Genomic DNA, 144,179 nt, shown 5'->3' with positions numbered 1-144,179 from the left:
CTTAGTCACATATAAAGTTTTGATTTAACTGAAATTTTCTTAGTCTGAGGGTAAAATGAAATAGTTGTGATGCTCTGTGCATTTAATGGATATCAAAAAAGTGTGAAAGCTTTCCATAACAACCCTTTCAATCCCAAATTTTGTTACAGATATTATCATACTACGTGCATGGTCTTAACTGTATGCACAAAGAGAAGTCTTGCTAGCTCAGACTCAGTGAGACCCAAAACATCTCACTGGAATCCTTAAGTAGAATTGATCATGTATTCTCTGTGTAAAAGACACATCCTCAAACCTAGAAAGATTTTAATGACAATCATATAAATATATTCAGTGCTGTTTCATTTAAAGAGTTTAGACTCATGCTTACACTTATGGCATCTTTGCATCATTAAAACTTTCTTTTTCCTGCAAGGCTACTAACCACAAATAAATACAATAACATAATGCTTGAACCCCCCTTTTACTGTTTATGTACGGCGAATGTCAAATACGACTGTTGCTCACATAACACTACTTGAAAGCTAAAGGAGCCATGCCTTTAAATTTATCATTGTTACCCACAAATCTCTTCCAAAAATCTAATGTTGTAAGACATAAAACAGCAGGAATGTGATATAACACGTTTTTTTTTTTTTCACTTAAACCAACATGCTATTATTTGAGTAAACACACAGAGCTTATTAATATTGCTGATAGTACTTTTTGTTAGATTTTTTTAATATAATGGAGACATTAATACACTCAAATACTCTGTAAATACTAATTTTAGTATGCCTTTTTTCTTGACAAAGTTACCAGAACTAGAAAGTAAGAACATAAGAATAAAAACATATTTAGTCCAGATTTTAAAAGATATATGTCATTGAGAAGTTTTGCAGGACCCGAGTGGCTTAGGTTCCACTGTTAGATGTGACTTAGATATTTAGGGGTCTGCATGCCACAGACTTTCAGGAAGAGTTAATATACTACATAAAGGTACCTGATATTCTGATATTTCCTTTATCACAGAGAAGCAAAACTCTGCATTGTGGTAAGATGCCAGTAAGACAGCATCCAGCTGGGATGCAAAATAATATTTTCTTCCCTTTATTTCCAAGACTGGAATTAATCCCTGCATTAGATACCGACAGAATTTATTTTGGGGATTAAACTTGCTCAAAGCCTTTGTTCATAGGAAATGCAGCATGTGATACAGAGATGACTCTAAGCATTAACATAAGCTAATAAAAAGACAGAGATAATAAGGACCAAAATCAGTAGAAACAAAATTTCAAAGGTAAAATTCCCTCTGCCCACAAATTTTCTTTCCTTTTCTCTCCCCTTTTCCCTTGTACCCTCTCAATTCTACTTTTGGATTCAAACTCATTTCTTCACTATGTTATTTTATGGAGTCGATGAAAACCTGATAACCCCCCTTCGCTAAGGAGGCAGAAGAACTAATTGCTTTTTGCTCACTATCTTGGCTGATGGGTGAGAAGCTAAAACCCAATTTATCCAGTAATTGCTACGTTCATGAAAAACAGCATCAAAGCCTTGATGCGTTTTACTGTTGTCTCTTGGGAAGGCTCATGTCTAATTCTTATGCTGATATGGCTCATAATATAGTCCTCTGACTCTTCTATTTGCTCTTGCAATTACAAGGTTTCTTATTCCATTGTGCATATTCCTCTGAACTAAGATTAGCTTAACTGAGCTTCCTTTGAAAACTTGCCTACCCATCAAATGCATCAGGCCTAATGCATTCTGTAGCCACGCAAAAATCAATGAACAGCACAATTTTCTGCTTCCTGCAATGATCAATAGGATTCACATAATGGGTGGAAAATTTTTAATCATGACAGCCCAGCATCTAGCGGGCATAAATCTTCCTCGCATTATAACCTCTCCATTTCCCACTAGTGCAAATTTGCAGGTATTGAATAATATTTATGTAGCAGATACATTATGAAAAGCAATACAATTAGAACTTCACACTTCAGTGATGATAGGTTGAGATCCCAGAGGCCTGTTTCCTAGACAATGTACTGGCTTCCATATTTCAAAATGCAAAAATCCTTTTTTTCCTCCTGAAACTATGATTTTTGGTGAAACTGTGCTTCCCTGGATCAGATGTGACACAGCTCAGGATAACATGAATTCAGGTGAACCATAGCTAAGAATAAGTACATTTCAAAGAGAAAATAACCTGCCACCCAACAAACAGTTCCTCTCTTTGACAGGGCTTGCTTTTCCACCACTGTCCTGGCTCAAGATCACAGAGATGCAAAAATCTCTGTCTGGGCCTTTCTTCCTCTGAAAACCCCCAAGGGAAGAGAAGCACCAGGCAGTGCCCTGGCTGACAGTGTGACCTGAGGCACACCTGCCTTTGCAGGCTGAGCTTCCCAAAATGAGTGCGGGACACAGTTGCCGGCTCAAACCAAATGGTATTTTGCAGGTTTTTTTTTCATTTTTAATGAAAGCCGACCATGCCTTCAATGTGTGGTTGTGGAAACGAACAAAATTGAGATGCTCGATTTTTTCCCCCGACTGTAAAGTATACGAGATTAGCACTGCAAAATTAAATTCGAGAGTAATATAAAAATCCAGGCACACTGTATTATTACTCAGTGAATTTTAATCAAAGAAACTTGAACATCTTAAAATGTAAGTAGTCATTAAAATTATGAATTTGTAGGTTTGACCAGCTTGAGTGTCTATTTCTGCAAAACATATCTTTTCAATTAGAAGTATTAAAAGTACTTCTGGAAACATTTGTTTCTATTTTTCTTTTATATTTTTCACATGACTGAGAATTTACACTTGTGTTATTTAGGCTCTTTAAAAATGTTCTTAGTTCCGAGAGAGTTCTGCTGTTCAAGTAGATACTAGAAAGTATTTGAGAAAACCTGGCTTTCTCATTGTAATTTGGCTTACATAAATTTATGTAAACCCATGCCTTACATTGTTTTAACAGTATGTCTTCTATATTGCTCTTACAGATGTGCACAGCATCGTATCAAATATGGCTAACATTTCTGGAGAAACAAACACTATTTGACAAATGCTTTTGTAATGTTTAGCTTATATTTTGTGTAAGAAACAGGAAAGGATTTGGCATAAGAAATTCAGCAGGAATATCAAGTTTTAATAGTGGTACAAACGTTGTGATCATCCGAAAACTGTATGTACAGTTGTGTGTGTTTCTCTGATTTACTGTTTTCCCAGGAAAAGTACAAAAGAAACTTCCTCTGCAAAAGTACAAAGGAAGAATTATGTGTCTAAGTTTCTTAAGGCTGAACAGCTTGACTAGCCCTGTGGGAGTGTATACCAGTGCCTTTTACTGCACTCTCTAACGGTCTGGTCTTAACTGGGGCAAAAAAGGAAGGTTTGTGGCGCAAAGGCTTAAAGGGATGAAAGAGCAGCTCAACTTCTGCAAGTGCCTGAGACACAACCCACAGGCCCCATCACCAAATGAGAGAAGCAAATTACCTGTTACATACTACAGGTATAAAACTATTTGCAGTCATGTTGTAGGAATAGATTTAATTTTCATCTTCTGTCATTATGTTATAATCACAACCCTGAACAGGGTTTTGTGATGAGCCAATGTTTCTGGCCTTGGCAGACTGTCATAAGAATGTCTTTACAATTCCTTACACTCAGTGATACTATGCCTTTGATCTTAGTGCAGAGCACGTTTCACTGGGTAGGAACAGAAGTGCCAAATGTGAACCCCTGAAATCTGACAAGTCAAAGCATCGTGTCACTGCTCAAGTGTGATACTTGCTTCTGTCATAAAAATGAGAAATTTGCAGGGGACAGCACAGTTTTAGACCATTCATGTAATAATCACCAAAATACAACTGGGAAAGGGTATGTGATAAGCACTACCTTACCACAGTGTCACAACCATAAATGTCTACATATTTGGAGAGGTTTAGAAAGATAGATTATTCTCTCATTCTCCCTAATTTTTGCAAGAATTTTATAAAGGTGAAAGTATTAACTTATGAATTGCAGTGAAGACACATGAATGTAATCACTCAATACAGATGCAAGACTATAGTATGAGCCCATCGAATACCTACAGAGAGCATAAGGCTTTTTTCTTACCATTTTTCAACATCAATATGGGGAAAAAAGAGAGACAAACACAGTGAACATTTAGTGGTGGGTTCTGCTGTTACTTCTCAATCTCTCAGCTGGAATTTGGAATGAGAAATTAAAAACCTCAGAGCCTCTTTAATCAGAACATTGAATTGCAACTTCACAATCTCAAAATCTTTCCTGTGAGCAAATGTACCTCCTAGCCAATAGTCTATATTTGAAACTGATAATTCAGTGCTAGCTGATGGTAGATATTATTGGAAAGAGAATTTGATCAAGGCATGTCTGTGGACAGGATACGGCTAAGTGTTATGTGGCTTGTGCAATCCACAAGGATTAAATATGCAGGTTTTATACCAAAATATAATAAAGGAATGATATATTCCTGTAGACTGTATTGACTGCTTGCCAGTAGATATCATTTATACTGTGGTATCTCCTTTCTTTACATTAGGAGGAAGATGCATTTTGACTTTTTGTGCCCAGACTCCAGGAATCTGCGTGGCCTGATTTAGCCTTTACCTACGACAAGGTCTCAGGTTGCTAGTACAGCTCTCCATTTTAAAAAGTAGCATCTAATTAATTTTTTCTCTTTACTTGATCAGTGTTTCTATTTTGATCACTTTGTGATACAATATCACGATGAGCTTCTAAAGATCCAAACTACGAAAAAACCCCAGAAGATGTGCAGATTAGTAATTTGGCACCATACACATACCCCTTTTCCCTCAAGCCATCATACACACAAGTAGCTGGGTAGCACCTTTCAAATCCTCTTCATATAAGACATTCTATACCAACTTTCCTCAGGAAGGAAATTCACCTATTTAAGTATGTTAAAAACTGAAGTAATGGTTTATTACCAAATTAGTCTCCAGAATCTAGAGTTAGAAACTCATTCAATTGTAACTATGAGAAGTGAAATTATAGAGAAGACATCATCTTATGAGTGCTCCTTTAAACTCTTAGAGATTAAACACTTCACTGGTCACACTCCTCAGAAAAATCTGGCATCAGGGAGACTAAAGGTTAAGAAATGTGTAAATTACCAACTTTATTATTAGTGTTAATACAACAGGTGCAAAATGCCATTCCATTAGCAGACAGCAGCATTCCCACTCAAATCTCAGGATTAAATGGCTCCTTCCAGGTGGGACCCATTGGTTCAAATCTTCTTTATCTGCCTCTCAGTTTTTACATTCTCCACATGTATTAACAAAAGAGGCAATGTTTACCTGTAAGTAGTAGTAAGTACTAGTAAGTAACATCTACAATTGCTAAATAGCAAAAAATTCCAGTCATCCTTTTTATTAAAAAAAAAAAAAAAAAAAAAAAAGTTCAGCAGAAATAAGTTCATCATAGCCCGTGTTTCTCTTTTGAGGTCAGAGCACTGCCTGCTTGTTTTTCCTCAAAAGCTCCTTTCTGGCAGCCAGACTAACTTTAAACATAAAAAATGAAATATACATGGTGGCAACAAAAAGAAATACAGCTGATTGTCAATGCAAAGATCCTCCTGATCACTTACTGCAAATATCTAAGCTAGTGTAGTGGTCATTTTATAATGTCATTAAATGACTGACCCTTCTTGATCTTAGAAACTTTGCCAACTACCATCTCTAGATGAGCCCAAGGTGACAAAATATAGACACGTGACAATGACAAAAGTTCTCCACAATTTTCAATTAATAGATTATATAAGAAATAGGCAAGATTAATACCATTTAAATTAAAGGTCTTAAATTATGACAGTTGTCAATTATCATGCTGTGTAGATATGGCTCTAAGTACTAAGAGCACTTGGAAAGTTATATGTCCTTTGTAGCAATGTCTAATTTCAACATCACATCCTGTTATTATTTAGCTCACTAAATTATTCATGCATACATGAACATGCACAAATACAGACACAAAGACATATATACAGCTGCCTGGGCTACAAACATCTTAAAAATGATACATGTCTGTCTTCCTGTTTTGTAATAAACTAGTTTCTTCTTAACATCAAGAAAAAAAAAATAATAGCAACACTATTTTTAAAAAGGCTACAATATGTTAAAATATATTGCTGGCATCACTTCTTGTCTCCTTGCTCAAAGTAATCAAAATGTTTTATCCTCTTTTATGTTGTACATTAATTGAGGTTCCATGGGAGCTGGGGAGCCACAGTCTAGACAGTATAAAACACCACGCAGAAGTGACAGTGCCTGCTGAAAAGACTTTATGTTCTGGTAGTCCTTTTTGTCATTATAACTAATTATGTAGGACCAAATAAGCCTGCAATATTAACTCAGCACTCAGGGGTTCCTGGAAATGAATGCTCCCTGTGATGCTATGGATATTAGAAAATGCAGTTTCACGGTTTTGTTGTCAGCGGGGTCATGTGATGTATTAAGTACTGTCAAGTAGGAGAAAAGAAGGGAAAAAGAGCAAGTATTTGGTGATACAGCTTCATTCTCACTGGCTTTTCCATTTTTATTAGTTTATTCTTAGGGCAGGAAGACATTCTACTCCGTAGCCAGCCAGCTCAGTGAGATGTTTACAGCCAATCTCAATAGACTGGCGTGAGAAAAAAAAAAGTTCTTTCACGGAGGATAAAATTTCCTGTGACGACTATTTAATACGCAATTCTAAAACATATTAGTAGCTTTAAAACTTATTTGGGGGAAAAAAGAGAAAATTAAAAATATTCTTTCAGACTGCAACAATAAATCTTTGAATCCTTTTTTTTTTTTTTTCCGGGCATCCTATTTTCTTTTTAATAAATATCAGGTTCTGGTTTTCCAGAAACATTATTTTCTTTATTGAAGATGTTTTTTAAGGAAACCGCACTTTTATCGATAACACAAAGACATATGAGATTCTGCCAAGTACTAAGAAATATAATTGCTTTCTCTTTCTTAGATGTTTTGCCTTTGACAGAAGTTAAGCTGTACCTTCAGTAGCTTCCAAGTATGTAATGGGTTTCTGTTGTAACAGTATTACCAGGAGTGCCATTTTGTTATCCATGATACTTTCTATTAAATGTAGAAAATTATGTTCATTCTCATTGAGCATGTGATTCACTTATAATCTGGAAGAAAATCTATTTCTCCTGATGGCATATCTGTAAAGTAATTGTAATTATACTTAGTGTTAAATCCTCACATTTCCTTGATTATAGTGTCACATACTGTGTTGCCAATTTCCCAATTTCTTTTTTCTGTTTCATTTCAGTAGAGGAAGCCAGGCTTTCACTTGCTTTGTGAACTTGGGAAAAGTGAGATGCTATGAAACAGGTCCAAACCTACATGAGAGTACCATTTGGTATATAATACAAAGACACATTTGTAAACCAGTTCAGTTTGCTGTGGAAATTACTAATAGTAAACTAAAGATTCTGTTAGTTCATTTTTTCAAGGCCACTTTCAAGGAAGACGAGATCATTGCTACTATGAGTGAAAAACCATCTAAACCTACTGATGTGGGCAGGCTTCGTTCCGTCAACTGGTGGAGGCCTTTTTAGCCCTGCTTCAATGTACTTGGAATCAAGGAGGCAAAGAAATTTGTTCGAGGTTCAAGAACACGTGCGCCACATTTCTGAGACAGGAATATGACAGTACACACCTTCATTCCTCTGTAACTACCATTTTCTGGCAGATTATACTGTTTATTTGATTCCAGCTTGGCTTTGTCGCCGTGACTTACATCCACACGCCATTCTCTTGTACATCTGCAATAATTGTACCTCTTCTCCTTGGTGACCATACATACCCCTTTCCTCTGGCATCTATAACAACTCAACAAGCCAGTCATAAATGTTTATAGCAAATCATGCTAATGCTGAAAGCAATACTGTTCCTGTGCCTCGCCTGACTGAATAAAGAAGCCGAGGTTCAGACTGGCGAGCAGAGCCAGGAGATGATTGTTCAGCTCTCACGTTTTACATTTTCATACACTAGCAAAGCATCTATAAATAGCCTTTGAGAAACATAAACGTTTTAGTATAATGGGATTCATGTTTAATATAGGCAATGACTTCCCTTCCCTTAGGATCGCAATTAAAATGTTTAGACAAAATTAAACTGCTTCTTGGGAAGATACTATGATGGAGAGCACAATATTTAAACTCCCAGTGCCTGACAGAAAATGGTTCTTTGCAATCCAGCTCTAAAAGAGGAGACAACAGAGCTGTTTATTATTGCTACATATGTTGATAAAAATAGGGGCACTTGAAGCACCAGTGTCATAGAAGCTTATAGAAAAGCTGGATTTCTGAAAGAAACAGACATACTTCTTTTCTGAAAAAGAAATTAGTAGTTGTCTGTGGCATGTTTGGGACATCTTTTCATTATTAATCATTATGTTGTTAGCCAACTCATGTACAGAATAGAAATTGCTGTCTGCCTATCATTTGAAAGAAACAGGTTTTAATCATTGGGTTCTCTATCCTTGTGAGATCTTCAGCTCTGGCTGCAAAGCACTTGTGCAGAGCTCAAGCAGGGAGGAAAGATAATTGTACGATGCTTTTATGAGGCTCCAGTTCACCCAGCAGTTCATCAAGGCTTCTTTAGCCCTTGACACAAACTGGGGTAATCCCTCAGCAGCTCTCACCTGTGCCCTGTTCCAGTCCTCTACAACAGTTTGTTATGGCAGACCAACGATATCCTAAATCAGATAATTTTTTTTTAGGAAGACAACCAGGAGTTTTTGCCTTTTTGCTACCACTGCCTCCTGCATTTAGGAAATTTAGGAAACAGTGTTATGACATGGATTTCTTCAGAACCCCTTTTATCCCAGGAGATGAGTGGCAGTCAATAGCAACTAAAAACAAGCACGAGCCCCCACAATTCCGTCAGATATTCAAGACAAAATGAGCTATGTTGGATCTACTTAAAAAGGACTAGTCCAGAGTTTCCAAATCTTATTCAGAGGTATGTGTTACAAAATGCACGAAAGAGATTTACTACTCAACTTTTACTTTTTACTTGTTTTAGGCTTGCTATTCTGGTCACTCTGGCTAAAGTACACTTTTTTTTTTACTGCTATAAGGATTACCTTTTACACTTCCTTGTTATTATTAGGTCCCAATGCACACAAAACGATTGTTGAGAACATAACTGTGCTAAGGATTTATATCTCAGATGCCCTGAGAAATTCTTGCCCATCTTGATTCTTAGTTTTGTCTATACTGCTGCCAAGAGAGCAATGCACAGAATCATGGAATGGATCTTGAAAAGTCATCTGGTCCAACCCTTCCTGGGAAGGGGAGCCTACATGAGATTATTAATTCTGCACTTAATTTCAGTTTCAAATTTTCTTTTACTTCAAGACCTTCCTAGTTCCATGTGTACAATCTGAATGCTCATCCACATATATAACACGGAATTTCCCTCAAAGATAGTATTTTAGAGTCCTTCATTTTAGCAGTTACCTTTTTCAGTTTCTGTTTCAACTTGCAACACTACCTAACACTAGATCTACTAGTTCTGATCATCTTCATCACATAAATCAAATATGGGTGGAAAATATGTTTCTGCTGAACATAATTCATTAGACGTTTTCAAGAGCTTCTGATGTAATACCATAACAAGAAAGGAAACAGATAAAAATGGAGACATTTCTGGCTTACCAGGGATATTTAATCCAAGTGCTATGTTGAAGAACTGTAGTCATTGCATTCCAAACAAAGCACTTGGGGAACTGTTGATTTCTTCTCTTAATGTTGCTATTCTCTGTCACAGTCTATACTGCCCTGGAGACATATACTAAATGCTTAACCAAAATCTGTGATTCTATAATGCTTTTCTACTTCCACGTGGTTCCTATTTCCATGGTTGTTCCATGCTGTGTGCAACCTGTGGCTGAGGTTTCTGGCATTACGTATCCTTCTTTAATTGATGTGTCTGGCCATGGTGAGATCCATTCCCAGTGCCAGCTTCTGACTGACTGCCATATACGTTTACCATGTTGACCTCGACCAAATTTCCACCTCTTAACACACCAGAGTGCTCATAACATACAGGAGCTTTGGAAGTACAATGACATTTGTTTGTACAATTTTTAGTTATCTTGGTTCTGTTGAAGCTAGAAACTGGTATTTCCCTCTTGCACGTGTCAGTTGTGTTAGCTTCTTGCAGAGCTAATGTGAAAGCATGCTGCATGGAAGACTGGCACAGCTCGAAACCAGGATAAAACACAGCTCCACAGTCTATGTGCCTGCAGAGGTGTATCGATCTTCCAAACTCAACTCTCCACTCTGCTTTGAGGTGTGATCACCACTGATAAGATCAATAGAAACAGAGCCTGTGTCAAGCTAGGCCATGTCCAGTCTGATACATATATTGTGCTTGTTATAATTTATCATGATACTTCATGTCTGATTTATGTTGGCATCACCCCTCATGTAGCCAGAGGGGAATTCCTGTGGTGCCATCTAGAAAGTGCTTTGTGGTCTCAGGGTGCTCAATCCAGCACATCAAACCTGCTCATGTTCTGTCATTAAATCTTCAAAAGGGCAGCATTTTAAATGATGATATTATGGAGACACTTTAATATTTGTTTTATGAGCATAATCTAAATTTTCTTCTTTGAAGTGGCCTTTAAAATGCCCATTGGAAGACAGTGCTACTTTTTAACTCTCATTAAAAAACCCAGACAAACCCCGGCAAGATCAAAGGACTTCAGATTTCATGAGTCACCGAAAGTCACAGAATTTTCTTCTTCCTAGTACATGAAACTGAACATTTCATAGCATGTATGATGGTAAAAGGCAATGAACAAAAAAATCCAATTTAAAACAACATGACAAGAGATCCGTAACTAAAAATACTGAGAAATGAGTAAAAATGAAACCCTCTATTTTGAAATAAGAAAATCTATATAGACGCTCACTTTCCAGAAACTTCTAGGCTTTGTCAAAGTGCACAAGGCATATTTTCTTTACAAGATTTATTTTTCTGAAAGTATCTTTAAAAAACCTTTGTAGTCCACACATACAGTTTTTTTTCATTCTTATAATGTATGCAGATTGTATTACCAAAACTTCTACAAACTGAGTCTTGAAATGCCTTGCATTTTTTCCTGAATAAATGCATATAAAAATATAACAATTAATTCCAAGAACAATAAATAATCTGCTAAAACTACATACACACTCACAAGAGTAATAATTAAAATATTACACAATTTCAATTATTCTCCAGTCTTCATTAAGAAAAAAAACCCACACCACCACACTGGTCCTATTTAAAATGTAAAGGCCACACAAGATAGCTATCACTTGGGTGACTGAAGACAAACAAAATGGAAGGTTAACAAAATTCTCTGTGGATACTGGCCACAGTCTGAATTGTGAAATCAAAGAAGAAAAGCATGCAACCAAAGGAATCCTGCAGCTTGTTGCAGGTGGTAACTGGGTCCCCAACTTCCTTAGGTTTTTTGAATACCCCTGGAGTTCTGCACCCATCCAAGTTTCAGGGGGTAAGACACAGGGATTTTGAAAAGCAGATCTGGTAAATTTAAGATCAGAATAATTCCAAGTTGTGGCTGTCACCTGCCTGGTCTGGCCACTGTATACAAAACACACAGATAAGCACTGACACCACCAGTCCCATCCAAAATAATCCCTGATATACTCACACTCACACATCCATTCTGAGGGTGCTTTGAGAGGTATAGTGTAAATACTTCCATAGGTTGTAAAGACAGGATTCTCTCATCTTACTGTGACTTTTCTTTAGAATTTCTTTATGCAAGCCGGGATTTAGTATTTAGAAGACTTCTCAACATGCTATGAAAACAACACAGCTTGTTTACTACAAAAAACATAAAATACAAAATTGTGGGGGATCTTCCAGAAACCATAGCTTCCATGGTGTTTCCACTTTCAAGATACTTTAAAAATAATTTAGGTGTTCTGCAATGAACCTTTATGAAGAGACAGAAATGATTTTGTAAAGCTATTACAAGATAGGTTGGACAGTTCTCTATCTAAAGAGATGCTATTTTGGAAAACAATAGAGATAAAAATATATGTATGTATATACCATTTCACTTATTTTAAAAATGTAATTTTTTTTGCTAAATATACAAAATAAAGTAACAAGGAATTTGCATGCATATAAAATTAAATTGAAAGTATTACTGTAATGTAATTTTTACTGCGTTCAAACAACGTCTACAAAAAAGAACACTATCTCTTGACAAGCTCCACAATACTTCAGAGACTATCTGTCTTTGGTCATCTAATGACCAATGATCTAAATATGCACATTGGTCTTTACTGTATACTTTCTTAAATAAAACACATATAGGTCTATTTACAAACAGCTTGGATCCTTTATAGATAGGGGACAATAGACTATTAAAATTTGAACAAAAAAGTCACATACTATAAAGACAGCATTTTTCCATATTGCAAAGAGCTTTTTCCATATTACTTTCAAATTTAAGATGAAAGTAAAATTTGGTCAGGTTAAGGCTGGTACTGATCACAACATGTGACTGAGAGCCAGATGGGGATCTGCTAAACACTGTCTGTCCCCCAGTCCATGGGTCACATTTGACTCATTGCACCATCCACCTTGTTTTCAGCAGGAACAGATGGGAGGAAAAAAACTGAAAAGCAGTGCAGAATGGAAGCTGTTTTTCTAAGAGGAGTAAAGCGTGACTGTCAAATGCATTAATATTTCCTAACATTGCTTCTCCCAATTAGCAACTGTATGTGGTTGCTACAGGGATAATATGTGCTCCTGAATCCATGAGAATGAAAGACACACAAAGGGAAGGAAGTTATTGCAGCACTGAAGAGTCCAGAGGTGTGAAAGTTGTATGGGAGAATGGAAGGGAGTCACCTAAAACTTCTTGAAAGAGCTAACTGCAGTATTATGTCAGTTTTTGCAAAGAGTTGTGGGGAAAACAGAGCTTGCAGTGATCTGTAACATCTCTTAATTCCTGTCAAACCTACACCTATCAGGTTAAAACAAACAAACAAACAAAAAACCAGTGCTTCAGAAAGAACTATTGTAAATGTAATTTTTTAAAAAAAGCTACAAAGTTTTAGAGGAAATACTGGCCTACTGGTCTGAAATGAGTCATGGTGGCCTGCTGCATAACTAAAGTACATTTTCATAATGGCCACTAGATACCATACCAATTCTTAGCGCCTTTGCGTATATTTGGGTGAAAAGCAATTACAGCTGCAGAGGATACATTGTTTCCTGAGGAAGCAGAAATTTCATCATTTTTTCTTCAATCTTATGTTCTTCAGCAAGAATAACTCTCCATTCAATAGCCTGATTTCAAACACAAAGGAACTTTCTTTGGTTTGTTGGGTTCCCACCCCCTCACAAACAGTAGGCAAGTCTACTTCATTTTGAGTCAGTAAATCGTGGTTTTAACTTTTTCTGATGGACACACCGCACTTAAAAGAAGCTACGCATCTGATTAGGGTCTTTACCTACTATTTTGCAAAAATTAGGTCACAATTTTCTCTTTCCTAAAAACTGTAGTGCTAATCTATATCCTGCGATGGTATTATCCATACCTTGAAGGTAGGTGAGGAAACTGGAAATTGTCTTCAGATGGTCAGCAGAAATACCTCCTATCAGAGTAAAGGATTAATGCAGATATTCAAACTCTGGGTTGTCACTTTGGCAAACAGCGATACCAGGGATGGAATCAATCTATTCTTGTAGCCAGGTATCATTTCAAAATTCAAACTGTTTGTGCTAGCTAGCGAGTGAAGAATCAACTCTGATTCTTGGGAGGTCTGACTCTGTGGGAGGTATCAGTTGAGAGTGATGACTCTCTTCTGCTTCCTCTGTTCTTGTCAAGAGTCAAACTCTGATACAAGGTACAGTCTAAACCTGTTTCAGCCTCCAGATGCAAAGGAAATGAAATAACCCTGATCAGCTGTAACAAAAGTCGTAAATATAATCCCCTCATAAAATTTTAAGAAGTGCAGAATAACACTACCAGAAGGGACAAAAGAAAAGAAAATAATAAACTATATAGAGGAGGAATAATAGACTGTGGAAAAAATGCTGAAATTGTAGTACATTAGAGAAGTTTCTATGTATTTACAGGAGCAGTTGTCTCTAAAGGACAGAGGTGTCACAAGTCAGACAGAAGAACCCTTCCAGTGTGTGAATATTAGGAAATTATATAACTACTTTTTAAAGGTAGGAATTATTTAGTTCTATCATTAAAGCATTCATAATGCTGTTTATTCAATGTATAAATGTTGGTCTGTTTGCACTAGCATAGTGTTCATATGCATACTAGCTCTGATCTCTAAGGGACTGTACTTCATACTACACCTGCTCGGTTGAAAAGGCAGTTCGCCCAGAGCTTTCTTTGTTGCTTTTCAGTCCAAAATCTAGTAATGCAGATATAGAATGGAATCTCAGTTAAAAAAAAAAAAAAACAAAACATCAAAACAACAAACTCAAAACTACAAGATATAGTAAGTGTAATTTTCAGACAGCTGTTGAACCTATGTTTTCTTCTCATTCTTCAGGTAGAAACGTGTCTCAGCTTCAAATTAGCCTGAAAGTTCTTCTGTTACTTGAGCAGTACTCTGAATGCTGCATTTCGCCCATTACACCTTGAGTTCATAACGTGACCAGTCATAGCACCTGACTGGCCCATTGTTTCAACTGATGAATTTCAAATGGATGAAGTGTAATTTACTTTGACGTTTGATCTGTTTTCTGACTTACAGGAAAGTGTAAATGTTGCTCACTGAGCTGAATTCAGGCTATCTGTAAGCAAGCAGCACCCCAAAGAAATTTGTGGGACAGACTGGATGTTGATATAAGCAAAGGTGAGGATTGATTAGAAAAAATAGCTGCAAATCTTAGGACTATTCAAGGTTCCGTAGAAAGGGAATGAGAGAATGATAGCTGTATCCAAAACAATTTCAAGCTGCCTATGCTGTTTGTCCTGCAGCAGTTCCAGGAACATTTGTGTCCAAGGGCATAACCAAGGACCTGGCTTTTTTTTTTTTTTTTTCCTGATAACTTCTCTTCTGGCAGCCTTGCAACAGGTTAGTGAGGTTAGGCTCACAACAGACCCTTTCCTTTCTCACTGGTGTATTATAGATTTCCTAGCAAGGACAGTCCTAGGAGGGAAAGAGATGGAGGGGGGTGGTATCATAACTGGTTAAATAGGACCAAGGATTTATGCTGAAATAATAGGTGTTTTTCAAGAACCTATCACTGACATCCTGAGCAACCTTAGACAAGACAGTTAAATCATGTGTACACTACAGAGCCAAGAAAGGATGCAAGTCCCATCAACCATGCACTTCGCTTCCATGGTATTGACTTTAATCCACTCTCTGTACCAAGAGTGCCATGTAGTGACGAAATCTCTCTCCATCACTTGCTACAGTGAGTCTAATGTCTTCCTGCCCCCGCAGGAAAGGTTATTAGATATCCTGCTACATTTGTTGGCAAATTAGATGCAAGTACATCCTGGTCTTTTTGTCCTCAGTCTATCTAGATGGTCACGAATATGGAGCCAGTGAAGGTGGCCCAGGTTTTGCTTCTTGCAAGTCTCATATCCCAGACTGGGGAGGGGTTTTTTTCTTCATGTTAGAAAAGGAGACCCATCCATCCCTTCTTGTGTGCCCCTTGCCCACCCGTGGGAATCAGGGAGAATCACTCTGTCATAAGATTTTACAGACCTGAGACTCTCTGTCTAACTGCAGTATCTAATGGCAGCAGGACACTGCTTTTGATTCAGACTTTAAAGCTTTATATAGTACAAATATTGGGAAGATTAATATACTTTACACAGTAGCATGGAACTGAAGATGGGAAAGCTGTAACAGAAGTATGCAGGAAGAATATGCTGGTTTATTTTATTGTTTCCTGAGGCTTGCTACTCTCCTCCCTTCCACTCCATCAGTACATAAATTATGCTTGTGGTTGCTTACACCCATTGAATACCAAATCTCCTGCCGCCTTCCATCTTACGAAGATCACGAGTTAGGAGAACAATAATAGCCACATTCTTAGGCTATAATAGCAACATTTAGAGGTATTTGTCTTTTCCGTTTTCTGACAGATCCATTACTAGTTCATTAGCCTTTAGTGGGTAGAGACGTTCAGTAAACAAATGAAAGTAACTCCATTTAAGAGCTAGTGAGCTAAATACAGCTCTACTGCCTAGCCTGCTAATTACACGGAGCGTGGCAAGTGCACACTGAAACAGAGCCATCCTTTTGCTGCAATTTTAGAATGCCTCATCTTCATTTCTAAAAGCTAAGGCACACCAAGATTGGCTTTCTTTGTCAGAGTGACAGTGGCTACAAAGATGTGAAATGAAAAACCAGTCAGGGAGAATTTGTGCTACTTTATCTTGACATAGTTCAATAAGTGTGGAGAATATGTATTTTAATTTCAAAAGATCATTATCTTCCTCTTAAACTGCATTTCCTTGTTAAGGTGACAGACTACTCCAAGTATTAAAAAAGTATAGTAGTTTAAAGGCCAATCTTCTTCTAATTTTTAAACATAAAATAAGATTTTAAAAAGGAAAAAAGGAGTGGCACGTGAAAGTGTAGTATTGATATTTGTGATGCAAGCTATTCTGGAATTAAATAATCCAGTATAAAATAATATTCACCACACCAAGCACCAGGATATAGTATCAATTCTCTTCCCTCTCCACATCCTTTTCTCCACCCTACCTTCAGGTTCCTGTAGAAAAAACAGGGAGCTGATCGTCTGCCAATACTTGGAAGGTAACCTCTTCGGGATAGACATGTATTAAGTAAGTTGAAATCATCAACATGATGGGACTTTATCTCAGATGGAATGGGGGTAAAAAGGAACTCTACCTTTTCCAGCCACTACAGAAGTCAACAGAAATGTAATTTCCATAATAGGAATGTAAATGGTCCACCCAAGCTAATCCCTTATTACTAAAGATAGCCACATCCTATTCCTTTTTGAACATTTTTCTTAGGAGTAGTCAGATTCTGTGCTCCATCTGGACAATAAGCCAGACTCCTTCACAGAGATTTAACAGGGAGGCAGAAGTTTCACATTCTGTTTCCCCCATAAGTCACTGAGAAGAGGCTACTTCCTATCCAGAGCTTACCTAAAACTGACTCAGAATTAAATTAATGGCAGGAAATTGCAACCACTATTTTAACATAACCACTTCTGTTGAGGGAGAAGTTGGAGGCAAGAATGATGATTTAACATGATGAAGCGAGGCTTTTTTACTTGTTTCAGAAGACTGAATTATGTTGGTGGTGCAAATGCTGGCTGTACTTTGACAAGGTATGATGTAGATGTCAGAAGATACACATTTAGGGGAGATATGTTATCTCAGGGTCCTGTTGTAAAGATGCTTTTAAGAAGCTGTTGCCTCTTTTTCTAATTGATCACAGGAAATGCATCGCTTTGAGAAGCAGTGAGAGCTGGGATCAATGACAGGCTAGTTTAATGCAGCTCTTAATAACAACCTGCAGAGATTAGGAGGCTGTCAGAAAGATAACACCGGAGATTTATAGATTGTTTTCTGAAGCCATTCTCAGCTCTCATGGGTGTCCTGTTATGTTTCTGTATGCTTGGATATGCAATATGTACTCCCCTTATAGATCCAAACTGTACTTCTCATTTATGAAGAAAATAGCATCGCACCTTTACGTGCTGCTCAATTTACAAAAACCTAGAAAGGTGACGAGGGGCGTGTCTGAAAGCCAAGTGGGTTAAGTAGTTAAAACAGCTCAGGGATAAAGGAGAAATCTGAGTTATAGCTGTAGTTTCTTCTGTCACCTGAGTAGGGCATAAAAGGCCTAATTCAGCTGCTGTAATGCCACTGGATCAATGGAGAAGCATTATCAACAAACGAGCTCCCCTGTGTGCTAAGCTGGGGCTCAGGTGCTGCGGTGTTTGGGTTTGAAGGTCCTGCTTCGGAAAAGCAGCTCAAGTCCTTAGGGAAAGGCTCCACTCCATCAGAGGAAGGAGAGGGCCCCTTTTCTCACCTTCATGACTCAGTAAGGAGTCAGACTGACATGTGCCAAACACAAAAGGGAAAATAAAAGGTCCTGTGCTGACACAAGAGGGGAGCAGCAGGTTACCTTGCGCCAGCTGAGGATCTGGTCCCCTTCCTTTTGACTGAATGAACCAACAATTCTGTTAGCATTGCCCTGAGCTTTCCACACCCTCTTTGATTTCTATATAGCACACCTTCAGAGGAGTTTTTATATTATGAGATTTGCCTATTATACCTTTAAAGACATAGGGCTATCCATGGTAATTATTCCCGAAGATCATGTTGCTTGTCACTACTCAGAACAGAGTAAAAATGAATTGCCTGAACAGTCATGATTCGGACACAGAGGGCACCCTGGTCAAAGGAGAAAAGAAATTCAGCATGTGCATGGAAAGGTTACTCCCTCAAAAGCATATAAATTATAAAAGTAAAACCAGTTAACCACTCCTTTAAGGAGTATTAGGAAGACTTTCCTGTGACTTTTGCTTTGTTTTATTATTGTAAGTCAGGAATAGAGAGACCTTAAAGACAGAAGTATAATGTATTGGGTAGTCTCAGCCCACAGATTAATCTACACTTCTTTTCCAGCTCTGCAGAGGACCTGCCATCATTTTCATAAATAGATGACAAGGACAAAGATGGACAAAGACAATTAACTTAGTTTCCCATGAGCTCTGTACAATGTAAAAGGTGATGATTTGAAACTAAACCCCAGAAGCTCAAGATATATAGCAGTTAAAATGGGCTGATGTGATTTCTTATCTACAGTGAAGCATCAGGCGGTACCACGCTGGCCAGCAGCAAAAAGTTACCTGTTTTCCAGTGGAGCTGAGAAAGGGAAGGTTTCCTTTTTAGTGGGTAGGTGTGGAGGTTGTGTTTATGGCCCATATGTTATTAGCTTCAGTTTTAAAAACATTTATTTAGGAAAAAAATACTTTAAGTCTTCAACGGCAATCAATACATGAGGTGGTTAATATTCTATGATTCTGTTCATTACCGATTTGGATATGTTGACTATTGGTTTTTTGTCAATGCGCCTAGTATGAAAAATTCAACAGTGTCACCATTTAAAGAAGTCTGACAACTCAACATGATCATTTCAAAAGTAAAAAAAAACAACCCTAAGGAATTACTACAAACTTAGCATGAAATTTGGAGTCTATTTCAATTAGAGAGTAAAGAAAAAGGGAAAACAAGATTTTGTTTGTGGTTTTTTTTTGTTTGTTTTGTTTTGTTTGTTTTTGTGGGTTTGTTGTTGTTGTTGTTGGGTTGTTGTTGTTGTTTTAATGAGAAGTGATGGACTGAGTAGGGGCACCCACACTGAAGTGCATCTTCAGTGAACCTAGCACTGAAAGCTCAGCTGTAGGAAAGCAGTGAGCTGGTAAGCAGCAAAGGAATCTCCTTATGGGGACTAAATGTGCAGAGCAGTTGTTCCCCGCACTGCTATTTGGATTAATTTCAAGGTATCCACCTTATAAAGGTGACATTTTGATCTGTGAAAGGAGCGACACTGCAAAGTCCTGGAGGACCTAAATCTCAAGTTATAGCTTATAATATTATGTGTGTGTACCATAATGTGCTTGAAAACATAACAAAGCAGGGTGTAAGCAGTGGCCCACAGAAATATCTTCTTATCTTCATACTTGCCAGTGTGCTTTCTCCAGATCACTAGGAGAGAATAAAAAGGCACTTTGAATTGTGAACAAAACTGGAAAAATCCTGCTGTGTGTACGCAAGCACACAAAGATGTCCAGACACACAAATGTTGAATACTGTTCTTTCACACCTTGATCCCTAAATACAAAGAACTAGGAGACAAGATGCAACAGTAATAAGTATAAAACCAGTAGTACATAAGCAATAGATACCATCAAACAAAACACTGGGGAGATGCCCACTTGTTTCATACTGGTAAGAGGATGGAATGGAATAGAGAAGATGGACAATAAAAAAAACTAAACCCGTTTTCTGGTGTAAACAGTTGCATTTTAAAAGGAGTAGTCAGTAAAACTGATTATAAAACCATTAAGCCTCTGATAAAACCTATGTGGCAGATGGATCTGATTTTTTTTTTCCCCTCCAGCTTTGAAGTTATATATGGAAAGCAAAGATTAAGGAAGATAGTGTTAGCAGAAATTCCCTAGAGCAGCTGGGAAGTGCAGTGCAAAAAAAGTCTACATTTACACTATATTCATATGAATTTGGTGCGAAACTATTCTCTAAGACTAGATGAAATGTGGATTGTGATTGTCAGAGCATCTGCCTAGGATGAGGCCCTTCAGAACTGAATTAAAGCAGCAAGGAGTACTCTGTTAGAAATTTGAGTGGGGATTTCAATATTAAACGCAGTTTTATTTTAAGATGGCAGGATGATTATTTCTGAAGAGTTACAGAAGATGGGGAATGCATGAGATCAATCATCCACAAGAACTTTAGAGTTTCTTTTATATTGAACACAAATGAACAGTAAAATTGAGGGGTTGTTATGGGCCATTGTATGTGGAAAAAAAATAGGCCTGCATAACTTGAAGGAGTTAATCTTGGTACCACAAAAGATCTGGGGCTTTGAGCAGCAAGTATAAACAGGAAAAAATATGTACTTCTAATGCATTAGTTTATTGAAATTGCTTTACCAGTGGATGCTATTTCATCATACTTGTCAAGTAGATTTTAACTGGCATGTTATACCTGTCAGTAATGACTGACAATCAACCAATGGTAGTAATTTAGAGTAAAACTATTTTTGCAGTTCAGCATAGATTAGATATATTATACTTCATTTTATTCATCTCATTTGTCCCTGGGCATAGAAAAACAAACCAAATAAAACCAAACGAACCAACCAACCAACAACCACCCCCAAAAACCAAAACAACAACAACAAAACCCAACAAAAACAACACCCCCAAAACAAAACAAACAAACAAACAAAAACACAGAATGTTTTGAAAGGGGATGAAGGGGATGTAGACTCCAAATCTCATCAAGATATAATTTTGTGAAGTTCAGGACAGCACCAACGGTGGTACTTACTGACATTTTCTACAACAAAAAACCTAATAGTCCTCTCAGAACCTCTGATGACTGAAGACACACAGAAAAAAACACTGAAATAAAACAAATTCTAAGATGATGGGCTAAATATGTTTAAAGATGCTATGCAATTCCCTGTGAAAAACTGTTCGAGCATGGCGAGGAGCAGCTGTACCGTGAGCTGTTTTGCACCTGTGCCAGGTGAACACATACAGCAGCCCTAGACTACACCTTTTTCAAACCCCTGAAGCAATCATCTGCAAAGTCTGGAGGCCTTGGACAGAAAACAGCCACAGAAGGCTTAGTTTTTTTACACAAACAGAAATAATGGGACTTAGACAACAGCAAAAGTATGAATGTCTTGATGGCATCTCAAGGATACCCTGGACACTATGGAGGTTTTTTAAATTCTGTATTAGGGAACAATGTTATAACTGGTCAGGGAAAAAAATAGGGGTTGCTGTAGCTCTTGTAAGGTTTTCTAACAGATTCTTAAGTGAGTGGCTAGAAAGAAAACTAATGTTGCCGTCCCCAAGGTTCTATGGTGCAACACTGATCAGCATCGTTAATGCACAGTGAGAGAGCTTTGATATCTCTTGGCTCTGAGTGATAACCAAATTACATGTTCTGCATGTGTTGGACAGCTTTTATGTCAGATGTGTGCAGATGTACTTGTTTAGATATACCACTTACGTAGGTCTGTATTGACAGTGTAAAATGTGTCTGTACAGTCATTCCATTGGCAATTAGAGCAGCAGCAAGAGGTAGAAAAAAAAAATGATGGCAAATCGCTGTTCAGTTCCCAGAGTATGGGAACAAAAGATAAGCGTGATTCTGTTTACGTGCCTTGCTGGATGCTCCAGAGTTGCCTAGCTCGTCTGGAAGTACACCTTGTTCCCACCTTGTTCTATCACAAAGCTTTTTGCCAAGAGCTGCCTGTGACTAACACCGATCATCAAACTGATTCTTATTGTGTTTCACTCTAGTATGCCAGTTTCTTGTGCACTTGCTCATTTGCCTCTGCTGTGACAGACGATGATTAACTTGCACTACTTGATTCTATAACCACTTTGCATGTTTGTTACAGAGTTTTGGAGACTGAATGCAACTGTTCAGTAATATTTCCTTCCAGAGGGGACAGTACAGAAGTTGCAAACAACTGATATGCCATGGAAAAGAGATGATTTTCTCATTACTAATTTTTAATTTTCATAATAAAGAAAAATATCCTATAAATGACTCCACTTGAATGAACAGCTGTGCCTGCACAGAACCCTGTAGACATCAGCAAGGCATCTCTTAAGACCCGACCCTCCCAAAGTTAGCTGCAGGATCAGGCCTACCTTTCAAAAAAACCCCTGAAAACAGAAAGCCATTGTTGTTTTGCTTTCAGTTTGTGTCACTCAACTGAAATGCTTATAATAGACAGTCAGCTGAGATGCCATTGCACAATAATAAATACATTTGGCCATCTGATGGCAGTGTTAAGTTGTGCATCACAACATCTTTGTTAGGTTCAGATTTTGCTCTTAGGACCATACACATCTTTCGCACCTCTCCTAAGACTTTTGCTTCACATCTCAAGCCTCTATTGTTTGTATCCTGAAAAAAACCCAAAGAAAATGTTAGGAATAAGCACATTATAGATTAATTTCTCTGCAAGGAAGGTGCTGAAATAATTGAAACATAGTGTTTGTAGACACCTTGTTGGCTTGGGTGACTTGAGGTTCCTACTGCAATATTTTGGATCACTTTTAGCAGCTTGTTCCAACATTCTCTCTTATCTGTAAATAAGTGATATTAAATCCACTGGTCTTTAGCTACAGAAACTTAGGAACCGCAAAAAGTAGATCTCCCAGACTTTCCCATTTGGCCAATTAATAAGAGTGTAATGATGCAAATACATATATAAAGTACATGATTTTGTACAAATTCAGACACGTGGTGGGTTGACCTTGTCTGGCTGCCAGACCCCTAAGCAGCCACTCCTTGCAGTCTTTAGGGAGACCAAGCCAGGAGACCAGAAGAATTGCCGCAGGCCTGAGCAGATGCACTTCAGCAGAGTGAGGGTTTGTTTCAGGTACAGGCAAAGAAAGTAGGTCCTTGAGGTGGCAAATAGTGTCTGTGGAGAAACAGTGATTCTACTGTTCAGCTCTGCCTGGGCTGCTGCCTGGCTCTGCTCCACAGCCTGGCGGTCAGAGGAAGCCACCACCATCAGCGATCTTTTCTCTCTGCTCTTCTCTTTGTTTTCCAAAGTTTCTCTTTGTAGTCCTAAGTGTGTAGGGATAACTAGCTTTTTCTTCCTTTAGTTTGAGCTAGGGAAATGATACCTCCTAAGTTGCTGAAGACATTTACAGTTGCTTTGTTATCACAATCTCAACTGACAGGCTGAGCTGCTTATTGAAAGAGCTAGTTTGAAAACATCTGCAGAGTGCAGCCTTTCTTACCTATTTTCTATGTTCATTTCTTTGAAAAAGACTCAAAGTCAGCAACTCCCCCATCTTCCCCTCCATGCCAACTTGACTGTGGATGATTCAGAGGCAATGTGAACTGGACTTCATTTTGAGTAGAAATCATCAATACTACTTAGGTACAAAATGCTGAATCGAAAACCTGTGTGTTTTATGCCCTCTGTGGATCTTGACTTCCTGTAGCTTACCTTAGCTCCCACAGATAAACAGCACTGTAGACGAAGCTAAATGTGCAACATTATCCTCATTTAATAGCTGTCTAATTGTAAGTAAATATATTGAGACAGAATCTCAGAACAGGAGTATTTCAGACATGTGCTCTTATTTCCGTGATTGCTACACAGTTAATTGGGTTAGTAGTAGCAGAGTACTAGCATTGCTGCTAATAATATGATATTTTTAAGGGCGAGGCTAGATGCAACTTTCTGTGCCCCCCTTTTTTTTTAATGTAGTTCTGGTGGAAGATTAGAAACATTTTGTATAGTGCTCTCTGCTATTTGTAACTTTGAAAGCGGCTGATCTTTCAATTTAAAGGCTTTCTTTGAGGGAAAAAGATGATACTTGAAAGCTCATGGCTTAGCTATCCGTGGTTGAGTAGGGTATCATGCAGCAGAGCGCTCTTTTATTAGTGAGAAGATGGCTTTATAACATAATGTTTTTAATAGCTTATGTTGATTGACTTAAGCGACAACTCTTAGTTCACTAACATGAAACATGGGTAGGGGGAATCTAATAATTCATTTTCTTTTTTTTTTTAATTAAGATAAACCTCTGACACCACCATATTTCTGAATATCATCCCAATATTTGCCTGTTCTTACTGTTCACCTTAAGTGCCCTATAAAATCCAACTGGAATGATCTTTTTACTTGCTAGGCTGCCTTCAGTTTTAGAGCTTCCTTCTTCCTCGGGCATCAAATATAACCAGATAGCATAGTGACCTCAAGCAATTGTGGTGAACATCAGAAGACACTGCAATCATATCAGCAACCCCTAAATTATTCAGAGCACTTTCTGGTAAAATGGTGCTGCAGGACAATGAAAGCAAAGAACAATTCCCAGCAGATTAGATTTTTTTTTTTCCTGTTGGTGTGTGTAATTATTTCTATCAGATATGTTATTTTCTATGCAAGCTTACCTTCAAAAGCAGGTTTGTTAAAAAGAGAAAGGGGAAGAAATCCTTTGTAGGACCTGCACATGATTAAATGGCTTTAACAAAGCATAATGAATAATAATGACAAAGACCCGTCAACTGGAATTTTAAGCATTTTGGCTTGTGAATTAGAAGAGCAAACGACATAAAAAATTATTACATGTAGCAAATATGTGGGTATTTGCCAGTGCTTCCTATTGGTGAATATTACAGATGAGCTAGTTTGTATATTTTTGTAAATAACATTTCTTCTGCAGTTTTAGCATACTTACAGTACAGGGAAAATCAGTACAGAACACTACTGTCTTTATTAGCATGTTCTTGCTCTTCTGCTCTTGGACAGCCCAAGAAAATGATTGAGGTTTTTTTAATCTTTCTTTTTTAAAAAGGACCCTAGTCAGAAATAGCCAGACAACACTAGTATCCAGACAAAAGTATACATGAGTTCCCACACTGCTACAGGAAGGATGACTAAAGGAGGGAGATCTGGGTTTCTTTGAGTGATGGGTGGTGATTATTGTTATGTCCTGTCCTCAAAACTGTATGCAAGAAGGTGGATATTTGCATAAAATTGCATTGAATGAAACACCTTTTTCCCCCCATTTTATTGTTATCAATTATCTGGTAAGCAGGATTTGATATAAGCAATACATTAAACTATTATATTGTAAACACTGTTTTCTAGCTGATGTCTTTTTGTATGAAAACTTTATCTCATTCCAGAAATTAGTTGGAGGAGGCTGGTTTTTTTTTTGGTTTGTTTGTTTGTTTGTTTTTTCCTAATGTATTCTTCTATATGCAGATGCCTAGGGTAATATAAGTTTTCTAAATATTGTGGTTTAATTCTTCTCATTTCATTAACAGAGACAGGGCAATGCAGGTGAAATGAATTTGAGTGGGGGAGAGTTTCCTAAGGTACGCTTATACCTTTCATCACTATATGCTTCAAAATTAAACTGAATAAGAAGTTATACAAACACTTAGATATACTACTATAGTAGACAGGAGCTGAAGAAAAGACAATAAATGTCATATACCCTTAGTTTTCCATCCAGTTTTTCTTGACAAATGCCCGTTTCTTTTATACAGCCCCTCTGTTCAGGAAGGTCCGTAGAGAGGAATGACTAGGCATCTATCACTTTATCATTCTGACGACATTCGTTAACAATGTCACCTTTCATTTAAACCCAGAGTTTCCTCTAAGAAATCTATTTTTTGACAATATACTATGTGGCCCAGGCAATCTTAAACATCTATTACTCTTGTGTATTGTGTTTGAAATTGATAGTGCTGAATGTGTTACATTTCTACTATCAAATACTCGTTGTGGATTATAGAAATGTGGTGAAAGCCACTAACACATCACCGAAGAAAAAGAAAGCAATCTGATGGCTTTCTATTGAGGGACAGCTGATCAAAAGGCAGGTTAAGTAAGTAGAATATGTTGGATACTGTTTTTTCCCCCCTGGAGAAATGCATACCAAAGCACATCAGACCAGTGTTCTGGAATCAGTGCTGGAAACAATTTCAACAGGATGATGGCTGGGAGAAGTGGAGAGGTAACAGAAAAGAAGAACTGGAGGAAAACAAAAGGTGGGTGCAAGAAGGGTATTGTAGCGGATCTTTTAAAGAAAGTTACATTTTTTTTAGAATCACGAACAAGCTTAGATATTACTTTTTAATATAAATATTTAAGTCTGTATAGACAGCTTTCCACTAATAACAAAGATCAGTGAAGCAACTGAATGTGTCAAAATTCTGCCCTATCTTATAATAAGCTCAGAACAGATTCCCTGAGTTTAAGCAATAATCCTGTCCTGATGTAGTTTATTTTCCAGTGAGGAAAATCAGTGCTACTTCAGCATGTACATCAGTTGTTGCAGATGCCAAATCAATCAGACAGTCAAGGTGGATCTGCCTAGACCTCCATCTAACAGCAAATTCCCAAAGCAGTCTTGATCCTGGTTGGATGAGCAGATGAACTAGAGCTCCTCTCGTAATTAGAGGATAGCAAAAGAACTAGAGCTCCTCTCTTTGTCATTAGAGGACACTTGGTTGCCTGAGGACACAGTGTCCTGCTATGACTCCTTCATCTCTTGCCTCACCCTGAAGCCCCTGGCAGCACCTCACTGTGCTTAGGTGCTCCCCACAGAAATAGCCATCTCCTCTTCTTCCAGTCATCCCCTTTCTAAAGGAAAAACGCATGCAAAAATAGAACAAACCAAGCAGGAACCATCCTTCACAAAGACTGATTAATGCTCGTACAGGCGTCTTAGGGGATAAGTACTATTTTATTAAATGTTCACTCTACTAGTATCGGAAGATTTTATAAGTTAAGCACTGGTCCATGCAGGTTGAGTATTTACTGCATGCCTCAAAAAAAAAAAATTTTCCCTAGAATTTGTTTAGCTTCTTACGTTTGTTTTAATGCAGAAACTTTTTGAGATAAAGTGGAGGGGAAAGACTTAAAAATCTTGACATATACCTTTAAATACCAATTTAAGCCTATAATCTACCTATGGGTTTTAGAGCAATCAGTATATAATGAGGCACCATTATGATATATATCATATGGGCCTGTGAGACAGGAAAAATACAAGCAGTATTCATGAGATGTGTTGATTTTTAGTTTTCTTCTGTTGACAGGAGAAAATACGACAGTTTTTTCCAAGGTAAAGGCAAATGCCTTCTAGAATCTGGGTTCTACATACTGTTTTTCTCTTCATGTTTCTAAGACATATAAAATATTGCTGGGTTGGAAATACTCTGAAAATTAGTGGTGATGGGCATCCTGTGGTACCAAGGGAGACCTTGTTTCTGGTGAGCTGATAGGGTATCACTGACTTCCCCTGGATCACACAGTGACAATGCATCTTTCCTTATGACAGTACTGACAGCTTCACGTAGCTGAGTTAAATTAAAGTGATGTTGATTTAATTCATTGAAATGAGAGTCTGATAACTGTCTCCTGTCTCCATGTAGAAAACAACATGCATTCCTGCTGCTATATACAAATGTTAACGACAACATGTAGAAACACAAGCTTGACAAATCATTTAAGCATTTACTTTAGCCTGTCCCACTGCAGCAAAACACTTAAGCACGTGCCTAAAGGTACAGACATGCTCAAGTGCTTTTCTGATTAATGATGGACCAGAGCCCAAGTGTCTAATTTCAAGACTAACATTGTGTCTTCTTGTTAGTTTGGAAGAATTACTCATTCCAGTACTATCCAGGGAGATTACCGTCACATTTCACTGCCCTTTCTCCATGGATGCTGCTGGAACGCACTGGATGGGCTGAACGAGCTCTGTAATATTCACGTACAATCAGACTTGCCACCAACTGATGCTCCGAGTTCCTCAAGAGGTAACCAGAATGACCCCATGAAATGAAGGTTTATAAACTGCTACTTCATCACTTGGATTAATGAATCCTAAAAATCAGTTTTCAGGGAATGGAAGGGACGAAACAGTTAAAGAGCTTCAGTGTCCTGTTGAAACATCACTGATGTGCAGGAATGATGTGCCTTCATTTTTAAAAGAGATAAATGCAGAAAAACACATCACAATCAGTCCCAAGATGGAAAAAAAACAAAGGACAAGAGCATTGTCCTTATTGTGAATCCTCATTTCAGTCTCCAGACAGTGACAACAACAAGGTCAAGGGCTGAGTTTAAAGAAAAATGCAGCTCCCCCATTGCCAAGGCACCAGAGACAATGTCAGACTTAATTGTCAGATTACTGTCTAATCAATGACTTCTCTGATTAGTGACCCACTGACAATACAATCAAATCAATGTGTTTATTCCAACCGTTGGTCCTGATGCTCTAAAAGAGTGAAAATCAGGAAAAAATTACAACCTTAAGTAACTGAAATCCCCTGCATACCAATTGAAACTGTCATTTGGTTTGATTATTTACAGGGTTTGAAAGGTTTATTTGACAACAGAAGGTCTAATAAAAGCAATCCAAGTCATGTTTAATTACATCAGTTTTATTATCTTAATTAATCTGTCCACTGCTGTGCACTCTAATATCATAATGTTTCATTTTTGCATAAAGGAGTAAAAAAGATTATTTCTTTTTATATAATTTTTGGCCCATATCTGCTATGGCATTCCTCTTGTTGAGTTCACACTCATAGACATGGGGTGGTATATTAAATCTCCACAGAACCACTGTTTTGGTGGAGAACAAAAACACCCTGAAAACTGAATGGAATAGCAAAAAGACAATAGTGTCTGTACTTTAATTAATCTTAGATGAAAAGGGAAAATTAGAAAAGGCAATAAAGGAATTAAAGCCCAGAGGTATCTGGATAGGAACTTGGAAAAGATTGTGTAACTGTGGTATTGATGATAATAGTCGATATACCAGTGCTTGATTACAACCACAGATTATATTAAAAAAAATTGCAAGTTATGACTTAATCTACAGCAAGAGTAGATAGATACGCAGTATCCTGATAGTTGAGATGAATGTGGAAGGAAAGAACTGTATAATACTGATTTCAGTTTTAATTTACATCTCAAATGTAAACTGTTTTAATTATGTCTAATTTAAATGATTTATTGCCTTAAGTAGTAAGTAAAAAGGCCTGCCCAGAAACACAATTTCTTAATCTTTGTACTGCACGTTGCTCCTGCTCTTGCCTTGTTTATTCTGTGGAGTGTAGAAATGGGAGATACGTCTGTGTCATGCCTTTGCACATCCAACTTCTCGAGATGAGCTGAATCATGGTATGAAGAGAGAAGAAATACTTTTTGTAGTGGAGAACCAATTATGTGAAAAAATAAACTTTTTAAAGCTGACCTGACAGCTTCCTTTTACAACCAAGCCTCACCACAGACATCCTGGAAGAAGAGACCGATGGATCCATCATTGCAGAGAAGTGAACTGACTACAAATCTGCCCTAATTCCAAGTGTCTTCTCATTCCTCCAGCCAAATGAAACTCTGAATTTTTGTTACAGCTTCAACAAATGGGATTGAGTCGGATACTCTGGGTAAGGCAGCCTCCAGCTCAGTGCTTGGAGCTGACTGAGATGTGGTTGTCAGTATGAAGATAAGCAAACAGAATCAGTATTTCTCCTTCCCCTGGGGGACTTTCAGCCCAACTGAGCAGTTCTAGGGTTTTTGGGGACTGTAGAAATTCTTTCAGAGTACAGTCAGTCTTTGGAAATCACAGAAGGAACCTCTGAAGGTCACCTGGACAAATCCTCAGCTCAAAGCTGGGCCTAATGAAATTTCTCTTGTGAGAGGCAAACCATCACTTGACTGAACAGCTGTCTGAGCCCCTGGCTGTCCATCACAGCACCATCAGGCCTCTGTGTCTCAGCAGTGTGGTGATGCAGCTCCAAAAGCATTCCCAACTCTCCAAGAGTAAGTGGGTCTTGTTCCCCTGCCCTCCCTGTCACATCATCTCCTTGGCTGACCTGGGGGAAGGTGACAGCCAGACCCCCAGGGCTCAGCATGGGAATTTCTCTGTGGTCTTCAAAGGGTATTTGCCCTACAAACCCCTTTTCAAAGTCAAAAGCTGGTGTTGGATAAACATATTGCACATTGAGTATTATTCTCTTTAACTCTTACTATACATCTGCCTATAAAAACTACAGATTATTTCTGTAAGAATGTTCATTGACTTTAGCATCAATAAATTTGCTAATTGAAATGTGCTTCAAGAGAGCTACTAAAATATACTTTTAAACCATAGAAATAGATGGGCTTTCCGTGTGTTTTTAATCTTCTATAATAGGGATAATTCCCTGTTTTAGTGGTTTAGAAAAAGCTAAAGAGGAATTATTTTTTAGTACAACCTGTAATACTTTTCATAAAGGAATGGAGGTGAAAAAGTAGTTGCAGTACCTTCTTACGTCATATGTAAGCAATCTGAGGGAAAGCAGCCTGCTAGAAACATCTCACAAGGACTACAGATCCATATAAATACCTGTGTTTGCATTGATGCTTGCAGACAAGCAAAGGCTGATGTCAAAGTTCTGAAGGCCAAATTAAGACAAAGTTTTTCTAGGTTTCTTTGAAGAGCAAAGCATTTCAGACTATATTTCGGCTCCTGTAACTCAAGTCTCCTTGACAGCCTGTTATTTGTTTGGTCATTACATTTCTGTTGATTCTTTCTGACAAAGTTATCAAACACCCCACTGGGACCAGAGCCAAGAAAACATTCACCTTTATACAAAGGGCCAAATCCTGATAAAGAATGCACAGCTGGAGTAAGTGGACTATGTGGTCAGAAAACAGAGCTAAATGGAGATTTCTGCTGCACCTTGTCACAGCTGGTGTAAATCCAGGCCACAGGAACTACAGGGTACAGGGAGAAATAAAATAAACAGCTCAGCAGTGTAGGTTTCTCCCCACATGAACACTCCTGTGCAAATAGCCCCAGTAGAGCTTAGATTCATTATACAGAGGTGTGTTTTTATTCTCCCTTTATTGGGTCTCTGTAGTCTAGTCCTCCATCCATAAGAAAGGCTGTATTTCTTTATTTTTATCTTGTTCACAGCTGCAATGGGAGCAGTGATTAATCCTTATTCAACAGCGGGTGCAGTATAGTCAGTCATAGTACCAAAAAAAAATAATCTATATGCTTATTGCTCATTTATTTTGATATGCTTTCTATTTTATTACAATCACTTACTCAGTTTTTTGCAGTTTTTATTTTAATCATATGGGGTCTAATATTTTGCCTGCCTAAAATGGTGAGTTTCCCACTGCCCTTCATTCTGCAGTATATTCAACCTTGTTAAAGCATATTGAAACAGATACCACTTGGCTACATCCTCTTATCCATTTCTGAAGAATTCAAAGTAGCTCTCGGAGATGAACGTGGTGATTTTTAATATCTATCCCACACACAGAATGTAAGGACTATATGTGCCTTGCCGTTGCATTGGTAGCTACCACGGGTACACGGATACACTATGAACTACACAAACACAACAGAACTCTTGCTAAATTTAAGCAGAAGAGTTGTCCTGAAAGAAAACCAAGCTCTTCTGTCTACCTCTGTGTCCTACTTGCTATAGCACACTTCTTAAGCAATTGCAGTCCAGCCATGACATAGCAGTTCTCTAACTGGTTTATTTATCTATATGCATAGATATGTTTGTACGTTATAGGCATATGTGCACACACTCTCACAGACCAAGGAACAGCCAAAGATAGCAAGTCCCTTAAGAGGCAAGTACTGAGTGTGAAGGAGGAGAGAAAAGAAAATGAATGTGTGTAGGAATATACTTTGTTTTACTGGTACGTTTGGATCCTCATTTTACAAGCCACCATAATAACATGGGAACATTCCCTGTGATTCACACAAAAGTGGTAGTTTTAGTCAATGCAAGCTCCTGGCTTCCCACCACTGCAACAGACCTCCACAACTGGCACTTGCCTTTTCACAGGGTAAAACTCCTCCAATGTACATTTTAAGAAATAGGATTTACCTTGCAAAAGGCAACCATCTGCCAGCTCTGAGTTGAGGTACCTGCTTATCGGAACTGCTAGCGATTTTCTCCAAGTACAGGAGTGCAGACAGATAAGGAGGAGTGTCAGCATTCTGCAAATACACCATCACCTTCTGCTGCAAAAGACAAACTAGAAACATGCACCCATTTAACCTGGAGAGCATTATATCAGCCATTAGGAAAACAGGTTTATAAATTGAAGGATTATTGTTGATTACTGATCACTTTGGGAACGAGATGCATTAGTGAACATTAATTTCCTGTAACTAATTCATTCTTTGCGATCCACAAGTCACTTTGGAACAATGCAACAGGTGATGATAATAAATATCTGAAGCATCTTCTATCTCCATAAAGTCCAGCTAAATCAAGAAATATATTATTCTATTTTTGACTTTCCTGATACTTCATCCCTAAAGTACTTTGCAAAATCAGGTAATACAGGTACAGAAATAAAATAGCAGGAGATGGAGATAAATTGAAATGCAGAATAAACAACGGATGAAATGTGTATTTTTCTTTCTGTGCCATGTTCCAATGTGCTGTCAAGTATTGCAACTTTGCCAATGCAGTTCCCTTGTCCATGCTTGGATTTAAGACAGCAGAGGTGCAGTTCATCTGAGAGCACAAGTGTTTGTGAACTCTGGCTGTTTATAATTCCCTTTTCCAACACCTTCTTTCTGGGAGTCTTTCATCTGTATGTGCCAAGTAACAAAATTCTCTACTTTTCTCTGTATAAAACCAGCTACTTCATGTTTCTAGGTCAGTTCAGGTATTTTTATTGATTGTATCTGTGACCCTTTAGGAATGACACTATTTGCAGAAATCAAAATGGAACACGTGCAAATAAAAGTTATCTTTTAAAGTAAGTCTAAAGAAAAAGGTACATGCTGTTTGATTTACTGAAGCTTTATTTTTTATGCGGCTCATTGGTATTTATTTGAATTAGACTGATGTGGAAAAATCTAGACAAAATGTGAAATATTGTAACTATTACAGTCCCTATTAATATTTCATATTTTAATGTGTAGCTACAGTCACTAATAAACAACAAAACTATAATTCCCTCATTCAGCTCTCACAGCTTGTATTATTTTTATGAAAACTAGATTCTCATTATATTTGCTGCTTTTAATCAGTAATGTGATTTCCCTCTCTGTGCCAGGTAGTTTGTTAAAAATGAGGCATTTCCCGAAGAACTCTGTTACCATCTTTTAGAATCAAACCCCCTTACACTATTTTCATAGAGGAGGATTACTCAAACTTATTCCTACAAAGTCTGGCAAAAGTCTGTCTTTTCATATGCCAGTATCAGCCTTTCCACATCAACTCCATAACTCAATCTGTAACTTAATGTTTGAACTGAAAGGTATCAAAGTGTGTGTAATAAGGAAAACATGCAAAGGAAGAATATAGTGACGGGCAAAGATTTGCCTAAAGACTAAACTGAAATTTGAATGTTACTGAAGTAACCTTGTATCATTAAAATAAGATTAAAAACTATCTTATTTTGCAATTTTCAAGCATATGTCAAACTCCTACCTAGGGAATGTGTGTAAAGACTATGCACAATCCCACACGCTCACTTTCCTGTGGGGGAGCTGCTCTTCTTCTAATGTGCTTCAGTTTGTAGCCAGCCATAAAAAAATGCACCTTTCCTCCCACACCATGAGGAGATGTGACAGTACCCATTTATGAGGAGGAACTCATGAATTTGTCTAACTCCTGTTTGGACTCTGATATTTGTCTGCCTATACAGTAAATCTATATGGTAAAGAAGTCCAGAAGCTTGCCATCTACTCTGCCTTCCCTCACGCATTTTAAAACCATTTCTGCTGGTTTGATTGGCTTGTCCTCAAATTCTCAGATTGTGGGATTTAGCGCGTTTCAGCTCCAAAAATGTTATCCACTGCCTTCACGATTTTGTGCATCTCTAATATATAATATCCCAACTCAAAACTCTTTGATCTGTGCAGTTCAAAGCTAAAGCAAAGACAAATGTTTTTTATTAGGATTTTGAATGATTTAATAAAAGATAATGAGATTTTTTTTGTTGTGTGTTTTTTTTTTTCTTTCCCAAAAATTATTATCTCTTTCCTACAGTATTTTCAAAACCAGAAATTGAAGCCCACAAGAAGTATTTACATTGCAAAGGAGATGACAATCCACAAAAGACATTTGTGAACAATGACAACGGGAGGAGGGTATGTGTGCAAGTGGGACACAACATTCATTGAATATTGAAGCAAATATTTGTTTGCAGAAAACAGAAATAAAATAAATACTATATAGTCTGAGTAACAGCCAAGACTCAGCACTGTGAGGGCCATAGGTTTTCAAAGCTCTGACACCATTACCACCTTCACAAATAGGACATAAATCAAGATGTATTCATATTCAGATACCAATATTTTCTGCAAAGCAGCACTTTGAATAACTACTTTATAGTCATTTATCGTAATACTACTGCATGGAATACAAACAAGTAAAATGATCACTCCCTATGGATTAAAAAAAATCTGAAGGCTATGCTAGTTCAAGTTAATTTTTCCTCTTCACTTGATGTTGCTACTCCTGTTAAGTTTGTTTCAGGCAGATGTAAAGTAGCCCGCCTGAATAACTACTGCATTTCCAAGAGAACTCTGCATGCAACAGGTACTATCGCAAGGGAGTCATTTAGGGTTCTTCTCACTGCAGAACAATGTTGGGATTTCTCAAAGTTAAAAATGTTTGGTGGTGGGTTCACTCTATTATTTACCGCATGAGGAAATATCCCAAGCTGAATGCTACTTACCTTCTCCTAAGGATAGCATAAACCACCCCCCCACACCACCCTCCCAAACCTTGGGAATAGATGATCACTTTAGTGACTGGTAGGAAATGAAAGCCATTTGATGGCAACTGCTACAGCTGCTCCAACACACTTTAATCTCTACTGACCTGAAATACAGCTGGTACTTCAGAGCAAACCAAAGAGGCTTATGGAGGACCAAGGATCAAATTTCTTGCTGTTCTGTATTGTGTATCTTCATTTACCATTCTGAAAAGAGAAATAAATCAGCTGCTCTTCAGATCTGATTGTACTATCTACCCACTTTACAAAAAGATGAAGGATGACATGGGTAGGAAGACAATAGGGAATATGCCCACGGGGATTTATGTTTGCACTGTTATGCATTTGGGTTTTTGAGCACTCATGTTTTTCTCTTTGGACAGAACGGTGCTTAGGGAAAACACTATGTGCAGTGTAAGGGAAACCAATACATTATTTAACAATTCCATGTTGGCATGTGCTGATTCTTGTCTGAAAAAATATGCCATATACCGGGAAACTAAATAATTTAGGATGGCTATCCTATTCCCATATACACATATAATATACAAAATAGGAAATCTGTGTTTTCTGTCATTGTCTGTAAAAATCAATAAATGAGATTTTCAGTGACGTGTAGAGGCAATGTGGCGGAAAAATAAATAGAGTTATGAACACTTAAGTAACAAAAGTTCATATGGCAATTGGTAGATTAATAGATAAGTAATACTACTGATACCACTGGATCCTTGCCCTGAATTTTTCAAATGTGCCACATGTGAATGTATACCTTAAGTGGTTATAGGAGAAAAACAAAAAATCTATATTAGCTATACCATTCTGGGTTTCCATAACAAATGACAGAATGTTCAAACTCCCAATATTGCTTGTATGCTAGCTGCTAGAAACTGATATTACCATTTCAGCTGCTGCAAATTTAAATTATTAAATGTCAGCCCTGTATTGGTACACAAAACAAAATATGGCAGACATGTTAAGTGTCAAACAGGATTTGTGTAGTCTATGGGTACTCTGTTTTGAGGTACAGCAGCACGTTTCTCTTGTAGCTGTGAGTCACACTGTAAGCCAGACTGTAAAACACCAGCATTTAAATGTGTTCTGCGTTTCAGGGGGTTGTTGTGTTTCATAATATTTATGATTCAATACACTCAGTGCCTGTGTACTCCAAGAGGGCTGCTGGTTGCTGTGAGATGAGATAAATTTTCAAAATGCTGCTTGCAGATTCATAAACTCCCCTTGCTGCCCCCCTCTCCTGGGCCACATTGTCTGGGCTTCTTAAAGGCTGCACAAAGAGCCTCTGCAAGCAGAAATGAAAAAATATAGAATCGTAGAATGTCCTCAGTTGGGAGGGACCCACAAAGATCAACTCCTGTCCCTGCATATGACAACCCCACAGTTCACACCATGTGTCTAAGGGCATTGTCCAGTCTCTTCTTGAACGCTGTCAGGCTTGGGGCCATGACACCTCCCTGGGGAGCCTGTTCCAGTGCTCCAGCACCCTCTGGGTGAAGAACCTTTTCCTAATGTCCAACCTAAACCTCCCCTGGCACATCTTCCTGCCATTCCCTTGGGTTCTGTCATTGGTCACTAAAGAGTAGAGTTCAGTGCCTGCCTTTCCTCCTCCCCTTGGAAGGAAGCTGTAGACCATGATGAGGTGTCCTTTTAGTCTCCTCTTCTCGAACCAAGTAACTTTAGCTGCTTCTCATACCCAGCTTGAGCCAGCCCTTTTGCTATTCTACTCTTTTTATTTTCTGAGAATTTTGTTTTCTGAAAGTCTGCTCTGCATACAGTTATCAAGCCTCATCTGAAAGTTTGCTGCTGGAGCTCTAAAATACAGACTGCAGAGTGAAAGGTTATGAGGGGGAGAAGAACCCTGACAGTTTGCACTGTGACAGATACAGCCCTCCCCTGAAAGTTTGCCTCTGGAGCTCCAGGACACAGACTCCAGAGTGAACAGTTGCCAGGGAGGGAAGATGCTTGAAAGTTTGCTTCATGAATGGGTATAGGCTCCTGGAGATAAGGTAAGCAGTGTTTGGCTTGGGATATTTACCCCATGCAGTAAATAATAGAGTGAACCCACCACCAAACTCTTTTAAGTTGCGCTTCTCTTTAAGAAATCTAAACATTGTTCTGCAGCTAGCAGAACCCTAAGTTACTGCTCCTCTACAAACCCTTCACCAACTTTGTAGCCCTCTTCTGGACACTTTCTAGTAGCTTAACATCTTTTTTATCCTGTGGTGCCCAGCCCTGCACGCAGTCCTCCAGGTGAGGCCGCACCAGTGCAGAGCAGAGCGGGACAATCCCCTCCCTGCCCGGCTGGCAATGCTGTGCTGGGTGCACCCAGGACACAGCTGCCCTCTTGGCTGACAGGGACATAGCTGGCTCATGTTCAACTTGCTGTCAACCAGAACACCCAGATCCTTCTCCACAGAGCTGCTTTTCAGAATCTCATTCCCCAGTCTGTATGTACAGCCAGGGTTGCCACGTCTCAGGTGCAAAATCCAGCACTTGGTCTTGTTGATCTTCATGCAGTTGGCTCCTGGCCATCACACTCAAAAGACAGCTCAGCTCTAACCAGACAGCCAGGTTGAACACCAATGCTGCCACAATCCTTCAACAGGTGGAGGAAAGGCTGCTGGCTTCTGCTGACACCCACACACCAGTTCCACCAGTGAGACAGCCAACAGACAGCTCAACACAACCATCCTACATCTCTGGACTCATCACCTTTTTTTGCTGTTCGGATTTTATATCTTTCCATGCGTTCTTCCTCTTAAATCCCTAAGCCACCAATGACCCAGTCTCAAAAACCTACATCTCCCCATAATTTTACCTTTCTTATTTCTCTCTGTGCTTTGCTGCAGCTCTTTAACAACAGAGATTTTCTCAGGCATCTTGGCCAAGCTCCCAGCCATATGAGAGAGCATGGTGGGGCTGGAAGAGCAGGGACTGTGCCCTGGGGGAGCAGGGCATTGTTTCAGAAGGAAAGAAAGAGCTGGCACAGTTCTGATGGTTGTTGAATGGTATTGAGATACTGTAGAGAACTGGGGCTCACAGAAGTTGTGCTATTTCTCATGTCCAGCTGAGTGTTTAATATAGCAGTTTTAAGACTTCAATATTTCCAGGTTAATGGCAGAATTTATTTACACTCATTTTCATATTGGACTAGGGAAGGTGAACATTTTTAACTAGCAAAGGTGTTTTCATTATTAGATGAATAGATGACATTTCTGGTGCTTTTAATGGAGGAATAGTAACAGAACTAGCAAAAATCTTTCAAACCTGTAGAGCTGTATGTTGATGATATTGGATCATGTTTTTCTGGAGGTAGTATTTTGGTAGGAGAACAGACAGGTTTTTAGATGAACGTATCTATTGCTAAATATGTTGAAGAATTAAAACATAATATCTGTTTAGAATTGAAGATAACCATGTTTAATTTACCTAATGAATGAAGCAATATGAATCAGCCTGCCAACAATCCCCAGTTTTCTGTTTTGCTTCGTTTCAGAAACTCTTCAGTCTGATTGTAAAGATATTAAATCCCTTCTCCCTGCAAATGAAGAGCACGCTGACCTTCCAGAAAGCCTGTACAGCTCTCCGCCCCACAGCCAGGATTTCCACTCTGTACTGCAGTGGGGCTTTCCGAACACAATGAAGAGTAAACTTCAAGTGAAGATTCAAATGCAAATAATATTAAGCTATTGCTATTCTCAAGTCATTAAGAAAACATTCAAACCTCAGTTTTCTTAAATGAACTAGATGTTTGCACTGTTTGAACTGTATTCACCTCTTTATCACGCTCAGTGGCTGGAATCTCCAGCAGGTAATATCTCCTTTAACATTTGCTTCAAGATAAATATTCCACTTTGCAGTGTAAAACTGGAAATAAAATAAAACCTGAAACACGTGATTTTGAGGTCGCAATTGTCAAACTGAAAAATGTCTGACATATTTGTCGGGTAGCAGAAACGATGGAAAGAGGATACAGATTTCTTGCCAAACAAAAAAAGATAATGAATAGTGAAACATAGTGATGATTGTCACTCAAATAGTTTTCAATAATGAGATTCAGCCTGTGTGTTCCTAGCAACAGATGCTCTCAAAGCCTCTGTCATGAATGACCTTTAAGTACAATATTTGTTGCAAAGAAACACAATATTAACTGTCTCTTCACAGATTCAGATATCCCTCATAATACTTATGTTCTGCAAAACTCCAGGTTTCATTTCTTCAAATCTCCCCCACTGCCACTGGCCCCCTAAGAATTCTAAGAAAATAAACAGGATGTAGCATGAGAAAATGTTTGCTGTTATGGGGGGATACAAGCATTAATGTTTGTCCCATTATCTGGAGAAGCAAAACATTATGGGCAGCTACTGTAACAGGTGTGGCTTTAAAGATTTTTTTGCCATTAGCATCATTCAGCCACTTAAGTGCCAGTGAAAAGGGCTCCTGTTTAACCCTTAAGCCTACAGATCCTTTCCTGCTGCAACCAGGCCAACAGAATGGATGAAAAATACAATGGAAATAATAGAAACACCTACTTCTCTGACAGACTTCTCTCTAGAAATTCAAGGTAATTAATTCAGGAAAAGAGAAAGGCTTTCTGCTCATCTTCTTCCTACCCACCCATGCTCTTCCTTCTCAGAAAGCGGAAGGTGCCATAAAATAAGGACAGAGGAAACCACAGCAAATTTGAGTCTGCTCTTGAATTTCTGGCCCCCACAAACACTACTGGAGGCTAAACTGAGGCCCAAACATCCCTAATTTTCTGATTTAAATTTCTGATATAAGTTTAATGTGCTGACTGCTAATGTGACATCCCTTGCAGACACAAGACAGGTCAAAGTGCTGTCAAGGCAGTTGTGCTGTCTGTTTTGAGTTAAAGCAATTCCTTGGATCCAGTGGAGTGCCTGCTCTGCCCAGAAACCTCACATCAGGTTCGCAGCCTGTCCTCCCCCTGCCTGCAGTGCCCGGGTCATCACACACAGAATCTCAGAATGGTTGGGATTGGAAGGGACCTCTGGAGATCATCCAGTCCAACCCACCTGCTAAAGCAGCTTCACCAGAGCAGATCACACAGGAATGTCCAGGTGGGTTTTGAATGTCTCCAGAGAAGGAAACTCCACAACCTCTCTGGGCAGCCTGTTCCAGGGCTCTAGAACTCTCAGCTTTTCTCCTCATAATCAGATAGAACCCCCTGTGCTTCAGTCTGTGCCCGTTCCTCTCATCCTATCATTGGGCACCACTGAAAGGAGTCTGGTCCATCCTCTTGACACCCACCCTTTAGAGATTTATAAACAATGATGAGATCCCCTCTCAGCTTTCTCTTCTCCAGGCTGAACAGACCCAGTTCTCTCAGTCTCTCCCCATCAGAAAGCTGCTCCAGACCCCTCAGTATCTTTGCAGCCCTCTGCTGGACTTCCTCCGGTAATTCCTTGTCCTTCTTAAGCCGGGGACCCCCTGGGCTGAGCCACTGCTGGTCACCTGCGGGAGTTCCACCATCCATCACCCACAGGAGTTCCGCTGTCCTGGTGACCCGTGGCAGTCCCATCCCACCACCCATGACTGAGGGACTGCGCTGCCTCCTCCCACACCTCAGCTCCCACCACAAGCCAGCCCAGCACCCAGCAGCTCCCCCTCATGAGCACCAACAGCCTCCCCTGTGTGAAAACAGTGCCTGACAGGAAAAAGACAGGAGGAGGAGGAAGAGGAGGAGGAAGCAGAAGAAGCACCCAATTTGAGTTTTCCCCACGTGGTTCAGCCCCCCCACCTGTATGGACAGTGCCAAATGACAGTGTTGTCTGCCTGCTAAGAATTTATTTAAATGGATACTGAAACTCCTGGTACTGTTTCTGCTCTTACCTTATATTTAAAAAGTAAGGAAAATTAAGTACATAAAATTAAGTAAATAAATAATTATACTTCAATTGAAAGCAACATTTTTTTAACCTTATGAAGTTCCAGATATTTTAGACAACCCTAATTTCCAGACTCATCCACATGAGCTGTCCTATTTTTTACATTCTTCATCCTACTAAGGATCTAGGTTGAGAGTGTTTCTGAAGAAAGCTATAGTATTCATGCTCATTTTCAACTATATCATTTCCTTTCCTTTTTCCCTCTAGGAAAACTTGCCCATAAAATACAATCAAACTTCAGAATGATTTTCACCCCCTTTCCAAAACTTCTCCTTCCTTCATGTGCCCTGAATAGTATAATGAACTTCTATGGATTTGCCTGGAATTAACTGTGTATATTATATCACAAACAATTTCTGCACTGGATAAGGTCCTCTAACTAGGAGTGTTACTATGTATTACCGCATTTTTTTTTTTATCCTGAGGAGTTACTGTCCTGTATATGATCGTACTCTATTGCCAGAGCTAGTATTCCATATATTACAAAACTCTAATTGGACACAAAGAACTGTGTTGTATATGAAAATGAAAACAATGTTATCAAGGAAACCATGAAGGGACAGACAGATAACTGAATGAAAAAAAATATATCCAACAAATCTTTTTAATCTCTCCACCTGCCTTTGTCTGGGTAGTAGCCAAATGGAAAACTAAAACAAGCTTTATGATTTATTATTTTGGATTCTTGTATAAGGGTTGTAGAAGTTACGAGAATATTTATTAATGTTTGAAAGAGTGTAATTTATTATTGATTTTTTTTTTTCTAAGCCTTGTTTAGCTACTAGAATGTGGAGACTATGAAAATGTAAGAAATATTTATAATATTTATTACTTCAACAGCTACAACTATAACATTCTTTTGGCATACATAGTCTACTGAATTAATTCTTTCTTTGGTTGTTAATTGGAATTTATGTTCTTGTTGTGAAACCTCACATATTCTCATTTTATCGGCAGCAACTCCGATTAATAGTACAAAAACTCAGATACTCTGTGCAAAGATCCACGCTTGACAAATTAATCAAGAGAAGAGTTTTCTCTTATTAGCATTCTGTATTTTGAACAGGCATTAGCTAAACATACTTTGTATTTACATATCTGAAATATAGAGCCAAAGGATAAACTCATGAAATTTATTTCAGTTGCTAAAGTTATCAAGAAAGCCGTTGAAAAAGAATGTGTTTCTAAAGTAAAATGTGTTCAAAAATAACACAAACAACCAGAACATCTCAAGCTTAAGAGGATTGAAAAAAATAGAAAAAAAGCAACAGAATTAACACCTTCACAGAAGCAGATTCATAACATGGGATCTCATGCATAGTGTCAGAAGGTGAATGCTCTGCCCAAAGACAGCTTTATTTTTTTTTATTATTATTCTTTTTCCTCTCTGATTTTAGCTCTGAAGCCCTCAGCCTACGGAGGATCCCTTCTTTGCACCAGGAAGGACCCCCTGGATTTATGTTCTTGAGTTTTCCCCTTTCTATATCGTTAGTCAGCTTATTGCTTTCTCTCAACTTCGCGGTGTTAATAAATTGAAGAGAGTTCTGCAGCTACGGGAACAATGGAAGAAATAGAAAATATGTTTAACAGAAAGAACCAGGGTGCTCAAGTGGCTTTGTAATCAGAGACTGTTATAGAATTATGATCTTGACAGTGAGGATAAGTAGCCACAATGTGATTTAAAACAGACAGAAAAAGTGCTTTTCATCAAAGTCTCTATCTGAAAGAAGAAAACATAATTTAGGGAAGTTCTATGTCCTGTGCAACAGAGTATCATCATAATTGTATTACATTATCTGCCCTTTATACATTATGAATCACCATAATGTTTGAATACTTTATTTCCCTCGTGGTTTGGGAACTGCTAGGATGTGCACATTTCCCCTTGGGTTTGTTATTTCATACTTCTGCCCACCATATATTCATTAATGATTTAGACGAGGGAATTGAGTGTACTATCAGCAAGTTTGCTGATGACACTAAGCTGGCAGGAGTGGCTGACACGCCAGAAGGCTGTGCTGCCATCCAGCAGGACCTGGACAGGCTGGAGAGTTGGGCGGGGGATAATCTGATGGAATTTAACAAGGGAAAGTGTAGAGTCCTGCATCTGGGCAGGAACAATCCCAAGTTCCAGTATAGGTTGGGGCATGACCTATTAGAGAGCAGTGTAGGGGAAAGGGACCTGGGGGTCCTGGTGGACAACAGGATGACCATGAGCCAGCACTGTGCCCTTGTGGCCAGGAAGGCTAATGGCATCCTTGGGTGTATTACAAGGGGGGTGGTCAGTAGATCGAGAGAGGTCCTCCTTCCCCTCTACTCCGCCCTGGTGAGACCCCATCTGGAATATTGTGTTCAGTTCTGGGCCCCTCAGTTCAAGAAGGACAGGGAACTGCTGGAGAGGGTCCAGCGTAGGGCAACAAAGATGATTAAGGGAGTGGAGCATCTCCCTTATGAAGAAAGGCTGAGGGAGCTGGGGCTCTTTAGTTTGGAGGAGACTGAGGGGTGACCTTATTAATGTTTATAAATATATAAAGGGTGAGTGCCACGAGGATGGAGTCAGGCTCTTCTCAGTGGCAAACAATGATAGGACAAGGGGCAATGGGATCAAGCTGGAACACAAGAGGTTCCACTTAAATTTGAGAAAGAACTTCTTCTCAGTGAGGGTAACAGAGCACTGGAACAGGCTACCCAGGGAGGTTGTGGAGTCTCCTTCCCTGGAGACATTCAAAGCCCGCCTGGACACATTCCTGTGCGACCTCACCTAGGCGTTCCTGCTCCAGCAGGGGGATTGGACTAGATGATCTTTTGAGGTCCCTTCCAATCCCAAACATACTGTGATACTGTGATACTGTGATCTGCATGTATATTTTCATTTTATTTGCTCCTGTCAGTTCTTCACACAGGAAACAAGACTATTTGAAGGAATGCAAAATGGTGGCATGGCCAATTCTAAAGCGAAGTGTGTCGTGATAGCAGTTAAATAATGCATTAATGGATCCCTGCTAGCCATAATTCACTGACAGCACTATTTATTTCTTTATCATGTGTCAGTTCCCTTTCCTGTCAGGATATCAAATGACTACAAAGTGCAGAGTGCTGTTTTCCTTATCTTTGAGCTAAATGTTCTATTATATCACATTTTAGGCTTTTAAGATCACATAATGAGGCACACATAAAATTGAAAGTGATCTTGAGTAGTATATCCATGATGCAATATGTTAAAAAGTGATACAGTATCAGGATGTAGTGTCATGCTGCTGGTTGGTAGAAAGGAGCATGACTTAAATCAATCAGTCATTAGAACAGCAGATATTTTGCTGTTGGTGTACTATAGGATTTCAGGGAGATTTACATACATCCATTTAGAGACATCCAGAGTTCGAGGAACTTAATTGGGCTGAGATAAGTGTCTTTGCAACTCTGGGATTCACCGCTGAAAACTGTTTTCTGGCTTAAACTACTACGTGTGCTTGCTTTAAATCCTTTGGGCTTAACCTTTGAATTTTTACAGCATGAGCAGGTTAATATTTCTAATATGCTTCCCAAAATGGGAACACATGGCATGCTTTTAATCTCATGGTTGTTTCGGACTTCAGCATCAGATCTGAAACTCTGCATTTTTGAATCAGAATGGCTCATGTGGCATTAGTCTAGCTATCAAAGAACCTACTTTTGTTCTTGTGTGGAACAAGTGGAGTAAGAAATGGATTCACTGTTTAAGATGCCTCCCAGAAACATTTATTTGCCAGCTTTATATCCTATTTTTTAGGTCATTATTATTTGAAATACAAAATATATCTGTTGTATCATTGTTCTTATAATAAATAATCTAAGTGTTCCCCCACAGAATTCCACCAAACATGTGCTTGAAAGAACAGCAGCAATTCAAATAAAAACAAAATAGAAATCTTAAAAGGTCACATTGCTTCCTGATATTGTAGGTGTCAAAATTCAACTGAGCATAAATATTAAAACTTTAATGTGTCAGTTGTTAAAAAAACTCCCAGAACCTGCAAAAATATCTGAGTTGCTTAACCATTTCTGACTATGTACATACTACAGTATGCATAAAAAGGGCATTGAAAATTATTACCTTTGAATTGAATTTCATCTAGAGTACAGACATTCAATCTGACACAAACACAGTGATTAAAAAAATATCTTGTTTAAGAAGTGACACTTTAAGATATATTGTTCTTTACAAATCCTAAGGCTACACCAGTGACCATGTAGGTACCTGCAGGCACCACAGATGTTATATGGGGCTCCAGTGCCAGTGTGGGCCTCTGAGGTATCACCACAATTACCAATGAACCATTTATTTCTTCTGCCCTGTCCCTCCTAAATCCACAAAATCTGCCTTTCTTTTTCCTCTGATTATTTCCCTCCTAACACAGTTGAAAGGCATCTTAAGGCACAGCTGAACTGGTCTTTACTTGCTTTCTTAGATTTTTTTTTTTTTTTCCCCTCGTTTGGAAGTACAACCCACTTAGTCTCAAGGTAGCAGAGGTTTGCAGTATCCTGATACAGTGAATCTCAGAAAATACAAAAAATATGGACAGTTGGACTACAGTACTTGCTAGATTTGCACTCAAAAAAACCCCACAGAGCCGCAGATTGCTGCTCTGTCTTCTGTCATTTAAATTTGCTTCATCTTCAGAAATCTCATTTTCAACTTCTTTCCTATCTATGCAGGTACAGAATTAAAAAAATAAAGCAACTCCACATCCCTGTTACATTGATCGGGCAAGTGTTGTGGATTTGCCTGTGCCTGCAGACTTAGAGGACTGAAATTTTAGCTTTAATGTACACAGATAACATCAGACCCTTTACATGAATGTCATTTGAGCTAATCCACTAGTTTTGCCCAAATTAGCCTTGTTGTTTATAAGGTATTAAATACACAACAAAGCCTGACATGTTTGTTATGCTCCATAACCAGAGCACCTGTTTAAAAGCCCACTGCAGCTGTACTTCCAGATTACAGGCCATTAGGCAAGTTATGCAGTACCTTATTTTTATAACCTAATCTCTCTTCTGCTTTCACATTCGAATTTTAGAACCATAAAAATGAGATTCCCTTTCCATACACCTTCCCCAAGTCCTTCAGTGACTAAGATGAGGAGAGTAATATTAATATTTATACAACGTTCAGATCTAACTTCCAGTTGCTATACTAAAATACTGTCATAAAACATTTCATTAACTTTTAATCTTGTTTAACACTGTTCTTCCCTCTTGAGATTACACTGAAACTTTGGATACTCCTGGGACACAATTCTGACGAGAGATTCTGAAATATTTGTAGTTTTTTGGTCTTTTTTCTCTGGAATTCTTAGAAAACTGAACAGAAAGACCTGGAATTGTATGGAGTTCCCAAAATATAAGTTCACAGGACCATTATAGCAGGCATCAAGCCACATGTTAGCTATCTGAAGTGTCACCAGAGAGATTCACCCTCCCCTGGGGCAGCAGCAGGAGGGCAAGGGGGTGTCCTGATGGCTCTGAAAGGCTTTGCTGTGCCACGACTCAGCAAGCAGACCCTTGCTTCAGCTGCTGATTCATCTCAAAAAGCTTTAAAAAGACAATATTTCATAGGGAGAGTGACTATAACCTTCATTTAGTCTGAATCAGCATTTTTGTCAGACCTAAACAAAAGTCCATATCAAATAGACTATTGCAGGATAGCTAAAACAATTCAGGGCTGCTAAAAGAATCTGTGGCCCATGAGGGAACAGAAAAGCCATATCGCCCTTAGTGACATGGGAGAAGATTATGATGCACAAGGTGACATGACACTGAAACAGCTTCTCCCAGCTCAGATGCTGCTTTTTTAAAGACTTCTGTGAATTACAGCAATAGCAGCACGTTAAAACTCTCGTGTTACCAGAGTTGCAAACCATTTCCACAACTGACGCATGTCATCTTAAAGTACTGAGATGGAGCACCTCTTTGTGAAGAAAAACACTACAATCACAGAAGAACATCATAATCCAAGTTGCAAATAACTCTAAAATAAGTACTATAAAGCACAAAGCCCAGTCAGGATCCCCCTCAGACAGAGGGAGGTGGGTATGAGCCAGGTTCAGTAACTCAGTTTTCCCAAACAAAGAGAGCAGCATGCAACTGACACTCTTTCCTGCTGTCCAGGTAAATGCCCACCATTTCAGACAGTAACCAACTCAGTAAGGTATCAAGAAGCAGCAGCCACCCTAAATAGAGTTATTTTAAAACCTGGTATGTCTCCACACTCTCATTCTCCTCAGAAATCTGAAGAAACACCTAAATCTGGTGCATCTCAGACAGCAGTGTGCACATTTACGATGCTTCAAGCAGGAGTTACATAGGATTTCCCAGCAACTCCAAGGCAATTTCCAAAGTACCAGAAAACATTTATTCACTCCTTTAGGAAAGCTGGTGACCTAGACCAAAGTTCATACATAATCACATTTTACTATTTTAGTTTTCTGTTGTGTTTGTTTTTTTCTGTTTTTAAATGAAAAATAAAAGCAAACTGGATTCACTGTTTCATTTTACTTAAAGGCCTAGAAGGTGTAACAGTGGTATCTAGAGGCCTTTCTCAGTTGCAATTATCCCTGCGCATTCACTGTAGTGTTGCTCCTCAAAGCCAGACTTCCAAATCAGAAAAGAAATTGCCAGAAATCCCATTTTAGGCTACAGACCATGAGCATTTGAAGCCACCAAGGCCAAGCCCTCTCTCCTGTGTCTCAGGAGAATAACTGAATAGACTTCCCTGTTTTAATTTAGTGATTATCTCCATGAACACGGACTTCTATCAACCTGTTGATATGTCTATCTATTAAGAAAAGGTTTTACTACATGCTATTGGAATTGGCTACATTACCCTTTCTGTGCTAGCGATAGAGTTCTAAATTTTGGTTTTGATGGGAAAGAACAGTTGTAAGAGTCATCAATTCCATGACCTTGGGTAGCAATCTCTACTCTCATGGATCACATATTATGTATTTCCTAACTTTTCATCATGTATCCTACACATCATAATCAATGAAGAGGCAGTCATTTTAAAATGAGGTCTAGAATAAGCTTTTCTGAGAAAACTAAGGAGAGGGCACACTTTTAATTTTTTCTTCACTCTGTTTTCAGGGAGATATACATAAACAAAACCTTTAATAAGCTCTATAGCTTATTTTTTATATTTGCAGCAGTCTTTCTGAGTGTTATGTAAATTTCTGCTGAGTGGGACAGTGTACAAATAATCCCATTACAACACATTACCTATTTATTATGTCAGAATTCAGATTTATTATGCCCTGCTTGGCAACTGCTTCAATACTATGTAAATAGAAACAACAACCAAACCCAAACTCAATCACTCCGGGTTTTTTCAGATAACAGAAAGATCATTAAGTGATAATAAGATAGTTATAATATAAATGCACAGCACAAATACAATAGTAATTAAGAGAATTCTCTGTGCAAGACTGAAAACAACACTCCTGCTTTATTGCTGTTGTTCATAAGCCATGGGGTTCATGAGGTAAATCACGTTTCTGCATCCTGTTTGATGATTTTAGTGGCTTTGTGCCATCTTTCCAAGATCAGGGGGTGGAAGGAGCAAAAGGGATCTTGGACAGTGCAGGAAGACTTCAGGTGTCATATGACTTCATTTTTGCTCTTATTTCATGAGCCTTACTAGCACACATTACTGATTGCAGCATATCAGGATTAACCTTAAATGCCCCTCTTAGAACAAACACATTCCTTCCTCACAGGCTGTGGTCATACAATGGATTTGACTGCAGTTTACGTATTCTAACAAGAAATCTTCGACAAATGACCAGTATAACCTTTCCCAGAACGCATCTCGCTGGCATCTTCCAGCTGCAAGCACAGTGCATTCTCTCCTCAGACATCACGTTCACCTCCTAAACACCAAACTTCTCTCCTCCCCCATTTTCCAACCACTTAGCGGTTAAAAATAAAGAAAGGGCACTAACCATGTCAGAAGAAGGCAGCCCAAGATCGGTTCAGTCCCGGGAGCTGTAATTAGGGTACCATACAGTGACCAGCATGCCCTCTCCGCGCTGTGACCAGACGGCCATTAGCCAGGGTGGGGGGGTCACAGACCCGCTGCCCCTTTGAAGGGCTTCTGGGCGCCCAGGCCAACCAGAACGACGGACGCTGCTGCCGCGGGAGCGTCAAAGCGCGTGGCGCGGCACGTGAGCCCGTTGGCCGCCAGGCAGGCCGGGCCCGGTGTGGCTGCAGAGCCGCGGTGCGGGTTAAATCGACCTGTTCTGCGCTAAAGTACCGGGCTTTGGCTGTACTTTGTCCTGTGGTTCTGTGCAGGATCCCTGATAGAAGCTGTCTGCCCTCGCGGGTCTGAGGGGTGTGCACTAGAAGAGAGGTCACCCAGGAGCTGCTGGGGAGATGCTTTGGTTCTCTGATCAGAAGCATTTTAATTTATATTCCTTCCTTCCTTTTCTTCCTTCTTTCTGTTCTTTCATAACAATAGCCTAATTAGTTTGGGAGGTCATACATGAGTCTAGCTTCTGTAAAAATGTCTCAACCAAAATCCGGGGCGGGGGGGGAAACTAGTTTTTTTAAAATGTTTTTGGGAGTTTGTTGTTATTATCAATGTTGTTGTTTACATGGAGCTTGCTGTTATGCCTCTAATTTCATGTTTAGTATCTTGAGTCAGCTGATCGGAGCCAGCGCAGCGAGAGCCAGAGCCGGCGAGGTTCAGTCGACTACGAGGTTTAGCCGAGATTAGAAAGCCCAGAGGGAAACGTACAGGGACAGCGTGACTCCCGGCGGTCCCGATCCCCCAGAAGCCCCGGTAGCCATTGCGAGAGAGCGGCTGACGTGGCGGGGGGCGTTCCCACGGTGACGGCGACCACACCTCCTCCTCTTGCCTTGAAAAAACCTTTGGGAGGGCAGCGACCAGGTGCAGAGAGGAGCAACTAGCTAGCGCAGCGGGTGTGGCAGCTAGCGCAGCGGGTTGCAGAAAGCACTTGTTTATCATTCCCACCGACTTATTGCCAGCGTCCCAGACCGCTGATGACCATGGTCGCCTCCAGAAGGAGAGCATGTCTTAAAAAGACTGTGGCAACGCAGACTGAAGTTCTGTCCCAAACGGTGGCTGTTCAGGTCTCCGGCTGCAAGGAGTGCCAGAGCCTGCTGCTGCCGGAGGAGGGAGGCCAGCACTCTACTTGTGTGAGGTGTGAGCAGGTGCAAGATCTGCTCGACATGGTTGTGAAGCTTAAGGAGGAGGTTGAGACGCTGAGGTCCATCAGGGAGTGCGAAAGGGGGATCGACTGGTGGAGTAACACCCTTACGTGCCGGTCGGAAAGGCCCCAGGGAGGTACCCCCGAAAAGGAGATGGACCTCCTGCCCTCCCGGACAGAGGCGGAGGTCCTGAGACAGCCCCACCCTTGTCGCTGTCGGGCAGAGGTAAATGACCTAAAAAAAGATGAGGGTTGGAAGCTTATTCCAGTTCGGCATCACAGGCAGCCCCACTCCCTGCCTGATTTGCCTCCCCAGGTGCCCCTCCGTAATAGGTTTGAGGCCCTGGATCTTGAAGAAGAGGTAGGTGAGGAGGTGGTGCCAAGCCTGCCTACAAGATCACATAGGAAGAGGCGGTTGACTACACAACTGAAAACTACCTCTGATAAGAAAGATAGAAGGGTGATTGTAATAGAAAATTCCCTTCTGAAAGGAACAGAGGGCCCAATATGCACGGTTGACCCTCATCTTAGGGAAGTCTGTAGTCTACCTGGAGCCCGGATCAAGGATATTGCTAGAGAGCTCCCCAGACTGGTGCACCCGACAGACTACTACCCACTGCTGGTCTTCCAGACAGATGGGGAGGAAGTTGCTTCCCGTAGTCTGAGGGGAATGAAGAATGACTTCAAGGTCTTGGGAAGGATGGTGAAAGATTCAGGGGCTCAAGTGATCTTCTCTTCACTCCTTCCCTCTTCAAGTGACGATGTGGGGTGGAATGGGAAAATTCAGTCTCTAAATGGTTGGCTCCAAGACTGGTGCTACAGGCAGGGCTTTGGTTTTTTTGATAATGGCTGGTTTTATAAGACTCCAGTCCGGACAGTGTTATGCAGGAAAGGCTTATCTCGCAGAGGCAAAAGGATGCTGGGGCAGGAATTAGCTGGGCTCATTTGGAGAGCTTTAAACTAGCCTCGAAGGGGGATGGGGTTGTAGTTGGGCTTGCCCCAGAGGGGCAGCATTCTAAAACAGATGAGGACCGGGTGGCCTCCTGTGCCCCTAGGGAGAAATTGGTGTGCTCTGCTCGCTCCCTGAAATGCCTGTACACCAATGCGCGCAGCATGGGGAATAAGCAGGAGGAGTTAGAATCCTATGTTCGGTCGGGAGATTATGATCTGGTGGCAATTACAGAAACGTGGTGGGACAGTTCACATGACTGGAATGTGGTCATGGATGGCTATGCCCTTTTCAGGAAAGACAGGCCAGCCAGGCGTGGTGGTGGAGTTGCTCTCTATGTGAGAGAGCAACTGCAATGTACTAAATTCTGCCCAGGAGCGGATGAGGAACGAGTTGAGAGTGTATGGGTCAGGATCAAGGGACAGGCTGGCAGGGGTGATACTGTTGTAGGTGTCTATTACAGGCCACCAGATCAGACTGAGGAAGTTGATGAGGCCTTCTATGCGCAGCTGAGAGTGGCCTCACAGTCACAGGCCCTGGTTGTTGTGGGTGATTTTAACTTCCCTGATGTTTGCTGGAAGGACCATTCAGCCAGCCAGCCACAGTCCAGGAGGTTCCTCCAGTGCATTGATGATAACTTCCTCATGCAGATGGTGGAGGAGCCGACCAGGAGAGGTGCACTGCTGGATCTCATCCTCACTAACAAAGAGGGTCTGGTTGAAGCAGTAAAGGTTGAGGGCTGCCTGGGTTGCAGTGACCACGAGATGGTGGAGTTCAGCATCTCGTGTGGCAGGAACAGAATAGCAAGTAGAATTGCAACCCTGGACTTTGGCAGGGCTAATTTCGGCCTTTTCAAGCAACTGCTGAGGGAAACCCCATGGGCAAGACTGCTTGAAGGAAAAGGGGCCCAAGAGAGCTGGATTGCATTCAGAGATTGCTTCTTCCATGCTCAGGATCAGAGCATCCCCACACGTAGGAAGTCGAGGAAGGGAGCCAGAAGGCCTGCGTGGTTGAATAGGGATCTGTTGGGTATGCTCAAGCAGAAGAGGCGAGTTTACAGGTCATGGAAGCAGGGACTGGCCACTTGGGAGGAATATAAGGCTGCTGTTAGAGGATGCAGGAAGGCAGCTAGGGTAGCCAAGGCCTCCTTAGAATTACAGCTGGCGAGAGGGGTCAAGGACAGCAAGAAGAACTTTTTCAAATACATAGCAGATAAAACTAATACCAGAGGCAATGTAGGCCCACTGATGAATGAGGTGGGTGCCCTGGTGGCAGAAGACACAGAGAAGGCAGAATTGCTGAATGCCTTCTTTGTCTCTGTCTACTCCGCTGGAGGATGTCCTGGGGAACCCTGTACCCCTGAGACCCTGGATGAAGCCAGGTTAATGGAGGAGTTTGCTTTAGTCGATGAGGACTGGGTTAGGGAACAATTAAGTAGTCTGGACGTCCATAAATCCATGGGTCCAGATGGGATGCATCCGCGGGTGCTGAGGGAGCTGGCTGAAGTCATTGCTAGACCGCTCTCCATCATTTTTGCCAAGTCTTGGGAAACGGGAGAGGTGCCCGAGGATTGGAGGAAAGCAAATGTCACTTCAGTCTTTAAAAAGGGCAAGAAGGAGGACCCGGGTAATTATAGACCGGTCAGCCTCACCTCTGTCCCTGGGAAAGTAATGGAACAGCTTATCCTTGGTGCCATCTCAAGGCACATCAGGGATAAGAGGGTCATTAGGGGCAGTCAGCATGGCTTTACCAAGGGTAAGTCATGCTTGACCAACCTCATAGCCTTTTATGAGAATGTAACAAGGTGGATGGATGATGGCAGAGCGGTGGATGTGGTCTACCTTGACTTCAGTAAAGCCTTTGACACAGTCCCTCACAGCATCCTCACAGCTAAATTGAGGAGGTGTGGTCTAGACAATAGAGTAGTGAGGTGGGTTGCAAACTGGCTTGAAGAGAGAAGCCAGAGAGTGGTGGTCAATGGTGCGGAGTCCAGTTGGAGGCCAGTATCTAGTGGAGTGCCTCAGGGGTCAGTACTGGGGCCAATATTATTCAATATATTCATTAACGATTTAGACGAGGGAATTGAGTGTACTATCAGCAAGTTTGCTGATGACACTAAGCTGGGAGGAGTGGCTGACACGCCAGAAGGCTGTGCCGCCATCCAGCGGGACCTGGACAGGCTGGAGAGTTGGGTGGGGGATAATCTGATGGAATTTAACAAGGGAAAGTGTAGAGTCCTGCATCTGGGCAGGAACAATCCCAAGTTCCAGTATAGGTTGGGGCATGACCTATTAGAGAGCAGTGTAGGGGAAAGGGACCTGGGGGTCCTGGTGGACAACAGGATGACCATGAGCCAGCACTGTGCCCTTGTGGCCAGGAAGGCTAATGGCATCCTTGGGTGTATTACAAGGGGGGTGGTCAGTAGATCGAGAGAGGTCCTCCTTCCCCTCTACTCCGCCCTGGTGAGACCCCATCTGGAATATTGTGTCCAGTTCTGGGCCCCTCAGTTCAAGAAGGACAGGGAACTGCTGGAGAGGGTCCAGCGTAGGGCAACAAAGATGATTAAGGGAGTGGAGCATCTCCCTTATGAAGAAAGGCTGAGGGAGCTGGGGCTCTTTAGTTTGGAGAAGAGGAGACTGAGGGGTGACCTTATTAATGTTTATAAATATATAAAGGGTGAGTGCCACGAGGATGGAGTCAGGCTCTTCTCAGTGGCAAACAATGATAGGACAAGGGGCAATGGGATCAAGCTGGAACACAAGAGGTTCCACTTAAATTTGAGAAAGAACTTCTTCTCAGTGAGGGTAACAGAGCACTGGAACAGGCTACCCAGGGAGGTTGTGGAGTCTCCTTCCCTGGAGACATTCAAAGCCCGCCTGGACACATTCCTGTGCGACCTCACCTAGGCGTTCCTGCTCCAGCAGGGGGATTGGACTAGATGATCTTTTGAGGTCCCTTCCAATCCCAAACATACTGTGATACTGTGATATACCGTTAACTTAGCAATTATAAAAGCTCAGTTTATCTCCACCACTCTCTTCATAACACTTTTGTTGCTCATTAAAAGGTTATATTTGTACTTTTCTGCCGAGCCCTGTGCACTGGTGTCAGGCTTGATGCACGCATAGCCGTGTCATTTGACGTAAACTAGCAGTAAGCTGCAGCCCTAGTTGTCGGTCAGATTCCCGTTATGCACGGTGCACACAGTAGTGTCTGGATCCTGCTGCACAGCATCCATTGCATTGCCTAAACTCATCCCTATTTTGTTTTTTGTGACTTATCTAGAGGTCAGGTCATCTTGGTGCTCACTGGAGACCCTTCTGCACTGGGAACATCAGCCTGGAGTTACATTACATGGCCCTCATTAAAATTCCTGTGTTGCGTCAAGTTACAAGAAATGTAAGCAGGAAAGCAAAATCTCGACAAGCTTAATGGTCATCTGAAGCTACTGTGATTTATGAATCTGTCCCCTGAAATAAAAGGTTTAAGTTGATTGTACTGTTCAATAACAGACCAAGTGACATCATCTGTCTCAACTTTACTCAAGTGGCAGTCAGAGCAGGACCTTCCCCAGACCCCGTATATGTGCTCTCTCCTGACTGTGGTGGTGAAGACCTTTGGACCAACGTTTTCTGGTCTCGGGAAGAAATACAAGGCAATACCTGTCTACACAGGGCAAGCTTGAGCCAGTGCATGGCTTCCTGCTGAGGGACCTCTGTGTAATCTTCTAGTTAGGCTCTGTAAATACTAAGTAGCTTTTATAAAAAGCAAAAGGAATTTTGTTGTCAGTTACAAAAAAGCAAAGGCAAAGTTTTTAAAACTGTCAATCTGTCTTATTCCAGAGTTATCTGTAAATAGATCTTAATTTGGTGTTTGTTTTATTTGTGGTTTGTTTTTTTGTTTTTTTTTAATTTTAGGCTACAGAAAGAGTGAAGGGATTATTACGTATTGTTATCATTATTTGCAATTTGGCATTTGCTTTGTGAACATAGCTAAGTGATATTTCTGTTTGTTGATTGGATGAGTCCCTAATTAGAAGTTTTCAGGAAATACTTGTGAACATTAATGTGTGTTGCATATTCATCAGAGCATTTGCTACTGTGTATTTGCATGAGTATTTATTAAGTTCTCTTTACCTAGAAATAGTTCGGAAATAACTGATTGCCTGACTATTCACTTATAGATAAAATGTATCAAATGGGGTATGGATTCACTTAGTCACCAGGTATTTACATACATTTGCCAAAACAGATTAAGAAATGTGCTGGAGATGCAACTTATACCTGGATATTTCATGTTGCGGTCCCAGCTGATGGGCTGATTTCAATGTGTCCTTTGCAGCATTGCTAAGTGTTCTAGTAAACTCACTTTTAGAATTGTTTCCTAAAATTCAACCTTGCTTATTCTGATTTTATTTCATTATTTTTGTTGTACCGTGGTAAATAATTATTATTTTCTGAATTAACATTTTTTACTATTTTCTGGGTTGTTGTCATGCTTTTTTATTGGTAATTGCTTTATTTAATCTTTTTTGGTGAATTGCAAGATGTTCTTCTTTCAGTGTGGTTTTTGTATAGTGTGTTTTGTTGTATTTTGTTGTTGTTGTGGTTTGTGTGTGTGTGTTTTGATGCTTTTCTGTTAAACTCCATTTTGTAATTTACTTTCTTATAAGGTGAAAACAGGATTTCACCAGGGCATTGCCATATCCTGCTTTGTCTCTTCTGCACCTTAAAAGGTGTCTAAAACACCTTTTTTTTTTCCTGACTATATCATTAATTCATGTCTGCATATACTATTCCTTTCTATCTTCAATATTACACCTTGGATTTTCATCATTCAGAGTTTTTCCTCCCATGGTTTGTTTGCATTCGTTGATGTCCTTCCTGTAATTATTCTCTGAAAATTTTAATCTTGGGTACCCTTTGTGTTGTCTTTTTACTCTTACAGTGTTCAGAATTTGTAATTCAGTATCACCTATGAATTGCATTAGTGCACTGAGAGGTTTATGTTTGTTATATAATGCTGTTATGAGAGGTTTATACTTACAGTGACTAGTGGATTTAAGTTTTTGCTTGAAACTATATTTCACTGGAGTCACTGCAGCTGGACTCTGGCAGCTGTAATATAACACACTCTCCTGACCATAAAAATCTAGTACTGGGCCTAGCTAGGCATAGAGTTTCATACCTTTTGTATGGATGTAGAGCATGGGTTGGGTCTCTCTTGGCAGATTAAGGAATACAGATGCATGGCCAAGCCAAGTGGATTCCAACAGGGAGCCTCTGAGACTGGCAATTATTGTCACTCCCTTTCGTTGATCTCATTAAGACACTCAGAAGTTCCTGGTTTTGTAGTGGAGCTGGACCCCTGAACAGAAAAAGAGGCTTGATAAAGATAATCAGGCAGATACACAACCCCAGCTATTCCATGTCATGGTGGTGGCATCACATTTTCAGGCTAATAAGACACGTGTGCTGGGCTTGCTGCATGAGGGATGAGAAGGATGTAGATCTTCAGACCCTTCACCAGACCTCCAGACCAAGGTGACAGAACTAAACTGCACTTGGTTTGAAGCTCTTCCATCACATTTGAGGACCACCTGCATGTGCTGTTGCTTCCCTGGGTTTTTGTGGCAGTTACTCAGAAAGTGGTAACACTTGCAGGAGAATTTATTGAATGCTCAAATCTTAAGCTGTCCTCCCCTTTTGCAGAGGGATACTGCAGGATCAGTGCAAGGCAAATTACCTCTAAGTAGCCATGTCCATTGGAGAGAGAACTCTGGTGGACAAGAGTTCAGGAAATATTTCAACTTCTATAAAAAAAAAATATATATATATATATTGGGCTTTCTGATATATCTCAATGCTAGTTGGATTCCTCTCTAAATTAAAATGATGACAGGAACCTTAATTCTCTCACAGCATTTGGGTCCTGAATAGAAAGTAGAAATGTGGAATTTTGAAATCTGCTTTTTTGGTTGATGGATTCTGGTTTGTATTCCTTTACTGGGCAAGAGTGTTGAAGATAAGCCATTATAGATGTTGTGGTACAATGCTGTGTTAGTTGTGAGTAACTGAATCAGCTTAAATATCAAAAGCTGTTTGCAGGATTTTTTAAATATTAGTTTGTTATCAATCAGTCTATTTTATTAAAAAAAAAAAATTAAAAAAAAAAAAAATCACACCTAAAAATGTCTGTCCTGTCAGTGAAAAACAAAATGTTGAAGATTAAGGCAGTTTAAGGCTTCCACTGAGAAAAGCAAAAACTGTGAAAACCTTGTTCAGCATACTGCTCTCCATGTGAACAGAGAAATAAAGCAATAAAAATGGTTCCTGATTCTGAATTCTTACTCTTAATTCTATTTGATACTTTCTAGCTAAGAAAGTATTTTTTGAGACTGTCAGGTTTCAAGATGTGAGTGAAGTCATACTGACAGTCATTCAAAATTTCCACTCTGGCATTTTGAATTTGATTAAAGGTTTGAGCTTTTAAAGCTAAAGTGCATGTTTTATATAGCACAGTAGGGGCCTTATTGTCAAATGGTCTGAGGAACTGTGAATCGACAGCTATCATCAAAATAGCACAAATCCACCAGCAAGATCTCCTAAAAGACTGTGGGGTGTTATTATAGCACCTAGTGGAGTATAACATGTTATTTATTCTGCAGACATTTTTCTTACAGTCATCAGTCCCATTGTAACAAAGGCTCTATCTAAAGGAAATGCATAGTTTCTCTGAGGCATATGAGTCCTTGTCAAAGAAAGTTCTTCAGTGTTTCTCGTGCAACATAAAAGCAGAGACAAATTTATACTCTTGTTTTATCAGTAGCTTGCACAGGGTGGTTTTTTTTAGTGCATATATGATTATCAAGTACTGACACGGCAATACAGTCTTCATGATGGGACTGTTGTTCCAGCATTGGGTTAAGCCTCTCCATTTAGTATTGCTGAGGAGGCAGAGGTTTCAGTCTTATGGAAAAAGGGGTACCAGGGAAGGAAGAAAAAACAGATGTCTAAAGGCCCCAGGCTTCCACATGTTCTGGTCAGGTAAGCTGAAGGCTAGAAAGCAGAATCTAGTGCTCACTGTGGTCAGTTGTTTTAATTCAAAGAGGGGTGAAACAGCAATGTAGTGAAGCAGTTATTTTCTCAGTCTGTTGCTTGGCCCATATAAGAAAGTGGAAAAAACGGGAGAATTTGACCTTTCATTTCAAATAAAGCCAAAACAAATGTACAAGATGAAGCTGACTCTGCTGAAGTGTAATGAGCAGGGATTTGGGTACCTCCTCCATGCTGGCACCCCAGTTTACAGTCCCTTGTCTTCTGAAGGAAGATGACCAAAGTTAACATGACAAGCACATCTCATGCCCAGCAAACAAAATTATTCACAAAGCAATCTTTTGCTGGGTTTTCTTTGTCTCTACTTTCTAGCTCTCTTCAGCAGCCTTGGTAATTAGGAAATATTTCCTGCTTTGTCAGTTCAGATTTATTTGTTCTCGGCTAGTATCCCCCACATGGCTGGAATACAAATCGTTTGCCGGAAAAAATGAAAAGTGATGAAGAAGAGGGTGATTAATGACCTAACATTTTATTTTACCAGATAAAACGAGGGGTTTCACTCAGTTTGCCTCCAGATAGTGTTTTGTATTCATTTTGCAACACAGTTAGAGCTCAATTGTATCAAAAGTGAAAATTCATAAACCTACAGCAGTATGTATGAGGAATGATTGATTGCATACAGCCAGAAAATTCTTGAAAAGATAAACTAATTCTGTGATGAACAACGCATTTCATACTCAATTAATTATACAGTACATTTTGTTTCAAAATATTAAATGCCTAGAACTATCATCTGCCTGAAAGCATCTGGGCTTTGTAATGAGACAAAAGTCTTGGGTTCAATCAGCTGTCTGTATGAGAGTTTAGAATGACTTATGTCTGAATTAAAGAGAGGTTTAGGGCAGTGATTTCCTGGCAGGAAATTAATAATGGGCTAAATTAGAACATGCCTAGAGATGATTTAAACAACTTAGCTAGCATTGTCTGTGACAGGCTGTCAAATTTTTTTCCCCAGTTCTACTGTTGTCTAGTAAATAATTGAAATCATTAAGATGTTGGTAGTGTACTGTGACTCATTTTGCAAAACCAGACTCATTCATATCATCTTGCAAGAAAATTTTTATGGAAAAGCAAAAAAATCCAAAAGGAAGTAGACAGTCTAGTGTATTTGAACAGAAGATGGGAGATCTGAAAAGTATGTTCTTGTAATGCACAAAGTGTTGTGGTTGAACGTGGCAAAACACAGGCCTGGTGTTTCCAAGTGAGAGAGCTTTTAGTGTTGCTTTGTATATTGTCAAATAAATCCTAACATCAGAGCAGATTTGAATCCTCTTCACAGTGCAAAGGATGAGAAGATTGAACCAGAGGGAAATAGCTGATGTTTCTGACTGCTTCAAAAGTGGTATTGTACTCAATCACCTTTTACTCCCTTTAAATCAGTGTACACCAAAGAGAATTAAAAAAGACACAGAGCTGGGGAGAGCGCTTCAGGGTTAAACATTCATATGTTTGAGCTGGTGGCAAGAACAAGCACTTTCCCTAAGCAAATTATCAGGAAGTTCTGTCTGCCTGGTCAGGCAGTGTCATGCCAAGATAAATTATTTCAGACCTTTTTCTTATTTGGAGGTAAAACAAAACCCAAATCATTTATCTTACTGTCCAATTCTTAAAAAATTAATATCAGTTCTACAACTTCAGGGAATGAATCAGAGAGGGCATGAGTAGTTGAATGATGGCCAATGACACTAAACTGCCTGCTGTGTGCTGAGAGATCTTGTTCAACAAAAGTGACAAAACAATACAATCTCATATTATTCAAGTGGCTTCTGAAAATGCAGGGCTAATTATATGATTGCCAGTCATTTTGGGGAGGGGTGGAAACAAAAAAAAAAAATCCACCAACCCACTATGAGCAATTTTACCGAGGAGGCAGAAAGAAAAGGGAGATTATTCGTATCGCCCTCACAGCAGAACAGGAACTGTGGATAGCTCTGCCTGGGCAGTTCCTAAGACAATAAAATGTCCCATTTTCTGTTTCCAAAGACTGAGAGAACCTCTGACTGGAACAGTTTCACATAACATGGAGTCTTCAGAAGTGCTGCAGCATTTGCCTGCTCTGCTGTGTCCTTGCAGGTGTTGGAGTAGAAATAATTCCCAGGAGAAAACCAGAATTGTAGCAGCATGCAAGAGCATCCCCAAAGAACAAAGGCTGGCAGGTAGTGCTCACAACCCATTTACTTTACAATTGAATTTGAATCCCAAGGGCTGCCGATTTTTTGTACATGAACGGATCCCACAGGACTTAAATAAGAATCCTTTGCATCCCAGAGGAATACACAAAACACTGTAATACCAGTCACTTCCCTCCAAGAAAAACATAGTGACTAAACATTTATCAATATTAAAACTCAGCAAAAAAGTAGTTCTGCTTTCGAGATATTCTGGTAGAACATTTTTCACTGAAATAGCCTAACAAGCATAGTTCCATTAATCTAAGTGGAGTTAGATCAAAACAGATCATGTACAGTGTGGATTTCTTAGACTTGTTCATAGTGGCTTAGATTGTAGGAGCTAATATTCCAAGCATCAGCATCATTCAGAGGATGAGAAAGACAACTAGGTATTGGGGGAAAGATACAGCAAGGGGACAAAACAACATTTCAGTATTACTACTATTTTCTTTGTGGTCCAGACTTCTATTTAGTGGTATAATAAGTGCACATTGTTTCATGGAGAACTAACAGAACAGTAGATGGAAGTAATGGATCTGTAATCATAGAAGTTCCCTTACTTGAAAACTGAGGTGGAAATTGTAATGGAGAATTAGAGAGAGAACCAAAGTATTGAAGTGTTTACATTGTCTAGTTTACTGATGTTCAGTTATATCTTAATGGGATTGTTGCACTTAGGGTATTATTTACAGGCACTGTATTTTTAAGTTAAGTGAGGTTACTTAAAATATGACTGTCTAATGTCTAGAAATACAAATAAGTAAATGCTACTTGTTTGTTTTTTTTCTTCTCACATTAATGCAGAGTTGTTTTGATACTTAATCTTTCTCAAACATTTGCTTTATCTTAGGAGATAATTAAAAGTATTTCTACTCAGTTTTCTTTTTCCTTGTGGGAGAAAACAACAATAAATATCTTTTTATAAAATGCTATGAAGTCAAGGAAGTAGCACAGCAGTTTTGTGGTGAATGCAATGACAGTTACTAGATCCAAAGCTCCAAAACTATTTGCTGTTACATTCCTGCTGCTTTTCTAAGGGTAAGGAAACTAAGTGCATACACTGCATCATATTGGAACAAAGGAATGCAGAGCAACATTGAGATTAAAGGCCACTTTGCTGTGTAAAGTGGATCCAGTAGGTTTTGGATACTGCCTTTGTTTGAAGACCGCATTCTCTGGGGCTGAAGACTAACAATAGTTCAGCTGTGGGTTTTCCTAAACCTGCCGTACTGCATGGTTTCATCATGACTGTTTCAGACAGTCCGAGTCTAAAAGGGAGTGAGGTGTAACTATAGCAATTGCATAATCCTCCAGCAATTACACATTACAATTTACAACAGTCCCAATTTCCAAGTACATTTGATATGGAATAAAAAGTCATGTTAGAAAGCAATTAACTCAACAAGTTGTTAGAACATGGGCATATCTACTATGAAAAGGAAGTTCTTAAAAATTTCAAGGCACAAAGGAATGATGGGGAAGAGTTCAGGCATCGTGTACAAAAAATAATTTGATACCATGGAATTTGAAATAAACTATTAAGCATCCTCGGCACTTTCAGAGCCACATTTGCAGGTAGACGTATAAAAGAATGCAGCTGGCCCTGGTCTCATTTGCTTTGTCTCCCTTTCTGTTCTGACTCAATGAAGTTTGGCAGAGCATGATAGCTTTCTGCTGAACATTGTCAGTTTAGTTGCTTTATGTTAATATAAGGACTTGGGTTTTATGTTTCCTGCTTGTTCACAATGTTTGTTTGGTATATTATAAAAACCAACAAACAGGAAGATTATTTCTTTTATAATACTCAATTTCATAGGTAAACTCCAGAAAGCATTTAAGACTTGAAATTCCAATAACATTGAATTTGTTACAGAAATTTTGACATTACAAATGTTTAGTAGGATTCATTGTTCCCAAAGTAAAGTAATTAATCTTCACTGCCTATACATAAAAAGCTACCCCAGTCATAGTGATACAGTTTACCTGAAACAACATAATTTTTCAGCTTGAGGTCTCAGTTTTAAACTGCTGTAATCTTGTAGTCAGTGTTCCATGATTTTAACAGATTAGCATCAGATTTGCTATGTGAGTAGTAACTCAGATGTCCGTCCACACGTTCAGGGCATCTCAGTGACTGCTCGAACATCGGTCATGCGCCCAGTCCTGCAGTACATGTTTGTAGCTGTTTCTGCCCCTTTTGTAAGCACTGTAATCTTGCCTATTTAAGGCAGTCTGCACGTTTGTTAGAAGACTGGTTTTCAATTACCTTCCAAATACTGCCATAGATTGAGAACATGGATTAGCTAGACAAATGATTCAAAGCTAATTAGTTAAAAATAGATTCCCTTTTTCCAAATACTCTTTCAGTCCCCTTCAGCTATTTAGCACTTTATAATGAGCAGAATTACACTAGTGGGCCACCTTTCAAATACATTTTCTCCTTAAAAATCAATAAAGACCTTTTAAAAAATTCAATAGTCAACACCCATGACTTATACAGGTGACTAATTCAATACAATCAACATATCAAGTGATTTTAATTCTACAAGTGAACACAAATTGTCACTGTTTACTAGAGCACTTATATTAAAAGTTCATCCATGAAAATTACAGACTGTCATTATAGTTTTTATTTTTGCTTACACAAACTTTTCAGAGAATGCTTTCTGCATTTACTAGAACAGGGTCTATTGGCACACAAATTACTCTTGAAAACAAAATAAATCATTCCCAAAGTAAATTTTAAGCAGAAACATACATTTCAGTTGATACAGCAGCACAGTTACAAGAACATCAGCTGTGTAATAAGATACATACAGAACTGGTTTGCAAGCCAAGCAATACTGTATAAACTGATCAAGCAATGATTCATTAAATGAGCCCTCCTATGCATGATTTGAAGCCTGGGTTAGGAGCACCACTATAACCCAGGCTTGATTCAATTACCCAGACAGCAAGAAAACAATAGAATTTAAACAGAAATTAATGCTGAAATTACAGTGAAGCAAAGGCAGTATATCTCTGAAGTGTCCCTTGGATTTAAATTTGGATATTTGAGAGTGGTTTGAGGATATTTAGACCTGGTGTGTTGTACGAGTGTCATCAGTGGTAGACAGAGGGGATGACAGAAGCTCTTAGCAAGCAAGGATATGGTTCTGGTCCCAGCAAGGTCACTCAGTCTAATTTCTGCAGTAGACTCCTGTGGCACCAATATTTAATTCTGAGCACTGAAATAAGATGGTAGGGTGCTGGGCAGGGCTGGGGGGCCCTTATATTTTGGGTAGAAACTGTAATATCTTGGCACAAGCAAATATCCTGTTTCTAGTAAAACTGTGGGGACAGAAACTATTGTCTGTGAAAACACAGGAAGTGTCATGCTGTGACTTTCGCTGGAACAAGCCTGTTTCCCCCACGAGCCAAAGAAAAAGGTTCTGAACTCTGTAGAGTAAGCCTTGGTTTTGGTAGTAGAGGTTTATTAAATGCAATACGTCACTATGTCCTGTTATCTTACATATGGAGCATTATTATTATTGGAATAACTAAAATTTTTCCTATTATTTTCTTTATCCTCTTGGAGTTGATGACCTTTAAAGTTATAACATACTATGTTGAAAATAAAGGAAAATCACAGTTTCCATATAATTAAAGGATAGCTTTTTGTATAAGATTTTCACAGATCACAAAACTTCCCAATAAATATGCCATATCTGGGAAATATAATATTTTTTGCTGCGTAATTGTATTCAGTTTTATTTTAGAAAGTGCCTGAAAAATACCCCAGGATTGCAATCAGATTACAGTTTTTAAATTGTCATGAAGATGGATTAGATTTGTTGTACCATTCACTATTCTCATTACAATTATCAGCACAAGAATGAATTCATAATATGTCATTTCCTATTCATTACAGACATTGTCATTGCAGAATGTGAAATGAGCATTAAAATGCCTCACACACCCTACACAACATGACAGTACTGTAAATCAGACCAGTTTGACCTTTCCAGTGTTCAGTTATTTGATATGTTGGTCAGTCCTATTGCCTGTTCACTTGAAATTGGTTGAACATGCTGTTGGAAAACTTTGCCTTCATTGAAGATATTAAGCTTACAGTAGGCCTAACGTGGAATTAGGAAGTCAAGATTTGGCAGACTGTATATTAAAGTCTTTAGCAAGTCGTGTGTTTCCATTAGCATATATATTTGAAAATATTAAGCAAGTGACAATGTCTGGCTGAAAAGGATAGAGATTCAAGAGTAACTTGCCAGAAGGAACTTCAGAATATGGCAAATTCCTGTAAAATCCCACGCTGACACTCTACTTTTAAAACATGAATCACCTTACAAAACTAATGAAACCACAGAAGAGGAAATAGTCAAGATGATATAAAGAATAGCCACAACATTAAAATATTATGTTAATCTACTGTTAGATTTTGGTTACTATCTTACCACATGAAGCAAATGCATCCTCATTAACAAATCTAAGTTATTAACACTATTACTCTTTGTTTTTCTTTTCTCTTCCTATTCCTTCCTGCCCCAAATATAGCCCCATCTTTTCACCTGTAATGCCAGTAATAAACCAGCTTGGCCAGGTGTACTGCACGCAGGATTTTGTTTATATGGAAAGTAGTATGGGACATAAGTCGTCATCTCTTGTGGGCACCTCTTTTACTGTGGCTTGGTATATAATAATCTGTAATTAAGATGATTAACCAGTGGGGGGAGCAGTGTAGTAGATGATTAAATGTTGATTCCTCTATGTTTGGGAAGTAAGTTAAATATTTAAAATGCTATTTTTAAGATGGTGCGTTATAGTAACTGAAAAAATATCAAACACTCCTTACAGCTTAGCCAAAATTTTCAAAAGTAATAAGAAATGTGGGGGTTTGCCTGAAAGGGGAAGTTATTTTCGAGAATTAATTGGCTTACCCTTTCTAAATATCTCGCTTAACACGTCTAAACTTAAGCACCTTACCTTTTTTTCACATCTATGTTAACTATATTAAAACTTAGGTCCATTAACACTATTTCAATACTTTTGATTTAAAAGCTGAAAATAAAGTATCAAAATTATGAAAATTAAAACAGGGTTAGAATAAAGGTACTCTTGCTATTCATGATGATTGAGGAAATGAAGGGTGAGCAGTGAAAGAGGAAACAAGAAAATATGTAGGTGCATCAAATATGAAATGGTGAAACCCTTGATAGATTCTTGTCGAGTACAGAAGCTCTTCCAGTAGACTGTTACTTGTTCAACTCAATAGGATTAAGAAAAATATCAGTAGATTTGTGCAATTACAGTATGCATCAAAAGCCCTTGAGGGCAAATATCTGAAAACATGACTACTAAAAGAAACTGGAAAATCATTAAAAAGACTTTCATTAAATGCAGTCTTATACAGGAAAATGTATTGGAAAAGCAGGCAAATTAATTGAAGTTTTTGAATTTGATATGAGATTAAAATCCTTCTAAATATAAACCATTGGTAACTTCTCATATTCTCAGGCCTTTTACCTGCTTCACTTTGTTCCAGGATTATAACAGCTATTTTAGAAGAACAATATTTACCTCCACAAGCCACCAAATGGGGTCAGTTTTAGGAGACACGTTCTGAACAGCTCTGCTGTTACTTTAGTGTTTCTAACTCATTTTGAATCCGTGAAGAATACACGTGACTTGCGTTGGTATGTGGACATGTATGATGTTTGTTCAGCTAACCACTGATTTTGGGTGTAAAACTCGAAAACACTAAAAGGAATTAAAGACACTGAGCAGAAAAAGATGAAATTTCTGAGTTACTAAATCTTCCCTAGCTTTTTGTCTCAAATGGATGTTAAAAGCATTCGAAATAGACAACAGTGTCTCCAGATCAACCTAAGTAATGCAAAAATATAGAAAACAGGTCTCATATCTTTTTTTTTTTTTTTGAATAGCTTTGAAATGAGTCTCAGTAAAGGAATTTAAAATACTTTGTCTTTTTAAGGAAATATGTTAATTTATTATATTTTTCCATTTTTGCTATAAAGCACTCAGACTTGTGAAATTTTTCCTATACCTTCAGAAAAGGTATCGTTTGCTCCTGCTTAGTTTGGCTTAGAATGTTTTTTGCTTTTCTTTTTGGTCTTCAAGAATCTGGGACAACTTGCTGGGATTTAGCCTGGCTGCAGGAAACATGTGGAAATGTAAAATGCCGAGTTTCCATTTGCATTTCTAAAAACTCTTTTTGGCCATAATTTTTTCTCCTTGCTCTGAAGCAACTATTTTTTTTTTCCTCACTTGAAATTGCTTCTCCTGTATTAATACATTAAAACTCTCTCACTCAGCTTCACTCTGGCCAAGTTCTGGCTGCCAAAGGAAGAATTCAAAGGAAGGATATTTAGAGTAGCAGATAACCAGGCTCATTTATAGGGAAAGTTTAATACTTTTGAAGCTAGGAAGCTCTTAAAACTATGTAGTGTTCAGGCACTTAATATGCTTGAACATAATCTGAATTAAGTCTGTATGTCTTAATGCGTACTTACATCTTCTGCAGCAAGCTTGTAGCATCTAGAAATTATTCTGAAAAGTAGACAGAAGAAAATATTTAATTTCTAGGTCCTCTCCTCCTCATGATGATTTCCAAACAACCCTCTGATTATATTGTACATACTCCTCCTCCTTCTTTCCTGAGTTCTGGCTAGTATTTTTTTTCCCCAAAAGCTGATTTTGAGAAGAAGATGGGTGAAAATACGGGAGGAAAAAAAAAAAAAACAAAACCAAAACAAAACAGCAACAACAAAACCACAAAACTGGTTTAGATAGTTTCCATTTCTGTTTGGCTACAGAAATAGTTAGGTTTATTCTAGGTGAAGTTGCTCTGATGGAAACAAGTAATTCCTGGTAACTTTAACTTTGCCCAAAATAGCAAAACTTGATGAAGTAGGTGTTACGGTTTAGAACTGCCCTGGCTGTTGGGTGGTGATGAAAATCTCTGTGGCAAAAACAATGAGTGAGCTGATTTTTAAGGTGCTCTAAGAATTTGAATGAATGCTGCAAGTTTGGTTTCTGAATCTATCATGCAGAACAGTCCATTTTTTTCTAAAAGAAGGAGTAATAATTAAATTAAGATCTATTTCCTCCTATTGACTGTTAATTTTATAACAGAAAGTGAGAAGCAGATGCAAACTGTCTCCTGGATCTACGACATTTCTAAATCTCTCTACAAGTAGGGCCCTGATCTTGCAAATTCTCACTGTTTTAATTTCTATTGGGAAGAGGGGCTGTGCATATGGAGAAGGATCTTAGGCTGAAAATTGCAGATGTTTATTAAAGCTGACAGGTTTGGATACTCTTTGAATACTCTTCCCACCTAGTCAAAATTCTCAGTAGTTTTGTCACATCAACATCAGAACCCAGAGTGGTTTGAGTTGGAAAGGACCTTTATAGATAATCTAGTCCAGTCCCCCAAATTCACATGCCAAACACCCAAAATCACTGTGTTATATCCAAGTGTATAGTGGAGGGCTGAAGAAGGCCTTCTTAAGGCCAATCACTTGTTATGATGTACTGCGTTATAATCAGCTTTTTACTGTGTCATCTAACAATTTATAAAAGTATTTTCTTACATGAATTATTTCACTGTTATGGGCATGCAGGGCCTAGTAATTAATTGTCCTAAAGAAATTCATTTCTCACTGACCTGTCGTTGTTTTCTGCCTTTGCTTTAGAACAAAACTGATGTGCTGTAAATCATTCTCAGTCTGCAGATTGCTCACATCCTTAATTACAGTTATTTGAAGACCAATCTCTCTATTGCAGGAAAAAAGCTAAAAACTTTCACTCTACACAAGTACAAATTAGACTAAAAAAGAAACTTTTCACATAGTTTAGGTTCAGCTGTCTAATTTGTAAATGTTGGTTGTAAATTATTTAATCAGATGGTTTTCAATTAAAATGATGCACTATGTTCATTGTACAGAAATTCTACTTGCGGGCTCACTCACAGGGCAGTTGATTAAATTGCTGTTCTTAAAACCAGCCCTTCCATTTTGTGGATACAGAATGTGAATCAATCCTATTGGAGTAATGGGCCTTGAAGATAAAAAAGCCCTACAGAGTAATAAATGAGTTCAGAATATTTGTAAGAGATCAAAATAAGCATTCTGGTTTTGGTCGAAGTGAGGCCCTGCAGCTGCCTTCCAAGAACTACGTATGGCCTCCATGATAACAGTAAATGGGACAAATGCTCTTTGGTTTTGGCTGACCTGAAGTACAGGAAAGCTCAAAAAAAACCCTCCTACAGTGACTCTTACTTAAAGTGGTTGTTTCTGGAGTTCCAAGAATACAATTCAGGAGTTAATTCTGGTAGCAGAGCCATTGTATTGAGTAACGAGGGACATGGCGCGTTATTCTAGCCAATGTTCTGTAGTCTATGCTGTCTTTTGTAGGTGCTCCAGTGGAAATCGTTTCCTATTTATCCTGCTTATCACTGTGTACTGAAAGCATTATCCTAAACCAAGTTGGTACTCTGTAATCCAATTGGTCCTGATCTTCCATAGCCTTGAAAGGAAGGAAGAGTGTATATTGACACTTCAGATTATTCCATGTTACTGTACTCAAAGTCAAAGGGAGGAACCTTTCACTTTTTGTTGAGTGATGAGATTACTATCATGTCCCTGGTTCCAAAGTCACGGTTAGGAGAGTAAAGTTCTCTGTGCTTCTCCTACACCAGTTGTCTTCCTGTTAGAGTTTTGAGAAGCACAACTCAAGCTGGGCCAGTGGTGAATTTTCAAGGCTGAGGGTTTGATTGTGGTTAATAAAAAAAGTAACTAAAATGGTTGTGCACTCCTGCTAGAAACTTGTACCTCAAAATGGATGAAGTAAGTTTAGTGGTAAATGCAGCAAACTACTTATTCTAGAAATAATAGGGACACAGGGATTGTCAGCTGTACAACTGTTGTTCAGCTATAAAGAGCATTACCTATCTGGAAACTTACTGGCAGGTACCTTGTTAGCACTGGAAAAAATAATTTAGAAGGTTGCATTTCATCATATGAAAAGATCACTAACGTAGCAAAGTCATTTCTTTGATAGGATGACAAGTGGAAATAGAAAAGAAGAAATATTGAGAACAGCTTTGTTTTGCAGCAAGCTATGGAGCTGTTGGGTCCCTAGATAAGAAATGTAGATGAATCTGAAACATATGAAACATCTCTAAGGAGGAAGATAGCGATGTTAGAGAAACTACCCTAAACGATATTGTGTGTAGTGAGAGGCTGCTCAGCCATGTCAGAGAGATGCAGAAAAAGAGGTGGTGGAGCAGAAAGGAACTTTTTAAGTGAGAAGGCATAGGGGATTCAGAAACTAATGGCTCTGAAACACAGGTTTGTCAGAATAATTTTCTTTGAGTTTTAGTATGCCTTCTCCATTCTTTAGGGCTTTCCCTGTGTGGTTGTACTGCTGAGAGCACTTCATTCCCGTTGCAAGCCATGATGAAAGGGCAGAGGATCAAACCGAGGAGGTGACAAGTCGTTACCCTTATTCTGGAAGAGAATTCATTTCAGAAGTGACAGGTTTAGTATACACAAAGATGCAGAAAGACTTTTTTTCATACTTAAACAATGTTTCCCTCTTAAATAGTGACATATTTCTACCATTCAAAGAATAAAGAGATACCTACCTGCCAAAAACAAATCATAGCTGCTGTCAGAGGCTTCTTCCTCAGATGCCTTCAGATCAAGTACATTCTGCACTCAAACGCCTGACATGGCATGAACCTGCGATGTGCATCGAATTGCACCGGGGTGAGAAGGCCTTGTGCTGGAAAGGGAATCTGGGGCCGTGCTTCTTGGCTGCTCTTCTCTCTATACCTTTGAGAAACAATGACCTGAGAATGTACAGTTTTATACTTGTAGCATCAATTTAACCAGACAGTTTAGGTTTTAATGTTAGATTAACATTTAAATATTATTGCTATTCAAGTCTGAATAATAAACTGTAAACAGAAGAAACATTCAGTAAACTGGAATGTTTAAACTAGCAAAGACTTAAAAAAAAATTTAAGGAGCTACTTTGTTTGTGACATTAGTAACATTTGCTTCAACAAAATGCAGCATTTCCAATGCCTCACTTGAAGATAATCTCCTTTGGTTTAATGTGCTTCTTCCTGCCTAGAGTTGAGGGCAGTCATAGAGAATTGGGATTTCCTTTGCCATCTGTAGCTTGATGCCTCTCACCCCTCTTGCCCTCTCAGGCACAGGCTTAGGTACGGCAGAGAGGATTTTTGAGATTACCTTGTTTGACTCAGGTTATTCTTATGATGTAAAATAATATCAGTCAATTATTTCTTCTTGCTGCCTTCTTTTTCTGGAACTCCCAACCTTTGTTGCAGAGAACTATGACTTTCCAGGCGAGTAATTTGAACATTATGGCCAAGCATACTTTTGTATGTCCTGAGAATATGCAGCGTCCTGGGGTGAATTTGTACCTACATACAAGATGGACCTGCAGCTTATATGGACCAGTCATTTAGAAAAGCAGGCCAAGTATCCAACATATCCTTTTCTTTTATTTGTAACTTAGAAGACTTCAGTCAAGCTAGGTTAATTATGTAAATGGTACATCAAAATAATTTTGCTTCTGCTGGTTAATTTTCCTCAGTGTTACAGGTCACTGAACAGTTTTGGTTTTGCTTTTTTTTTTAATTTCAGTGAATTAATATCTGTGATTTAGTCATTGTTTCCTGAGGTCTGACAGATACTCTAGAGGGTCTTAACATACTGCACCTATGCTGTTCTTTTTTTCAGTTAAATTGCTGTATTATAGCAAGCTGCTAATAAAATATTTTCTTAATTCTCCTTGTCCAGCCACAAAATCAGTGGGCCCTGGCTGCTAGTTTAAAAATTCAGTACTTATAAAGGTTTTCTTTGCATTATTTAGAAATATTTTGCTAAACCAAACTTACATAATTGAAAAAAATAATCGAGTTCAGTACCTATCCTTTTGTATTGTATGCCTAGAAATTTTTTGACGTGACTGTCTTGGGATGACAATAGTCACATTTTTGTAAATATCATGTATTACTAAAACTCTAAAGAGGGCTGAAAAGACAGAAGAAGCTTGTATTGCTGTTTGCTTCTCATTATTCTGGAACTGGGACTTCCTCTCTAATGGATGCAGAGCTGTGAATAGATCTTTTCCAAAAGACTCAAAAAACCCAACAACCCCTAAACCTCATGGGGAAAATGTTCATGTTTGGAGTATGTGCCCTATCTCTCCCAGCACATTTTGGTCAGGTACACTTGTGCGGACTGTCAGCATGTGTGACCGGGCAGGTGTGACACAAACCAAAGCGGTGCTGGCTCATTTATTGTGGCTCCATCACCTGAGGACATGCTGGTGCAGGGAAGGGAGGATTTCTCACTGCCTCCTGTCCAGGATGGTGCATATTCTACTTCTCTTTGTCAGACCACTTCAGTGAGGTGTGTAACATGAAATAATACAGCAAGACATAGCAGTAACAGCAAGTACTTGAGGAAGGGCCCCATTCCCCTAGATCGTGTTCTGTCTGCTTCGATAGCAGTTACTGCATTGGCAAGAAGACGCAGAGAGGTGAACGCTCATGTACTAACCAGCTGCAGTTGCTGAAAGGTGAAAGTACAATAGATGCTAAAGAACACCCCAATTTTTTTTTTTCTTTTTTCCCTTTGTTTTGCAAGACACTAAGTTTCTTTCACTCAGTTTTGCAATTAAGAAAGTGACAATTGAGGATTGTTGTCTTTGTCAGCTGGACTATTTCAAAATGTTGATGAAAACTCATTTAATGCATCTTCCTGAGTTCAGGTTGCCTGTTCAGAAAAGCGATTCTCCTTAGAGAATCTCCACTGCTGCTTAGCAGTGTCTCCGCTAAATGGGAGCAGACTGTTCACTGATCTGTGAACACTGAGCAGCACAGCCCTGTGAATGCCCATGTGTTTGTAACTGCAAATATACCTACATACTCCGTGATAGGTAGCGGGATAAAAAACACCACATCAACATGGAATGGGTACATTTATTTACGTGGCACAATTAAACACTGCTTGGGTGTGCTAAGGTGTGCCAGCTTTCCTCTATGCCTGCAGCAAAGCCTGTTTGAAAATGAGTTGAGGACAGAAGCTTCATTTACAGGTATTTCTATATGAACACGAACCTATGCCTGCATTAAATATCACATAGATACATTTTGAACTTGCTGACCACTTTAGGAAGAAGATAAATGATGATAATGATGTTCTTGAGGCCACAGGATTAAATTGTAGGCACGTGTGCATTGAAACATTCCCAATGCTGTTTTATAGTGAGCTTTGTGACCATATGTAGGACAAGTTGAAAGTTGAAAAATATCGTATTGAATATTTAGGATTCTGGACACATTTGGTATATTTTGTTTTGACTCTTAGTTCAACCACACTGACAAACCAAGTTGGTATGAACCTTTATGAAAAATTAGTATGTTTTGTAAGCTTCTAACATCACCTAAAGGTATACTTGAAGCTTATTGTAGATTTTTTTCTAGGGGAAGACAAGTTAACAATGGCTGAAACTTTCTATGTTGCTGACGATAGGCTGAAAAAAATACATTTAAGCAAAAAATATTGGACAGTTTTTATTCTTAATTCTTTTGCTAGAAGCTGAACAATATGAACTGTCTCAGGTTTAGAGAGGCAAATCAAAATATCCCCACAGCAGTTTCAAATTCTGTCCTAAATCTTTGCCCTATGAACCAATAGGTTTTCAAAAGAGGTTTTTACTGAACATATCATATTCTAAAAATGAGGTTTTGTTTCTTTTTCCCCTTCTGTAGGACTGTGATTAGGACTCAAACCCTTTGTACACAGGACAGCTCATTGCGGGGTGCTGTTGCCTCAGATGGCTGACCTGGGCTGGCACTGTGTGTTTCTGATACAAAAATAGCAACCCAAAGCCATCTTGTAATGTGCAAAGTCATATTTGCTTTATCTTTGTCTTAATTTCCTAGCCCCAGGCTGTGGACAAGAACTTACTCATTGGTGCCTTAAATTCTGTGATTCCTCAGACATACCCTGGAAATCTGCATAGAGCCAGGACATGGGTCTTTAGCTATAGAAAAGCTATACGGCTTCGATTTTTCTCTGGTATTGTTGCTAATCTGCGTAAACATATCACAAAAGGGACTGTGGTGTTACTATGACCCAGCAGACTAACAGCATCTGGAAGGAGTCAAGGGAAAACCTGCATGCTGAAGGTTCCAAAGAGTCTTTGTTGCCTCACAGATTGCTTCTTGCGCCATGCTCAAATGATGTATGAAAATGAAATAAGAACAATGGACGCTGAATGCCAGCTAACACCAATGCTTTAACAGATGATGCTCATAAAGTTCTGTCCAGAATGGAAATACCCAGTGCTTTCAGTGGCCTTCAGCACTGTTCGAGAGACAATTTGCTGACATTGGTGGATGAATGTCACGTTCCTTTGGGCCAAAAAGGCACCTGGGACAAAACAGGATCTGGGACCTGCACCCAACACCGCTTTCTTGTCCAATGTTCTTTATAGTTTCTCACCCTGAAAAACTGGATTTGGTATAACATTCCTAAAGCTCAGTTTGAACTGTCATAAGAACGCTGTGATACTTAATCTGTCCTGGCAGAGCAGCAGGGATCTATCAGTGATTAAAATCACATCTCATAATTTCAAGCTGAGAAGGGGAGTTCTTGAACTTCATCGAAAATCTTTTCTTCTTTATTACCCAAACCATTTGGGATAGCTTACTACCTTAAAAAAACCCACCTCATTTTAGCTTGCTATGAGACCCCCTTCAAGACTTCTGAGGCTGCAGCTTGGAGGTGGAGAGCTAGTGTGTTACCTGTTATAATGAATATCAAGATTTATGAGATTAAATTATAGAAGAACTAAAAATGAGTTCCCTGATTTGTAGGGAGGAATATATTTCTGCCAATTATACAATCTCTTACAGGACATGGATGTTTAAATTTTAAGAGTTTGTCTGAGAAACCAAGCTGATAACAGGTTTCTACACATAATGTGTGAACATTCCTACGTTTTTCCCTTAATAAATATCATATTAAATCAGATTAATATTGAATAGATTTTTTCCGTGGAACCCTGCATTTGACGGTTTATTTAAGTCAGCATATTTTGAAGCACTTTAGGGAATTTTTAAATTCTCTATTTTCAAAATACCAAAATGCATTTTTAAGGATCATTGATCAGAATTGAGACTTTTGGGTTGTGATTTAGGGGACTTTTGATCAACACCTTTCTTTTCAAAGCACAACATCTAAGTGTCAAGTTAGTGATAAAAAATTAAACCCACTAGGCTTCCAGAGCCCTCTTTATTAGTTGTTACCTACCCATCAGTGAGCTGCTGCAGAAACAGAGGCTGTGACTCTGTTAATCTGCTATCAAATTATGTCATTCATTGTTGTCATAATTGCCTGAGTAAAAAGCTATTGTAATGAAAGCAAATACTTGGTTTGGGCAGAATTTTTACACCTCTCTTTAATCTCTTTATCGTGGCCTATTGATGCATCTTCTTACTAAGCAAGGCGTAAAATACCAAAGGAAATGCTAAATGAGAATCTTTTAATAACTAAATTTTTAAAACTATTGAATTAAACATGGCAACATTTCTTTCCCGGATGAATTAATGTTCATCCGTGCAGAAAATTGTGAATGTAACATTATTTAAGCAATTTAAAAGTGAATTAAAGATTCATCCATTGTATCAGGTATCTGACTTCAGGCTAACATTTTAATCTCCATCATTGTTACAGTGTTTGCCATTCAAAAACTCTGAGAGATAAAGATGAAGGTTAATTCATGCAGAACGAAGGATCAGTTCCTTGTTGGTAAGAATGGTTGGGTATCAGGGAACTGCAAAAGATGCTAATGAAGTTATTGTTTACCTTAGTATATTAGGCATCAGTTTGTCACTTGTTTGAATTTATTGTTTTTAGCTTTTGCATTTCAGATTTATTTTTGTGTTCATTGCTTTCATAGGTGCCATACTGACCATGGAAGGACTGCATTGTTTTCTGTTGTAAGGAGACCCCCAGATTTTATTAGAACTATTTGTAAATATTTTTGCAACAGTTGATTGACAAACAGCTTTCTGGGAGGACTTTGTTTAAATAACAATAGCTGTTACTCTTTAGCATTTTTCAATTTGCTGAGTTATTGTCCTTCTCTGACAGCTTTTCATCAGCAGACCTGATTCATCTCCTGGTTGAACAAGTGCAATTTTTTCATCTAAGCTACTCTTGAATTTTAACTAGGAACAGTGAAGTCATAATCAGATCTGTTACATCATGTTCAGATGTGCTGAATCATACTGAGAAATACTTTTCATGGGAATCCAGCTTGGTCAAAAACATATTCATTTTTGGAACAGGCTAAGAAAAATTGTCCATAATATGAGCAGAGCATTCACTCTACATCAAATATGCAAAGAATATGTAATTAGCCTAAATATATAAGAATATGCAGTGTGTATTTCTGCACCCGAAGGAAGTCCTTACAGCCACAGAGCTTGTTCCAGAGGATTGGAATCCAAGGGCAAGAAATGGCTTCTTAGAGGACAGGGCTTCCCCAGGGAGGAGGATTTTCTTCTTAATTCTCATCCCTGAGGTCAGGTGCTGTTTGTAACACAAAGGTTAAGCTTACACTGCAAACATGAATTTTACAGCTGTGGACATTGATGAAGTCCCCACAAATGACTGATCTTTTTGAACTCTGCTCAGGCCTGGAACATCTCAGGGCAGCGTGATCCCTGAATTAGCTGCAGTGTAGTGATTTTGTTCTATCTCAGCAATACTTCATGGCAGCTGTTTACTTCTCCCAAGTTTCCTCTTATTTTGGTACCTCTTCCTAAATAAAACAATGCATTTTTGAAGGAGCAAAGAAATAGTATGGGTATAAATCATGCAGTTCAAAATTAAATCTCACCACCTATTTGTGACGATCTTTTCCCTTGCCTAATGCAGAACTGAAATATTCTTTCCCTTACACAGGTACTAACAAGCCTGTTTCTCTACTATTCTTCTGTAATTATCAACAGAAAGTAACCATCTCTCCTAAGAACTTAATGGAAGTTACTATAGTTCTGCAACTAGTCGTTCCTTTAGTGATAATGTCAGGCAAATGTTATTTTATAAATGCATATTAATACACAGCTAAGCATTTTCCACCATGTTTTGTCAGATTCTAAACTATCAGATCCTGCTTAAAAAAGTCCAGGTGTAGCAATTAAGTCAGCTTTATTTTCTCATGAGGGAGAAAGAGCAAAGATTATGTATTAGTCCACAATATGAGAAACAAGCAATTAAGTTAACACAACTACACAGAACTGTCTTGATTCCCCACCAACACCAGTTTTATGTAAGTAATTCTGCCTTTAATGCGTAGATATTGATGAAATCAGGATCAGATGATGCAGATATTGTTTAGCAGAAAAAACAGGCTACAGTATTGTGAGCTTCTTAAATCAATTTAATGAAGTCAGGCTAGTAAGATGGGCGGTAATCAGAAAAAAAAAGAAAATTTGATTATGAAATGTTTATAAATATGCAATTTTTTTTTTTTTAAAGAGTCATATTAGAAACTAGCTGAATTTCAGTGGGTGGAGAATTACATGGAGCAGAAGCTACAAGGATGATTGAATGTTATGAGTAATTACATGTTCTGACTAAACACTTTCAGAATCTTAGTGCTACAGCTTCTCATATCCAAGTAATTTTATTTTAATCTCCTTGAACAAAAAATGGAAAATGATAAAAGAACAAAACCCCAAAACCTTCTTACGAAGGTCCAAGCTTTTTTTTTTTTTTTTTTTTTTCCCCCATGTTTGGCTATAGAGAAGATTTAATTACTGATTGCTCATACTACATAGAACTGGCAAGAAGAAAGGTCATTGAAGTTTTCCTACTCTCTCTTGAGTGCTTCTCTATAATAGTCCATCCTTACAGAGGAGAATGTAAGCAGTTGTTCTCAATATTTACTGTTCTGACCTCACTCAAAATGAGTTCTGTATGCTTTTCACATGACTGAAAGTAGACTTACAAATGAAGATGCGATCTCCTTTATTTTCAGCATGGGGACACCATGCTCCAGATAATCTCTTCTGGGAAGCTAGAGGGTATCACCATTTCAGTAAAATCTTTTCCTTCTCCCAGATACTAGATGAACCCTTGGTTAAGAATATATGAGAGAAACGTGCAACTATTAAAAGCAGAGTAAGGTGTGTCATTCACAGTTATGATAGCACAGCCAGTCTCAATCCACATTCAGAACACAACAAAATTTCTTGTCCAAAGAGGTAGAAACTACCAGCAGCAGAAAGATGTGGTAACACACCTGTATGTTGCCAGCAGCTCCTGTAGAGTTTTGTGGTTTTATTTGATGATAAACATAAATATTTTAGAGATACCTAAACATGTGGTTAGACAATGGCACTGATAAAGGTGATGCATGCTAGGAATAGTTACTTACAACATAAAATGTATCTAATGCAGAAACTGCATGGAATTTTTTCCTCCCTCAACCTAGAGAATCTTGCAAATTAATAACTTGCATGGGAGTTAAGGATCAACACATAGACATATAATATGAAGACACTATGTGAATAACTGACTCTGGCCGCTGAACTCAGATATAAGTGCACAAGCAAATTGGAATGGACTCAGAAAGTACTGATTTTTTTATTTCTTTTTTAAAGTATTGGAAATGAAGACAATTTAAAACTAAATAAACTGGTTTAGGATGAAACCTTTATTAAAGCCTGTTAAAGAAAGGCAAAAGAAAATAGAGCACTAGATTCGTTGGCTGTCTGGAGAAGAGATGGTGTTTGCCTGCCAACACCGCCTGACCTAGTTCATACAAAGAATTACATTTTTGTGGATGAAGATGAACCAGTGGGGAATGCAAATGCTTTCTTGCCTTTTAGTGTCTTAAAACAAGTCATGCAGTTGGTGCTCATCACACATCAATTGGATTGTGCTCTTTTTGCAGCTCCGCCTCTACCCTACTGAACAATATTTACCACTATCACAGGCCTTTAGAAGTATTTCATAACTGAATGTTTAGTTGATCTTGGATTTTTGGATGTTTCTTTGTGATTTGGTTAAACAAAAATGGATGAATATCTGCTACCACACTTTCCAGGGTTATCTAGAAGGACTGACTTTCCTCTAAATCGGAATCTTAGGCATTTACCATGAATTTAAACTGATTCTTAAAGAAGATTAAATTTATTTTTATATCAAATATGGCTTTTTCCAACACCTTTTGGAGCAGAAAGGTGGATGAAAAAGCAAATATGACGCGAACACTGAAGAGATGAGAGGCACACAAAAATGTGAACTGCTGAATTTACTGTCTAACTATAATGAGGTATTGCCTAACAATTAAGTTAAATTATGCAGCTGTTTCCTAGTATATTGTGCTAATGCATTTGAGAAATTATAATTTTCTGATTGGAGAATGTTATGCGGAGGAAACTGTAGCTTTCCCGACTCCTGCAACAATTCATTTCATGATTAAAAAAGGAAGCCAGTATTTTTGCAGCTGGCAGGAACAGGCAATAAATGATGACAATCCAAGGAGGCCTGTTAGTCACTGACACAATAAAATAATCCCAAACAAAAGCTGCAGAAGGAAAAAAGCTTGAAATGACACACAGCCGCAGCTTATGGGGTTCTGTGGTGAAGTGATCATATAGCCCACTAGTAGCAGAAAGAGGTTTGAATGTCTCAAGGAGAAATGTTGTCACATGGATTAGCTCAAAGACACATGCTCAAAAATTTCAGGGACCTGTCAATATTTTAAATGAAAATTGTATGTACATCAAGGAAATACATTGACTTAAAAAAAGAAACAACCCCCAACTTTGCTAACTGGTAAGTCTTAATAATCTTTAACTTTATTAAAAAAAAAAAAAAGTGTGAATGAGGTTTAATTGAAAATTGAAGATTTGGAAAAACAAAATGCTGTTGAAAAAGTAAATGAAAAGAAATATGCTGGCGTTCCAAATTTTGCATGTGGAATGTACTCATGGGAAAAATGGCTACAAAAAGCGGAGAAGAAATTAGGTATGTTAATTGGAGCAGGTGGCTTATTTTTGATTATTTCATTTTTGACCAGCTTGAATCCTTAAGACTATTTAAAATTCCAGTCAGACAAATTCATAAATAAATCTGTATTACCCGTTGTTTAAACTTATTTGTTCAAAAAAAAAAAAAAAAAACAACACAAACCCAAAATCTCTAGATGAAAACACGTAATAGCTTTTGAGAAAAAATGAAAGCTTTTCAATTAGCGCCCATACTTCAGATGATCCTTTTATTCTAATAATCTGTTTTGCATGTTTCTTTTGTTTTAGTCAGCATTTCCTTTTTAAGAGGTTGAATTATGGGGAAATATAATTTTATTTCACATTTTATGCATCTGAATAACATAAAATGAGGTTGTGTCATGCTTCATGACCATGCATATTTAAACATTTTCTATAAATACAGTTACTTTTGTTTGAATCTTGTGACAAAGCACTGCCTGGAAATTACAATGAAGAAACCTAAGAAGAAAAATTTGGAATAATTTTTGCTTTTGTTTCTACTGGTAGTTTTCTAAAGGGAAAGCAGATTTGGCCTTTTAATTTCCTTGAGTGATCTAATTCTTTAAGCTACTTCTGTGCTGGCTTTTTATATTGAATTACAATATTATTCATCAGAAAAAAAACAGTCAACAATCAAGTGAGTTCAAGAACTTTTTTCAGTCTTGTCCACTATGTATCTAAGCTGAAGTTTCCTCTAAGCAGAAGGAAAGACTTTGATGAAAGAATTATTTCTGTTTCCCCATTTCTCATGGAATTATTAAAGATTTTTTTTTACCCATAGAACAAGATAGTATTTTTTTCTGTTTGAAAATGACAAAAATTTGGTAAATCCTCCAGAATATGAAAGTTATTCTTCAGAAACAACCTTGAAGAAGCTTAAAAAAAGATCTTTAAACCAGAATGCATTAGTCCATACTCAGTTCACTACTTAATTTGGCGGCAGATTTGCATTAGTTAATAACTAGTTAATAATGAGCACAGCTGCTCAGTCACCTTACCCTTTCTGTGTAGTGCTCACTTACATCTGGTCTTGCCCCTTACAAAGTAACTGATAAGTTTTGAGATGCTCAGATATTGTGCACCCTTCCTTGTGTCTGTCTCGTGTTCACGAGGTTGGGAAGAGCTGTGGGCTTTCAAGGGAATTGTAAACCTCAGCTTGAGCACCAAAACTGTGCTGCGGTGTAAAGCACTTGTTTTGCATGTGTCTGTTCACTTCATACATTTCTTGAGCCGTACATTAATTTTGTGCACTCTTTCATTGACACACATGCCAGCCCTGCTCTTATTTGTGTCCACTTGGCCTGCTGCAGGGATGGAAGAGGCTTTGGGCTTTGCAAGAGCCAAACAGGGAAGAGCTGAGTGAAAAGATACTGTATAAAGCCAGTTACTGTTGCTTCTTTGGCGTATTGTGTGGATTCTAACTAAAAAAAAAAAAAAAAAAAGGCAGAAACAATTTAAAGAAAAATAGCAATTACTACAGGAGCAAACCAGGGAAATGTTACGTTAGTGTGCAATTTCTGAGGTTGCATTTCTTGTCAAAACTTGATTCTACTAAACAGGTAATTTAGAGTTAATTTGGTGAGAATAGCATGAGAATGCTAAATTAGGGAAATAAACCACCATCTTTCCTGCCACCGCTCTTACCTAAATAAATATACTTCCAGTGACATCATTTACTCTGAGTTACATGATTGCTCCTGACTGGCGTTCAGACCATCACTTGTATGCTAAAGTCTCCTGGCTTCAGCTGCTTGTCTGCTGAGAAAACATCTCTTGTCTGTGCGGAAGGTGCGTCGCCTCTGGGAAGCCAAGTCCTTTGAAATGACAGATTTGAATGAAATGAATAATTACCTGAGGTGCACTTGACCCTAGAAAGCGACTAGAACAGTACTGTTATCACTGCACTGCTATGTCCATAAATACAATAAAGCTATGTATACAACCATATGTATGTGTCATGTGGTGTCTCTAGTTTGAATGTACCTTTATGAAGATACATTAATAGATATGAATGTTTATAGCGTGTTCATAATCAGTTTCTGAAAACAATGCAGTTTGTGTGTTGATAGTATGAAAAGCATAAATAAACTGATTCAATGTGCTAAGTTCAATGCTGAGTCTCACAAATATTGTAAATTTTACAAATTACTTGTGTTGCGGCCGTATAGTTTACACTTCTTAAAATCGGAGGTTAGCACAAAAGTTGTCGCAGACTCTTAACTAGTGTCATAAATATTCCACTGTAATCCATACAATATCAAATCTTTCACTGCCTCTCCCCTGAAGGTATATTGTTCAATTTTCACAGTTACAGCACAATGATAAATTAGAGCTTAATGCTGTTGTGCCACTAAGCTACCCAAGGCTTTTTATAAGCAACTATCCAAACGTTAAAAAAATACAAAAAGCAGTCACACACTAGTGTGGAGCACAACATAATTTATTTTTTTTTTCCCTTTCCCAGAAGTATGAAAATTCCTGAGCCTTTCTTCTAATAAATCACTGGGAAGGAAAAAAAAATACATTTTACTTCATTCTTCCTTGCGTTACGTTGGTTGTTTCTCTTCTTTCAAACAGACCAATTAGAAGTTTTTATACCTAATACAATGTATTAGTTTCACCCAAGTCTCTCAAGCAGTTTTTGTGGAAATTACCTGTGGTTTAGGCTCAGAGGCTCTGTGCAGTTTTACAGCGAACACAATATCCTAAGGAAACTCACAATACGTAACAGCTTTTTGAAAAAGATTAGCATATAAGTGATGCTGTGCCACAATCTAGGAGACAAAGCCCTTGAAATAGGTTTCATTTCAAGTCAAGTAGGCAAAGCATCAACCTGAGAAACAGCAATGTTAATAACAGGGATAAAAGTCAGTATTGAAAAAAGAGACTGTACTAGAAAGGGATACATGGAAACTATAGACATTCAGTACTTACCTATAACTATAGAGGTAAACCCAATTTAGCCATTTTTTTGTGAGGGACTAATTAATTTTATTAGAGAGCAAGTAAATTCAGCTGTGAGTGTTTGAGAATCTAATGACTTCCAGAGATTCAGAATGAATTCAGCAATAAAAGCTAATTAGAAGGGAAATGGATGCCTAAAATATCCCTGGTGTGCATAAAGAAAGAGTATAAAGACCATTAATTGAAATTAAAATTTAACAGGAGCCTAATACCGCATGACATAAAATTCCATCTGTTGTGCAGAGCCACTAAACAAAGATACATGGGTGTGTGGTGTCTCAGCTTTGCAGCCAGTCAGTGAAAGTATTGTAATGTCAAACACTCCACACAGAGAAGTCTGATATTCAGAAGAGTCAGCTCAGGGTGTGATGATTCCTGTAATTACTAAGTTGGAGAGAAAAAAATAAAAGTGCTGCTGCTTTAGTGAGACATTATATTTTTTAATTAAATAGGCGGAGTTTCTTTCTGCCTTCATTTTTTTTAATCATTACAAGTGTAGAACAGGTACCCATGCATTTTAGCACATACAGGCTGTAAAATCAATGTCCCTTCCCATTCCTAGAGGTGCCTGCATGGCACAGGGATCTGTGCATCTTGCAGGCTTCAAACAGAATTCAGGAACAAAGTTGGTGTCCTTTCTCACAACGTCTCTTTTGAAATGCCACGGAAGTTTCTGCAGAACATGTGTAAGGAAGTAAATGACATCTCTGAATAATTTATCCTAGAATGTCTGGCTTCTTGTGCTGTTCACAAAATGTCTGTGAATGTATTTTTTTTTTTTTTTTTAATGACTGATTAACAGTGATTGCTGTAAACCAGTTTCAGTGCACACATCTCTGGCATGAATTCTCCTGATCCAGTTCTCAAGATATGGCCTGATGTATTGATGAAAGGTGGTTATATTGTATTTGAATTTCCATATTAGATGAACACAGCTATAATAATTCTATTTTGATGACTAGAGTCATGCAGCAATCAAAAATGGTCTTGTTTGTTAAATGACATACCTATTAGTTTCTTTCTAAAGGAGTTATAATTATTGGGAAATTTCCAACACAATAATTTTCTTTCAGGATTATGTGTTAGATTGAAACAACAGCTTTTCAGAAAGTGAATCTAACAAAGCGATTGTGTGATTCTTAGCACAACACAGCTGTGGACTGTGATTGTTACCTAAGGCTAACTGTATGCTGAATAGGCCATATGTCAAATTAGTTGAGATGCATGTAGTACATTTTCTGAGTGCCTACAAGAGCATTAGTAATTCAGCACCTCCATTCTGGGACATCTCTCAATGCAAAGTTAATGGCTACTACAGAACACATACAGTGAAAGAAAATAGTGGGTTGTGCAGAGGAGAGGCACCATCATGTTGTCTGGATTGAGAGAACGGAAGGCTTTTAGAGAAAAAAGTTATCTAAACAGAGATCAAAACAAAGATGTGACTTGTTTACAATAGAAGATTCTGTGAGTGAGTAGGAAGAGGGAAGAACTAGAACCAAACATAAAGCCGAAGATAAAAGCAAATTCATATTCAGCAGTTTTATGGGTGTTTAGCTGAAGGCAATTAACCATTGGAAGAAGCACAGCAGAATATATGGGGATGACCTCTTTTTAGTCTAAGACCAAGGTTCAGTGCCTTTCTGGACAGTTCTTTCGATCATTAAGACTCTGCAAAATATAAATGTAAGTGAATTAGTAATGAGGATATTTCTAACTTTGATTTACCCAAAGTTTACCCAAAAGAAGAGAAGGGAGATTTTACACAGAATAGAAAAACACTAATACAGATCTAACTGTTTCTGTGTGTTTCTTGAGAGAACCAGTAGTAAATGCAACAGTAATGATAAACAGTGGCATTAAAATGCAGAGAAACAACAGGTGTAACAAGCTATTGTCAGATTTCCATCCACTCTATTCGGCAAGCAGAAAGCAGGTAATTTACCTGCAGCACATTCTGTGAGTGACAGAAGAGCTGGCAGATGGGGCAGGCATGGTGGGAGGGGTGACAAAATGACCTTTCTTGCATCTCTTTGCTCCATGTCTTGCCATCCATTCTGTAGACTTGATTCTTGCCGACCCACCAGCTGGCTAATCTTCTCTCATTTATCTCTCTCTGTTTGTGAGCTACAAAGTACTACAGTAACTTCACAATTAATTCATCAATAAGAAATGGTGTATCTCTTAGGTAGCTCAGTTCTCCAGCCCAGATTTTTCACTAAGCACACCTGTAAGAACTATTCTCTTGATGGGCAACTACTCCCAATATTTCCTAAAGTTCTTGTCATGGCAGCCCTTCACCTTGTCGTTTGCTGAAATATTTACTTCATTTTTAGTGTTTTGATGTCAGTATTTGATTCAAAGTACCTATTATAATACTTTTATTAATCTGAAAACATTGATTTGGGATGAAAGAAATAAGTGACTGGATATGTATTTGTAGCAGCAAAGTATGTATTCAAATGATATTTAACATATTTTCAAATTGTGCTTTGGTACTTCAATGCATCTATATGAAGCCTCTCAGACTGTGGTGAACCCCAACTGCCTTTACTTCCTCTCCCAGTAGTAATCTTTGCTTACAATTAATTGTGAAGTGTGTGTATATATTTATATATATATATATAGTCCATTAGAGAGATACCTGGCAGCTTCTATATGCAAATGTCCCTCTGTTTCAGCCAAGATGTAATGATTATGTACATAGCATTTATAAACATATGGTAAACCATTTTATACAATGGATTTCGGTATTGTAGGATACTTGTGGAAAATACTGTGAAAGCCACCTGTACACAAGTAAGATAATGAGGGGTATGACAGGCAGGCTGATAGCCACACGAGTCCTAATATCTGCTGTATTGTTATTGCACTTGTCCTTTTTCATCATGCAGACAATGAAAAATGTGAATGAACATGGGTAGCACAGTATTGCACTCAATAAAAGTTGTGAACATGATTTGTGCATGCTTATTGAGATGTTGGGAAATCGGTGTCTTTGGTAACCTAGGCACAACTGTCTTCTTTATCAAATAGTTATATCTTCCAAATAGGTGTTGGATACCTTATGTCCAATTTGAGTCTGTCGTATCTAGAATGATGCCAACAGTCCAGGTTTAACATCACATCTAGACTTCCAGCATCCATCAGAGCACCACCTCAAGGACAGTTTTGTCCAACTTCTCATTGAAAAAGATCCCACCATCTTCAAATCACATTTTTTACCTTTTTTATTCACATTGTCCTGATGAGAGAGCACTATTGTCTGTGAAAACAAATGAGATATTTCACCCCGAAAAAACAAATATCCAAAGCACCAGGGAGAGTTAACATATTTTTTTACCCAGAAAAAGTGGTCTTTAAAAAGTCAGTTGGCTAGATTGTTCAGAAGATTTATTCCAAACAAAATCTCCATTTCTAATTTTTTTTTCTCCAGCAACCTCTATGGCTAAATTCTGTATACACCTAAAGAGATTTAGGTTTTATACCCATGTTTTAAGGCAACTGAGAGGCCCATGGTTTAATATTTTTTAATGTTATTTCCTGAAGCTGCTGTGTTTGACTGTTCTTTGAGGAATCAATTTTTGGGGATACGCAGTCAACTCATCTTTATTGCAACCCATTCCAGCCATTAAGCAGCATAATTTCAGCTACCATGGAAATGCTGATTAAATCTACAGGTTTTATTTTGCCATTTTAGCTGTGCCTTGACAACTAATTGCCAGTTTGATTAGGCATCAAAGGGACATTGAATTTTTTGAATAAAAATGCAGTGAGATGGCATCCCAGAAAGGCGTGGATCGCTCTCGTCTGCACTTATCACTTGCTAAATGGTACATTGATATTCACAGCTCCTTCCTCCTCTGAACACTGTGGTCACCAGGAACTTTGGGATCATGTCTGGGGCTTCAGTTTGAAGTGAGGAACGACAAGGACCCTAATGCTTAAAATCATTTTGGTTGGAAAAGATCTTTAAGATCACCAGTTCCAACCAGTAACTCAGCACTGTGAAGTCCACCTTTAAACCATGTTCCTAAGAAGCTCACCTACATGTCTTTTAAACCCCTCCAGGGATGGTGACTCCACCACTGCCCTGGGCAGCCTGTTCCAATGCCTGACAACCCTTTTCGGGAATAAATTTTTCCTCATATCCAATCTAAACCTCCCCTGTCTCTTTCCTCTTGCCCTATCACTTCTTACTTGGGAGAAGAGACCAACCCCCTCCATGCTACAACCTCTTTTCAGACAGTTGCAGAGAGCAATAAGGTCTCCCCTCAACCTCCTGTTCTCCAGGCTGAACCCCCCAGGTCCCTCAGCTGCTCCCAATCACACTTGTGCTCCATACCGTTCAGCAGCTTCATTGCCCTTCTTTCTAATTACATGAGAAGTGTCAATGCCATGATTTAAGAGCAGCTCCTGTTGCAGCACAGCTGAGGCTGGGTGCTGCTTTGCAGGTGCTGTGCAAGGGCAGGAGAGGGAACTTCCCGCCTTCTCTGAGTGCCCTGGAAAACGCCACTGCCTGGGGCCAGTAGATCAGATGAGGTTCCCAGTTTTAATATTATGAAGATTGCTGATGGATTTGCAGTTAGCAGTTCAGGCACGTGCCATGGCCTTACTGGTCTGTACTGGGTGTATGTGGGGAGGTGTTGGTCGCAGGAGGCTGTGGGGCAGGCTCTGTGAGGAGAGGCCGGGGCTGCCCCACACCAGACCCAGCCGGTTCCAGCTGAGGATGCAGCTGAGCCCCTCGGCCGCACCTGCGGTGCCTCGGGAAATTCCAATTGAAGCGATGGCAAAAACCACTCCAGGTAGTGAGGATGGCAGTTGCAAGTGTGAGGAGCAGCTCTGGGAGCACTGAGCTGAGAGAAGCAGCAGGTGCTGTAGCAGAGGTCTGTGCAGGAGCAGGTTCCCAACAGGACCTGGCCCATGGAGAGGAGCCCATGCTGGAGCAAGTTTATTCTGATGGAGCAGTGGCCTTTGCAAATGGTCTGTGTTGGAGCAGGAGAAAACTGTGAGGAGAAAGGAGCTGCAGAGAGGTAGTGCTGTGTGTTGACTGCCCAGTGCCCCTGCACCTTGTGGGGAAGAAGAGGATTTGGGAATGAGGGAGTGAAGTTGAGCCTTGGATAAACCGGGAGAGAAAGGTATTTTAAATTTTGTTTATGCTTCTTACTATCCAACTTGATTTTAATCAGCAATAAATTAGGTTAATCTTCCCCAAGTTGGGTATGTTTTGCCTGTGATAGTAGTACATAAATAATTTCGCTGTCTCTATCTTCACTCATAAGCCTTTTTTATCATTTTCTCCCTTCTGCCTTGTTGAGGGAGGAGGTGACCGGGTGTGTGGCCAGACAAGGTGCACCCACCCCAGGCTGGTATAACACAAGTGGCAAGGGGATGCCACCCCCTCAGCTCTGCCAGCTCTTGGGCTGGAACTCTGTGACCTGAGTATCGCTCAGGAGAGGAGCTGACATTGACAATTAAGTGCAACTAATACTGGTTTAAGTACTTTTTTTTTTCCTTGCACAATTACTGTGTTTTCTGTAAGTTCTGAAGTAAGTGTTCTTCTTCCTTCTTGAAGAGGAAAAAAAAAAATCTGTGTGTTTTGTCTCATGGATACTGTCACAAAACCATCTCTTATATTTCAAAAGTAAAAATGTCACCTGAGGGTTTTGGAATTTTCTTCTATATGTTTTTGTCTGTTACTACATGGAGGTGGGATGCAAAACTAGGTCAGTAATAATGTCTCTATTGTGGTGATAGTAGGGTATCTTTAAAATTATTCAGAAAAGCTTTCTGCTTAGCTCTACCTCTCACTTTTCCTCCTGAAAATGTGAATTATTCAGCTCAACAAAATTTCTGAGAACAATGTGGCTCTATCAAATACTTCATATTTGTCTAAACTTTTATCACTTCTCTACCAGATTATAATCTCAGGTAAGTGTAACATTCTGCATCATTACTGATGCAGTAAGAGATGAGGAGGCATGAAGGTTGTTTGGTTTTGGTTCTTTTTTTACCTTTTTGTTTTAAGTGGACCTCTTCAGAACTTCTCTTATTTGCATGGTGTCAGACATTTGAATGGATCCAATGTAAAGAAATAATGTAGCAATGCTGGCTTCCTGTCATAATGTAATTCTTCAGAGCAAGATGTAAACACTATGTATTTAATGCAATGACTTTGGTGTTTTAAAACACAGAGATGTTGCTGATGTGATTGCATGACCTGTGCCAAGTCATAACACAGGAGAATGTGACTTAGCCCTGATGCGTGGAATAAAAGAGGCTGTCTCTTAGTTGAACACAGAGAACACAAGTAAGAACAAACATTTTCATCACCTTACAATGGGGAAGGAGACTGCTGCTTACTTAAATCTCCTTCAGCCAGGCTTCGATGCCTCATGGCATGGTGTGGTCATATTATTTGTATTATTAGGTAATATTAAGTGCTGTGTACACTACTCTTTGATTTAGCACCCGCTTTTTTTTTTTTTTTTAAATACAACCTGCATATTGCAGTATAGTGGAAAGGCATACAGTCTGTTCTGAAACATGCCAATAATACCCTTTAGTGCTGAGAGGAATTTAGCACATGTATCAAGAAGAGAATATGTCTTGAAGTCTAATCTCTGTCTAGCTGTTTTCTCAACAATAAATTACATTTTATCTGAATCAAGGTTGTTATTTTTGCCAATAGGTATCCTGAAATTTGGTACTATGAAGGCTCAGGGCAACAAAAATTACCACTTTTTTTTCAGAATGAAATTTTGATTTTTTGAAAGCCTCACAGATTTTAAATAACATCCTGTGGTAGAACTGTTCCTTAAGCCAACGTGTTTATGGATTAACTAAGTATTGATTGCTGTGTTTACACATACAAATTTCCTTCAGAAATTTACGAAACATTATAGCCAATAAAATGTTATGAAGATGGGTAGCTGACTGCCTGGCATTAACTCTGAGTTGTAGATACATTGAGATGATGGGAAAGATTAGATCCAAAACAATAATATAGGTGGGTTTTTTAATTTGTGATAGCAAATCACAGACCATCTGTGCACAACAAACCCTTCCTATTGAAATGCATCTCTGTGTATTTCTGGTTTATAAATAAATGTAACTCCAACTTAATTTGATGTTATCTCTAAATGCTTGTTTGTCTTTGGCATCAGTTGCTGTGTTTGCCTCTGACAGATTATTTTAGCTCTAGAACAGTCCTTTCATGAGGCAGCTAAAACCCTTTTCTAGATGGCTTATATATTACAAAAAAAAAGACCTGAGTCTTTGGATTTTACGTGTTTCTTAAACTTTTGGGCCTTTCTGGCTTCTGTGTTTAGTACCTGCTGTAGGCTTAGAAGGCAACCAGTTTTCTTGAAACATGGAATGGCACACCTCTACCATTTATTCCCTGAATTTACTGTCCTCCACTGCTGATATCATCTCTAGAGAGTTTCTGCCTTGCAGGAGAATATCTGATTTGTAACTTAATCTATTGAATTGTGTGGTGTGGTGGGTCTACAAACTTCTAGAGACCGTATTTGCCTTGTTTAAAACAAACAATGGCAACTAAAAACCCCTCTTCCCTACCCCGGGAAAGAAAAAAAATTTGGGGGGAAAAAAAAAAAAGAAAAAAGGGAGAATATCTTCTTTGTAAAGCAAATCTGGAGAAACTTTTCCATTCCAGTCTCATTCCTTTTCATCAGTTTGGAGCCATTGCAGGTTTACTGAAGGTGTCTCTTTCTTATAACTAATTACTGGAAATGGTAATGAGTTGCTCCCTTAGTAGAGGAATATCTCCTTAAAAGCACTACTTCTGTTCCATTCTCCAAAGGCAAATGCATGCCTCTGCCACAGTTAAGGAAAACCGAGGAAAAGTTACAGGAGAAAAGACTTCTCAATGCATTTTCATTGCCATTACTCTCTACCACTCATGTATAAGTCTGTCCTTGCTAAGTTTTTAATAGATACAATACTGGAAGCGACTTCAAGTACTATGGCAAGATCTGTTACACCTTCTTTAGTCCTAACAGCCTTTTCTTTTATCTGCTCTTAAAGTTTTCATCTTAGACAGGATGTCCATATTAGTCCTGTTAATAAGGGAAAGGTTGAAAAAGAGGCTTATTTTTCAGAGAGGAAACTGAATCCTCATTATTGCAGTTTAAGCTTTTCTTATTCAGTAAACCAGTTAATCACTTTTGGTTTACGGAATACTTTTGCATACTTGTAGACTACCATACTAATTTTCCTTATTATCTTATTTTGAGCGAAACAGTTCCAAATATTTCCGTCTTTGCAGGTATTAAACCCTTACTGTTTCACTGCCCTTGTTTATTCTATCCAGTCCAATTTGTCCATGTTTTCTGGAAATCAAGCCAAAACTTTATCAGTTCTGTCTGCAGGGAAAGGTTGCCTGATGGATCTTGACTCTATTTCATTTTTCAGATGTCTGGGGGGTGTTTGGCTTTTACTCAACCATGTAACGCTGTTGACTCATGTTCATCATTGGTGCATAACAAACCTCACATCCATTTCTGTAAAACTGCTAACTACTTGTTCCACATCCTACATTTGCATAACTAATTATTCATGCTTAGGTGAGGAACCTTGCCTGTGTCCCCACTGTCTAAACATCCTATGCTTTTCATCTGTTGTCCCATTTGTCAAGTTCATTTGAATTCCTAGCTTGTCTTTCAGTTTATTTGTAGTCCCTACAAGCTTTGTTATCTGCAGATTTAAAAACTCATTGAGATTTCACAGTTCTATACTGAAGACAAAGGTCTTAATACTTGGTACCCATCCAAATCTTGAAATGCAGCGTAATCAGGAAATGCATGCAATCCTTAAACAATGGACTTTCTCATTGTGAATTTTTGAGTTGTCTATTCCCATGTGATGTGAACATTTGTGAACTCTGTTAGTTTAAGATGATGAAGAAAAATGCCCAGTGTTCTATAATTTACATTAAAAAACATCCGTGTGAAATAATTAGTGACTTACTTGGGATCAGTTTCTTGAAAGAGCAAAGAGCAAGAAAAATGAGGACAGGTTTTACCAAAGTAAGAGGTTACATTTTAGGAAATATCTGTTAATTAATTTTCAAAATTACATGCATTTGATTGAGTGTAAATGCAATTTTAGGATGTTTCTGTAATTCAAAATTTCAGGTCGGCTTACTATCTCTCTACAATGCATCTACGTTACTAATTGCAAAGACAAACTCTTGAGGATACCTTTTAAAAAGCTAATGCTTTCAAAGATTTGTTACCATTCCCTATTGAAATTTACTTCTTCAAGCCCAAGGAATGTTATTACTCTAGAGATACTCTAGTGTGTCAGTGGTGAGTCAGCTGAGCTAGCTTTTTGAGAGACTTTTTTTGAATTATACAAGATCTGGTACCAGGATGGCCACTGTTTTCAGACGGCCTTAAATGAAATAGGCTTGTTTGTGGTTTGTTTGGTGTTTGTTTTTTTTGTTTTTTTTTTTTTTAGACCTTACCAACTTCGAAGAAGCCTTAGGCAGAATTTTTGAGAGTTCAGTTTTGCCTCTGTGTGTTGTAGTTCAGTGCTGCTCTAGCATTTAGAGTGGATTTCCAGGACCCCAGGCCAGGATACAACCAAAAGCCTCTGAACAGAATCCTGTCACTGTGACTTGGGACCCTTACACCCTTACCTACAGGGAATTAGTTTTCTGTGGCTTGAATTTTAACACTCAGCAGAAGTATATATGCAACAAATTCGGAAAAGGCTAATGCAGAATATCCACAGCACCGTAAGAGTTAAAGATCTGCCATGCCATTAGTCAGAAAAATCTACATTTTGTATACAGCTACTTTTTTTTTTTTTTTTTTTTTTTACAGCTGTCAGTAAGGTCACTATGAGGGACAGCCTGCAGTGCTCCTGAGATGACAGTTAAAAGATATTGCATTGAGCAATCTTCCCAGCACTCATGTGACAAACTGATAAGGATGGGTTCATCACAAGATTTAATAAAGTTCAAAGTAATTGTCACTGGTAGTAATGTTTTTTAATTATTCTGAGACGCAACAAATAAGGACATTAACTAGACTTTGTATTGCAGGAATTTTGTTTATTCATGTGAATGTTAATATGCTTACAGACTACATCAGTCGCAGAGTTATCGTGGTTCCTCAACTAAATCCACTGCACTAACTTGACATCCCTGATATACACAGGGTATACATCAAAGCCACTCAATATGCCCTTATTTCAAAGTGTTTGTGTTGCCTTAAACCAGAGTACAGACAATACTGGAAGGAAGGTCAGACCTGTCCAGTGAGAACTGAATTCTACATTAAAAAAAAAAAAAAAAAAAAATCTTTATAAGAAAATTAATTTCCATTTTTAATCACATGTGATGAAGATGAGCATTTGGAATATTTTTAAATGTTGTAGGGTGTCAATACCCAACCAGATGGTTGTAGTGGAGGAATAAGGAAGGAGGGGGTGTATCTTTGCCAAACACTGAGATGTGAGACAGAAAAATAATAATAAAATTTGCATCATAAAGGCTATCAGTACTTTATATGCACACTGTCAATCCACCAAAAATATAAACAGAACAATTTGCTTTATTATTTTCAGAGTAATAGTTCATATGAAATTGCTTTAGAAAAAGGAAGTCCTTGCACCTCTAAGTGTGTGGTGGTGAATACATGTGATTAAAGAACTCGTGTTAATCTAAAATTTGTTGAATTACACTGTTCCATGAGTGGCAGCTTGCCATGGTTTAATTCCTACAGGAAAAGTCATACATACAGGAGGCACAGGAGTGGGAAGCTTGTCACGAATGCTGCTGCACTTTGTTTTCCTGATTTTGTATACAGCTTAAAAATGTTATTTATGCTTTTGTAGGAGGGTTCTTCAAAGGAAAATGAATTGTCACTTAAAATTAAATAATAACCTTCAATACTTATTATACAAATATAAGCAGAGTTAAAATAGTATCTGTTTAAAGTCTTTAGTAATATCATTAAATGCAGTGAGAAAAGTTTACGAGACTTAAAACTGATAGTGCACAGATGATAACTTTGTAAGAATAGTAGGATCATCTCTCTTTGTCTTGACTAAATGTATTTAAATGTATTTAAAGCTTCATTACCAGGGAGGGTTGGTCTCTTAGAACTGTTCTAACCAGGCTTGATATCTCAGAGGAGGCTCAGTAAAGCTAGAAAATTATCTTGGTCTTCTGTAAGGACACCAGAGAGCAAGAAAGCTGTTGTTTCTGTTACTTGGGTGTTTTCATTGCTTCTGTTGGATGTGGAGAAGTTATTTTCAAAAGGCAGAAAATTAAAAAAAAAAAAAAAAAAGGGGGAAAAAGCATTAACACCAGACATGAAGGATGAGGGGCTTTTCTTGAAAAAGAAGGGAAATACAGATGTTGTGTGGTGACATTTAACATTCACCTGGAAGGATGAATCAACAATATAAGTTTTGGGACATGAATTCAGTGCCTTAAGCCAGTAGAAGACAAGCAGTGTAAATCACACCATAATCAAGAAAGTATGCACTTCATTTTTCTATTAGTCATTGAAAATACATTTTTCTCACTTGGTTCTATCTCTTTGCAAGTAGATGAAAGAAACTTTCTTTTAGCAGTATTTGCATTCTATAATACGAAGCAGGCTACTTCATACTTTAACATATTTTTAGTGCTTGGTACCCTTCTAAAGACTCATTCAGCTACCTTAATAAGATGATCTTATTATGCCCTCAGTTCAATTGTGAATTGCTTTTGGTCACCCAACCCATTAGCAAAGGCAAAACACACAGCAATTCAGCTTGACACACTTAATGAGAATTCCGAGGCTGCTTAATTCATCAGCCTTTAACATCAGGATACTTCAGCAAAGCTTCAGTGTTATGAATGTTATGTGCTGAATCTTTTGACAATACATAATGATCCTCATCATTGTGAAGCCTGTGAATAGAATAATCCGATCAGTTCATTAAGACCAGAGAGGTCTGAACACACTAATAATGCCATTGTTTATGCTCTGAACACAGAAGACCAAATTAATTTCTGAAGTAATTCCATAAACTTTAATATAGTGTCTCCATGGAGACTTTTGACCTAAGGAAAACAAGTCTTTTATTTCTGTGAACGCTGAAACTCCACCATGACAGTGCATTTTGTATAGTTAACCTCTATGAGATGCATGTTATTGGGCATTTGTCTAGAATGAGTTGTACATGCAATTTTGCTGATTTTGAACCACTTAAGTACTAACAGGGAAAAGTATGTAGTTAATCTCTACTGAGCTTGTTGGAGTCACTGTGACAAAATAGCCACTTGTGTGACTTTATCATGGTCATTTTTGATAAATCGTATTTTCTGGAATTATATCTATGATAAAACTGCAGTACGTCTGAAGATGTTCTTTGAAACTAAAACACATGACTGGATCTGTTTATCTATGATTTCTTTGCTGTTGGAAATGAAATGGCAAGATAGTCAGAAAATCTGTTTTGACCTAGTGAATCTAACCTCCTTCAGGATGTGCTCCTGTGTGAGACTAATCAGAACAGCTAAATTAAGTTCCTGCTCTTAATTTCTGTGTAAGGACCATGACTCTCCCCTGTGATTCTAGGGGAGGTATACTACAACTAATTTAGATATAGTCAACATACTTCTGTCACTTCAGACTTGATGATTTCCCACCTTGAGCCACAGTTGCAATTTGAAGCGCAGGAGCTGGCAGAGACCTACATTGGTTTCGCAGGCCAGGATAGCATTTTAATCACTTGAGGATGCTAATTGCTTTATGAAGATTTATTTGAAAAAAAATTTTTGGAGGCCACTGTATATCTCTTCTGCCAAACTGTACAGCTGTTCACAGTAATAGTAACAAAGCTGATCTTTTGCATAACTTGCAGCATTACCCTGTGAGTGATACAACTGATTACCTGACTAAGCACCTTGTAGTATTTTAGGGAAATTACCATGCTGATCAACATTACTGGAGTAATTATCAAGAGGCAAATGAAATGTGAGTGATGAGTAAATTAGCTTGAGTCTGAAAATCTTAAATCCTTTAATGTAGCATCTGGAATTGCAGTTTGTCCACTTCTGTGAGTTGTGGGGGTTTTTTATCTTATCAAAAGGGTCACAAAATGTGAATGGCACTGCTTAACTTAAAAAAATATTAGGAGTTATTTATGTTGTTCAAAGAAATAGAACTCTTTTCTTTGAGGCTATTTCACAGAAGACTTTTAGATAGAAACTTCTCAATTTCTCTACAAACAGAGGTCAGTGGAGCCCTGCAAATTTCTGTGCCAGTGGAGAGCAATAAAGTACCGAAGTGTGGTGGCCCTTGGTGGAGGGAATTTCCTTTTGGCACTTCTGCCAGTCATGGTATGAGTCCTGAACTATTAACTCCCATGACCATTCAGACAGAATTGACTTTACGATTACATAGCTGGAGCCATGCCCATGGTAACTCATTTCTCTCTGGTAATCAGAAATACAATTTAGAAAGGGTTTGTAAGCCTTTCATTTTGGAGGAATAACTATTTGTCTGCCTGTCTATTCATGTCTACATCAACAAGCAACTTCATCAAATCAGTGAATTTGCGGCTTAAATGAGTTTCATAACTAAATCACTAAACTTTTCCAATAAACTAATACAAAATCTCTGCCATTTCCTGGTGTGGAAATACATCTGGGGTAGACTGCACTTGACAGTTATAAATGTACAAGTAGGAACGTGATTTTATGCAAGAATATACAGCAATGGATTCATGATTAAATTATTCACCTGTGGTCATTACTAACTCTTCCAGAAATTATTGACATGAGTGATACTTCCTTATCTGCAAAGAATCAAAATTTTTCAATGAGTTTTCTTCCAAAAGCACTGATTCTAGTACTCCCTAGAAATCTGCAGATATAAGGTGAGGAATGGTTTGTTTTCATAGCATTTACAGTTATTTTTTATTGTTCCTATACATTATCTCAGTGTTCTAGCTTGTGATTGTGAGGAATAAACACATGGTAGATCAACTGTTACCATGTTTTAGAAGTACTTTCCTTTGCCAAGTTTTATACAAAATGTTTGTTGTAGAAGTGAAATATAAGCAACTGATGTATCAAAATGCAACTTTCCTGAATATCCCTGCCATCAGTCATTTCTCATCAACTTGATTCTGACATTGGTAAACCTAGTTTTAAGAGAACTATTTTCTATAGTGTTCACTTGTAAATGAAATACACAAAACATTTCTAATACCTTTGGAACCATATCAAACTTAAAGCTAGAACACTTGGAGCAAGTTATTGGCTCACAAACCGTTCTTTCACGACACACAGCAACTGTTTTCTCCTTTTTTAATCATTTCCCTGAAAACAAGGCAGGGTCTTATGTTAATTCTTGCTCCAAGGCTTATTGCTTTTTTAATATGTATAGCTTCCTGGACACTATTTAAATTGACCTTTTTTATAAACTGTAGCTAGGGCTTATTTTTGGAGAAGGGCTTATATTTCAAACACCTTAAAAATCCCAAAAATCATACTAGGGCTTGTTTTTGGGCTAGGTCTTATTTTGGGGGAAACAGACTAGCACATGGAAGTCAATATCCTCATTCTTCCTCTCTAGACATAAGAGAGACAAAGGTTCTGGCTACTTGAATTACAGCCTAACATATGCATTCTCATTCTATATAGAAACAACAGGATGTGTCTCCTTGGCTTATAGCTTGACTTTATGAATAAGTGTACATTTTTGTAGTATTTCTGAGGAGAGATATTGCAGATCTACGGAGAAATAAAGGTTTAACTGATATTGGGAAAACCTGCCTTGATGTTGGCATAATCAGCAAAGTAGCACAGGATTAATTTTGTTCTGACTTAGACTTTAAAATTTACTAATTTTATGTAAAAATAAGATGCCCATCCAAACTAAGTAAAATATCTTTTTTTCCCTAGTGTGGATCATTAGAGACATTTCATAATTCCTCTTTCCTCACCTGAATCTAGTGTGAAGATCTCAGTCAAGTTTCCCCTGCCCTTTTAGAGTTTGTGCTCATTCAGATATTTCATTCTTGACAGATAGAAATTAAAATGTCAGTCTCTACAGTTATTTTCCTCTTTCCCAAAAAAAGTGACAGAGATGGAAGGTTAACCACAATCTGAATGAAATATGTAAGGGATTTCTTTAGTGAAACAAACAAACAAACAAAAAAGAAATAAGTTAGACAAGATTTTTGAAGAGGTAAGGCATGACATTTTTTAGATCTCTCTTTCTTATTGGGCTTTTTCCCCTCAGAAATAGTGTTGTAGCAGGCTTTGTCCAAGACACTATGACTACTGCCCACGAGCAAAATGGGAATATTAAAACAAAGAAGCTGACATGCTGTTCTATTTTCAACCTTTTGTGATGAGGAAGATAAAAGCTGTTACCTGAAATTTAATCCTTTGCATGAGAGATCCTTTCTTTCATACTAAGACTGCAATCAAATCATATTTTCAAAAGCCAAGTGTTAAATCTTCTGTGTAAATTAGCAGTTTACCCTATTTTTACTTTTCCAGTGAAGCAGTTTTCTAGCAGTGTATAAACATTTTCATTCCTGATGAAATTGATAGATTTTCTGAAAAAATATACTGTTTTCCTGCACTGTGCAGTCTCTGCTTATTTTCAGCAGGCTTTCTCCTGGATAAATGTATTTTAGACATATTAATATGTTACAGTTTTCTTTTTAAACACACCATATGAGGTTTTTCCAGTGCAATATGCTAGATGAATGCATATTTAATTTATATAATAACCAGAAAAGATTATGATAAAATATTTCATATAAGATGTGATAAAGATGTCAGTCATTGCTCATTTATAATGTTTTTCATTGTACGCTACATATTTAGGTCAGATTAAATTGCGAGGAAAATAATTCCTCAAATATCAGTAAGCCCACTGTTTGTTCTACACCAAGTGAAAGACTTCTGTTCATAACTAGAAAAAGTTTTAAATGCAGGATGGATTTGAAGTTACAATTATTCCTTAAATAGTCTCCCTCATTTGTAGAATTTGGAGGATGATTCTTAAGAACACCGAGATTAGATGTTCCCCTAGGGTGGCTCTCATACTCCCTAACACATTGACATGAGTGAAAAAAAGAAAGCTTGCGGTACTTTGGAGAACAGCTAATCCCAACTGCTGAGTCTTGTGATGGCAAAATGAAATTAATAGACTTTTTCCCCTTGAAACAGCCGAAATAGAGAGAATTCATTTCAACTAATCACTGTGAGTTATATATACCAGATAATATTTCATTTTTAATGTTCAGTTACACCAACGTAATCTCCAGGAGTTACAAAGGATAAATAAATTAAGGCAAATATTTGGCCTATTGGCTTCATGTTTTCAGTGAAGATGAAGATTTATTTTCCTTCAGTGTAACTATTGACCCCCTCTTTGTTTTGGTCAATACTTAGTTCTTGACTCAACTAATCTCAATAAATACCCAAACAAAGATCAATATTTATTTATTGAAATCAGTGGAAATTATGCATATGTGGGGAGCAAATAATGGATTTCCAAGAATTTTCTTTTACCGGCTTACTTAAAAGCACCACTTGTCAGTGGAATTATGTAGCATCTTTAACCGTATCAGGGATATTAAAGCACACAAGATTGTCCATATTGTTTTTTCAAAAGTTTGACCTTTGTGTGTTCTAAGATCTAGGGTATGAAGATTTCTTAGGAAGAGAGAATAAGAGGTCTTCGCGAGATATTCTGCTTGCCTGCTGTGAGACTTGAAATTAATGTGTTCCCGGTGTAGTCATGACATTCCCTTGTAGTCCTTAGCCCTCATTTACCAAGTGTGGGAAAAAGAAGCTATTGTACTATGCAAGTTTGTAGCTTTTTTTCGATTTGATGTTCCTAAGAATCCTTTTTCATTACAGGAGAATTGTTTGCACTGTTTTCCAGGTTGACTTTTAAGGCACTTCTTAAGCTGCACATTATGTGCTTTCTCTTCATAGCTGTTTGGCCTACTTACAGGGGGAGGGAGGAATGAAAAAATACCCCGAACCCCAGCACCTCACAACAAAAAACAGCTGAGGCTGCAGTTATCTTCAGAAGATAGTTAAATGCAGTTTCAGAGACCCATCACTTGCTTGAGCTCCAAGCAATAAATATTGAATGAAAGCTGAAAGCAAACTGCTTGTGGAAAATTTTACCAAATAAATTTATTCAAAATATGAGCAAATGCCTAAGAAGTATATTTTTCTTGTTAACATGCTGAATTCATTGGTTGAATTATTTGTTGCCAAATAAATGTGTTGCTTAGTGATCGGCAGAGCAATTAACCTGTCACTTCACACACTAATTTACTAAATCCTTTCTGATTTTCCTTCATATCAAGCCCCTATTGTTAATTTCAAGATATTTAATATTTATTTAAATATATTTATTTAATATTTCCTGATAAAATATTTAAAACATATCTTCTTCAGAAACTCACTGATACCAGAGAAATTATTCTGATATTACTATCAAAAATATTCTCAGAATATAGGGAATCTGTGGAGATGATCTAGTCCTACCCCTGCTCAGAGCTGCAGCGTGTCCAACTGGGTCTTGAATATCTCCAAGGATGGAGACTCCACAACCTTTATGGGTATTTTCCTCAACTTCAGTACAGAGCCTACAACACCGGATAAATATAAAGGAAACACAGTTTTCTTACCAGAGAGCAGACAGAACACTGTCAAACAGGGAATCTCTTATTGCTTTTCAGGCAGAACTAAATTTCTGCAAAGTGGGCAATATGCTTGGTTTTTTTTAGCTCAGTCATTAGCTGCAGTTTAAATATCATATTTAGAAGAAATCAGACTTGGCATTTTAATAAAGAGATAGAAATTGATAGGAAGAGAACCAAATATTTGTGTAGCCTTACTTTATCTTTCACACAATATTTGGGACCTTTAGAAGCCCGAATTTCAAGTGATATTCCAGATAAAAATAATAAAAACCTTCTGATATGATAAAGGTGCCAATTCTTTAAATAGAGATATCCTTTCTGAAAGCTGGATGATAAAAGGTTTAAGATACTGTCGTTTCTGTTTACTCAACTAACTAGTCAGGCTTTAGTATTACTGCTCCTAAACAGTAGTGCAGCACCATGAGGGCATCTCTCCCTTCGTGTGGATGATAGTCGTACTTTTGAAGCAAATCTCTGTATCATCCCCACTTACTGTTCCTGGATCCACATTACAGAAAACTTTGAGAGTATGACCCGAATTCCTTTCAGCTGAAATGAAACTGGAAAATACACCCTAAGAGAATGCTTCATGCACTCCAACTCTAAAAGATATTCAGTCCATGGGATCAGAAGTCATCCAAAGTTTTAAGGAACAAACAGACTGTCACTGGGCCAAGGACTGGTTGTCAGATATTTGTTGCTAGATAGTAAAAATCCTGTTTCAAAATCGGAAATCCTTGTTCTCTCTGCTTTGCTCCAAAACAGGGAAATTAACAGCACCATTACAAACCCCAAGGAATTAAAAGATACAACAAATAAATTATCTCTTTTTAGATAATGCACTTGGTTTTATTCTTTTAAGGAGCCACCATATAACACAGCTATCCAAATAAAATACAGAAACTTAGCAGTCCCAAATAAATACATGTTAAGTATGTTACCTTTCTGTAGATAGTTGATTTTGACTTGATCTGTTTAAATTCTCTTCAGACAGCAATTAGTCATAGACTGTCAACAAGTAAAAACAAGACTGTAATTATTAACTCATAGGGATATGTTGCTGTTCATAATCAGATATAGATATGATATCCAATTTTATAATTTCATAAAAATGTTCAAGCAAATTACAACCTTGTAATAACTCAATAGCAGTTTTATCTTTGATATTATCTTTGTTGCTAGTTAATATTGACGTAACATCTTGTAAAAATGGTTGTCTTTCTAATCAAATTTAGTACATGGCTGGGAGAAAATGTGTGCTAATGAAGAAGCAATGCATACTGGAAGTGTTTGAACAGTTCTACTTTCAATTTAAAAAAAAAAAAAAAAGAAAAAAGGAAAACACCCACTGGACCCGTTATTAATCCAAAGCCAATTTGTGAACAAGCATCTGGCCACCTACATAGCAGTCATCTTTTGGCATTTATTTCTGATGCTGAATAAGTACAGTTACAATGGGATTTTTTGTTTTGTTTTGTTTTTTTAATCCAAGCTGCTGATGTCACAGGTACTGAATGTTCCCATAGCGCTAGGACTTGCAAGCAGATGGTGTGAGTACAGCACAAGAAAGTAGGATGAAAATCCCATTCAGACACTGGGCTGGGACACTGGTGAAAGCAAGTGACAGGCTTGTATGTTTTAGAAGAGATCTTGGGACTGTCCAAAGGTACTCACCAGTTGTTGTGGGTTGTTTTTTTTTTGGTCTGGCCTTTTTCTTGGCACAATATTTACTATTATGCACTTTGTGACAGTATCCTTGTTTGCCTGGTCCAAATTTTAATTTGGGTAATTTAAATAACTACTTTCGAGCAACAAGTCTGATAGGTTTAGGCAAGTCTGAATAGATGGCGTCTGGTATGTCTCTGCTGTTTTTTGGTTTCACTTCAGTAGATTGCTTTGGAGTTGCATCAGAAGGGAAAAAAACAGGGGAAGTTGTTCCAAATCTTAACCAGTTGTACCAAACACAGAGCATGTGATATTAAGGATACCCTTATAAGTACTTTTTAAGTCATTTCTTCCCCCAGTTACATTATTTTGAGATAGACTGCAAGTGACACATATTCAGTAGGTCTGTGGGGGGGATAATGTTAGATGACGGTAGAAGAACATGAGCCTAGTGAGAGTACCAAGTACAATAGTCCTACTAACAGTCTGGAAGAGCAAAGCAGATCACAGAAAGAACAAAGCAACTTAAAAGTTTAAAAATACCCATTAAATATCAGGTGTGATTGCACCACTCACTTTTCCCTTATTCATGTGATTATTCAATATTCTGCAACCTTCTCTTCCCAAATCCCAGCAGTAGTGGGTCTAAGAGGATCTCCTAACTGATTTTATATCTGTGGTTTGAAATTCACCATTGGTGTTTGCATCTGAACTCCAATAACTTGGTCTTTCAGCTGGCATTCTAGCCAAGCTGCTCATGGCCTCATCTTCTAGAACTGGATAGGACGAGGTATGTACAGCACAGCTGTGTCAGACAACACGTATGTGTTTTATTATAAAAGTGGTTGTGATGGCAAAGGATAAGTGGTCACATCTCCAACTGTTGATCATTGACATATCTGTTTAGCTCTAATTACTGCTGTACTGAAGCCATGATCTTCAATGTCTGATGCATTGGTAAGAATAGAAATATGGAAAAAAATTAGTCTGGGAAGAAGCCAGTTGAATTAAATTTACTGGCATGATTATATCAGATAATAACTTAGAATTGTATAACCTGTGACTGACTAAGAGAAGGTAATTACTGTTCCAGCCAGGAAAAATAAATAAGTATTCAGCAATATTTTTTAGACCCTCATGCTGAAAGACCCATTGTATGACCACCACAGAAAAATCTGAATAAATATTGTCCCATTCTGTTAAAAATGAAAGAGGGTAATATGCTGTAAAACATGGAAACAACACAGTATTGAGAGAAGGAAAGAAAGAGACAGCAGATGCTGTTTTCCAGACTAAATCTCCTCTGATGCACTCCAGGGACCTCATTTAATCAAGCATCATTCTCACACTTCATCACGTATATTATTCAGAAATGATGAAGAATTCTGGGAATAAATTAGTCATTTATTTCAGGATAAATGGTTTTTAAAATTTATTATTATTCAAGCTATTTGGAAAAACTTAGTTTTTCCTTTGTTTCTCCCAGAGGACTCCCTGCTCAGCTTAATCAGAAACTGCCACTTGCAGGGTCCTGAAGATCAGGACCCTGACTCTCTTTGTGAAAGTCATTTTTCTGGGACATACCTTCTTCTGTTATTGCATTCTATCTGCCTCTGATTATCAGATTTAAGGTGTTTCTTTTGGTGCACTCTGACTTAAGGGAATGTCTATACTGATCCTATGATAAAAAAGATTTTTTTTTTTCTGTGTCTCTGTGCATTAAAGTAACTTAACATAAAAAGGACTCTCAACCAAAATAATTTCCTTTTTTTCCCCTCATGTCTTGTTGACTGTTGGTTTTCCCTACTCTTTTATATTATCCACTGCTGTTTACCTTTAGCACTTTGTCAGTTTTATAATAATGGTGCAACATAACTTGACGCTGTCCAGGTAAATGTATTCAACATTTTCTTTAAGACCTTATACAAGTTGATACTTCTCCAGGATGGATTCTGTCATATTTAATCACCCAGAGTGGTGTCTTATCTCCCCTGTTAAGGGGACAACCAGGAGCTGCTACCCAGCTGCTGTAGAGTATCAGAATACGGCTTCTGTGGGAAGATCACACCTTTGTTAATAGTAGCTCTATTGTTTAATTATTTTCAATAGAGGGATTTCGATTAGGTTAATATAATTTATACACCCTCCATACATGGCGAAGTCTGGGTGAGAAATGGGAGAGCCATGCGATAAACTGCATTCATCCTGTACAGGGTCTGTTCACTCTACGCCTGATTCACCCCATGACACTTCAGGCCTCTGCCAAGTGTTATATATAGTCAAAGAGGAAAGTATGCATTTTGAATACTAAATTATTAGATTTAGCTTGAAAAGGTAGGGAATGAAGAAAGGTTATTACAGAAAGATTTACACTTTTGTATGTGTATGTCTTTTATCCATATCTGTATACATTTACTTTCATTCAGATGTCAATATTTCTTTGCCAAAATTGTCTAGCCTTAACCAGAAATCAAGGAGCATTGTTACTAAACTTCTTCTATTTTTAGTCAAAAATTATTTTATTATTATTTTAAAGGAGAATAAATGCTGACTTTCGGAAAGAAAAAAATAATAAGAAAAATTTCTATGGATTTCCTATTACCGGTAGAATCATAGAATCATTTCAGTTGGAAGAGACTCTCAGGATCGTTGAGTACAGCCATAACTTAATGCCAGCACTAAACCGCATACCTAAGAACCTCGTCTAAATGCCTTTTAAACACCTCCAAGGATGGTGACTCCATTATTTCCCTGGGCAGCCTGTTCCAATGCCTGACAGCCCTTTTAGGGAAGAATTTTTTCTTAATATCTAACCTACACCTCCCCTGGTGCAACTTGAGGCCATTTCCTCTTGTCCTGTCACTTGCTACTTGGGAGAAGAGACCAACCCTCTCCATGCTCCAACCTCCTTTCAGGCAGTTGTAGACAGCGATAAGGTCTCCCCTCAGCCTCCTTTTCTCTAGGCTGAACCCCCCAGTTCCCTCAGCTTGTCCCCATCACACTTGTGCTCCAGACCCCTCACCAGCTTTGTCACCTCCTCTGCACTCTTTCTAGTATTCCAATGTCCTCCCTATGATGGGGGGCCTAAAGCTGAACTCAGGATTCAAGGTGGGACCTCGCCAGTGGCAAGTACAATGGCACAATCAGTTCTCAAGTACTGCTGGGCACACTATTCCTGATACAAGCCAGGATGCTGTTGGCCTTTTTGGCCATCTGGGCACACTGCTGGCTCATATTTAGAAAACATTCTTCCACAGAACTTAAAACAGGAAAATATATGGATAATGTTTAGTCAAGTCATTGAACCTTGATGGAAGTTGAAGTGATGTATTACTAGTTAGTAGTGAGCAACAGGCATTAACTCTGGGACACTTCTGTAGAATGTGAAGGTGCTTTGCAGTCCACCTTCCTTGTCATTCAGACATTTAGCTGAATGTATAGCTGAATATAGATGAATGTTCAGCTCTTTGTCTGGGAGCAACCCAGCCTGTCAGTTCTGGTTTCCCTCCTGCAGAAAGGGAGGAGCAGAAATGAGTAATTATTTGTTTTCAGGTTTCTTCCAGGCAGCACTGGGAGAGGATGTGGCTGAAGCAGGCATCTGACCCTGAGAGCAAAGATTCCAAAGACTGGACGGAAAAATTTTTAATCCGTAATATTTGCAATGCCAGGTTAGTTTGCACATATTAATAATAAACTTCAGAGTGTCCTGCCCCTGTTATGTGCTTAGGATGCTCATCCTTCATTTAGCAACTGTAGGAATTAACAGAACAACAAGAAATTTAAAGATCCAACTGAAAATACAAAAAACAACTAAAAATGAAAAGCTGTGTTGAAAATCCATGTAGAATTGTATAACTAGTTGCTTCCAAATGCCCCACTATTGTAAAAATCATGACCTGTTCCTGGAGAGCCCTGGAAGGGACCAGTAGAGCAGTTTTGAGTTCCATTTAATATAAGTTTTCTCTCTTTATGTTGTCATGTCTGTTTTCCCATCCTTTCATTCCCTGTCCTCTTTGTTTAGATGACAGAAAAGTCTCAGCATGTCAAACACTGACCAAAATTAATAATTTTTGTTGTTTACAATAGTGGATGAACAGGAACTTTAGAGCAGAATTATGAACTTCACATACTGTAGTGTGATGACTCACCATAAACTCAGTTTCATTCTTTAAAATAAAAATGGATCTTTTTAATGGACTTTCTCATTATTATTTCAGGACAGCACTCTTTAAAAAGCTCTTGGTGCGAGAACACAATGAGGACTGCACCAGAGAGATGTAGGAAAACAGTATTACTTTGCAGTTACTCATGTGTGTTGTGATTCACTGCAATGAACCTCACGAATAAGAGATTTGTGTAGGTGATACAGTGTTTTAATGAACTAAGTGATCACATTAAAAGATCACAGTTCAAATCCTCGTTAAACCTACATTCTATAAGCAAAATGAGAAGATATTTAACAATATGTGCTGTGATATTGTAAAAGTTCAATCCAACTGCACATTGTAGGCTTAGAAAATATTAATGCCAATTTGTGGTGTGTATTATAGGATATTTAATACTTTTGTATAGCATATTTCTCCAGCAAACATCTAGTATCTGGTGAAATGCAAAATGTAGGAAGCTGGAAGCCTTCCAGCTGTCAGACTTTCCATGCCTGAAATCCAAATCACAAAGAGAGAAGAGGTGCAACGTGGCCTTCTTCAAACAATACCTTAGTGCCTCTAGGCAAAAAGAGTAATTTTCTTCCCTTTCCAGACCCAAGAGATTAAAATCTTCATTATTCAAGCAATAAGCCAAATGCTTAATCATAGTGCAAGGCTCTGAAGAAGTATTCCCCATTCCTCTTGTGACAGCACGCCACTAAGAAGGGACAGTTCATATATCACAGAACAGGGAAAAAAGGTCCCAGGCAGGGACACAGTTACAACACCTACTGAACAGAGAGGACATCTGCCTCCAAACACTCTGCACATACGTGTGTATTTAAACCTATGTTTAAGTGATAAAGTGATATGCAACTTTTAGGTTAGGAGTCCAAACTAAGACAGTTGTATTCTCAACACTGCTCATCAGTATAGGAGTTAGTATCTAACAGACAAATATTACTGTCAAAAACAGTGAAGACATCCTGGATTAAATTATTTAAATGAGTACATCTCACAGAAATACAGCTTTTCTTCTTGTCTGTGATTTTCCTCTTCATCTTTCCCTTAACACAGCACTTAAAGTTATTTTTTTCTTGTTTTTCTTGGTTTTACAGCATTTTCCATGATTTAAAGTGTTTATATTTCTGAACTTTGTCCTCTCTAAAAAAACCCCAACAAGTGATTAAATTAAAAAGCATGAATTGTAAAAGTAGCAAACTAAATTTAATATGAATGTTTCATTAAACTGAAACTGGTGTTAAATTATAACTCTTTAGAGGTGAACTGTGAGATTTTGGTGAATTGTGGGATTTCACAAATAAAACATCTTGCTACTGTATGCAGTGGCTATAAAAAGGAGGAAAATAAGCAAAAATCACACTTGAACAAAATTAAACCTAAATCCTTCCTGTGCTGAGATGAAAGACAAAGTACATTTTGTTTTTATTGTGCTTCACCTGATTCAATTCCCTTTCTCAATTTGCAAAATACTCCCCAAAATATGGCCAATCCTCTTTGCTCTTGCCTAGGCAGATTTTAGTCTTGTGACATTACAGCTCCATGTTAAGATCAAAAGGGGTACAGATGTCAGAAACTGAAACACTGGTTTTAACTCCACTGGAAAATGTAAGTCAGCATAGGTGGAATGAAACTTGTTATTTCTATGCTCCATTTCTTCAAGCACACAATGGTAGTTACAACTCCTTGTAGCCTCCCCTCACCAATGTTGTGCCTTTCTTCACCATCATCTTGTCCTCATATCATAACATCTTTAGTTGTAGTCCTCAGTCTTACTACTCTCAGCAGTGGGACTCCTCGGGGAAGTGACTTTGGGGATGCATAGGGCAAAAAAGGAAATGACCAGGATTTCTGAAGTCATAGATCATCACTGGTATCAACTGCTTTAGATCCACTGGTGTCTTTCAGAGGTTGCAAGGACTGCAAACGTTTTTCAGAGCTGAATGCCTTACCCCTGCCCTCATAAAGATGTGAACAGTGGCTTACAGCTGAAAGTTCCCATTTTCTAATATTTATTCCTGAGCCTTCTATTTGTGCTCCTGAGAAGAGGTGAGAAAGGGAGGGAGGAATTTAAAACTGCCTCTTTACCTAAGTTATTCTGGTGGTGAAAAGTTCACTGCACCTTCGGATATTCTGTGTTTCCTTGAGTTCAGAAAAAACATTTTGAGAAAGAACCAATTTATTTTGTCATGGGAAGGAAAAAATGTTAGGTTGCTAAGGTTTTATATAAGTTTATACAAGTACAGTATCACAAGTACTGGATTCATACAACTCAAGAGGTTTTTAGTTGTTTTTTTTTTGTTTGTTTTTTTTTTTTGTTTTTTTTTTTTGTTTTTTGTTTTTTTTTGTTTTATTTTTTTAATTGGAAATAAGCCTTTGGATCTCCTAAAGACTTTTCAGGTTTCCCAGAAATATGATAAAACAAAAATATATTGCAACATAGTAGAAGAAAGTAAATACGAAGAGAAGTGATGATGGTTAGTGTTGAGTGAATATGAGCTGAACGGTCAGTTTAAGAAGTCGTATACTTTGGTTATGTCTAGTAGATTTGACCACAAAACAAAACCACTTCACACTGACACATTAAAACAGTGATTGTAATGCTGAAATTTCTTAGACTTTGTGCTTGTGATTAGCAGTAGGATTAGGTCACCATTTTGCTTCATAAACTAAGCAGTTTATGTACAATTCATCACTTTGATTTTGTTAGTTTGAAAAAAATGAATAATCTCATCCCTCTGATAAGTGCATATTTATTTACATGTTTATGAATAATTTATCTAGTTCTTTCTGAATTAATGAGTGTCAGGCAGCTCTACCATGAAAGACACAGAACAGTTAGTGAAGCCAATCTTCTAGCAAGTGCACATTTGTTTTTTTGGCATACCTTCGGTGGGTGGCATCATTCAAGGAGGGAAACAACCTTCCTGTCCTGCTGCAATGGTTTTACCTGTGTCTCTTTGTGAGCTGCCAGTTTTATTGATACAGTCCCTTTCTGTGGGAATGCAATGGAGTACCACAGATGGAAGCCCTGTCATTGCATCTCTACCAAATATTGACCTGACACATGAGTGTATCCTGGACTCAGAAAATATATTCCTTACCGAGATGGTGTCCTTTCTTTTCTGTCTTTAAGAAATTTCAGTCTACAGTAGCCTAAACTTCCACTAATCTTAAGGATAAAGATGACACTATTTCTTCTGTGGTCAAGGCAGGAGGAAAGAATGTGGCTGTCAGGATATTATTTGCTCAGGATATTGTTGCCATGGTCCAGTCAAATCTGATTTGGAATTCGGCCACTAGAATTTATAATGAAAAATTATATATGAGAGAGAACCACAATACATCAATCTGGAATCAAAACACACTGAGCCTGTCAAAATATTAGCGTTCTATGCATTCTGCTTTTCTCTTGGACTTTTATTTCTGATCAGCTCTGAAGAAAACATACAACCTTGCTGACAAAATTAATATTTGGAATTTGTGAGAAAATAAAACAAGTATGTTCTCCAAGCAGACCCCTTTATCTGCAAAGCTCCTCTTGCTTATCACTGCCCACTCAAGCATACCAACACCTACTGTACTTAAAATCCCATATGACAGGGATGTGGGTATCTAAATTGTTCCCAATGATATGTCATGCTGAGTGTAATTATTAAATGTAAGAATTACTAGCACTGCGTGCACCTAATGCTCTTTCACTTAACAGATGGCTTATGAATATCTGGGATGACTTGGTAGCCCTGAGATGATTCAGACCTCAGCTATCTGAACACATGGCTACCTGTCATCACCTGTGCTGAGTCTGAGGGCTACTTTAATAACCCAGCTTTAAAAATATTTTCTGTTCTTTAAACAGCATATGCCACCAGCATATTTTTAGTAAAGTATGAAAACCACAGATTTAAACTGTACTCTGAGCTTCCAGTGGCCAGTCTTTCTTTCTTCTAATGTTATTACCTCAAACCTTTGTATAACTTCAGTTACATGGCTTGTTGGATCAATATCATCTGTCTGATAAAGAATGACATCCTATCTTAAGTACAGAAATCCGTTAGAAAATCCTAAATGTGAATCCATTTTGTGCCCAGCATTCCCATGCTCATCTGTTTATTTGCATGTTTGGAATGGATTACTTACCGCTTTCTATTTCGTGCTTTCTCACTCATTTTCTCACCTTCTCTCAGTCTCTTTTGCTTTCCTGTTCTTTCTCTCCCTTTCCATCTCAGCTCCTCTCCTGTTCTTGAATAGTCAAACAACCTGCTGCTCTGTCATTTTCTTGCTTTACCATGCCTCATACAGTACTAAATTCTATACCTATTTGTTTCTTTTCAGTAAATTTTATCTTTTGTGGCTTGCTTCCTAATAATAATACCTTTATCAGAGAGCGTGTTAGTTCTGTACATTTTAATATCTGTGGCGTATTGATCCATTATCCCAAACAGTTCTGGCCACAAATGAAGCAATTATGGGTTTCGAACAAAGAAAGTCACAACCAAATTAGGTTTTCTAAAGGTGAATGTATTTCAAGTCATCAACACCATTTTTTTTACATGTGCAGAAACAACAGATATGGCCAGTAAATTAGAAAAAATATTTCTTACATTGTAGCAACATTTTCCATGGAATTTAAGTGCATACTACTGATCCCTGATCAGGTATAAAGCAACGATGAGTTCTATTTCATTGTATCGTTTAGAAACTCAGCTGCAACTCATTGTAAAAGGACAGCATATAAAACATAAACATTTAAAAAAGAAATCCAACCAAACAAAAAAACCCACCAAAACCGAACCAACCAAACAAAAAAACCCAATCGTGCTTACAAACTGCAGGAATTAGTATTCAAATTTTCTTGCACTATTTACAATTGTTCAAGAATTTACATATTGACAGACATATCCTTTATTGAGCACAAACATATACTGAAGTGTGAATAGAGAAAAAATTTTAGAAGGTGAAACAGTTCATGGAAAGACACTTGAGCGAGGGAGTTGGTAAAAAGCCAAGAACTAGCTTGAACTTTCATTTCCTGAAGTTTCTGTGAAGTTCTGTGTGAGTGTCTTATGGGCAGTTTGTCATTAAGTTTAATTAGTCCTAAGTGGATCATTTTTATGCAGCATTTTTGTGTCACCATGGTAGAGTAGTATTATTACAATCGGGGAACACTACATGTTCCCACATTACATGGGATTGCATAGAAAATAAAAATGCTTTGAAAATGCTGAAGAAGTTTCTCTCCATTAGCTAGCATTAGATACACATGGATTCTTCATTAATTAGCAGCATTTAACACAGTTGGATGACTAAAAGTGCAACCGAAGCAAAGCATATGGGGGTCAATCTTGAGCTGGTGTAAACTTGCACAGTTTAATAGGAAATTCTATTGAATTGCCCGAATTTACAGTGGCCAAAGGTCTGACTCCCTATTTATGATGTCATAGATTGCTGCTTATGCCAAAAGAGTTTCCAAGAACTCAGCAATGAGGGCACAGGAACTCCATAAATGCTTGATTAGACAGGATGTAATTTTGTTTTTGAATTCCACACAGAAATTTCTGGTTTTTTTTTTTGCCATCCTCCTTCTCATGATGATCATGTAAGAGGCCAGGAAAGAGATTTTACTGTGCATTTTTCTTTGGAAGGAGAATGTATTATCCACAGAGCAAGGAGGAATAAATACATCTTAGAAGAAACTTGCTAAACTAGTTGTGGGTTTTAATCATTATTTGTGGCAGCACTGATTGTGTTATTCTAACACTTCGTGTATTCACCAGTCACAAACACCAGTATTTGCTCCCATGTGACTCGATGGTTTCAGAGTAAATACATGTTTAAAACACCTTCCCAAATTATGGTTTTTGTGCAGTTGCTACATTTTTCTACACCTTCCCTCTTCCAAGGCTGCTTCCTCTGAGCCTTCAACACCCACCTGTGTCTGCAGAAGTCAGGGATGCTATTACTCATCTGGTCTTACTTTGCCCTTGGCTTTAAAAACAAACAAAAAAACCAAAAAACAACCCCCAAAAAACCTGAAAAACAACCCCCCAAAAAACCCACTTGATCCATACAATGTTTTGTATGGAGAGCAAAACCCACAATAATTAATATGTTTTTTTGGCAGAGCTGTAGTATCATAAGAATACTCAAAAACCTCCCGAGTGTTTGACCCAAACACATTGTGCGTGCTGAGCTCTGCATGCAGCTTTGTAGGGCCTTGGTCACAGCCAGGCCCACGTCACTGTGGTCACAGTGACATTGCTTTGCACCTGGCTCTGCGTTGATGACTACACTTCCATTTCTACAAGGGTACTATTTCCCTACTGTCCTGCACTTATGTGTTCATTCCTGCTCTTTCACTGAGAAAAGAAAAACACGTGCTATGGCATAGACTAATAATCTAATTTTTTTTCTTTTTTCTTTTTTTTTTTTAATTTTCCTTAAAAAAATACCCACATGTAATTCCATATATATCTTGTAAACCGCTTTTGATGAGCTGTTTTTTTTCATTTTACGTATTAAAGGCCTATTGTATTATAATTAGTGCAAGAACAGCGACCCAGAAGTAGGACACTAGAAGGAAGGTAATTTTGGCTTATCTGTAGGTAAGAATAAAGAAAAACAATTGAGGTATGTATATTTCTTAATAGTGATTTGCACACATGTGCTGCAGATCTCTGTTCTTACAGTGGGTTCTAATGTTTCTCCGGAGAAATAAATTATTTCCTCTACTTTTCTATGTTAATGGTGTGTCAATGTAATTTATGACATCCAAGCACCAAATTGCAGGAAAGTGTGGTAATGCACTGTAAGTTGTCTGGAATTGTCAAATGATACCAGAGATCTTATCCACGTTTTAGTTGTAATCCCTGTTCCCTTCTGAGGCCTGAATGCTCATGGGAATCTGCAGCTTCATCAGTCAGATGTTTCTGGCTACAATCAAGAGTGGTAAATTAAGTTTCTGCAATCTGTACTTTAGAAATATAAAGAAGCAGATCCTTAGCTGGTGTAAATTGTTATACATCTACTCACTTCTACAAACCTGTGTGATATTGGCCACAACATCCTCTAAAAGGCAAATCATGGCTGAGTGTTCAAGAGTCAAGCTGGTAACTGAAAACCTGAATTTAAACATTCAAACTTCGAGGAGAGCTTAGATCTGCATGGAACCTGTCTCCTTCAGACCACTCTCTATCCAGTTTCAACCCTTATTTGCATTTGGAATAATTTTTATTCCAGGATCATTCAAATTACAAGTGTTTAGGAGACAATCTCATTAGAATCTTGTTTGGCTTCAAATTGTTGTTGCTTTTCTCAGTTCTGAGTTGTTTATTGCTCTTAAGTTTAGCAGACTTTTGTTTATACCTTTCTTAGTGTGAAAATGCCATATGTTGGATTTTGGCCAGGCTAGTGACAGTCGGAAGTGGTTTTAGTTCATTGTTCATCATCCCGCATTATACTTACAAAATCTTTGTCGAATTCTTAGTAGATATGTGCGTCTCTTCATAAAATGTTACAGTACATTTAGCACTCATTGGTGATTGCAGTGATGGTGGACCAAAATCAAAGTTTCAACAACCACCTTTTCCTTCACTATAAATATGTTCTTTGTAGGATTTATTCTTGGCACTACTATTTACATATTTACTCTTTTTGTAACTGTAGTGCTTAGGAACTTTTGTCAGAGAGAAAGAGGGTTTTTGGCAGTTCTCCCAGAATTTGCCAAGAAAAAATGATTACTCATGCAAGTTTTTACAATTTCTTAACTTCTTTCTATTTAATGGATCACGTTAGACCATTTCATTCAAACTGATCACACAGTCCCAATGATCTTTTAACTCATTTTTTACAAAAGGGACATTAAAATTCTAGGGTTTTCAAAATAAGAAAGAAAAAGAAGAAAAAATTGCTGGCTTAAAAGAAAATGTACAGTTTGAAAACCAAATTTGAGGAATTTTACCAAAAGTAAAAATGAAAAGCCATAAATGCTGATTTTCCTTTTGTCTTTTCAAAGGGTGTACCTTGTTCCCAGAAAGTGTTTATTCACATTTAAAAGTCAGACTATAGAATAATGCTTCACTGAAAGCCTATAACATTTACTTAGAAAAATATTAAAGAGCAGAATATCACAGAATCTGAGACAACATTGTGGTTTTGCATCTAGACTTTGTCTTGGGCCCATACTGTTTTTCCATTAGCTTATCAGTGAACTTAACTGATTCACATCTCCAGTCTCCCTAAGTTGAACACCACAATTACTTGAATATGAAATCTCTATTCAATTTAATGATTAAAAACTTTATTAATTTTCTTCATTACAAAGCACACACATATTAGGCAAAATATCAATACTGAATTTAAAGTATCCGACAGCTAGGAAATTCAGTTGTATGTGTTTTAGGCAAGATCCAGTGTGTTGCAATATCATCAGCATGGAACCAGGCAAGTCTAGCAGGTTAAGTAAGAAACCATGAGAAGCTCATTGGCTCTGGAGAGTTCACAGTCACAATCTCTTCACGAACAATGCAAAACAGTGTCAAGTGTCACTTGACACTATTACTATATTTATACAATTGTATTTATAATTATAATATTATAAAAAGATTGTGTATATACCTAGATTGCTATACTTGAGGTTGTCTGTCTTTCAAGATTAGTAAGAAAGCTTCCTAAGTTTCCTTCATATTCCCATTCTCAAGGATCATAATGGATAAATATCACCTGTAGCTCAGTGTCTTCATCAACTTTCTTTGCTAAAAGGATAGAAGGAAATTTGGCAAAATTGAGACAGCTGTCTTGTAATTCATAGCTCTTATTATTCACCAATTCCAAGTCAAATTTTAAATAATTAGTTTTGTCTGTTTGTTTACCCTTAGCATTCATGCTTGTCGCCCCATTTAATTGCTGCATTTGCCCATATCCCAGCACGGTACTTCTGTAGATTTTCTGTTCTGAAAGGACCTGCTTGCTTCATCCTCATCACATCACTAACACAAGTGCTAGAAAAGATGCTAAAAAAGCCTCTGCGTTGTTCCTGTGTTGCACTGTCAGTCTGCAGATGTGTAATTCCCAACTGGGAGCTGCATCCCTGTTTCAAAAAATCTCATTCTATTGTATGCCGTAAGATTGGTAGACAGTAATTAAAAACTTGTGACAAGAAAAATAAAATCACCACTGATGTACATTTTCAAATCCATGCAGAACACAAGGTGATCCAAATAATTTAAAAATGAAAAGGGTCAGGAATAATTTGGCTGGGATGAAAGTGGCATAAGAGGTGAGATAAGCAAAGATATGTGAAAGAAAAGTAACAACAGCACTCAAATAAAAGATCAAAATATTTTATTCTTAATGCCTATTGTGAGCTGTGGGCATTCTAGTACAGCGTAGATCCACACTTTTCTTTTTGCATGTGCCTACGCTGTGTATCAGAGCGTGTGTTGTCCCTGGGGAGCAGAGGTACAGCTGGAACAGGTTTAGCTGCCTCCTCTCTCTCCCTGTTCTTCAGAGGTAAAATCGTATTTGCTTGAAATGGATGGGAGGGACAGTCACACGCTGTCGTGTTTCATACAGTACATAACAAGCCTAGATCTCTTGTCAAGAAAATGAAATGAACTTACTATGTCTGGATGACCTTCAGGAAAATGAATAACTATTTTGGAAGCTTTTCATGACATATACCTAATATTGAAGAAGAGTGGATATTCTAGCAACCAAAAAAAAAAAAAAACAAACAAAAAACAACCAGCAACAAACTACCAAACAAAAAAACCCAAAAAACCCTCCCAAAACCCCAAAACAAACAAACTCCGCCCTCCCCCCCACTGTTATCGTTCAATTTTTCTCCAAATTCTACTTAGCATTTGAATCATTTGGAACATATCTGTCTATATATTCCTCTGACTTTCTGTTTCAATTCTGCCACTCACATTTGTGGGATAATTGGTGAAATTACAGATTCTACTGGACAGAAATTAAAATTGGTGTTTGTAGTAGTTGAACCAAGTGGAATATAGTGTACACAGTTCACTGCTGTACAACAAACATGCCTTATAGCATGATTTACAGGAAAATATGTTTTTTAAAAATAAGAATGTTCTATCATCACTAGCACCTTGTGTACTGAAGAAATTGTTACAATCTTCCTGATAGTAATACTAAAATTAGATGAATCAGACCTGACAAAGAACTGCTGTGCAGGGAGTGCTACATTAATTTCAACTACTCTTTTGCTGTCTTGTCTACCACACACACACAAAAAAAGGTGACATAAAAATGACTCCACCCTCCCTGAATGTTTTAGAGAGGGAGAGGGAGAAGTGGGAGGAGGGCAGCAGAAAACAAGAGAACAATGAAACAGTAAAAATTCAATACTAACAGGATCTGTCAACCTTGAAACAATGAAAAGATTCAGAGTTCGGAAAGCCATTGTCTGCCGTTCGTACAGAAGGAAAGAGGGAAATCAATATTTATTTCTTGGATATTGCCAGCCCCAGCATGTGGTATTGATATTTTCAGCAGGACAGAAAGGCTTTTCACAACAAACCTTTTGCTTTTCCACTATTAGAGAAGGTCTGTGTGTTCATTCGAATATTACCTGGTAACACCACTCTTGTTTAAGGTTTTCTTTTGGGGAGTTTTAGATTATTTTTATTTGTATTATCAGTAAGACATTTTGCATTGCTATTGCTGTTTTAATATAAATTAATACATAAATAAAAGGCTCCCACTGCTGCACTACACAGGTGATTGCCTGTGAACAAATTTGTAGCCAAAAGGTGATAAAGCACCGTCCTGCAGGCCATGGATGACAGGAGCTTTGTCTACACCAAAAGCTTGAGGCATTTGCTGACTGCAGCACTTTCTGGTGGGCCCTTTTTATAATTTTCTCATCACTGCCCTGCAACCCCCAGAGACACATCTGTGGACTAAAGAGCAAGGGCCAGGGAGGACTTCTGGTTGTTATTCAACCTTGACACAGCTGCGACCTCTCTAGTGGCAGCTTGGTTTTCAGCTCCAACTCTGAATGGAAGGAATTAATCCAAAATTTAAATGTATCCTAAACTGCCTTTGAAAAACGTTTATCTGTGTTTCTTTGACTGCTGTTTTCAGTGTAGTATATATCCTGATTGCTGTTTTACAACTTCCGTATCATCAGTCAATCACTGCAATATTGAGAGAGGAGGGAAGCAAAAGACTATTTACCTCAGTTTGCAGGAGAAAAAATAACTGACCTCTGTTGGAGTGGAGTGAATAGCAATGGCTATACTGATATAAACTGTGCTAGAAATAAACTCCTACCTACTAGCACCAAACTCTTATCCACCTTTCCAGAGTAAACTTTTACAAAAATCAGCAAGGTCTTGGGGGTGGTTTTCAGCCAGGGAGGCTCTGGCAGCCTCTCCAGCAAGACTGAGCCCTGCTAATCGCTCTGTGCCTCTCTTGTCCTCCTTGTAAATTGGGCTACTGGAGCACACAGCACATTTCAGGATCTGGTAGCAAGGCAAATCTCCTCACTGTCCTCCTCCCACAGCCTCAAGCATTTCTGTTTTTATATACTATTGTGTTATTGGATTTGTGCCTCCCAGTGTGCTTCAGGCACTCTTGAACATCCTCTGATTCAGGAAGATTTTCTTTCCATTGCTGCAGGCTTGCAAGATCAACTGTGAGTTATTTTATCTTTTCTCCAGAGAGCTGGGACTGCTCTGGGTTGGGTTGGCAAAATCTTGCTTTTTAAAATCCAAAGACTGTATTCCAGCTCTTGTCACTGCAGTCTGTGCCAGGCAACTCTAGGTGAATTAGCAGAATTATAGAGTGTATCTTGCCTGCAAAAGATTCAGATCAACCAGAAATATACATCCCTTTTCTTAAAGAGATGCAAACAAACAAGAAAATTTAAAGGTAGCCTTGCTGTGGCACCACGTTTCACGTGCATTAGATTGTTTTCATTTCAGGGAGAGAAAGATTCACAAAGCAGCAGACCTTTGTTACAAATTTTCCAAAATGTTTACTTTTGCTTCAGCAGAAATTATTCAATGAATACAACTAGAATTAAAAAATAATTCCAACCACCCCAGCATGGAATTATTAACGAATAAATGATCTTCTGAAAGTAAAATTAATTCCTCCTTCCCTGTCAAATATTTAAGCTAGAGGAGTTTTTGGCTGAAAAATGACTGTCCTGGGACATTTCATATGCATCTCAAGTATAGGCACAGAACTGTGTGAATTCAGAACATGTGAGTAACACTGAAACCAAGGGCATTTGAAAAGTGACCTAGAAAAAGTGGTTAGATTTGTGTGAATTAAATGGTGAGCGTAATCACTAGAACTTAACATCTGTCTTAGTGCCTAAAATACAATTCCCTGGTCAGAGAGACATAAAAATAAATCCTCCAAGTGCTAGGAGTAGTATTGTTAACACGTTCAGCCAAGAGTGAGTGGTTCTAGTCTGAAAAGACTGATCATTGACATTTTGAGATTAGAAATAGGTGCCAGAAAGAGGTTTCTGACCTAAATTAAACTAATATAGCAAAAATTATTGAATGTTTTAGGTCAGAAATAAAGGAGAAAGTAAAATCACCCAAAGGAAAAATGTGACACACTCTCCAACCATCCGTGAGCCATCCATGTGAAACTGATGGGAAATACTCCAGTAGCCCTGGGGTGTTATTCTCAGATGCATGTACCATAATATGTTTGTGGGGATGATTTGCAGGAGTTTGATTTGTCTTATCTCTTTTTGAAAAAAAATTCCTTAAGATGTCTGGAAATCTTGCCCTCAAAACTTGAGGGGTTCAAAGTCACTATGAAAAATGTTGTTGAAGTTCACATCAATATTTCAAATGCAAATGTTGCATTCATGTTTTCATTTGCCTCGCCAGAAATATTGGTTTAATTTCCTGATACGTATGTCTATTGATTATATACAGAACTGATTACATGCATGCTCAACTCCCACCCCTACTACCAGTTCAAGGTGAGGAGGAAAAAAACCAAAACAAAAGTGAAAGTAGCTTTGTAGGAAATCCATCCATGTTCAACAATTTCCTTCACAGACCTCCAAAGAAAAAATGCCTTAGGAAGTGCTCCTTCATTGTCTCGGATCAAAATGCATCTGCTGGCAGCTGATCTTCAAAGACTTTGCACAAGAGACGCAGGTTGCTTGTTGGTTTTATGCTACTTCCTACAAGTAGCAGCCACAGGACACCGACTGCTGTCTGTTCTCTCATCAAAGGACACAAGAATCACCACCTGCAGTGTCTTCAGAGGCAGAATCAGCTGGAATGAAAGCATGACCACATTTGCATGAAAAGCTTCCCAACAACCATAGAAAGATGGTCTTTAGGGGAGCAGGGGTAATTTTTCCAGGCTTGCTTCACTAAAATACTAAAGATGGAGGAAACCCCCTCTGTTTGCTGATGTAACTGAGATTTTCCACTGCTGGAATCTCCAGGTTTAATTCTCAGATTTTCATTCTCAAGGGCTTTCCCATTATGTCAGTATCTTATCCACATCATACAACACGTACTTCATCTACTGCCTGTTTCCAGCCTATGAGATGCCGACTAGAGATGGGACAGTGCTGCCACACCTCACAGGTCTGGTTATGCGAGGTCCTACCTCAGCACGGGAGAAGTGGTTTCTATCCTGCCCCAGGCACTTGGAGAACCAGACTGCACAGAGCTCCCTGATGTTAAGTTCATCCCCTGATCTGGTGACATTTTAAAACTGCCATCAAAACAGCAGTTTGTCAGAATGAATATTCACCTCACAAACTCTCCAGCGGGTGACCCAGCCAAAAAGGGAGAGTAATTCATGAGTGTTGTTCTGGCTGCTGCACTTGTTGAGGTCGCAAGGGTGATTGTTTGTGTCTGCAAGGTCAGCAGAGGATCAGAAGAGGGTTAGTGCCAACCTGGACCTGTGAACTAATATCACCCTAGAAGGTTCACAGCACATCAGAATTAACACATAGTGGTTTTATGCAGATCCTGGGCTCCAGAAGACCCATTTGTACAGGTTGGCTGCTAAAACTCACACTGCAGAGCATGTGGAAACGCACCCAACCTCCAGGATGGTTTATTTATATTTTTTTTTCATTCCTCTCCACTGTTTTGGAAATGTGGCTGGTTGTCTGAAATGCAATCAACGCACACTTGATTTTGAGAATGATACATATAAATGTGCTATAGAACATAATTCACTGCAGTCAAGTATTCTTGAATCACATTTTATATAATTGGTGGGATTAAATAAAAACCAACTGTAATTACGAAAGTATGGTTTAATTTTTAATCTGCTCTCTAACTTATCCAGTTTTTGAGCTTGATTCTTTGTGGCCCACTTCACTGAGGTGCTTTTATTCCTCTCTGCTATTTTGTTTTCTTCCATTCAGGAAACCTTTTTCTTCAGTTTTCAGCATGTTATTAGTAAGTTCTCTCTCTCCACAGCTTGCTTTCCCTCAGTACATTCTTCTCTTGCCTATTACTTTTGGTTTTATTTATTCTTAATGGCCCCAATTAGAAAACAGGAATCACCAATGCTTATTGAAGCCTGACTTAACAATCTATCCAGTCATTGCCTGATTCAACATGCTTAAACTTTTAATTTACTTGAGGAATTGGGACAACAGTGATTCATGCAAGGACTCTGTTATGCTCTCTAAATTAACTACATTTTTGTTTGCCACAAATAGTTCATTTTCAACAGTGGAAAAGTTGCCAGGTGAAATTTAGATATAGTATAAGGCACTGCGGCTGAGTGGGAAAGGAAAATATGAATGACAGGAGAGTTTACAGCTAGCCCATGCAACTGAAATGGCATGTTAGCAGCTCAGTGTCACAACACCCACTTAGTGAAGGAAAACGGAGGGGAAGCAAAGGCAAAAGAAGGGAAAAAACCAACAGCTGTTGCAGATATTTGAACCAGCACGTTACATACTCACTCATCGTACCATCTTCCATATGCCAGATTACCAAGGAGTATGCATGAAGTGGACTTTATATATTTGTGGTATGTCCCAGTAGCGTTATAAGGTTCTGAATGGGGTCCCAGCAGAGATATTGTCATTGCCTGTTTGAGTGTCTTACTGTTACATTTATCTGCCACACATCTTTAAACACTTTTGAGGCCTCAGTATCATAATTGGATGCCACTCAAAGATCTAAGGTTGAGGACTTGGAATGACCAAAGATCCATTTTCTGATTTCATCTTATGACTAACTGTAGTTTAGAATCTTTATTCTTAATATTTTTGATATGACTAATTAAATATTTAAATGTACACTTCTGCATACAATTGCTCAAGGGTTCTGTTGCAGTGTATTTGTAGTCATGATCAGTAGCTGTGTTACTGAAATCATTTTGGTAGTATGAAATTTTTTCCAAAGTCTTTCAACGGTCTCAAGTATTCTATTCACATAATTCTCACACATATTATATGCTCGTTAAAGCAACCTGAAGCAAGGAAAGCTAGTGTTTAAAACACATGGAAATATTAAAAGACTTTAGGATAAATAGGAGTGCTTCATACCCAGCAAACCACTTGGCTAAGGGAACGTGGGTACACAATTTCCCTCATGGATAGATTTGGTTAACAAACCATTTGATACAGAGCAATTGGAAGGACTGGGTGCTATAATAAATGTTACAGTCAATAAGAATGACTAACATTTATAAGTGCATTAGCATAAAATTTAGGACCAGCTCCTCAGTGGGAATTTAAACTAGATGATGCTTTCCTCCTACATATTGACTCTGACATTCTGATTCAAAAAATTGTTGAGCTACACTTAGGGGTTTCTGAATATTTCTTGATTTTAAGTGGTATCTATCAGGATAATTCTGTCATTTGACATTTAAGCAAATGAGAGTGTTATATGCTTTCTGATGTAATTTGGAAGCATCTATGAATGGGTAGAGAATACTCATTCATTGACTAGAATTTAGATAGCAATTAACTAAACTCACATTTTTTCTTTAGGTGCCTACCTTCTAATAGGATGCTTCACGCATAAGTAATTAAACTTAACATTATGTCACAGGGACAAATGCAAATATATGTGATTCATTTCTTGCTGCACAGATTTTTTTTTCTCATGACAAAAAAATATGGTTTGTCTCTGCCTGTCTCTATTAGAGTTTCCGTTTTCTTTACTCTGTTTACAGTTTGTTGCAAATTAAACAATGTCATACTGACAAGCTGCAGTTTTTTTCTAAATTTACTGGCTTGTTAAGGGTGAAAAAACTTCTTTTGGGAAAAAAAAAATTAATGTGCTTTTTCTGCAGCAAGACTTAAATGAAAGCAATTCTCCATGCTGTTAGCATAAATGAATTTGGCTCAAGTGAAATGCAAATTAAAGCAATTCTATGCACTTCTTGTATTAAAGGCAAAATCTTTATTTCTATAAGTTGTTGATGGTGTTTCCACACATGTTTGTTTTGCTCTCTGACAGATTAAGTTGAGTTCAATGATCTAACTTTGGCCCCTCTTGCATCAGTTCTGTATTAATACAAACCTATTGGGTCAGGTATCAGCTTGCAGTAACGTGCACTGAAGCTTCTTTCATCAGTCTATAATCCCAGGGATGGGACAGCACAGAGAAGCCACTGCTCTTCTGTTTAAGGCTTATATTTTTGGATCCCAGTGGTATGTTAATGCTGCATTTTGCGGATACCTATACAAATCTGTTTTTTCCAGTATTCGGACTTGAAAAGAAAAATACGCGACTGTGTTAATGAGGTGTAACCTGTGTGAGCCGTGGGAAGAGAGAGAGGAGAAAATGTTCATTGCCATTGCCACTGGGACTCTTAATGCTTTAGGAGCTGATTCAGGATAATTGAGTTGCTTTGCTAATAAATCTCACATGAAGCTACCGATATTTGAAAACACTTCAACTGCTACTTCCAGCAGCATCAGGAGCACTAATGTGAACCTTTTCCCATGTAAAATGCACTGAGAGGTGACTGTTGGGGGCTGGATGCTGCTTCCTTGATGCTTTAGTCCCAGTTCATTTTATTGAGAAATTTAATTGGATTGAGGCAGTAAAAGCATTTTGTAGATGCTACGAAACAGAAACTGCGACACACACATTATGAAGTGGATGGGAGCTGTTGTTAGTTACTTCCTTCCCAAACCAGAAAGGCCAGTCTACTAAAATCCTCTAGAAAATGACTACTCCATCCTAAAATTTCTCAGTGTTAAAAAATTGTATTGTCATCTATATAAAATACTTTTCCTGAATTTTCTTTTCCCTCAAACATTAATCATTAAAATTCTCATCGTGATCTAGATGGGAACCAATGTGGAAATGACACAATTTGTCTGCCAGTCCAAATGAAAGGATTTGTGTAAGTGACTTAAGTTTGGTGCAAAGCTAGACAGGTCTGTTTAGAAAAGGAAAACATGAAAATCCGTGGTTTTTTTTTTTTCCTGTTAAAATGTCATTGACAGATACCTGAAAGGAAATGCATAATGTTAATGAGCCAAAATAAGAAAGCTAAACAAAATATTTGGATATTTTCTGACAAGAATTTTTAAGATTCAGAGGTACACAAAATCATCTTGTAGAAGCAGCTGATGAAACTGCATTTTGCAACAGGAAGCTGTTCAGTCAGAATATCTGACTAGCTCTATCCAGTGATTTCTAGATCATTATTGCTGGTTCAAATAGAGTAGCTTTTCCCGGATATAATATATGGAAACTATGAGAGAGAGATAGAAAGTGAAAAGGCATTTACACATCCTGAAATCTGATCTACTGGGGTATTTAGCCGTGTGCATAAGCACATGAACTGTGGTGATCTGTGGTGGTATTCATTTGACTGAAGGATCTGGTTTAAATGGGAATATACAATTGGAAAAAATTGCAGGAACACAGATAATTAAAGTAAGCTTTAAAAGTATGACAACTGCAGAGAAGAACTGGTGATAAAGTTTATTCATAAACCAGTAGAGAATTTGCTTTTTTTTTTTTCCAAAATAAGAAAAGCTTGTTTGTTTGTACCTTAGACTTTGTGAGGTGTAGCCAGTGGAATCATCTTCAATCAAATCCAGGTGCAGATGAATGGTTCAGATAGTCACACCTCATACCCCCGACTCCTCCGACTCAGGAAGCCAAGAAAAGGGCTTGTTCCAACCTGACTTGTTTTCCTTTGGGATACCATGCCAGATTCTGAATCCTGTGGCTATGTTTGGCAAAGGCCATGCACTTGGTGACATGCTGTGGTTTCTGTGACGTGGCCACACTCAGGATCCATCTCCTTTTTCCTCTCTCTTTTGTCTGACTCAGCTGTGACAAAGTAAATGCATCCACGTGCGGATGTTTGGGTGTGCAGGCATGTGAGCAGATGATTCATCTGGCTCACTGTGAAGGCAGGTGTGAAAAAAAATGGAAGCAAAAGACTGCTTCTATACAAGAATTCAATACTAATTTCATAGAAAATCACTGAAGAGCTGATTAATGAGGAAGCTCACTTAATGCTTCCTAATTAGATTGATGGAATTTACTCTGTGCCCTTAATCCATCGTGTATGAAGGAGACATAGCTAAGGTTTTTGTTTGAATGCTCTGTTTATTCCCACTCCTTAATTTCAAGGTTGTCATTTGTGCAGTGTAATTTCTTTTTGCTTCTTTGCATTAATAGTTCAGTGTAAATAACTTGTCCAGTTAGAAGCAAAATAGATAGAAGTCTCCAATGGTATTATGGTAGGAATCTACAGGCAGAAATATATTATAATTAAGCATGCAGGAAAAAAACCAGCATCATTTAATGGTTGCAGTGTTGTAAATCTGAAAACAAAAGAATGAGGATGATGGCATCTAAAAGTGGCCAATACAATTTGATGATTATGTAGCTGTTGGAATCTACACAGACATTACAAGAGGTGACAAAAATCTCAAAGAGATAGATTAAACACTTCTGGATCTGAATCCTGATTTCCCCAATGTATAGCTGCTTACAACCTCTAGTTTAATTCCCATCCATCTACAACAAAAGATGAAATTACCAGAATGGCTTTCCTTCCAGCCTGATTAAATGGAGCAGGAAAATAGACAACATAAATGGTAATACATTATAATTAGAAACTTGTTTCAATGTAATAATCTAAGGCACAATTTGTGGCATAAATCGTATTTCAAGAAAGCACTGAAACATATATTTAAGTCCATCTATATTGACACAAGGTACTTAAACATATGCTTCAGCTGAAATGTGAGATTAAAGTCACATTAAAAATAATATTGAAGGATATATGCTAACTCACAGTAATTTTTTTAGGAAGGTCTTCCTGAGTGAGGATAACTTTGAGAGCTTTTTATCGTGCATTAACATTGGTTTCCTGAGCATGAATAAGCAAAGACAGTTATCTATGCTATTTCACTTCCATCTTTCTGGAGAACAGTTTGGATGGACTAGTGTAGTGTTTCTTTTCATTGCTTTCAATGTTGCAACATATTATAGTCTCTTCTTTTAAAAAGAAGAGCTTCTTTAGTCCTTGCTGATCTCAGTGTACAAGAGTCACACATTAGTAAGCTGATGGTAGGAGGAAAAACACTTTTCATAAGGTTAATATTATTGTATTTCAAAACAAGTAATTTACACCTTTGTGCAAATTGGTAAATTCCTTTTTTTTTTTTTTTTTTTCCCCCCGTGTTGATTTCAACACATCTTCACTGCAATTGGACATGAGTTTTGAAGGTATGTGTTGCTGAAAATTAATGATTCCAGATAGGTACTTTGAGGTGTCAGGTTAAGGGACAAAACATTTTGGTATTGCTTGTCAAATGGCTTCCTACGAAAGGGCAGAAGAAAGCATAAGACAGATGTGTTATTTAGAAATCAGTGCCAAAGATTCTGACACAGGTTAGTTTGTGGACATACCCATGGAGGAAACATCCAGTTTCTAGTCTTTTAGCTGTACATAAAATAAGCATTTGCAGGGCACGCTGCCAATAGCGCCTTGTGTTTGCAAGTCCATATCAAAGAGCTCCAGGTGCAGGTCCTTCCCATCGTCCTTGTTCCGGTGAGCAGAGGATGCTGCAGTGCTCTCCTCACCCCTCCTTCTGTCAGAACTTTCTTCTGTAAATGCATTTCACCAAGATTTCCTTCCTGTAAAAATATTTTAGAAGACAATTGCTTGAATGAATAAGGTACCTAGTAATCAAAACCATGCCCCCAATCAGAGTTGTTTTTCTTTCACTGATAATTTATGTTCTTTTCAAATCAAATCACAGCTCAAATCACACCATAAGAAAAGTCATGAAGTATATTCTCCTATGCCACTAGAACTTACTATAATTCTCTGGAAGATGTGATATTTTATAAATCTGTGTATTGGCACATTATTCTGTCTAATTCACTTATCTGTCTCATACTTGGTTCCTTTCTGATTATACTTCTCCACTCCTCCAAGTAGAAATGAGAGAGAAACAACCATGATGACAAAAAAGAAAAGAAACTGAATTTAATAATCAAGCTAGCATAAAATAAAATGAATATTATAAATATTGATTATTTTAATTTGCAACAAACATTCTGCTGGTAAATAAAGACACTACTTGCCAAATAGAAATGTGTGAAAATATTGCTTATATATAGAAGAGCTAAACAAAGCCATGAATTTTGTAATTATGCAGGTGCTTTTGATTTTATTTTCTTTCTTTATCATTTTCATGTGCTAGTTGGTTTTTTTGGGTTTTTTTTCCTCTATTCACTTTCCTCCTTTTGATATTATTTTCCATTTGAAGTGTTGGGAAAACTAACCGAAAAAGATAAGAAACTAAACCACTACTGATAACCATCCCTTTAAAATTAGTTATAGAGGAGCATGAGCTGAGCATCCAAAATGTTACTTTGAAGTGTTTTTTACTAATGCAGTAGCCAGTGGGTATGACAGGAAAAGCATGAACAGCTTACATGCAGAACTTTAAAATTTCCCCACTCATTTTAATTGAACTTCGCTATGACTTTTGTAGTATTAGAACTTGGGAAAAACCTTTTGTCTATCCAAAAGCAGAGCCTTTATTGTGCATGTATAAACCTGCATATGTCTGGAAGGTTTTTCGTATGTAAAAAATATGTATACGTAGACATATGCGTGTGTAGTATACATATACATATACACTCACGCGTGTGTGCATTTTTATATATATAAAACTATATACGTTTAATGTTTCTCTCTGTATTCCATTTCTGAGGAATTTAATACGTGTTGAGTGTGGCAGGGTAAATCTTGTGGACCAACCAGTTCTATCAGATTCGATATAAAAGGATCCCAGTTTGTGCCAGCACTGAGCCATCCCCTTATCTGGTTCTAATTGTTGTACATGAGCTGAAGTCACTCAACCTGAGCTTTACTCAGCTAAGGAACTAGTGCCTAGTTTCAGAAATGGTTTGCTCTTCTAACTTTTGATACAGTTTGTGAACCTCCCTCCTTAGCGGAAATGCAGGTTAAGAATTGGGGGGCGTTAAACAAAAGTTCCTAATAAATTTGCATTTTTACTCATAAATAATGTGCTTTTAAAACTCTCTAAGAGCAAGCAGTGTGAAGGACACATTGAGAGAACAAAATTTCTGTTAGGAAGTAATCTAAAAGACCTAACAGAACTTAGTTTTTTTCTGTTTTGTTTTTTTTTATCTGGTGGTTAGTTGGTTGTTTTAGTTGTTGTTGTTGTTTTGGTTTGGTTTTAAAATGTTCATAAATAATTTATCTTATTTTAATTATTCTCATGTAATAATTTGAAAGCCTCTACTATGAAGATGACACATATAGGGCTTTTGTTTTTAAAATATCAAACAGATTTAAAGTGATAACTTCAAAAGTCCTCTGTTCAGCAGCAGTCAACGTAATGTGAACTCAGTAGTCCAATGGTATTCCTCTGAACATAAAAGCAAACGGTTTGTAAGCCTGTGTCACAGCAGCAGCTGAACATCAAAACAATATAGAAATTAAAAAAAGAAATATGAATTATGAAAAGTGAGCTGTTCTTTATCAGATACCAAAAATATCTCAAAGTTTTCTTTAAATACTTTTGCTTTCCTAGAAACATATGTGCAATATGTGCATGTGTGCATATAAGGCAAAGAACAAGAACACTTAAATGCAACAAATATATGTTTTATGGTTGCTAGAGTCTAGCTGTGCTAAATTGGAGTGAGTCGCACCATTGACTTCAGTAGTACTTGGCTTAGATACTATTGAATTTAGGTCTTTCATAAAATTCAGACTTTAATAACTTTAATTCCCTGATGGCTGCAGAGTTGCTAAGGAAGCAGCATTTGACTTTATGCTATGAACTGCATCAGGATCAGCCACGGAACATGAAGGATTCTGCACCCCAACCACAAGGGCTGCTTCCCTATATTCACCCAATCTTGTGTCGTATCAGCTGGCATCACATACAATGGGTCTCAAATTTCAGGAGTAAATGTTTTCTTGCCCACGTACCAACAAAAACAACGTTGTGAGAAAATGGTAATATTAATAATGAAGGCCTTTAATCACTATTCAAATTTCTATTTCTCTTTGGGAGAAAGAGGCTAGCATGCCAAGTGTTTCGTTTATTACTTGGCACGTATTAATATATATGGAAAGGCTCTAATCTTCTGTCTAGAGGCTAAAGTGTCAGTCTTGTCCTTGCACTGACTTCTCTTGGAGCTCTTTAAGTTTCTGTAAATAATTCTGCATTCCGAATACAAGAGAAAGGATTTGGGGGCACTGTGGTTAGGAAACTTGCCTGGCATGTAGATGGCAGACTGAAATTCACATCATTGCTCTAATGGGAAATAAATTGCTTATAGAACCTGGAACAGCTCCAGGATAAATGAGGTATTTTGTGAATAGAGCAGTTACCTGGAATGTGGAAGGTGCAGCTTAAAACTTAAATGGGTGTGAGGGGCTCGTTTCTTCCTCTGAGCCACAGTGAGCCACAGCCACTGATCTCCGGTGTTCTCGGGTGAGGATCAGTCTCTTGCTGCCTCACTTTCAAAACTGTAGAAGCCTCTTTTCATTCCAAAACGGAAAACAAAGAGTTTTTTTTTGATATTACCCCCCTCTCCTCCCCTGGCCCCAGTATTTCTCTCCCACCTGTTGTAATAATCCCACTGAGAAACTGCTAACTCTGTGCCTCTGTAATCCTTGGCCTTTCTGAAACACAGAAGGCAAGACCCATATCGGAATCAGATCAGCCATCTCTAATCACACCACTATAAGAAAAACTTACTGTGAACTGGAGTGACATTATAACACTTGTGCTCTGCTTGAGATGCTGTATGATTAGTTTTCTATCTGGGCTATAATCATTTGGCAGACACCTCTAACACTGTAATCAGTTCAAAACTTGATGCTGTATTAGCTAAAACTTACAGCAATCAAGCCCAAACAGAAAATGCTTGGAAATCAAGAAAAATAAAATTAATGAGGTTGTTCTGTATTTCAGGAAGTAATGTTATTAGAAGTCAAAACAGCAGGGAAGATGCACTGTGGAAAGAGGCTGTTCATAGGACATATCAGGAACTTTACTCATCCTGTTTCTATTGACTCTTCTCATTTGGGTGTCACCGCTTCTCAGGGTCCATGTTTGCAGTCTTAGTTTCTCATACAATGATAAGTACTCCTAAGAGCATAATGTAGACTTTGTTTAAAATCCTGACATGTCACTGGGCTATTTGGATTCAGAAAAAAGCAGAATCCACAGTTTCTTTTCTGTGTGATTTTTCTGAAGTGGCTAAAACAGGGAATTGAAACACTTCAAAATGCATAGCTAGGTAAATATACACACACACACACACACTTTCAGCAAGTATGGAATTCTTATTTGCAACCAGAAGATGGCTCTGCAATCAAGCTGGGCAAGCTGAAACCATAGAGATGCAGCATTTAATTTTTTTCTTTTATCCTTTCAGTTCCATTCTTCCTCAGTGGAAAGATTCTAGCTCCTGTACTCAGTGTTTTTACAAAAACTTTTATTTTTTTCCCATGGCAAAGACTCACTTTCCCCCAAGTTGTCTATTTTTTATTAGGAGAAGACTCAAAGACAGAAGTCTGATGGCTTTAACCAGCTTCCACTGAAGTCAGTTGGTATCTCACTGCGGGTTTCATTGGGAGCTGTTGAAAGCCAAATATAAGCTGCCTGGAAGATCTTTTCCGTAAATCCCTGCGGGTGATGTGGATGGCAGGTTCCTACACACAGCCGGCTGTTGTGGGCTGATTTTAATGATTTTAAAAAGCTCTCAGTGACTGGTCTTTGACGTCACACAGGGATGTTGTTCAGAAATGGTGCTGAAGATGACATGGCATAATTTTCTTGTTTAGAATAGAATACCTGGGTGTTGGTGTTTTAATGTTTTGTAATACTATGAAGAGGTTACGTTGCAGAACATGTCTTTTGTCTGTCCCTTTGATTTGTCACCAACAGTTGTAGCACTATCTGAGAAGGCTGCACAGAGTAACATCTCACATCTTTGACATCAACCTCTGAACAAAGCCCACATTTGGAAAAGCTAACAGTCTTTTCCTAAACAGAAATGTTAATTGGCAAGAAATTCGGTTAAATCAACAAAGTAACTCTTGTAAGCCTCAGGTTAAATCAAAGCAAGGTCTACCATACCTTTTCTTGGCATTCGCTTTGAATTACTACTGTAGCACAAAAAGAAGGGAATTACAGGTGCTGTCTACTTTAGGAGACTTTTAACATGTGGAAACACACTGCTTGTTGTGTATGTTCTCCTGCTGCACTAATTGTTTTAAAATTTCCAAGTGTTCTTTATGGGGAACTGCTGAGTGTTTTTCTTCCTGTAGGGGAAGGCTCTATAGGCAAGAGAAAACACCCTTAACAATTGTTTGGGTTTACATTAATGTAATAAACCACACTTACCTAGTTTTGTCCATTTGCCATGTTTTTAAATATCAAGATATGGGCCTGGTTAAACATTGTTGCTCTATTTTTCTGCTAGTTGAAATCCATCTCAGTGTCACTTCTGTGGAGTTCTAATGTAATGAAGAAATGCAGCAGCAAACGAGGTCAATTCACTTTTATACACATGGAGCCTCAGACAGAAAGATAATGCTTTTATTTTTTATTTTTTTTTAAACCTGTGCTCGATGTAATTAAATGGAATTTATGCTGACATGCTTGTCCTAAAGGACAGGTGGAATTTTCAGGATCTCAGACTGCTTCCTTGTAATTTATTCATTTCATTATGAACCTGCAACCCTCCAGGGGGTGTGACATAATATTATAATACATAATGTTCCTGAGTACTAGATTTTCATTTGGCTCTCTGATTTATCTGACAGATGCGGAGTGGGGGGAGCGGGAAACACATGTAGCTGGAAAAATCCCTACGGACTACACATATGCGACTGCTAAAATGCACAGGTTATTTCAGTTAACACCGACATTAACTTCTGTTGGAAATGTTCCCTTCTGATTTTACTTCCTCTGGTGAAATAAGATGGTTTAGTGTTTTATTTCTGAGTTCACTTCCTGTAGTTGTGCTCTCCCAAAACAAATGTATCTCAGATCTCACTGTCAACTGCTTTCACAAAAGACGTGTGCAATAACTCTTTCATGAAGCTGTGGGTTGCCTTTGCTCTCACAGAAGTTATAGAAACTTAGATAGTCTCTACAAATATCATTTATTTGCAATCCCAGAATAGATGCAGGATAATCGATGCTTTCCCAAAAAAACCCTAGAATTGAATTTAAACCTGTAGTAGTGTTAGGGCAATGCTTTTCAAAACCCCTTAAGGTTAAACCTCCTTCCAGACAAAATTGGATGAAGACAATGAGGCCTCTTCATTCTACACTTTCTCAAGCATCACTGGAAAGCTCCTATTAATGGAACTAGTTATTTTGTCAGTTTTTTACTAGAGAAAAGCTGGAACCAGTTCACCTATTGTCTTTTTCACTAATACTTACATATAATAATAATTCACTGATACATAAAGAATGATTGCTGCAAGTCTTTGTCCGTTAAAATGTGCATCAGCAATTCAGCCTTTTGGTTACTGCATTACCTTGGGTGGTGGTATAGTCTAAACTGCCCTCAGTAAGATTCTTTGTCATAAAGTGCCACTGAATATCAGTGTATTTTTCATAGTACAAAATCAAACTGTGGGTGCTAGGTTGAGAGAACTGCATTTTCTGTTCCTCCTTGTTCCCTTTGTCATTTATATTGCACTCTTTTCTGGCGACAGAAAACAACCAATGATAGAACTAGAAGGATACAGGCAAATCAGTTCCCCACTCATGTCAGAGTTACTTTTATATAGGTCTAGCAAATTCAATGGTCTTAGTCTTAATTTGCAGTAAAAGTTGCTTATATGTCACTTGGTTTATAAAGGTGCAGAATATAAATGAATGGACATGAGCCATACTTCAGCAAGTCAGAGCACAGAGCAATGCCATCTTAGCCACTCAAAAATTCCCTCAAATCCTCACTGGTTGCACTTGACATGTTTAGTCCGAACCATGGAAGACAACAGCCTTACAGGACACATTAATTTCTTCCCTAAAGGGACCAAGTTAATTTTTGGTCAAGTGGAACAGTTTAGGTGGGATATTACACCTGCTGCCAGGGTCCAATGGGATGGCTTAAGCTTCATGAACTACTAAGTAGTTTTTTTCTCAGACTGCAGGTAAGCAGTTTGTTGATGACTCTTTTCATTCTTAATGCGGAAGAGAAAAGTGCTTCTGTAGAGCAGAGAAAATTGCAAAAAGCAGATGTTACAGTTACAGCACCTTCAATTCAATTCAAATTAATGTGGCCTATACTACCCACTGCAAAGGCTGAGGCCTCTGCAAAGAAAATATGCTGTAGGAACATGTACAGCAACTGCTAATACTTGTTTTCTTCTTGAAACACCTGCTTAGATATCTATCAGATAGCTAATTTGTATCAGGAATAGCAATTGCCATTTTTCTCCTTGTTTATGCAGCTTGATAGCCTAATTGGAAGCATTTAGGTTCTAAAGTTGTTGCCATTACTACAAAATCATTCTGGAAGCTTTGCTATCCCCATGGCAACTGGCCTACATATATTAAGCATTTTGATACAACACTAATGTTTGATGGTATTCTTAATTTGAAATATTAATTTAATATATTGATGCTTAACATTGGAGTTCACATGTTTTATCTTTTTTGCTATAACCATGAGAAAACCTTGATGCTGAACATTGGCTCACTAAAGCACAGCCACGCAGTGAAGCAAACATCCACAGGATGAATTAGCATTGACTAGGGAACACACAGTCTCACGTTAAACAAACAGGATGCAAAAGCACTAACTTACTTAGCTCATGTAGTGTAACGTGTTTGTGGGTCTAGGTAAGCTATTTTTTAAGAGAAATTGCTAGAATCTTTTCTGGTTTTATAAATTCTGCAAGGAGAACTCACCCTTCTCAGGTAGACCCTACAGAAATCAGCAGCTGGGATCACTTCAGCCAGAGGTGTTTTTTCCCTAGCAAAATATTCAGAGAAGGGTTTGAGACAGGTTCTAACCCTGCTACCGATGTTAAATTGGGGGTGCAATACTGTGGACTATACTCTCTGTTGGGTCTGGTGAGCAGTGTCCAGGCAGTGCTCTAACCCTCATGGTGGGACAGAGAGGTGGCACTCTGTTGAGTATTCCTCACATTTCATGTTGTCTTTCCAACAATCCCCGGAAAAAAAGCCAAATCTAATGGACTGCCACAAAGGTGTTCCTCAGGCTGGACATGAGGAAGAAATTTTTGCCCCTGAGGGTGGTGTCACCCTGTCCCAGGTTGCCCAGAGAGGTGGTGGATCCCCCATCCCTGGAGACATCCCAGCCCAGGCTGGACGGGGCTCTGAGCAACCTGGTCTGAGTGAAGATGTCCCTGCTCATGGCAGGAGTGGCACTGCATGAGCTCTGGATGTCCCTTCCAACCCAAACTATTCTATAATTCTGTGATTCTATGGCTGCTGTTCCTAGGAAAACTGATTTCAACCACACACACCTGTGGGCAAAGTAGGGCCTGTGTTACATCCATGGAGATAAGGCAAAGAAATGAACGACAACAGGTAACAGCCCAAAAAAGATTGATTTTCCAATGTCAGGGTGAGCCTGAAAGCCAACTACAGCCACCAGGCTTTTTCTGCAATAAAACCACTATGCTCTTGCATGGGGCTATGAAAAAGCCCCATTGATCACAGAATTCCAAATACTTATTTCATCCGTATCTTTGTGAATGAACTTGCAAATAATGTGCAGTGTAGTGGAAATATGAAATATTACCCTGCTTCAAAACAAGTTAATCTTTCCTGAACTTTTCAGTATTATGTGTTATTCATGCCATTGTAGAGTAAAGGGTTTGTACTTGGATAGGGGTGGAGATGGAGGAAAACACAGCAGTATTTACAAATAGATTCTACAAACTGTAGTTCAAAAGAGATGACATCTTCTGTAATTGCAGATGAGTATTTTCTTATTTGTTTTCTGCCAGAAATATATTAAATTATACTCACTGCCCCTAGCTAGTCTGCAAGCTTTTTTCTTACTGGCCAGAGTCCCATTCCCAGCAATCCTTTAAATTCCTCATTTTTCATGCAACTACCTTGATTATCTATGCTGTTATTGTGCTCAGTGGCTTTTTGTTGGTAGAATGGATCCCAAGAGCATCATTCTTTTTATTACATTTCACCAGTGTGTGGATAGAATAGTTCTTCCTCTTTGGAGGTCAGAGAAAAATGATCTATTTACTTCCTTCTAAATGGAGGATAATTCTGTTTTTGCTTGGCACTGAAACTTTTCTGTCAGACATCTTCCTGGAGACAATATTATAAAAGCCAGATTTTTAACAGATTTGAACACTTTCTGCAGTTCCCCATTGAAATATTGAATTAGATCTGAAATGATTTTCTTCTGCACTAGTGTCATTTTAAGAGTGCTTTATGCCAGGGCCTTTGATGCCAAATTTCAATCCACAATGAATTCTTTACATGTAAACTCTCAAAAGCAAATTTTACAGTAGTCTTACTAACTGGCCTTTGGCTCCGGTGGCGCTGCTTGCAGGCTCAGTTGAAAAGCAGGCTCAATGGGTATAAGACCATAAGCACATACTCTTTTTAGAACACAAACCTTAAAGCTCCTCTGTAATTTCGACTCCCCCAAAGCTGCATTTTGCTCTTGCCAAACGTATATATTAAGAGGATGAGTACACCTCAACGTGACTGAAATGAGGAGTGGATTGTGCTGATTAAAACACAGGCATACATTTCTGTATACTGTGGCTGATAAACTAAAATTACTCAGTGAGCTGGGGATTCGGAATGGATGAATACAACTGCCTAATTGAGTTTGTTTGGGTTTTTTTTAATCGCTTTGAAAATAGTTGTGACTCCCTCCTTTTGCTTCCTCTGAGCTTTCATGCTTTTAAATGGTAACCAGTTTTGACTTGATACAATCTCATGGAAATCAGTGGAGAATTTTAATTAAATAGAATAGTGTTTAGAACAGGATTCAAATGCTTAGTATAGGGGGGAAATTAGAAATCTCTGTGTAGTTCTCAAATGAATTTTCATTCCAGAAATGCACAGAAACTCTGACACCATGGCTGTTCTCCTGATAGATACACAAATGGCATCGTATGACCTCAGTGACCAACCTCGGCAATGAAGAGCTTGTTTTGAGCAGTGGGCAATGGAGTCAAGAGCTGATCCAGTTGGTGGTTCCTGATCTTCCTATGACCTAAAACAGATATGAATAAACCATTCATTCAAGGGTTTCATTTTCCTTTAAAAAATACATAATATTTCACAAAGTTTTAAAAATCTAGAGTTCTTTATGAAAAAATCATAGTTGATAAAAAGGTATAACTTCACAAGGTATGTTGTTTGACTTCAGTTCATTCTTTCAAGTATGAGAAAATAAAAACTAAAAATATTTTACTTTCTTACCTAACATACACTCTCCAAGTTTTATTTCTTTTCTCCTGGTAGATAGGTGTATATAAAGTTTAAGATAGAACCTTAGAAATTCAATACTAACTTTTTAGATCCAGTGAGCCAGAGACATACTAAATAAATAATGTCTTAAAAAAATGCAGTGTATTTATCATGGGATTGTGAGGCAGGTTAATCTATAAGATGAAAGATGGGTCTCTTGTCCAGTTCCAGTAAGGCCAAACTAACTGCCCTTGCTTACAGTAACCAGTAAAGAGTAGGATACAAATGGTTAGGGCACATCAGGATGATGTACGGTATAGCTATGCAGCAGCTTATAGTACTGCAGCCTTTATCTCTGCTGCATACATTCTGTGGCTTAAAAATTATGCTTAATATTAATACAACTTCCATGGGGAATAGAAATAGAATGCTATAACTAAGTAATGCAAATATATTTATGAACTCATTTTCTTTTCAACATGTCATATTAATAATGGCCATCTTTCTTTCATTTAATATTTAAAAACCACAAAGAAGTATGAGTAGAATTTACACGTATTGAAAATGACTTTTAACTAAACCTAAAAATAGTCTGCAGTGTTACTACATTGGTGGGTTTTTTTTTTTCTGTTGAAAAGACACAAATCTGAAACCTCACAAGATCATTTCTGAACTGTTCAATAGTGACTTGAAAGTCCTGAAAGGAGATGTGAGAGAAAGAGGGGGCCATAATCACATTTCATACGAGTATCGCAAAATCGTGCTGTTTGTGTATATCTGGTGTTTAGAATTTACATGTTATTCTCCTCAGAGGTAAAGGTACAGCAGCAATGCCACACTTCATCTGTGCCACCATGGGATGCCACTGATAGATGTTGTCCTGCTCCACCGGCTCTCACTTCTGCCATTTACTTTTAGAAGGATTAGCAGAAATACAACCACAAGAGCCATTTGGTTCAGCTTGCTGAACTGTTGGAAAAAATACTTTTTTTTTTGAAAAAATGGTAGGTTTTTGATAGACGGGCAAGGCAGGGGAAGAGAAGGGAAGAGCAGAACACCCTTTGTGTTTGACCGCTGTTGCACCAATTGCGTGAGTGTAAAATCCCAAAGATGAAAACAAAATGACTCAGTGTTGTGAAAACATCAGTATAGAAAACACAACCATATATTTCGCTTCCAAAATAGTGCTTCTACAGCTTGTTTTTCTATGAAAGTGGTGAATAATCTTCTTCTTAAGTGAGTCATTGTTATTCTGTCTTTCCAGTATGGTTCATTTTCATACCTAGTGAAACAAAGCAGGAAACTTAATCAGTATTTCAAACTTACTATTTTGTCCCATATGTAAGAACTTCTAGATATTTGACAGAAAAGAAAAAACAGCAGCCAATGGCTCAGCTTTAGAGAGACATAGGGAGAGACAGTGGACTTTGTTATGTTTGATTCTGCCATAACAATTCATTGTCAAATTGCAAAGCTGTCTTCTTCAACATGATTTTCTAATATGGAGAATGAAAGACTCTGAAAAAAGGATGAGGAAAAGACTACCAAGTCCTGTTATGAAAAAAGAGGAGGATTTTTATAGATGTTTGGCACTACAGCTGGTCTTGTTTGGCACAAAATACTGGTCTTTTAAAATAATTTGTGCCATAGTAAGTCCAATTTATACATGTCAATATTGGCAATATACACAAAGGACATACAGGCAAAGAATGTAGATGATCTTTCGAGGTCATTTCCAATGCCTAACATTTTGTGAGTCTGTGATCCAAGAATCCACAAAAGAAATGAAAAAGTGCTTGTGGAAAAACTGTAAAAAAGTTAAGAAAACCACATAGAACAATTTATAGGAATGTTTACTCTAGAACTGATCCCCGAAGGCGGTTATCCTCACAACTGCTGTTAAGTACAGCAATGCTCATGGCTATTTGTTGTTGTTTGTACTGAATATTGATATTCATCATGCACGTTTTTCTGAAGTACCAAAGAGACTCAGCACCCTGTTTTCCAAGGTACTGAACAAGCATGTAGAGAATTTCCAGCCCTGAGTAGATGTTAATAATTATATACACTTAAAAAAAAAAAAAAAAAAATCCCACCCCCAAGCTTGTGCTGGCGCAGTACTTGGAAGTGTTACTTCAAAGTGTTTAGGAGCTTTTGTAATGTTGGGTAGCACATCCAGGTAGAAAGTTTGTTCATTTACTTGTGTTTTCAGGCCTGGGTGGTGAAAGGTCTTGTGAAAGCTGATGGGTTTACTGCTCATCGAGAGACCACCTCTTATCTGGTTCTTGAAGCGTGAGTAGGTGTTAGAAAATACTTAAATATGTCACTTCACTGGCTTTGATTGCATACCTACCTGATAGATGGACTGAAATAAGGAAAAATAAACTTTCAAAGGAGAAAATAACTAGGAATATATAGTAAGAATCCCAGTAAGAGCACCAATTTACAAGAATGCTATTGATACCATCTGTAAAAGGACAATAGTCAGCTTGGATGGGAGGTTTCTCCATCCTGCATTTGATTAATAACTGCCAGTAGCAGTGTGACCACAGTTGCTACTGCGACCTTCTACAGAATTTAGCTGTTCCCTTCTTTGAAGTATTGGATAGCTTGTTTCTGCTTGTGGCTCAGGAAATCTTAGAAAATGTATTAGAGGTTGAAGCAAAAAGCAGTGATGACAAACCTAGGAGTAAATCATTATTCTGACAGTGAGCTTCCTTTGGAAAATCGCATATCATTTCATTTTATGACTTGTTCCATCAAATAACATGGAAGACATTAAGACAAGGTGATATTTTCTACAGTACATCACCCTGGAGATTGACAAGAATCCAAAAGGAAAACAGCAAAGCAAACTAAGCCCCTGAAATTAGAAGGGATCTGTATGGGCAGAGAGAGAATGATGTCAGAGTACAAAAACATACATGAACAACAACATCGAACCTTTTGCAAGACTGGGACAAAAACATATTGAAATGGCACCCTAAGGAACTAAATGCAAAAAGGCATGCATACAGTAAAGTGTGAACTATTTCTACTGTTCACCCTGAAAACAATGGGTTCTTTGTTAATTCTTTTGTATAAGTAGCCTGCAAAACATTAATACTTTCTAGCTATCTAGCTAATACTATAAATATTTATATTCAGAATGAATTTCGCAAGAAAGAGAGATAATACATTATAAAATATGAATACCAGTTTCATTTTTTTCATGGTAATAATGGATGAAAAATTCCATCATAAAAAAAAGAGAATTGATTGATGAAACTCTGCATATTAAGATGCAAAGTCAATGAAGATTCCCTTTATTTCTTTGTCTTTTTACTCTGTGATGACTCTCATTTCATCAATGGTCATGGTGACACACAGCTGTAGCAGATTTTTGTTATAAAGAGCTGATTGTGAAACAGAAGCTTGGTGGATATGATATCTACTGAGAGAGCTGTGGTGGCTGTTGGAGAGTTGGTGAAACCAGGAGCAATTATATCTGCTGGGGTTAGAAGGGCCTGTCCTCTTGTCATTTTAAATCCCTTTGAACTTTGGTCCTTCCCAGGGAACTGTGGAGTTCAGATATTTGATAAATGAAAAAAATTGTCTACTTCTTTAAGCTGGCAACCCAAGCATTTCCTTTGAGTCAGATCTTAGGGATGCTGTTAGAACTGGTACTGTGAGATACTGTTGGTCTTTTTGTACCATTCTGGCAACCTTCCTTCATTGTGAATGTTGATGACCTATTACTTGTTTACTGTTTTTACAACCAATTATTTTGCTAGAGGATCTTCTCTTCTATTGCCTGTAAGGAGGGGGTTGCCAGAAAAGGCAAGAATTGACTGAATCACCTTTATTCATGCCTTTGTGGACTCCTTCAAAATTTGCAAGCACTGACTTAAAGAAGAGGGAAGAAACTAATGTAAATTGTTGTACTATGTGATATGGGCTTACATAGGATTTTTCTCTTCTGAGTTGTTGGGTTTTTTTTTTAGCTGATAGTCTGGTATTTAAATAAGATTTCTCTCCATTTATAGTAATATGGATCCATGGTGGAACCTTTTTGCTTAGACCAGTTCCACAATTTCCAATTGTTTTCACATTAAAGCAGATTTTAAGCAAGAGTTTAAGAGATCTGCAATAGAACTGCTGGCTATTTGTTACTATTCAAATTATTGAGTTGCTTTGGAGTATCTTCTGTTGACCTTCCAACAGTTTCATTTATGAAGACTGTGCAATGTGGGGACCTTCCTAATTGCCTCCTTAGAGAAAAAAATGCAAATAATTAATTTAATTCTTTTGCAATGGCCTTCAGTTCCTGCTGCAGGGGGGGCTTGTTCAGTCAATATGGCTGTGATGCTCAGTTCTTGGCACGCTTTTTATGAATTGAGCAGGGTCTTCCTCAAAATATTTGTTCAGACTTTTTTGCTTTTAACAATTCCCTGTGCTCTGCTGTTGGTACATGCAGCATTTGAGGGGAATGGTTTGTAGGCCTGGCTTTGTGACTGCTCTGTGATTACTTTCATGCACTTTCTTTACCTGAGACCAACACAGAGACTTCAAGTAACATTAAAATCTTATAAGTAAGTGTGTATATATGTATATGTGTGTATATATGTATATAAATAAGTAACTTGTCCATACTAACATGATTATACTTTATTTTTGATACAAATTTAATGTACTCTATATGCAATGTACTGTATTCTATACTGTGTGTTTTAAGTATATTTGTAGATTAGCACAAATACTATAATTACACATAGCAAAGATATAGATTACTGCCATGAAATTGGTTTGTTCTGTTTTGATACTATGAATCATACCATATGTGGGACTTCAAAATGAATCTTGAGGAATCACCTCTTTGCTTATGATTATTTGTCCAATAATTACATTTCTCTTTTAGTTTCCAGATTAAAGGACAAATTCCAGCCTGTTTCATGTCCAAGACATTTCCTCGAAGAAAGAATTTTAAAAACCCAGAGCAAAATTGTTTTTGTTTACACAGCCAAATGTTTAGAGGTCTGTTTCTGCCATTAACACTCATGTGGATAGCAGCTAACTCTGCAGGTAGGTCTGTTTTTTTAATGACCCTATAAATGTTTTAAAATATTTATAGTTTGCTATCTCGTAAAACTTGAGTTTTGGACATATTAGCCTATAAATATTCCAGTAATAATAATAAACCCCCACATTTATTTAGCACCTTTCGTCCTAATGCAAAATGCATTAAAATTTGGTCCTTAATGGTATAACACATTATGTATTGCTTCTTTAGTTTCTGTGATAATTCTCCAATGCCTTAAGTCACTACTAGATTTTGAATTAAATTACCTAGTTAATACTTTTATGTTGTTCTAAGGTAAGTGTCCAGTCAGAGTAATTTCCTCACAATGTCTGTAGTAGATAAAACATCACCCTATTTAAGTCCATTCTTGGGTAAATTCTTAAATTTTGATTAAAACTGAAATATGCTTCTTATAAGATAACTTGAGAGTCTAAGTATTTCAAGCTGTAATTTGGGGAACAATGTATTTTTTTTTAAGTAGTTTAATGAAGAGGCGTGAATCAGTCACAAATTAGATTTCAAAAATAGAAAAGCAGATATTAAATCTAGTTAATACAAAATATTGTATTTTAATCAAGTGCACAATTTCACTTGTGCAAACTTATAAGCTCAGTACTTAGGGGCTGGAATGGTTTTACTGCCTGTGGAATTTCTGGTACCTGGCGAGTGGGAGTGCTCCAAATATGGTTATGTGCAGGTAGATCTGTGAGTCTTCGGTGTGTTGTGTCTTATGAACAGGGCCTAGACACTTCTGTCATTGCACAGTACTTCCTGCCGCTCCTGCTTTGGGGTGGATTCATTCCATTTCAGAACCTGAAAGTGGATGTGCAGATGGTTCTGGAGGAGGTTCGTGCCAAGCTTAAAGTTAGTGCCAGGTTATATGGGAAATTCTGGTGCCAGTGCCATATGTATCGATGGATTTGTGATTGAAGAGGTGAGTCTGATGTTTCATGTAGCTGTCGTAAGGTTGTTCTTTTAGAGCATTCAGGAAAGATCTGTGTCTTCTGCTATAAAAATCTGTTCCATTGGACAGAACAAGCAGACTTTAGGATTTTTTTTTTATTTTTATTTTTTTTTTAATTCAGAACTGTCTAAGACCTGCTTCATGACTCCCCCTTCTCCCCCTCCCCGGTATTCTGCAATTTGATAGCTAGAAGAAATCAGGTGATTATAGGATATACTTATATTGTTGTATGCAACTGCCTGAAAGGAGGTTGTAGCATGGAGGATGTTGACCTCTTCTCCCAAGTAGCAAGTGACAGGACAAGAGAAAATGGCCTCAAGTTGTGCCAGGAGAGGTTTAGATTGGATATTGGGGAAAAATTCTTCCTGGAAAGGGTTGTCGGGCATTGGAACAGGCTGCCCAGGGCAGTGGTGGAGTCACCATCCCTGCAGGGGTTTAAAAGGTGTTTAGACAAGGTTCTTAGGGTCATGGCTTAGTGCTAGAGTTAGGTTATGTTTGGACTTGGTGATCTTGAGGGTCTCTTCCAATCAGAGTGATTCTTTCATCCTATAATATCACATCCTTCCCCACCTTCCTCCACACTTATTCTCTTCTAGAAGATGTTCTCACAGAGTGTGGTTATGCTTCCATTTGGTCGTGTGTTGTCTATGGATTTTTTTTTTATATACGGCAGTGGGTCAAAATAGCCAGGTATACATTTTCAGAGGACACAAGTTGATGTGTCATCAGTTTTATGACAGTGCTGGGATCAGAGTGACCTAATGCTATCCTGTTGCAGCTGTGTGGGAGCAAGGTTGGAAAGCTGCAAGCTGCAGACCTAAGTGGGAAAAAGCAGCATTGAAATATTGCAATAAACTTCAGTGTCCTTCTTGAACTGTCAAGTTACCTTGTTCAAGGCTGTCTGAAGTTCATGATGAGGATATATGAATAGGTTAGTATGTCAAGAATGGTAATTTGGATAGGGACATAAGACTATGCACTGTCCATCAGAAGAGCTGCTTCAAGGTGATGTATGTGTCTATTGGATATAGGGGTCAATGATAAATAAAGCACAATTTAAGATAAAAAAAGCAATGAGAAACTCATACAGTGTGGGTCATATGCAAAGGTGTGCAGATTCCCAAATCATAGGGTTAGTGTAGCCAGAGGACAAAGGATAACTATAAATAAAGAAATAATTGAGGAGTGAGAGGCTGACCTTTTAGCTCAGGACAAACCAGTAGATTTTGAGCTTCTGGAAATGTAGACAGACCTTCCACTTTCATGAACCCTATTTTCCAGCACTTCATCCAAGGCGGTTTTTACTCAGACAGAGGAGTCTGGATATGACCTTGTTGTCATGGTACAGATGGAAATGACATACCTATGCATTGAGAGTACTTAAAGCCTGGAGACCACTTTCGCAGAGGATACTAATAAATGTTTAGTTTTACACAGCTTTACAACGAAAAGTGTCATTTGAGATTTTATCCCATCACCATGTCTGTGACTCTAATCTGTGTGACAGCTGCTGAAATGCTGATCTCACTGGAACAGCAGAACTCAACCTTTGCTCTGTGGCATGGCACTTTGAAACATTTTTCGTATTATGAGTAATGAACAAAGAGTAGAGATGTTGAAATCCCAGTTCTCAAACAATTCTGCTTCAGTTTAAACCAGAAAAATCAACTCAAATAATTACCTGAATGTGACAGAGACAGTAGTCTTCACATGTTAGATCTTGTGCAGTGTTAAAACAATGTGGAGAATGCATTAATACCAAACAAAGAGAGCGGTTGTTGTGATTATCTTCCAGAGCAGAATGATCATCTGAAAGTCAGATACGGTGAAAACTATCTGGTTTTGATGCTGGCTAAAGGCTGAAGTTTTTTCACTGATAATGTATTCCTGATCTTTGAATGCTGGACTTCAGCCTGTGGTAATTATTTTCAAACCTACCAGGTCAAAATATTTATGTATATTTTAACAGTAGTTTCAGACAAAATAACAAAGAATTGCATTTGTTTTCAAATGAGTTGGTGTATTTTGCTAAAGAAGAATGTTACACAATAACTGTTAATTTGAGAAGTAATTAACCTTCTTATGGTATTTGCATTATTAATGTACTAGAGTTATCATCATGTCCTAATGTATTTGAATTTCTATTAATGTTTTCTTTGCTAAACAAATAAAAGTGAATCCAGTAAAGAGA

This window comes from Patagioenas fasciata, chromosome 7 (assembly GCF_037038585.1).
Source record: "Patagioenas fasciata isolate bPatFas1 chromosome 7, bPatFas1.hap1, whole genome shotgun sequence".
Lineage (NCBI taxonomy): Eukaryota > Metazoa > Chordata > Aves > Columbiformes > Columbidae > Patagioenas > Patagioenas fasciata.
Note: the sequence above shows the minus strand (reverse complement) of the source record.